Here is a 140,398-nt window from a genome sequence, read left to right as displayed (position 1 = left end):
GAAAATGCTTCCAACTTCGTTCATGAAAGTTCCATTTCTTCGGTGCTCAGGGTCGTCAATATCGATTGGCACCGGACAGTTGCAATTTTCTTTAACTGTAAAAGGAGCGGTTTATTTGCAATTCCTTGGTTTTCTCTCGATAATTTCAGATAGAGAGAGAGAGAGAGAGAGAGAGAGAGAGAGAGAGAGAGAGGGATTTGCAGCCTTTGAAATTCTAACAAACCTATGCATTTTTCTACTGTGTTGACGGGCAGAAATAGACTCTTTCGTAGCTCTGTTGAATATTTCCATCGTAGCTTTCGCTGCAGTCAGTGGCTAGTTCTAGGGAGTTGCATTACCAAGGCATTGCTCATTGAAGAACCAAACGGACGGGAGGAAGGCTAGACTGTGAAATAAATTTTATAGTAATTTATACTAAAAGATTCTTGTGAGATTTTGATTTATATTGCACATATAAAAAAGAGAAACACATTTCACACTCGGAGCGAGAATCTTTTAAAGGATAGATACTGTAGAATTTGTTTCCGGTGAGACATAGACGTTGTGCGATGGATGTGGCAGAAGCGTTCAGAAACGTCGGAGCCGGGTTGACTGCAAACGAAAGGAAGAAACAAAACACGCACAGTCACGCGTTGACGTTGAACAGAGCGGAGAGAGAGGGGGGATAGAAAAAGGCAGGCTGATACATGGGTGCAGGGCAAAAGTTGGGTCCGGTATATCATATATCTGGTAAACCAGGTCTACCCGTGTTTTTTTGAATTTTTAAAATTTTTGTTCAATATATCTAATATATTTAATAAATCATGTTTGGTAAATTTTATTTATAGGTTACCACCGGTGAGGTAGGCCGCGTTTCGTGCATGCCGGGGCACTACGATTTTGGAGCCAGTGGAACCAACTGCTGCACGGTCTCCTGGACCCGGTGGTGGGGCCACCCTGTCAGTGTGCTAGGTGAAGGGTTCTGGCCTGCAGTAATTTCCAATTGCATCCCGGTCTGGTTTGTGAAAAATTCACAAGTATTTTCTGGTCACTTCACTCAATCTAGGTGGTTCATGTCTACAAGGAAATGCAACTCCATACGCTCATACGGACTATCTATCTCGTTTCTCTATCACTTTCACCTAGTATATCAATCTTTTACTTCTCTTACCTATTTTATTATTAATTTTTTATTTACCTTTTCAATATAAATCTCAGCATAAATAAGTTTCTAATAAGTTAGAAATTTCTCTTTCAAGTTTGCGAGGTTAGTGCTTGTGTAAGGACGTGTGCTGTCTCAAAGTTGAGATAGTAGTACGAGCCAAAGGTCCTGAACGCATGGCTAGTATGTAAATCTTTTTACTTTTTTTAATTCACTAGTCATACCACTTTATTTATAGATTTAAAGACTTATTTAACCTTTAATCAATCATGTCTCTAAACTGTTCTTCATTTACAATACATTCATACATACTATCAGGTAGTTTCGTCCAAATTTTTCTCTGTCTATTGGATGGCCGTGACGTCGTCATGACTTATTTTTGCCTCGACACAATCTTTCCGATGCTACCACATATACTCCATCCTCCTACGGTTTTTACGGCCAAATTGAGAAATCGTCTTGCACGCTTCTTAAAGTGTGACTTACAGTCGCTTGCTTACACCTTGAACAAGTCTTCTGATATCGACGCATGTCTTTCGTCTTGCGGTCTTGACCGTCGGCCAGTCTCTCCCGCTCTCGATCTCTCGAACTATCTCTTTCACTTGCATCAGTATCACTTTTATTTGACTTTATCAACACACTATCTTTATCATCTATCTCATACTTTGTTTGACCTTTACATATACAGCTAGAATTATCCTTAACTCTATTTGATCTCCTTGATCGTCCTTCATCGAGCATCTCGTTTGACCCCAATCATCATATCATCGACCGCCAAGTTACACCCATTATCTACACAACACGAGACAACCAAGCATATACCTCCAACTCCATTTTAAGTTAAGAAAAATCAAAATCTCTATTGAAAGAGACATCAATCAGAAAACGTGAACGTCGGATGTTCCAACGTACACTCCTCTCGCACACCGGACCATCCGGTGTGTAATTTATTAAACCGGCTATCTTGCAACCCTCCCTGCAATAAATGCTTCGACGTGCTGTTCATTTTGTCGCTGGACCATCCGGCGTATACATCTTCACTGGACCACTATTTGTATCCTCTCTACAATAGAAGATTCGGTGTATTCTCTGACGTTTACATATTTTATCGTCGGACCATCCAGCGCATGTAAGTCTAACAGAGCCGATTTGCAAAGTCTCTACAAGAAATGCTCTAACGTTCACTGTGTCCATCATCAGATCATCCGTCATGTAATTTGATTTTTGCTTCTGAGTAGAAATACTCTAGCATGTACCCTCTCTGAACGTCGGAGCATCTGACTGTTCAAAATCTCACATACTGGATCATTCGGCATGTATATATTTTTTAAACTCAGAGATAAACACGTCAAACTTTATATTTCTTTGCACATTGGTTAGTGACGATCATAATCGTAATACATATACATACTTTTGCAATTCCATAAATCAACACACTAAATCAATATCCTTATCAATCATTTATCACATGTAAACTTATTTTGCAACCCCACAAATCAACATACTAAATTAATATCTTTATCGATCATTTATCATCATATAAACTAAGACATATTTTAACCGGTTTCTCACCATTTTGTAGTCCAGTGCTGTCCTCCAAACAACTGAGCACTAGCTAGCACCTACGACGTCAATGGAATACTTGAACAGAGCAGAAAAAAGAGATTAATCTACTGACTCACACAGTGGCGTTTATGCACAGCTAACGCGGTTGTTAGCACCTTAAGCACCATGTTCCATCAGCAAAGAAAGGAACATAAGCGTCTTTTCTTTGGAAATTGCAAGGACGGTGGGGTGACAGTGAAACGGAGTGTCAAAAGGGCAAGCCAACCAGCCGGCCACACGCATAAATGCAAGATGCATGCATGCACAGGCACTGGGACAGGCACAGCACTGCGCCACTGCCGCCTCCTCTCCATGCATGAGGATTGAGGACACGAGTGACGCATGAACGCCATCAGGATTCAGGGCTTCTTGATTCAGCTTCAGCTGACTTTTGCTAACAAGAAGTAGAAAAACTGCATCAAACAATCTATCTAAAAAATAGCTTTGGAGAGGTAAAAACCGATAAAAACTGTTATTATTATTAGAAGATAGAAACTAAAATGAAAAAGCTTTTGCAGTTTCTGAAAAATGATACTCTGAGAGGTATTTATAATACTATAAACTTCACATATATCAAAAACTAATTTAAAAATAACTTTTGTAAAAACAGTTTTTTAACATCAACTTTAAAAGCCGCTTTAAAAAAACCTCGAACCAACCAAACGGACCCTCGGAAACGCTGCCCGGTCAGACACCTTCCGTTGCTTTCGTTGTGGCCTGCTAATTGTACTGCCACTCTACCGCCGAAAGAGGTTAGAGTGAGCCACAGGCTCGCAATGCCGAGTGCTACCAAACAAGATTAGATAGCGATCACCAGCACTAACTTTTGTGCCATGGAGCTCAACTAAAGGCTGATCAGCAAACTCATGCATCTAGTGCTGGATACATTCAGTCTAAAAAAATGCTCATATAACCATTCATCTCCCACTAATCCATGTATAGTGTTGCTTATTTAAAGCTCATGAAGACGAGATCTCCGTGCTGCTGTACATTCAGACAAGGTACGGATCGCGTACGTACGTGCAAGACGAATTTAGTGCCCGACCAGCAGTAACTACGGATGTTTCTGCATTCGGATCGGCACGGCAGAAAAAGTTGACGTGCCCATTGCCCCAAATCCCCAATGCCTGAAGATACGGCAGCGCACGCACATCGATCTCTGTTGCGGCGTCAGTAGATCGGATCTGGATTCCGATGCCGACGACTCGTCGCAGTTCGTCGGAGACGGGGGAGGCTTGCCGTGCGTGGCCGCTCGGCTGGGCAAGGGCAGCGTGATGGACTGATGGATCGATCCTGTCTAGTCATGGAGATACGCGAAAAGAGAGGCAAAGCAGCAGAGCAAGCGGGATTACTGCAGCAGCTGAAGGATTATATTCGCCAAGTTTTTAATAATATTATTTTATTAAAAAATATAAATATAATAACTAAATTTACAAAATTAAAAAATTAGTACATATGGGTATTCCGTATGACCTATCCGCACGACGTTGGTCGCATGCCGACATATAGCATTCCACATACTGATAACCTAAGTGTCAGTTAGCTTGGGTCCTGTCGGCATACATGTGAAGCCAAACAGGGATGAAGGTACATGAAGAGTAGGGGTGAGGATGCACCCACACAAAAATCGAAAATCGACGCTAACCCTTAAAATTTTACATCTATCACACCCCTCACGGTTCAAACTCTTGCACCCACAGCAAGACGTACAGACTGATGTCGAGCGTAAAGCTGTGCGTGGGTAAGATCCTACACTCCCTCCATTTCACTCTAGCTTTGCCACTAGAGCCCAAAAAGCACGTTGGTAGCCGACAGGATCCCAGTTGGACACCAATTTGTTTGTCGGGCCATTCCGCAACCAACAGGCATATTGGTATTCGAAGTAATGACAGGCCTATCAGTAAACGGAGTGCTGATAGGTTGCAATTCAAACTTGTCCGCACGTCGCCTATCGCACCTCTCTGTTATATGATCACATGTGGGAGACGAATCGACAACCATAAAATATATAAAGGTCTATTAGTACACGGAGTACTGAGTGCCCCTTCGCACCACGAGCAGCCTACTTGGCACCTCTTTAGCCAGGATCACTATATGTCGGTATTTTGCGTGCCGATAAATCTTTAGTCGGCACTTGGCATAACCACATGTATTATTCTTGCAATTATAAATTTAGCTGTTATTTTGGTAATTTTCCAACAAAATAAAAATTCCTATATTCGCCACTCCACCGCTCTGCTTGCTACGACTGCTTGCCTCCGGTGAAAGGAGCGAGTGAGCAGTCTGTCAAAGAGGCAACGGCGGCAGCTTGGGAGTGGTGGCCGGCCCTGGTCCGGTACCGTTCCTTGGCTTGTTTTCGTGCCCCGGCTGATGGGAACGGGGCGTAGCGGTGCTGAAACCTCCTGAAACACGCTCTGCTCGGCACAACGTGCACTGATGGGTAATGGCACTGCATCATGCATGGGGCATGAGTCGGTGAGAGTCAGCTGCGATAATAACACACGTTCATCGCCATTTCGGTTCTGTGTTCATGGCTGTCGGCAGAGGTTGGTGGCCTGAATGATGGTGATGCGTATTTTTGGCGAGCAAGGACTGCGGTGTGGATCATTTTCAGTGGATTCCCATACGGGTGAAGATGACACTTTTGCTGCCGTTCATTTAAGCCTTTCATTTCGCTCCAAATAGTGCTACTCTTAGTAGCAGTCCATCAACTTACTGAGGCTGAGAGTCCAGAACTTGTGCCACAGAGAGTGAGAGCCAACAAAATTCCCGTGTGGCCAACCAACTTTAGTCTCGCACGCACTACATGGAGATGGACTGATGGATTATGTGCAATGGGGAAAAGCAAACTTAGTTGAGTCCAGCCAACACAACGCATGAGATCGTTGAGAATGAATGGCTGGCTTTGGACCAATGGAATTTCTTGATCTTGCTCACTGCACCACAACCCCAAAATTAGATCCAGATGTGTTCTCCAGCTCCAGGTGGCATCACAGTACAAGTTCAGAATTTCAGATGCTAAGACCGAGACGATAGTGCCCGTCAGATCGATGGATTCCGTAGCTTGGCTTGTCATCCAGTCTTGCTCAAAAACAATATAATTCGGCTAGGCAGGTAGGCAGGTAGGGTGGTGGTGCCGCATGAATTGTGTAGTGCATCTCAGCGTGCATGCATCGGAACGGATTCGCTTTGGTTGGTGACCACGTACGCCGCTGCCTACCTGCCTCGGCCATTGCGGCGTTCGTATGGGTCCGTCTCCCCTGCTTACTCGCAACAACACCGAGGAATCCCGGCACCCATGACACGACCAACTTAACACTGGCACACATCAGATTCCTCTTTACCATCACCATCGCGTGACAACACTGCTACACTCCTATGCCCAAGCCCAAGCAGCCTCTTGCATGGGATCGATGGCTTGATTAGAGAGGGGGGGGGGGGGGGGGGGCGTCCTCCGCCATGGCTGGGGAAGAGAGAGAGAGAGGCGAAGCGTCGGCGCTCAGCACGACCACGACGTGTACCAGCGGCACACCGAAGCCAATGGTCCCTCTCCCCTGCTTAATCGCGGCTGTGGGATATGGATCGAACGGCTGTCCTGGCTGGGTGGTGGACGGTAAATGAAATACCGAGTTATCGACCCCCTGGTCAGTAAATCAAATGACGACCACCCTGGTCGCGGACTCGCGGGACGGCGGCGAACCGGCGAGTTGTTCCAACAGCTTCGCCAAGCTGGAGCTGAGCAACATCGAACACTGCCGCACTCCAGGTCCAGGTAGTGGTAAAAGATGGAGTAAGCAGCAGAGAAGAAGGGAAAGAAAGAACCTAGTCTCTTCTCCTAGGTTGCAATCCAGACAACCTGTACACCCATCTCTGAACTAATAGAATACCAGTATTGGTTAATATGATTGATGTGTTGTATTAAGTCTCGAGAGCGGAATATATAGAGTATAAAGTTTGGAGGATAAGAAACCTCTTTCCGAAGGCGCTTGGTGCGGAAGCTTATGGTGACTAGGGTTTATGATCTAAGATTAGAACCTAAACTCGTGCTACCATAATAGAATATGAGATTGATTAATATATTATATAGAATGTAAAGCTTGAAGAGTAAGAAGTCTCTCTAAAAATGAAACAAGTATTCTGGAATTATAATTAATTCTAAACTATCATACGTAGAGAGATCCTAAATACACTAAACGTCTGAAGTCTGAAACTCTGAATGGAGCCCAACACAGCGACAGCGACGAGTGACCCAATGCCCCAAGCTAGCATCACCATTCGTCCCCTTCCCTCCTCCCCGGTCCTGAGGTAAACTCTTTTTTCAGAGGATGCCCGCGTCTCGACGACCATCGACTAACCTTGCCGTGACCATATTTGATTCCCGTTTTGCGCCGCTCCCTTCGTTCCTCCCTCCTCAGTAAAAGCATTTGCAAGCCAGCTCCTTCCCCCGGCATGGCGTGCAGGAGCTGGCTATACATGCGCCAGCAGCCTTGCTCCTTCCTCCGGCCTGCTCCAATATTTATATGCCATCACAAGGCAATGGTGGGCTCATGTCCCGTGCGACAAGCCAGCAGACTGACTGGATCAGTCATCCTCATATTTTATGTGCTCCTCTGCTTCAAATTATCAAGTTCTGAACTCCCCGGTCGTGAAGGATGCACTCGATCGATCCACTAGCAAGTGACTGTCCAGTTGACTATATATATATCTCTGCCAGGTCATGCATGTGGCGATTTTTCACCTCACGCTTTTGCATGAAAAACCTGCAAGTCTAGAACATGATCACCTACAACAATGCAGAGACAATATAATGTGACGTATTATGGACCTGATATTTAAAAAACAAATACTGTATTAATTAGTATTAGTTCGATCTATCTATTCTCTCTAGCAGGGTCCTGATCACGGCCGGCCGATCCAACTGCCACCAATTGATAGTGGCATAATGCGGTCTCATGATCAATCAGAAATGGACTGGACGTCACAAAATTTATGTATGCAACTGAAGCAACCGAAACCCTGAGCAGCAAATAAGATTTCTTTTTTAACTTTCGGAGCAGGTTACACGCATGTCCATGCCTTTAAGAATCGTTGCTACTTCTTTTCCTAAAGCTGACAGAGAGAATCCACTAATTTAGTTCATTTGCGTGAAAGATTGCTCCAGTCTTCCAGATCAAACCTGCCAACCACAGGGGTGAAAGCAAACAGGCTGCGAAAAATAGGATCTTAGTGGCTTCAAAAGGAGGGAGGTGAAGAATAAGAGACTTTTGCAAAGAACTGAATATGTTGCAAAAAAACAGGCTGAGCAAAGTGCTTGATTTTCGCAGTTTGTGATTTAAAGTGGAGTTTGCCAATTTATGGCTTTCAATGAAGGTTGGGCAATGATAAATAATTAAGTCCTTTTTTTTAAGAGAGAGAGAAAATATTCAGGTTTAGTTTGGTGTTTCGTGATCATAGTTTGACTGAAACATATAGCAAATTGTACTCCGTAATGAGCCAGCCTTGTCAAAAGAGGAAAAGCATCAAGTAAAGCAAGTTTGTTGAAGATGGCCATGAATGAATTCTATGATGACAGATGTTAGGCGGGCCTTAATATCTGTGTTCATATGACATCTGAGGATGTGCACCTCACTCACAGAGAAGGAAGATCATGACCAAGAGGCCCACAAACAAATGAGGGGCTAAAGCATCAAAGGGGCAACCATGGGTGTTGGAGAATCAAAGTGAGACATGACAGCACAGCCATGCATGCAAGAGCGAACTAAAGCCACCAGGAGTGCTCAACAAAGTTGGATCAACGACCTAGCTTTATTTATTCAGAATAATTCTGTCCAAAGTGTGTTATTTACCTCTACCATTCAAGGCATCTTTGTGGTGAAAAAGAATGAGTGAGCACATACCAGCTCCAAAAATCAACGAAGGTAGCTAGCTAGCATATCTATGAGGCTAAGGCGGCGGCAATGGTTTTCTCTCTTTTTCATGAATGGGGTACTCAAAAAAGAAGATGAGATTTAAGATCCGAATCCCTATCGACGATGCTTGCATTATTACTCATTTATGCAAGGGGGTGCTAGTGGCAGCACCATTACTTCACCAACAGTCCGAGTTGGTCTGATTCCTCCAACAAATTCAGCGGTTCTGAATATAGCCATGTTTCACCACTCAGAAACGATGGTTCAGTGTCTAACTTGACAATTGTAATCTTGAGATTCATCTGGTAGGGTTTAGTTGTGCTCAAGAGGGAGGCCTTCTTCCATTTGCTTGTGACATGAGGTTGACTGACCTGTAACAGTATCTTTGTTGTTTATAACAGCACGAAGAGGCATCAGGTCAGGTTGGATGGCCAATATAGTTCACCAGGCATGAAAGTTATTTGTGTTGGTCTAATCACGTTTTCAGCTACCGCAACAATTCTGTTTACATCAACTTTTGTAAAAAAATTAAAGCTAACATTAAGTAGACAGATAGGTATGTATTGCTGAATTTGAGTAGCATCAGCTTTCTTAGGCAGCAATGTAAAAATATCAAAATTTAGACTATACAGAGGCAAAGTTCCTTCCTGGAATTCATGAAACAAATCCAAAAGGTTCACCTTTATGACTTTCTAAAAAACTTGATAAAATTTAGCTAAAAAACCATTAGAACATGTGCTTTGTTATGTTCCATTTAAAATACAGCCTCTTTCACTTCCAGCTAAGATGAAAAAGGCATGGAAAACAAGCACAAGCCCAGGACACGTTTCAACTTTCATGTCCCTTGCTAATCATATGGTTCTGCTTTTGTGTGTCAATTATGTGCAACTGCACAGTGGTGTATCGAAGAAGCACAGAGACTGTAGTCTTCTTGTGGAGAAAATTGGTGTTCTTTGAAGTACAAGATCAGTACGGCTACTGTGACTATGTGAGTGCATGCATACAGCATTACTCTCTCCAATGAACGGCGTAGTGCATGTATATCTTCAAAGATAGGTGTTCTTTGAAGTAAAGATGCTTCGCGTCTGTTTGGAGAGTCCTCGGTTTAGAAAATAAGTAGGAACTTTGTTAAACGGTAGTTTGCAGTTTTTTAGTTTCTAAGTAATTTTGTATGAGTGATTTGTTAAAGAAATAGATGTTGACAGCTAAAAAATCAATTTTTTCTGATTCACTTTTATAAAAAATCACTTACTTGGTAGTGTTTATCCTAGAGAAACATTACATAATCACTTTTAATCATAAAATCACTTTTTCCAGATAATCATTTCCACTAAAGAATTTAGATAAAGAGGACTTCTACCAAATAATCCCTTCGTGTTCTTTTCGTTTCTTCTCTTTATATCGACCTGCTCTGCTAATGCATTGCTATTAGTAGCCTTGGGGAGGAAGGAGCCAGAGACGGTTCCAGAAGCTTGAAGAATACGAAGAACAGTGGAGAAGACCGAGACACTAGAGGAAGAAGAAGCTACGAGGAGAAGGATCCGGTTCTGTGTTTGCTTGTTCCATGCCCTTCTGATGGAGAGGAAGAATCCTTTTGTACTGTCGGTGGCCCAGCCAGCCCACTCCAGCCGGGCGCCAGCCCAGTTCCTGACATTCCCTTCTCTTTAAATTGCGGCTCGCTCCCAAACCGTTGTCGTCAGGCCGTCAGGATCCCATGGAACATTCTGGTCGGCGAGGGACGTGACCAGCACCTTCTGCAGCACGTCCAACACCTTGTACGTTGTCCAGTACAGCAGGTCAAACACCATTGAAATTTCCTTTGTGCTTTTTTCTAGGATTTCGTATTTACATAAATAAAAGATTCTGCTCACACTGGAGGATAGGAAAAATCTGGAGGCATCTCTATCCAACATCCTTCAGTGGATCTCTGCGTTCAATCGAAGTCAAATCCTGGCCTTTGATATTGTGGAGTTGTAATTCGGATCTATAGTCTTGCTTAGGCTGTCAGTTCTCAGGTGGTTGCTCATGGGTGAGGTACGACGTTTTTGTGCGACTGTCTGGTGGCAGGCTACCTCCAGCCCTTTTGTTTTTCTACTTGTCTCGGTGCTGGTTTTGTTGTCTTTGTTGTAAGACTTCTCTTTGGTTTTCAATAGAAGCCGAGCAAAGTTCTCATTTTTTTTTAAAAAAGTATAGCAGGTCAAACTTGGCCAGATCCTTGCGCAGGTCGCCCTCCTTCACCATCCGTGTCCCTACGCCGACCCGGGCGGCTACAACCGCCTCCATGCACATCCGCTTGCTCTTCATCGCGAAGTAGACGATCTCTGTGCCGAGGATGACCGTGTACGAGTTGGGACTCTCACGGAGCATGGCCTTGGCGAGGTTGATTGGCAAGCAGGCCGGCGATGCTCCCCAAGCCTCCGCGGTCTCGACTTTTGGAGCTCGGTGTGTTCCGCACCGATACCAGAGTTGGGCTCGGTAGAGTGGGGGTCTGAGTTGCCATAGGCGCCGTTGCAGCTATAGGCCGATCCAATGGGTAGTTTAGGTGAGACGGGGACTATCTATGTATCTGGTTTATTTTTTGCAAGTATATGTAAGAGCTAGGGAGTATAAGGCCGTGAGTACAGAGTATAACCATATTCAACAGAGATGTTTGAGGTTTAATATTGTAATGTCACGAGTTTAATTGATCTTGTAATCTTGTATGTTGAGTGTTGATTGTAATTTTCAAATTTGTAATACCGTAAGCTACAATTTATCCGGTACAAACAGTTAATGATCATTATAGAAGAGAATATATCTTGTGTCATTGATAAAATTTAGTAAGAGCTTAACAACCAGTAAATTACTAATTGATTTATTCTTACCTAGAAAATTAAGTACTAGTTTTTATCCTTGTTTAGAGAAAGAAAAAGAGAGAGGAATGCAACACTAGTTAGCGGCCAGAGCAGATACATTGCACGATAAAGTATTAGTTGTTGTTATTAGGATTAATCGATCTTATTAGTTGTTATATCGATATAATCGTTATCTTTATTGTTCAGATTACTCACATGATATTTAATTATTATAGTTTTAGAAATTATATAGTGTGATTTGTGCCAAACTTTGAATCATTATATGGCTAAATCATATTTATTGAGCTAAATATTTTCTCCAAAATAAGTGATGATGATATAATTGAAACTTTAATGATTATAAAAAAGCACAAAGTAAAGAATCCTAAGTACTATTGTAATCTCCTATTTATATAAGACCTTATTTCATATTTGAATAATTTATATTGTTTTTTTTTTGCATAACTTGAACTTATGTGTTGCATTTATGATATTACAATATATTTGTATTGTGATTTTAGGAATTATTTACTTATATATTGATTTTGTAGTTTTATGAAAAGTTGGAGTGGCTACCCAACCCAAAAATCGTAGCTCCACCACTGGTTGCAGCAGCACTCAGGATGGCCGAAAGCCTCGCAGGCGCTGTGGTACGCGCGGACGTCGGCGACGCGGAGTTCGTCGGGCAGCGCTCGTTGAGGTCGACGAGGCTGACGTCGTAGAAGTCCTTTCCGTCGGAGCCGTCGAGGGTGAACTCGGCAAGCGTGGCGGGTGGGGAGACTCCGGCACCGTTGCACTCCATCTGGCCCGACTCGTAGTCCACCGTGGCACCGTGGCATAGGAGTAGGTGTCGCCGACGCCCGCGATAAAGCAGCCCACCTGTCGAGTTGCTCATCCGATCTCTTGAACAGCCTCCTCATCTCGGTGATGATGAGAGTGCAATCGTCATCTATCATAGTAGCTAAGGAGGGTGGCTCTAATACCAATTGTTAGCAGCCGCGAAGAGGAAGGAGCTAGAGAAGATTCTAGAAGTTAGAAAGAAGATGAAGAAGAGTGGAGAAGGCCGAGACACCAGAGGAAGACGAAGCTACGAGGAGAAGGATCCGGTTCTGTGTTTGCTTGTTCCATGCCCTTCTGATGGAGAGGAAGAATCGTTTTTGTACCCGTCGGTGGCCCAGGCAGCACATTCCCGCCGGGCGCCAGCCCAGTTCCTGACAATTGCTGCCGGACTAGTTTATGTGGTTGGTCAGTGCAAAAAAAATGTTAGACGTGAAGTTTTTATTCGATTCCGATCGAAGCTCGCCTGTTCTGACTCCATGATATGCTCCAATACAGCTCAACAAAATGCACTGCACCAATGTCGTCATGTCACTTCCATCTATTATCTTAATATTTGATTATGCATAATTATGAGATACAAGCATGTCGTGTTAATTTATGCTTCAATCGGAACACGAAATTTCGTTTAGAATTATGAATAAAACTAGAAGTTATAACATGAATATTATAAAAGATATTTAATAATGCAATGAAATCGGTGATGTACCCTAATAAATTGTGTATATTATTAATATATTAAATATGATTATTAAATAAAATATACAAGTACAGGTGTACATGCATATATTATATTAAACAGTGGCTAAGGCAGCGGTAAAAAAATAGCATAGCATAAAGATGGTATAATATCGACTGTTTGTAATGCATGAGTTTGCATATTGAAATGTATATGCGGATCGTTATCACAATCTAGCTATTTGTTTTGACTTGCAGATTATAATCACAATTCAATTTTTTACCATCTGAAACAGGGCCTTAACCGTCTTGCATCTTCTTTAACAAGAGTAGCACAGCATCTCTACATGGATGGCTCACTAAGTGGCAGTCACCAAATATTGCGAGTTTTTTCAGACACTACTAGATAATTGCTCGTGTGTTGTAACGAGATGTGAAATTTTTTACGAGATAATATAATTTAATGTGTTTAGTTAATGCAAAATAACAGTTTGACTGACCAATGACTTGCGGATATATGTGAGATAATATAACCTTTGACTAATTATTTTTTACCTATATTATGGTGCACAATGATCTAATACAAACCCGAAATCATTATGTAAAATTTTCAAACATTTCATTTCTTGCAGGTAGAAATAATCTAAGGGACTTTGCATAGCTCCCCTAAATTCCCTCAATGATCGTAATCCTATTTCCATGGTCTATATGTACAATATTTGGAAGGAAAAATAAAAAGAAAACATTAATCTTCATGGTGCACTATCGATCTCAGTACTTACAATTTTCTTGTATATTAAACAACCGGAGGGAGCTGTTTTGCAGGTGACAGCGACAGGCATGAAGATGAGTTGCTACATGCAGAAGGATATGAAATGCGACAAACTCAGGGGATATCACAAGATCTATTCATTGGAAGTTTAACCACTTCGTATGAGATTCCTGCGTTCCTACATTCCTAGACATAGCATTCTGCTATTCCAAACATTATCGTAGGAATTCACTTGAAGTAGCTTAAATCAGGAATCAGCTTGGACGTCCATGCATCCAAATCAGCGACCCCATGAAGAAACTGGAGCAAATATTAATTTCACAGAATACTCTTCCCTAAGAATAACACTTCAAAAATCATATGAAATAGAAATACACCAACCAATCTAATTAGTAACTATGTACAAACTTTCACCATCATCAGAAAAATAAAGATGCATTTAGCAACACCTTGCATGGCATTGCAATGCGATCATATATACAGCGGGGCAGACTGGAGGGGCAACTCGATCGAAACATTCCTTAGAAACAACAAGAGATTTTGATTCATTTTCCATTTCCTGATGCAGTGTTGTGTACCACCTGAATCATCTGACCAACTTGAACACAAGGTCTCCAACCATGAACTGTATTGAGTAAGAAAGCATCTATCAGCTTGGCCACAACAAGCCTACTTCAAGGAGGCAGTTCGAGCTCTTCAACCATCAGTAGACACCAAAAGACTGGTGTCCTTCTCCAAGTCAAATGAGAACTCAATGTTCAATCCAAAGATGAAGCTTTGATGCTTGTAATTACCATTGGGAGCAGGAGCTCTTAGTAACAACTTGACCGGGTTGGTGACACTCATATTTCCTTCCAGCACAAATTGACCCCTTCAAAGTACTAGGCTGAAAGACTCCTTCCCATCATCGACAGTTCCATTCGGTAAGAAAGAGACAAAAATCAGCGTGGCATCAAGATCCAGATCTAAATTTTGCGGGAATGCTATCGGTTCTTGCACTGAATTAGAGCTTTTCTCGTTGATACCATCTTTCTAGAGAAAAGGGTTCTTCAAGAGCTCAATTGCCGGCAATCTGTCAGCTATTGAAGCTAGGCAGCTCTTTATGAAGTTTCTCACTTCTGCATCTTTGACCTTGGAGATAGCAACGGGTTTTATACCCTGCAATTGTACAATTATAGCACCATCCATAACAAAAAGGAATTGTTTGATATTTTCTAGCAAAATCTTGAAGTAGGTAAGTACTTTCTAGATGAAAGTCCACTTACTTCAGAAACTTTGTTGTATATCTGAACAAAGCCTTGACATTCATTGTAAGGGCATTCACCAGTCACCATTTCAACCATACACATCCCAAAAGAGTATACATCCACCAACTTATTGTAATTTTCACAAAAGAGCTCTGGTGCCATGAATTCTAATGTGCATGTGTTTCAGGGTAAATGTTATCTCTAATTCTACAACTTATAAGAAAAGAAAAGCTTTTGAACAAAGCAAAACTGTAGTCATCCCCAATCCTTCAAAAATATGCGGCAATGTGGCTTGTAGAGGACTGTACCTTGTATACCCTGTGTTTTCCTCTGCTGCATGACCATTGCCAAACCAAAATCTCCAATGTTCACCTTTCCATGGTTCCCATTGATGAAGATATTATCACACTTCAAGTCCATGTGTATGATTGGTGGCTTCTGGCCGTGCAGATATGCTAGCCCTGTCGATATCTGTTTCATGATATGCTACACCTGTCAATATCTGTTTCGCCCATCGCCTCATTACTTTCAGGTCAAGTTTCTTGTGCTTTGTACGGTATCTGATCATATCGAACCATCAATAAAAGGTACATATCATAAGGGGATGGGGAAGCTAGACAGTTCTGTTCAACTTCTCCCCTTTTTTCTTCTGAAATGAAAGGCCAAAAAAACCAACTATGTGTGAGACGCCATATTCCATTGAGTAGCAGCACGAAGATTCAACTCATGCTGCAAAATTTCGTTTGACCGTTCAATTTTTAGAATTTGCAGCCTAAATTCTTACTGCCATCTACTGCCATCTACTACTAAATTAATTCTCTATTTTTTTTAAAAAAAGATATGCGAAATTACTTCTAAACAATTGACGAGAGAGGAGATAGGAGGGTACACTGTCTTGAAGCCCCCTGATCCAAGAATCTCCTTGTACTGCAATGCACGCATGAAAAATAGCCGCAACCATCAGAAAAGAAAATATTGTTTTTTTCTCTGAGAAAAGATTGCAATGCAGCAGGCATCAGCTAATCAAGATCGAGCAAGAACGAGAGGTCTCCTTGAGGGACGGCGGACAGCGCAACGTACCCGTAAGTAGCGCTCGGTGGGGTCGACCTCCTCAACGTCGAGGTCCTCGTCCTCGCCGGGAGGCTCTAGCTGCTCGCCTGGTGCCTCCGGATTTGGAGCCATCGTGCTGCCGCGCCTGCTCCGCCACGTCGCGTCGCGTGTGATAAGAATCAAATCCACCGATCAGAAAGCCCTGGTTTCAGAATCGAGCAGCGAGAGTATGAGGGCACACATGACGAAAGAAAGGAAACTAATTGATTAACTATTGCGGCTGATCCAAGAGTTGAAGCAGCTACGAGTAGATAATTGATTTGGGATCGACGGAAAAAACTTAGCTCGTTTTGCTGTAATTATCCTGGACCGGAGGAAGAGATAGTTTGTAATTTCGTTGTCTATGCGTAATGAAATTCGAGGTTAACCGTTCTGAAAAAAATTACCTTCCCCATCCATCCCATCTTGGCTGATAGGACTCCCCGATCGGAGCATTGGGAAAGGAGCAGGAGAAGCACGAGACCCACTTGCTACCGGTGGTGAGTCAATGGTTGGCGTAGGTCATGTCCCCGACCATGAGGATCAGGGAGGGGTCATTCTTGGTGAGGTGTTCGACGGTGGCGTTGTAGTTGCCGGTGAAGCCCAGGTCCCCGAGCACCGTGATGCGACACGAGTAGTACCCGGCCCCTGCCGCAGGTAGCATGGTGAAGGACCTCTCGTTGCTGAGGCCGCTGGGGAGGGCGCTGTCACCACAACAGTAGTAGTAGCTCATGGCTGGTCGCAGGCCGTGGAGGCAGACGTGGTGGATGGCGCCGGAGGTGTAGTTGAGTAGGCTCGAGTACGGGTACAGCTGACCATACTGTTATATTTTTGTTAGAAATTTCACTGTTGGGCTGTATATTTGGGAGCTGGTTGGGCCGGCCTGTTACTCATCGACTATTTTGGCCTGGGCCCTATCGTCGTGTTGCAAAAGGGGCAGATCAGCTCTAGGGTGTTCAGCTGGGGTTTCTCGGATGGATAAGGATGAGGCTGGCTGGGGAGACTGCGGCGGCGGCGGTGAAACGGCCATGCCGATTCCCTCGGGTATGCGGTTCGGGGCGGATTCGTCGGCCAGGCGGTGCTGCGTGAGCCTCCCCTTCTTATGTGCCTCCTCCTCTCCTCTGGGACTCTGATTTGGTGTGTGATTTCCTCACTCCTCACTGGTTCCTTTCCAGCCTGCTCTGGGGCGATTGAGCCCTGATCTGTCGGGTGCCCGATCTGATTTCGTGGGAGCCGGGAAGAGAAATTTGTTGGTGACCGGAGCTGCACGGCTGCAGTTCATCTGCGCGTGCAGTGGCAGTGTGGAGAGGCTTTGTATCTCCGATCTCCTTCTCTCCGTCAGCAACGGCGGGTGCTAGGTTTTCTGGGACAACGGCTTTTGAGTCGTGCCTAGCCTCACTTCTTTTCGACTTTGATCGAAATTTCGCTGTGGGTAATCTTTCTCCTAATCCCTCTGTCTGTTCTTGCTCTGTGATGATTGATGTGGTCTGAGATTGTGCTATTAGTCAAGAACAATAGCAATAGGGTTGTGGTGCTCTGGATGTATGAGCTGCTGTGATGCACTGAAATGATGGGCTGCTGATGGTAGTCTGAGGTTTGTTATTAGCTATACAGAGATGGCAATGATCTTGCAGGCTGCTGATGGTAGTCCGAATTTTGTTATTCACCGTACAGAGATGGTAAATTCTGGTCTTTACTGGATAAATATGGTGATTGCAATCTTTTGTAGAGTTCACTACCTGTACACTTGTGTTAAGTCTGAAACTACACAATTCAGTCTATGGGAGGCCCTCTGTACTGTTGCAGCTCATTGTCCAGTGATTTACTTTGATATAATGTCCAAACTCTATTTGCTAGTTGAGGTCTTAACAATAGCCCAATCAATGATGAAGTTTGTAGAACAATTTGGGAGCAAGACATTTGAGTCTTGGAGCCAATTGTTATGTAAAAATCTGAGAGCAAACTTTTATCTTCCTTTATTCTGCTGTCAGTCTATTGGGATAATTGCTCATATGCTCTGCTCAGCAATTCAGCTATTTAAGGTACACATGTTGATTAATGTAGTTGCTGTCCATTTCAGTTGTGCAATTACTTTATTGTGTGTATAGATAGCTCATATTACTGCTATAATAATTGCCTCTATGGAATAATATTCATGCTCTATTTATCGCCTATATTACAACACATACACATTCGCGGACCCCGTGGCGATGTGTGAGTAGGAGGTGACGGAGGAGGCGGCTACGGGGACACTGCAGTCGTCGTACCAGACCTCGCTGCGGATGGCGGCGGGGTCAAGCAGGGCGAGGTCAAACCCCACCTGCATGCGGCTCGTGACCCAGGAGAGCGTGCGGGGGTTGCGAGGCATGGGTCGGAGAGCGGGACGTCGTCGCTGCCCTACCTAAGGCCGGGAGATCCGGAAGAAGCCCGCCAGCCTCCTGCATGCGCCGCTCCTCCGCCTCCACCTCCGCTCATCCAGCCATCACTCCTCCTCCTCCACTCGTCTAGCCGTTGGATCTAGCCGCCCAAGCTTGGGGGATGCCGGATCTGGCCACCCTTGATACGCGTCGTGGGACAGAAGAAGAGAGGGGGCAGAGGAGAGGGCCGATGGATGGGGTGGACGGTGATTTCGGGAGCAGGGTGAGGATGATGGGGTGCGGCCGGAGAAGCCAGGCGCGGGGAATCGAGGAGAGAGGGGTGGGGTGGTCGTGCGGGTGTGCATACGAAGGCACGGGCATTCAATCGGACGAACGCAAGCGATCAAAAGACAGACAAACGTTAGGGCAGAGGTGACGGATGGATCATGTCTTATTGTTTTGTTAATTCGGGGAGATAGCTTCTGCCGCATGTCCAGGGGCAGAGCTAGGCATCGGCCAACCTGGGCTCCAGTCCTCCCTTACCGTGCAACATTTTCTGAAGAGTGAAGAGGCCAGGACACGCCGACGAGCTCCGCGATGACGTCCTCTGCCAGATCCTTGCTACCGGTGGTGTCCTCCCCGTCAAGCTCGAGCTCCCCGAACTCTTCTTCTTCCCAGTTGAGCTCCACTGCAACAACAGGCAGCAGCTCCTGCAACGCCCCACTACTCCAGCTAGTCCGAGGAGCCTCGCCACGACTCTCTACGTTGACTTCGAGCCTCAATCCACTCTTTTCCGCGGATCGACTCGAGCCCGCCTTCTTCCCTAAGTTCAATAGCCACGTAGTGCTACATTGCGCTCCCAAATTCATCGAACCTGGTGAACCATCCCTCGATTCATTGCATCCATGAGTTTCTAGCTTGATCGCGCACCTCTTTAACGCCTCCTCCTTTCAAATTCGTCGTTGGACAGGGCCTTCTTGTCCATTTCCCTGCTACCATGGTACATCAAAATTTGGCCCCTTGGTCTTGAACTGGCTCCGCACTGCGCATGTCCAGTATCAGAAAATCGGAGCGCCTTCTCTTCTTCCTCTGCGGAAATGCCCTGTTGCTTCTCGGCTCCAGAACCTGCATGCATGTGTTTTTTTTTAAACCACTCAAACCAGTGATTTTTTTTTCACTGTTACCGCCATCGCAGCATGAATTTCTTCTTTGAAACCATCATCGTACAGCAAAAGACCAGAGGCACGCAATGCATGGTTGAAGAAGGAAAGACGACGGGTTAGTCCGTAGTGGTAGCTCACACAAATTAAAGGATCAGACAGGAAAGGGCGTCCTCTTACGAGTTAGCACCGATGGAGGAACAGAGTCGAGCTGCCCATGTCGCGTCATCTCTCAAGTTTTTTCATCTGATACGATAGATGCCGCTGTTCACGCTGGCGTCGTCGCTCGCCGAGTCGCCGCGGTGCCAAAGTCGTCGAGGGACTACGCCATCTGCCAGAGCGCGTTCCGATTCCGAGACGACGACGAGCTCCGTCTCCTCCCGGCTCCCGGCGTGCCGCCACGCCTTCCACTCCCGTTGCGTGGACCCGTGGTTGCGCGGCAACCCGTCCTGCCCGCTCTGCCGGGCCTCCATCGCGCTGCCCCACCCACCGCTCCCCGAGCTCCTCCGCGCCGAGCTCGGCAGCGTCAGAAGCCGCCGGTCCAACCCCGACGGCGCGGCCCGCGCGTACCCGCTCCCCAGCGGCCTCCCCAACTCGGAGTTGGAGTACCTCGTCGAGAACGAGCTCCGGGTCGTGCTAAAGCCCAGCGCCCCAGGCCGAGGGCCGCCGCAGGGTCTAGCGAGCCGCCGAGCCAGCAGCAGCACCAGCTCGCCGCGGTCGAAAGCGGGCAGCCACGTCGTCCGTGGGCGTGACCCCGACGGCGTCGTTCAGGTCGGCGGAACAGAGGTGGACGGGATATGGATCGAACGGCTGTCAGCTACCAGGTGGTGGACGGTAAATCAAATGACGACCACCCCTGGTCACGGACTCGCGGGGCTCTTGCTGCTTCGAGACGCTCCGACGCCTCCCTGGCGGCGGCTGACGCGCCAACCCCCTCCCGGAGCCGCCGACCGAGCCTAATGCGTGCATCTCAGCGTACTTTGGGAGCTGAGATTATGGAGCTGTTTTAAGAGAGAGAGAGAGAGAGCTCACTTCGTCGACAGAAAGAGATTAGGCAGCAATAAGCTATCCTGCCGATTTTATGTGATGATGAGGCGCTGCACGAAGTACAAACTATCCTGCCATACCAGATTCTTTCTTCCCCATCTGCTACCTTGGTCTGCCTCTTTCTACAAAAGCCATCCCTAAAGCTTTATTTGAGGTCACTGGTTGAGAAAATTGCGGCCAAGCTGCCTCTGTGGCAAAGATCGCTCATGGTGAAGAGTGGACGGCTAATCCTAGTTAAGTCCATCCTTTCTATGATTTCGCTTTATACAATGATGGCTGACAAACTGTCGTTATGGGATCTTGAAGAGATTGACGCCATCAGAAGGAAGTTTCTCTGGATCGGCGGTGATGCTTCAGTCCGTGGTAAGTGTACCGTGGCATGGCGAACTATCTGCCGCCCGACGGCATATGGCAGACTTGGCATTACTGATCTAAAATTAACTGGTTTCGCCCTCCGTCTGTGCTAGCTTTGGTTGCAATAGACAGATGATGATCAAGTATGGTCCGCCCTGCAAATCAAGGTGGATCTAGAGATTCAAGCCATCTTTGATGCCTCCGTTCAGATCAACATTGGCAACGGGGAGCGCACCTTGTTCTGGACTGATAAATGGTTAGATGGGCGACAATTGCAGAGCACACACTAGCTCTGTGGTCTCAATTGAGCCACAGATCAGAAAGACACGGATGATGGTGCAAACAATGCTGACCCGACAATGGATCAGGGATATCAATGGGGCCCTGTCTGTCCAGGCACTGGTAGAGTATATTCATCACTGGGATCGCCTATCTACTGTTGAGCTGCAGTGCGATTTGGAGGATGCCTTCATTTGGTGCTGGACATCGGATTGATAGTACATGGTCAAATATGCGTACCTCATGCTATATTAGTGCTATGTGTTTTTTGGCGAATTTGTCTGGAGGAGTGGGGCACAACTTAAGGTTAAATTCTTCATCTGGTTGGTTTTTTGTCGCTGATTGTGGATTGCGGACCATCGGTTGAGACATAGCTTTGATGCACAGGCTATTTGCGCCTTGTGCGACCAAGAGCAAGAATCTAGCGACCACATCTTTGTCTCCTGCCCCTACACGAAGCAAGTGTGGTGGGTGATATACTCTGCTCTCGACATGAGCATGTCTGATGCAGGATTGGTGGCTTCGATCTAGTGTTCATCTCCCGCGGCTGAAGAAGAAAGGCGTCGACATTTTGATCATGTTGATTGTATGGCACGTATGGAAAGAGCGAAACGCAAGGGTCTTCAATCGGCAAACATTGCAGGTCCATCAGTTGCTCTCGAAGATCAGGCAGGAGGCAGATATTTGGGCCTTGGCCGGTGCTTCGGCCCTCGGTTGTCTACATCTGGAGTAGTATAGTTCCTATTTTGTGGGTTGTTTCGTCTAGTATAAATTCATTTATGTGAGGTGTGTGCGTGAGTGCGGTGACACTAGGTGTTGTAATATTTCAAACTCTTTACTTCTTCTCTAATACAAAGATATGCAGTACTCTTGCAGATTCGAGAAACAAAATACCCATCCATAAAACATGTCATTGCTCATTGTTGTCAGTTCCCAACCGCATTGCCTTCCGATCCCCTTGGCTGGCTCTACTGGACAGCACCCCGCGCAGGGATGCCACAAACTTAGTTGGACCGCTTCCTCCATTGCAAGTTTGGCCAAGGTTGTAAATTAGCTGAACTGAAAGAGATCTCACTTGCAGACTCTCCATCAACAGATTGCCGGCCTTACTGCACTCTAGTCTTGTGTACTGCCAAGCTGCAGTTATGCCCAGCAAGAATTCTGCAACTGCATGGTGTTCTGGTCTGTCAAAGAAACAAAGCACGCAGAAACAAAGGCAGATAGGTATCGGGATCCCTGACTTCACCTACTCCCATGTGAGCCGTTGTTGAGCGCGAGTTACTGCTACAGTAGTTAGGGATCCGGATCCAGACAGATAGTAGTCTTGTTCTTATGGAGAAAATCGGTATGGTGTTCTTTTAAGTACTCAGATCATCAGTAGTGCTACTGTGACTATGTGAGTGTTCACCGACAAGTAATGAAGGAAAGACACTTCGTTTTCTTCTTCTCTTTCTGTCGAGCTGCTCTGAAAATACATGGCTACCGGACTGGCTTATGGCTGGTCAGTGCAAAAAATGTATATTTCAAGTAAAGTTTTATTCGATCCCGATTAAGGTTGCCTTTTCTCACCCCATGATATGCTCCAAAAACATCTAAACAAAATGTAATGCTCCACCCATTAGCGTCGTGTCACTTCCATCGTATGTATATAAGGCTATTTAATCTGGTGGAGTGATTTAACTATACGTCTTCCATCCTCTTTAACAAGAATAGCACAGCATCTCTACATGGATGGATGGCGAAGTTGTTGGCACCAAATCTCGTGAGCTAGGTTTTTCATCAGGCACTAGCTTCTGCTGCTGCTGCATGGGCAGTGTCAGAAAATCAGTGCGCCTTCTCTTCTTCCTTGCACAACTGCACTGCTTCTCGGCTCCAGAACCTGTATCTCATGCCAGTGTATCATATGTTCCACCCAAACCAGTGAAATGTTTTGCACTTTCACCGCCATAGCAGCATGTATTTCTGTTGGGCTGAAACCATCGTCGCTGCAGCAAAGAAGGGAAGACGACGAGTTAGACCGTACTGGTAGTAGTTCACACAAATAAAAGGATCGGACAGGAAAGGACGTCCTCTGACGACTTAAACAGTTTACACCGATCCAGGAACAGAGTCGAACTGTCCTGGTCACATCAAGTTTTTTCAGCGGGTCTTTTACGTTGTCGATCCCCAGATGGTCGAAGAAAGTTCGACTGGGCCGATCCTCTTCATCAGTTTTTGTGATTATTTTCATATGCATACCATCGATTCAACTAGAACAGTGTACGTGTGCCCTGTGTTTTCTATATCCTAATGTTATGGTGGCAATCCACGGCGCATGCATGTAGCACCATGATTTTAATAAGACACAGGATCTGATTCCTCTAGATGTTCAGGTTTGGCAGAGTCGTCATTGTGTAGTGTGTGATGGTTCTGTTCTAGGGGGGCTCAAGACAAAAGCACCGTCTGTCTGTCTTCATCCGGTAAAGGAGCGATAGCGAAAGACAATTGGAGCAGGGAATACTGCTGCTTTATGTATTATTACTAACAGCATAAGTTAGGCGCAGAATCGAAAAAGCGTCAAAGGAGAAGCGAATTCAATCAAAGACGTGTAATTCGCATGATGCGCTTGGTTCCAAAGCCGATCGATCGAGAATCAAATCGGACGTGATCCAAACCTGTTGCGCTATCTATCGTTTCACTTGTTTTTTTAATCTATAATTCTATAAAATGAACGAGCTGTGATAGATTTAAATAATCTCTATCGTATATTTTATACGATCAAATAGTGTATAATCATAGTTAGTTCTCGTCTCTTCTCCCCTCAATTATTTAGAAATTTTTAAACAATTTAAAAACCTACAATTAATAAATACTATTCATATTAAAAAAATATTAATGTACTATTATTTTCTTCTATTATAAGGTGCATCATTAGCTTTTGTTTTCCAATTATTATTATTTTGAATTTTTTTTTCTACCATAGTATTATAGATTTTACTTGCGTGGTTGCTAGTGAGCAAAGTGAGATCACTCCAAAAAGAAAATAAAAGCAAAGAAAAATGCTTTTCGGTGCGAGGCAGAGGAGATATATGCTTAGCATGCAAGAAGAAGGGAAACCACCACACCATATGCATGCAGCAGCATCCACGATCATGAATCCATGATATGATGCCAAGCGATCGATTTTTTCCTACATATATTCTTTTCCTGTGCGCTGGACAGGATCACTGGAGTAGGACTGGCTGTTGATGCATTATGCATGCATGCCGACCCAATGTCAGTTACACTAGGTGCCGATCGATATAGTAGCTAGTGTGGGGTTGGGGCACTCCAAAAGGTACTACTTCGGTTCCTAAATATAAATCTATTAAGATATTAACACAGTTTTTAATAAACAATTTTGGTTAAAATAATTATGTTAGATAAAAAGAGTTATATATGTCAAAGATGCACATAGAATACATGTAACATGTAAAAACGGTAGATATTAAACAACAGATCTTGTTGCTCGTTCAGATAAAAGCTGGTTAAGTGGGCCGGATCTAGACCGAGATCTCAGCACTATCTAACCCGGCTAAGCCAGCACGACACGTGCACTGTCCGGCTCCGACATGGCACAGTTAGGCACGGCCGACCCATTTATAGCTGTTCGTGTGGTTAGACACAGTAAGACCTCGCTCAGCACTACCAGCCTATTTAGAGTCGTTAACCTATGATATCCTACGGAGGCACGGGTTAAATGGGTCGTGTCCAGCCTGTTTACCTAAAAATTTCAAAATAACTAGTCGGTTTTTACCGTTTAGGCTAAAAAAATTGAATTATTTTGCAAAAATCATTATTTTTACCTATAAATAGAGCATCATCCTACTCTCCTATTCCACACCAGCAACAACATTTGCTCTCTTATTTTCTGCTCTCATTCTTCTCTCAAAGTTCTTGAGAAAATACGATAATTTAGCAAAATTGGTTTGAATTGTTGCTAAAAATTAAAAAAACCAATATTGTCATCCTACTTTTTAAAGAAATCTCAGTGATTTTTTGCATTAATGTTCTTTCTCGTTTCTTCCCTTCTTTGTAATGTTATTATTTCTTTTTTCTAACTTCAAATATTAAAAAAAAAATGTAGTGTCATTCAACATTCATCGTAGACGGTGATCATCATGATACATTCATTGATCATGATTTTTTTCTTCGAGAACTCTCATGGTACTACAGCCCCTTTAATAGCAATGTTACAGATGCAGAAGGACTCGACGGTAAACCTTCAACTGCTACACATGCACTTTTATCATCAGGTTCTACACAGTGCACACGTCTTAACAAGCATCTGCTAAAAAAGATTAAAAGTCACTACATCCAAAGTTATTTAATGTTTTGAAAGAATCTATACCGAGGAAGATGAGGTAAGTATTAGGTATGCTAGGTGTTATATTTATAAAAATAAATTATTTGTAAAGTCCTCATGTGGAACAGAATATGCTCACCACAACTTGTAAGCGAATGAGTGGAGATGATTATTTTATTGTAGTTGCTTATTTTATTAATAATGATTGGGAACTAGAAATAGAATAATATATTTTCGATTGATTGATAACTCACGTACCGATAAAAAATATTATAAAAAAAATATCTTAAGTAGTTGAAAACTTTTGACTCATAAGTAAATATTTTCTATCACTTTAGATAATACTAGTGCAAACTCTAGATAAATGAAAATCCTTACTCCATTATTTAGTAGATATATTGAATCTTTCTTGTTACATTGATGTTGTGCTTGTCATATTATTAATTTTATAGTAAAATCTGATTTAAAGATATTGGCGTCATACCTAAAGTATTTCCGTACTGTAATAACTTTTATGAACTCCTTTAACTAATAAATTGCAGCATATAAATAATATTATGTTGTAATTAATGTACGTCCATATAAATTGCTGTGAATATTCTAGTAAAATAGAACTCTACTTTCTTGATGCTCAAAAATGCTAACTAACCTTATGATTTAGTTGATCAATGATTCATGATTGCATGCTATAAAGGAAATCCGTCGGTACAAATTTGCTCATCTACTAACAGACGCTATATATTGGAGTACTTGTTACTCCCATAGTCGTAGCAACAGTCATACTGTATGTACGCTAGTGCAATCAGACCGGGCTAGGGCCCCACATTGTCATACACATACAGTCTAGTCAAGTAGTCATCTCTCTCTCCAACCAAATGCGGGTCACGGAAAAGAAAAGCAAGTGCTGTGTAGGACTTGGAATCGGATCCTATTCCTATTCCTATTCCTCCTGTGCAGCCAGCAAACCAATCGATCGCAGGTGGGCCCCCGGCAGCCGCTAGGAGGAAGGCCCACGCGCGGCTACGCGGACAAAAAGCCCGCCATGAGTCACTCCCTCGCACACCAAATCGTAATTTGGAAGGAATCGCAATTCGCAATCGCTCTCTGTCCCTGAAAAAGAGAGGGTATTTCCTTGCGTGCACTGCTGCTATTCTGATTCTGCACACTTTTGCACTGTGACACCGCTTAGATGGAAATAAATTTTACGAGATTCGGTTTCATAGAGAGATTTCTTATGTATATTATGTGTTTCCCTTTCATCTCAGTTTCGTTGAATAAAAAGGACAGTATAGATTAAAATATTATAAAAATCTTTCGGTAAAAAGTCTCATATAATATCTTTCCCGGCTTCGATTGCCTCCACCTACAATTGTATTTTCACAGCACCTGTGTGTTACTTGTGTATTGATCGAACGCTTGCTGCATTTCAGTGACACGTGCATTTGAAAATTTCAGTCGGTTTTAAAAGACTTAAGATGGTGCACGAGTAATGAGCATTGCCATACAGTGGCGAATGCGAAGGAGGCATGTAAGAGGCTTATGCACCTCTTTCGGTTCTTCTCTCTCTTTTTTTCTTTCTCTTTCTTATACATAAAAAAAGACTCTATTAACTGTGAAGCAGTAGAAGGGTGAACCCCTCCAAACCATGGATCCGCCCCTGTCCTGACGCATGCACACCCGTTGAATCTTCCCTAGCTAGACACGTATATGGAGTACGCTTTGCACGGTTCCGAAAATGGAACCATGCATGCTGTCATGGATCGATGGATTGGTAAGTTTCACCTACATTTTTTTAGCGGAGTAATTTTAAGCTTATTTTTGGCAAAATATCTCGACTTTTCATTTGGGCAAACTTGATTATATAAAGACAAACGAGAAAAATGGCACTACTTGTCCAATGTCCTTCAGCAAAATACAATATGCCGCCCGTGTTTCAAAGGAGGGGTATGTGTGCCAGCAGTATTTGCTAAGTATTTTTTTAAATATAAATAATGTTTGATGAAATTACCTATAGCAATTTCCAGCAAAATCAAATCATTTTTTTAGTTGCCCGTATCAATTAATTGGCATTTGTGTAGTGTAACATGATTGAAACTTTACTTTTCCCAAAAAATAGAGAATGCCCACCCATCACTCTTTTATAATCTACAAGGAACAATCTAGAGATATTTTTTAACCAAAAGAAAAACGAGGGGCAGAAGAATTCAACGGAGCTAAATCTTCGGGCCCCAGACATCGCAATTGTGAAAATCTAACACTACCTATACTAAAATACTTGCAGCAATCTGATATTTGCTATTTGTTCAATAAAAAAGATTAATTTATTTAAACGGGAATCAACGTCAACACTGGTCCACTCCCATCCCATCCCATCCTCCTAAGACAGCGAAGCGATCCCCCTGGACAAATTTCCCGGCACAAGTATAAATGGCAAGCCGCCACCGCCACCGGCAGCGCCGGCACCGGACAAAACCACACTCGTAAGCCACGGACAAGCAGCAACAGCACGACGCCGTCACACTTCGGCTCGTCATCACACCAGTAGGGGTGGGGGGAGAGGGTACAAGAAGTTGATGGCTTCTACTGCGGCCGTCCCGCCGCAGGCGCTGCTGGAGCGGAGGGTGCCGGTGGTGCCGCGGATGGCGGAAGACGGGGGCGGAGGCGGAGGCGGCGGCGTGGACAGGGGGGATGCGCGAGGGAGTGCGGGCCGGAGCGGGAGCGTGGCGGGCATCTCGCCGAGCATCCTCATCATCGCGGTCATCGTGGTGGTGATGCTGCTGGCGTCGCTGTCCATCCACTACTTCATCCGCCACCTCTGCCGCCACGTGGCGCCGGCGGGGTCATCCGCTTCGTCCGGGCAGGCGCCGCCGCTCCCGCTCGTGGTGCGCCCCGCGGCGGGGGTGTCGGCGGCGGCCGTGGCGCCCGCCGACCAGGGAGGAGGGAAGGCGGCAGCGGAAAAGGAGGCGGAGGCCGAGCGGCTTATCTCGCGGCTGCCGCTGTTCACGCTGGCGTCGTCGCTCGCCGCGGTGCCCAAGTCTTCGAGGGACTGCGCAGTCTGCCAGAGCGCGTTCCGCGACGACGACGAGCTCCGCCTCCTCCCGGCGTGCCGCCACGCCTTCCACTCCCGCTGCGTGGACCCGTGGCTGCGCGGCAACCCGTCCTGCCCGCTCTGCCGGGCCTCCATCGCGCTGCCCCACCCGCCGCTCCCCGAGCTCCTCCGCGTGGAGCTCGGCAGCGTCAGTAGCCGCCGGTCCAACCCCGACGGCGCGGCCCGCGCGTACCCGCTCCCCAGCGACCTCCCCAACTCGCAGTCGGAGTACCTCGTGGAGGACGAGCTCCAGGTCGTGCTGAAGCCCAGTCCGAGGGCCGCCGCCGGGTCCAGCGAGCCGCCGAGCCAGCAGCAGCACCAGCTCGCCTCGGTGGAACGCGGCCAGCCGTCGTCGTCCGTGGGCGTGACCCCGACGGCGTCGTTCAGGTCGGCGGAGCAGAGGTGGAGCAGCAGGTGGAGCAACCGGTGGAGCAGCCGGTGGAGCAGCGAGCGCTGGAGCAGCCGGTACGACGCCGGGACCGTGACGGCTTCCGCGACGGCGGAGTGGTGGTGGGACATGGACGGCGGCGCGGTCCCGGCGCCACAGCGGCGGCGGGAGGCGGAGGAGAGCAGCGCGTCGTTCTACCGGTTCCTGCGGTGGGTTACGGGGGCATATTAGTAAATACGCGCGGTCCAGTCCAACCCTCCAGCATGGTGAAGGTGAAAGCTGGTATCCCCCGGCGGCGGCGGCGGCGACGGCCGGCGTCGAGCGTGTCTTCCCGAAATGCCCTCCTAATCATCCTGCTGAAACGAAACAAAATGAATTGGGTAGCTCTTCTTTTCGGCATGCGAGTGTGGATTTTTTATTTTTTTAAGGGGCCGAGTGGGTGGATTTCGAGGAGACGAGATGCCGAGCAGGAGCTGTGCGGATTTCAAAACTTCTTCCGAATTGGAGAATGTCGGCGGGAAGACTGAGGAATGAAACAACATTCTGAATCGATCAAATGAAATGAAATGAACAATTTCCAGCTCGGAGAAGAAATTCCCCTCCCCCCATGCTACTGCATTTTCATTAGATTTCTGGAAGTATACTTACTTGCTACTTACTCCTTGTGTTATGAGCATCGGATATATATTGTGCATTGCAAGGTGCCAAAGTGGATTCCTGAATTGAGAAACTTTTTTTTTTTTTTGGCTCCATCTTTCTCATGAGTGATCTCGAGAGAGAGTGAGATTGGGAAAGAGAGAGGTACAAAAAATGGTACTGCAGTACAGTACAGTACAGTATAGTTGAGATGCAGGATGGATAAGGGATTTTTCTACTGCGAACAGAATGCAATGTAATACAATGCAATGCACATGGGAGGTTAGGATATGGACGGAGATTGGTGGTCCACCGGATTACGCACAAGCCAACAAAAACTACTTGTCTGGAAAAGGACTCCATTGTCTGTCCCTCCCTCTCCATTGTGAGTACTACTTGCTTGGCTGCTGCTAATAGTACTACTCTACTACTCCTACGATGATTACACATGCTCATTAGCTAGCTAGTCCTCTGCACTTTGCTATCCCAGCTTCTAGCGCTAGTACTCCACTAGTAATCTAATCAAAAGGCGATGCTTGGCTGTTGGCTCTAATTAAAAGGGCGTTGTTTCGACTGCCCTGCCTGCCCTGCTCATAAGTTGGGACCTGGGAGAGAGAGGATTGTGTCGCCTTTTTGTTGCGGAAGGCTTTGTCCTTGCTCTCAACTGATGACCTGCGTGTACTGGTACAACAGTGTTTCTGGTGCATGCATGATGCATTGGCCTCCCTGTTTCTTTATTTACCTCCCTCTAGCTTTTCTTGCAGTACCAGTAGGAAGGAGATATGTTAATATTGTGAGCTGCCGCAGTGCAGTTTTTTTTTATACACCATCTTTAACTTTATTCTCTTTATTTTGTTTTTTTTATTTCTCTTTCTGTTTATATACTCTTTATTTTTTTTCTCATCTTCAGTAGTTTTTTTTGAAGAAATTTGTGAAGTAAAATGAGAAAAAAATATTTTTATAAAGTGAATTATAAAAGAAAGATATTAAAACGTATAAGGGAACGAAAATTCCTTTATAAAGAGAACATGATTTATAAAGGAAAGTCGTTGAAGATAGTTAAGTAGTTGATGCATGGCTGGAGAGAGATAGATAAAGCGCAAGTAACTTACTGCATCATATCTCTCTCCTGCTCTATAGGATTTTTGGTTAGGTGTACAGCTTATAGATAGATGATATGGAGATGCCTAAGATTGCTTTGACTTCTTGTTTTCTCAAGGGAAGGGGCCAAGGCAGGGAAAAAAGCAAAAGGCCTGCTTCTGGACTCTGCAATTTCCTTTACCTTTTCTTTTCCCTTTAGTTTCGGATACTCATACAGTCTCTCTTTTGAACCATTTTTTTTGACACATCACACATGCTGCTGTTGAGTCCAAATGCATGTTTGCCATGGATCGATGGGCTGTGATGTGATCACCAACACTGGGTGGAACTCTGCTGCAGTGCACACTACAGGTACTTTTTACTGTTGCTGAAGTGTACTAGCTAGTACCACATGAGGAGTTAGCCAGAACTGCGGTGGTAAGAAAGTTGGAGAGATTTAATTTGCTTTTGGAGAATTTACCGCGCATGCGAGATGCCTTGATGCCGGGCAACAAGCATCAGAACCTAGCAGGTACAGTACTAGACACAGAAGACTGATCCTTTTTTCTCTTATCGGACAACGAAAAATTCAAAGTGGGAAATCCCCGCACTTGGGACTGGGACACTTGTCGCCAAACCCAGTGACTGATAAGAGATATCAACCGATGAAGACCACTTGTAATTGTGCCCAATCTTACAGTACCCTAGCACTTAGATTTTATCCTTCTTTGCTCAAATGTAGGCACCTTTATTCTGCTTAATGAAGAAATGATGTCCCTTTTTTAAAAAAAGGGTCTTTTTGACTTAGTCTTCTTTGAAGGCTTTTTGCAGTGCCGGAGTTCAAGCCCCGGCCAGCCGCCTCCTCCCAAAGAGACGTTTTGAAGAAATTATGTCCCTTGTATTCTAATTTCTTGCACACCAAAAGTAAAATAAACAGAGCACTCGTGTTTATGTAATATGGAATTTTCTTGAAAAATGTATGTAATATGTAATTTTCTAAAAAAAAATCGTAATATATATGATGTATGCATGGTTCAGTTTAGGACCTCGTGAACTCTCCAAAGAAAAAAAAAAGTTAATGAGCTTGAGGCATTATTTGTATGTTGGGAGGTACTGAGGTGTGAACGCATGCACTCTGTTGAAAGCTTTGCGCGAACCAGATGAGCATCAAGGCAAAAATAAGAAAGAAAATCCTAATCAAGTCGGGTAGCTTTCCCGGTAGCTTTCACGACCTATCCGGCCGTCTATTTCACTCATCTGATATCGATTCATTAGTTAATTTTCTCATTATCGCGTGATTTTTCAGTGCCGGTCGATCGATCGGCTGCTTTCTTTCCTCGATCGCCCACGTCTTCCTCGTCGCAACGCTGCGGTGCGTCACGCATGCCGCCCCGCCGCACACTACTCATGTTGGCGCGCGCGCCACTCACGCGTCATCGCGTACGCATCATGCATGCATGCACCTACTCAAAATCCCCGGGGAAAAGAAAACAAACAAGGAGAAGATCATAAGCTAGGCCCCCTGTCTCTCTCTATGTATACATGAGGCCGTTGTTAATTAGGCCTCGTTGGCGAGCTGATCAAAATCATATCCCTACCGGTCGATCAATATAAATCATCTTGTTAGGGCATGGCGATGGCTCATCCGATCGTAACTTCAAACCTAATTCACTTGTTTAATTCGAGGAATAGAATGAGTTAGTCCATCACTACATTATGTCCCACAATCACATAGTATGTCCCACAATCACATAGTTAGTTTAATTATGAGCGAGGATATCATCCTACCAAAGTTTTCATAGCATGATATGATGAGTTCATTGGCAGGGCATAATGAAGGCCAAGGGGGCCTTGGCAGCTTCTAATAACTTTGAAACCCCGCATTGATGTTAGTTAATAAACCATCTAATTATATAAAGATTAGTACACAATTCTTTGAATAGCCTCTTCTTAAACTCGGTGCAAGCTCTGCCACTGAATGAGTTGATCCATCAAAACCGAACACCTTATAAACTAAGCTTAACGATCTTTGAGCTTGTGACGTGCCATCTCCATTGATGGTTAGGTAAATATCTATCTTCAGATTGGTGATCTTCGTTGTAACTTCCATTGGTTGCGTGTCTAGGTAGACGAAGACTACGAGTCCACAAGTCGTCTATATATCCAATGGCGCTGCGCTGCATGTACACATGGAACGAGCTAGTATGCAAGGGAGAAATCGCAGGTAGTAGTGGTATGTTTGCTACGTACGCAATCTATCCCGGTGATGGATATGCATGTAACCTAACGCTATTAGTTTAGTAATCTCTGGTTTGATTATGAGAAGTACGTACGAAACTGATGACTACTCAGTGTCAAGTCACAGGACGGCCTATATTACTGCATCGATAATCTAGTAGCGATCTAGCCTAGCCAGAGCATGCAGTGATCTACAAACAGTATAAGGGGCCGGTCGTTCTCTCTCTGCAGTGATCTCCAAACAGTATAAGGGCCAAGTGCCGCTGTCCGACTCAGCCGGCAACCGACGCGTTCGCACCCCCAGCCATGCGTGCAGCAGTATGGACCAGGAAATACTTGCTGCCTAACCGAAAAAATGTCCAAGTATGCACCAAAAATTGGTACTTTTGTAATTTAATAGTTTTACCGGAAAGAGTACTCCCACAACCGAAAAAAATAGACTCCAATATATCTAGCCTTTGAATAGCTGTTGCTTTATTTTTCTCTCCCTCTAATCCCCGTAAACTGTTTATTGGGACCGGGATCTCAGACAAATTGAGCCTTCGGATACGAAAATATCGAATGACTCTCAGAGCGATACGTGTTGGAGGTGGAACAGTTTTTTGATACCTCTTCCGGGTACACTGTGACTCTATTTATAGTCCATACCCGGCAACCACATGTGCGGTTTACAAATCCTACCCCCTCACCTGCTATATTCCCGGAATATCCGGGGGTATTATGGTACAAATGAGTATAATTATATAATTACAGCAGTACCCCGGACGACCGAAATCGGGCCCACTGTGTCGAGGCGATTCCTGTCTCCGAAGGGCATCGAAGCCTCCTCCGCTCGGATGTCCGTCGGATAGCCTTCGTCCGAGAAGGTCGGCTTGCATCTTCGCCCGCTGCGAACGCTGCGGACTGCGGGTCCGGGCTTCGCTCATCAGCCGAAGGTCTCCTTCGACTTCGCCGGTATGAGAGATCGAAGGTGCGGGTGTGCCTACACCCTTCGACCAACTTAGCTCTACGATCTTCGCCGCTTGCAGATGAAGTCCCTGGAACAAAACCACAACAGCTAGCACACAATATTTCCAGTAGACTTCGCGGTTCCCTCCGAAGTGGGGGGGGGGGGGGAGATCATCCCCAGCACTGTTGTAGATCTCCATATACGGATTTATAGCCAATATTGCTCATACCTCTCTAGTCTCCACCGTCAACTCAATGGACGTACTCCACGGTGGTGTGTGCATGCGGCGGCACAACAACAACCTAGAGATTATTTGTTGAGATTATTTTTGTGATTAGCTAAAGATTATTTCTCTGATTATATGATTAGTTTTCTTATTTAGAGAGAAAATAAAGATACAATTCTTTTCTTTGATTAGATAGAGATTGTGTTTCCTGATTATGTGATTAGTTTTTTTGTTTAGAGCAGAAATTTCAATCATTTCTTTCCTTGATTAGGCAGAGATTATTGTTTCCCGAGCTGGACAGCCGAGCTGGACTCACGGTGAAACAGCAGCAATGTTGCAGCATGATCACCCTTTGTATATTGTATTGTACGTGTAGCAGATTTGCGTGCCTTGAATGCTAGCATACAACTACAACAGAAGCACTCATCCGTATTACCACATTAGTATCGGTTATAATAGAATTAGCACTGATGAAGTATCAATATCGTATACTGTATTATACATGTAGCAGATCTGCGCGTCTTGACCGACACTAATAAGTCTATAGGCTATAAAAGTTGTCTTTTTCTTCTCCAAGCTTCCTCAGCGCCGGCCACCCTTTTCTGTCCCTCTCTAAAGATATATTTTTTGTACTATGTCGCTTGTGTGGAAGGTTGAAAGGCCATTTAACATAGCGCAATCAAGATGCGAGGTAAATCAAAAAATTATATGCGTATTTTGAAAGCAACTTTGATGTAACAATTAATTCACAATTCGTTGTAATTTGTATCAAGATATTGTAAAAATATTAGTGCCGGTTCTAGAAAAAACATGACACTGATAATCCAACTATCATTACCAACTAAAGTTTAACACTGACACTAAGAGCCCAAATATCAGTGCCGGCTGAGTTATACAACCGACACTAATTCTAGTATCAGTGCCAGTTGTATACCACAGTAGACGCTGATACTCTATCCATATATAAGCAGGACTTAGCCACACCCTCTCCATTCCTCCCTTGCACGCATGCTAATTCCCACTGTCTCCCTGGAGCCAATGTTGCCTCCCCATCGCTGTCTCTATCCCCATCACCGTCCCCAAAAGCCTGTCTTCTCGAACCCCTAGCCCCCTCCTCTTCCCCGGAACCGACATCACCTCCCCTTCGCCGTCCCTAAAGCGTCGCCAGCCCTCTTGTCCCTACCACCTCGGAGCCCCATCCTCATCCCCATCGCTTGCACCATCGTGCAGCTCTGTCACCGCCACGCCGTGATCCACCGTGACCTCAAGCTTGAGAACTTCCTCTTCGCAAACAAGAAGGAAAACTCACCACTCAAGGCCATCAACTTCGGCCTCCCCATCTTCTTCAAGTCCAGTGAGTCACCCCAACCGAGATCATTTCCAGATTTGGGAGAACTTTCGTACTGAAATGTAGTTACTTAGCTTCAATTCGATAAAAAAATGTGGTTTACTTTATTGTGTATGCAGATGATAATTTGGTGGTTGAAGGAATAAATGATTTTTACATAGCATTAGTTCAATTGTGCCCATGTTTTGTTGAAGAATGAAAGCGAGCATTTCGATTTACAAATGCGTGTGCCCCAAGGCTGGCCTCCACATAAGTAAAATTTGCTGGTTTACATATGTCTTACTTTTTGTAGATGTCTCGTAGATCTAGCATGTATTGTGGATGCATCTGAAATAGCGGTACAAGGAAGATATTAATTAGTTTTTAGATGTCGGCAAATAAAAAATCTATCAATATTGTTGTCTCTGTCATCCAATCACCGGAGATCCACGTGGCTCAAAAAAACACGGTGACATTGGTGTTGCAAGAGATTGGTTCAAGTTGGGTATATTTTACCTGACTACAGCTATTTCAAATTAAAAGTGCTTGAGCAGAATGTGGTGAATGTGTCTTCAATGACTATCAGTTTGTCATAGTTACATGCACTTGACACGGTTGGTATCATGAATTTTAGTATATAGTATTGTTTCATATATTATTAAATTTTGTCTTCATATTCATGCTCTTTGCCTCTAGGATTTTTACTGGAACAAGATGATGCATTTGAATATTAGCTTGAGTTCACTATTACGTTATGTCATGGAGCAGCTGGTTTTCACAATAATTAGCCCAAAAGTCAAGATAGCTCATGAAGATAGGTATCAAGATTGTGTGTAGTTCGATGAAGAAGGTTTCGCTGTTTATGGAACTATGATGGATCTATCATTTTTTGCTCAAGATAGTTTGCTCGTTTATGCACTACGTTATTTGAAAGAGATATATGGAGTTGATATCATAGATATCAACTATAAAGACTATATAATTCGTCGTGCACTGTAAAATTAGAAATAAGTGTATTTGCAATGTATTTAACATATGATGTGAACTATGAAAATATTTATATATGGACTGTGATAAACTCATGATTATATATGGATACTAATGGATTCATAATTATATGTAGATATTGGTGAACTTATGATCATTTATATAGTCCTATACTTAGGACCCAGTAAGTTTTTGGCCTCCCAGCCCCAGCTGCAGTGCTGCACAGAGTAGAGTGGTACATTTGAGCTGATGCATCAATGATGCGCAGCAAAGGACCTGCCGGCCGGGTGTGCAAGAGCAGCTATATATGTCAGCGTGTCTACGTGCATGATCCATGCATCTCTGACTCTTCCCGCAGACACCGTGAATTTGCATGCATCAATGCGCACGCAACGCCTCTTAATTAGCCCCTGCGGTGCACCACGTCTTAATTACCTGCAATTACAAGTGCCTTCTGTACAAACTATATTACCAGTATACACTTGGCATTAAAATTTCATCCAAATTTTGGAGAGAAACGAAATATGTAATTTTGAAAGAAAAAAATCATTGATATGTGGGATTCAAAGAGTGGAGAACAAAAAATAACCGAAATTTTAATAATATTTTACAAATTTTGATCTTTTCATAGGTAAACGAAAAAAATTATAAAATAAAATTGAAATCCCTATATAAACCGATCAATGCAGGCAAAGAGGAAGAGAAGTGGACGGAGCGAGGCTCTGTGAGTGTGCAGAACGGTGGACTGTACGTAGATGGCGACGGCTGGGCCAGTACGGTGGTCCAGCGTAGAATATGACATGTGGGCCATCATATCGTCAGTGTGGAGCAGCTACCTTACTACATGTGGGCCCAACCCTGCACTATAGCCTGCGAGCTCATGTGCTTCCTACCTTGTTACATGTTCTAGCTAGGGCTCCACAGAACGAAATAGAATGAACTTGACAAAATGATTCAAATATAATGAACTTTGCCTCTGGTACCAGCACACCGATACCAACTACTAGATCGTAATCGACCCCATTCGAAGGTGGCGTACGTGCTGCACCCCCAGCGCTATTGCTACCTTGATCACTTCCAAAAAGGCCATGATTCCTCTTTCTCCTTCTCCTATCAAGATTCCTTTAGTATCACGTGACACATCCTCAGTCATAGGTGAACCGACAAATAGGATGAGATAGTGTAGCCGTCCTATTTTTTTAACGGTGAGACCTCCATACCGACCACTCTGTATCGTATTTTTTATCCTCGATCATACTAATTTATAGACTGAGCGGCTAACTCTGTCCTATCTATATTTTTATATTAAGTCCGCTACTGTCCCTAACCTCCATCGGCGGCCCAATGTAGCAGAAAAGGAATTGATCCGCACATATCCCTCTATCGGTGGTGTCCAGCAGCTGACCGTGGCTTGCTGTCAGCTTTGCTTCATTTCAGAGAAGGACTGCAGCTCCAATATGTATCTACCCAGTAATCCCATGATTTCACCAGCACTGCGGCGTGCTTCCTTCACATTTACTCTCTCCCTTTTTCAGTCCATAGCACCCACAGCAGCATCAGTGCATTGGTTAAAGATTCACCGCTACATTGCCATAAACAGTGCAACATCTGCCGAGGAGAATTCGCGGTCAATATGGTATCAAGTTCAGAGATCTCGAGTTCGAGTTACGATGTGCATGATTAAATAAAAAAATTGTAGCTGGCTCTTATTCTCACGTTTGAGACATATGAGTCTTTATATGATAGGTGCGAAATTAGTTAGTGCATACAACTCAATAACACCTACTGACGCTACCGATGGGAGCGAAACACCGGTTAGTCGTATCCTTTTTTTTTCCAATCTACCAGTTTCGCTGTTAAAGTAAGGGTACAATGCCGACAACAGACAAAAAAAAACATCATCCGCTGTGCTAGGTCTAGATCATGACAACACAAATTAATCATACATATAATAGAATTGAAAAGGAATAAAACTATTTGGGCTGCAATGTCTTGTCTGCAATGGTACTACACATGCAAGTATATCTGTTAGGTGCATCTTGGCCTGAGAGACCCTGTCCTCTCTGCAGTGTGCATATAAATTAGCTCTGTATCCAACATACAACTGTATTTCAAATCACCTCAATTTTAATCATAAGAGTTAGAATATATAACAAATTAACATAGACTCCAATCTAGCGGCCCTATCATGCAAATGGATATCTAATTGGTAGTTCTAGATCACTATTTATTTCATTTTTTTCTTAACTTAATTAGATAAAAGTAAATCTCAAGTTCATTTTTTAGTTTTAAGTCGATCCAATAACCCTAAAAATACAGAACTTGCATCCCTAAGTGGTGCAATTGCATAGGTTAAATATAAGGATTAAATTGGATATGAAGATATTTAAGAAACAAATAGCTAGCCATGCAATTTGTGCGGGCCAAAATGTCCAGATTCACATCCTTAGAAGCCCAAATGTGAGAGGCCCACTCCATAGACATCAGGCCCATCTCAGCAACGCACTGGCGTAATGGGCCAAACTAAAAGTACAGCCCAATCCAACCCGGCCCGGACCGGCCCAGCTATAGACAATGGGCCCAAATGGAACCGTCGAGAAGGAAGCCGAGCATATAGATAAGGGACGGGGCGCACCGCCCCCGAACGAAGCAACCCCTCTTCCTCTAGAAGCTTCCGCGCTCCCTCCCAAGCCTCCGCTCCAATGGCGCCCTCCCTCCTCGCCGCCGCCTCGCCCTTCCTCCTCCACGGCGGCGCCGCCGCCCCGACCCGCCGCGCCGCTCTGCGCGTGGCCGCGCTCAAGTACGACCCTGCCAAGGTGAGTGGTGACGGCGCTGCCGTGATGACGCGGTCTGGTTCTGAGTCTTCAAGGGTTTTTGGGTAGGGTTCTAAGGTCTGACGCTGTGGTGGTTTGTTCGTCAGGTGGCGCCGCAATCCGACCGTGTGCTCGTCCGTCTCCAGCAGATCCCTGAGGTCTCCGCGCTACGACATCGTGAACTTTTGCGTTGCCAATCTTTTGTTTATCTAGACTAGAGTGGCACCTTGCAAATTGATGGTGCTTTGCTCCCACTTTCAAGCTTCTAGTTGGATGAATTCTTATATGTGATTATTCTAGAGTAGCTTGTAGTGAACACCGCATACTATGAACTGATGAAGGAACGGAGGAACTTCGTGATTAGGGACTTTTATGCGTTGAAAATTCGAGTTTAGTAATTAGGTATTTCCCTTTTGCTGTTACCAATTACACAGTTCACAAAGTTGTTTTTGTTCAAAGTTCAATATTGAATGAAATACATGTAGTTAAATGCTAAGGTGGAAAACCAAAATTCATCTCTGGTGAACTGAAGAGTACAATTTATACCCTAAGCACAGTAGTTACTTTTGGCTTTCAAAGCAGTACCGGTCACTTGAGATTTGAATCTTCTCTGGGAAATACCTCATGGAAGTTTATCCAAGAAGTTGTAAAATTGATGCACTGAAGCTGACACACATGTTTTTATCACGAAGTAGAATTGCTGTGTCCTATTTAGTTCAGTGCCTAGATATGTTCTACAGCAGTGCAATCATCTGGTTTAGCTTTTGAGACTCCAACAGAGTTCTGCGATTCCTGTTCTTAAGTTTGACATGTTGTGAGGTGTTTGACATGTGTGGAGTTTGACATGTTCTGAGGTGGCTAGGATGGGACTTTTATTTTTCAATCAGTAGTAGATGCAGCTGTTGCATATTTGCTTTAGCTGAATTACTGCATAATGCAAGAGTCATAATCTGATGATACTAGCGAAGTTACCAGGGGAAAGTAAATAGTTTCATCTAGCTGATTGTTCCTTGAAAATTGTTTGCCTGCAGAAATCTGTTGGAGGTGTGTTGCTTCCGAAATCTGCTGTTAAATTCGAGAGATATTTGATGGGGGAGGTAAGATCTAGGGCTCTATAGTCTGTTCATGTAACTGTGAACTTTGTCAGCCTATAGTCCCTTAATTTTGCATTGTCCTTGCTAGATTTTATCGGTCGGTGCTGATGTTAGTGAAGTCGAAGCTGGAAAGAAGGTGAGCAGCACTTTTTTCACAGAACTTTTCCCTATGGTGTTCTTGTCGTCTATCATCTTTCTATTGTACTGCTTCTTTCGGATGAAGAAAATCGAACTTTGGATCTTTCAAGCTGCAAATACATGGATGTATGATAATTTTGTTCAGGAGATAAATGAATGATAAGTTCGAAGGTGCTTACTTTGACGGTTTGACCTGTAGCTGCAAACTCAATTTATAGTGCACTAGTGGCTCACTTCATGTGTAGAAATGCAATCTGCTGTTTAGATGCTGGCCTTCTAGCGAGATACTTCATTTGCTTTTTATAGAGGTCAAAAGTGAAAAGGGATCATTGCTGTGGCTCTCACAAAATGATACATTTGCGGCAACCTGCAAGCTGCAATCCGAGTGCAATCTGCTTGGATGAGACACCTGATCTGTTGTTTCATCTATGTAGTTTTACCCAAGTAAAATGTCTAGTGAGCAGGACTCTCTAACTTGGTTGTTCTTGTGATTGTTGCAGGTTCTCTTCTCAGACATAAATGCTTACGAGGTAAATAGATTGTCTTCCTAACTGAAAATATTATGTAGGCTTGTCCTTAGTCCGGCCCATTCTGATTCCAGTATATGTGACTTCTTACTGTATTGCGTACCTGCAGGTGGACCTGGGTACTGATGAGAAACACTGCTTCTGCCGGGAGTCTGATCTGCTGGCCGTTGTTGAGTAACTTCGACTCTGAAATTTCAGTATCGTGTGCCTATGCTCCGATGTCTTGTCCAATGGCACGAGCTTGAGCTAGTCACAACTTTGTTGTCCATTTGATGCCCATGAATTCAACAATCTGATGAGTGTTAGTCACCGATGAATTTTGATCGCCACAAACTGGGATTATGTACATCTTACATTTTGTTTGTGTTGGGGATCGAATGAATCATATAAAAACTTGACCGTCCTGCATCGCTCATCTGGAGCTTGGCAGTTCGGCCATTCGTGAACCAACAGTTTGTGTTAGTCACCGATGAATTTTGATCGCCACAAACTGGGATTATGTCCATCTTACATTTTATTTGTGTTGGGAATCGAATCATATAAAAAACTTGACCATCCTGCATCGCTCATCTGGAGCTTGGCGGTTCGGCCATTCGTGAACCAACAGTTTGTGTATTTGTGCCAGCGAATTTGACCTCCTGGTCTCTCTGATGGAGTACTATCATGCGAGTTGGATTGGTGGAACATTATACTAAGAGCGTATATTATACAACGTTTCTTACTGTCTTGTAGACATGTACAGAATAAGTGAAGAAAAAACACTGCGCTTGGATACCTGAATGCTATGAGAAAAAAGTGAAGGATAAGCAATGACTCGCACATCAGTGATTAGTGTATGCCACCGAGAGGAAAATGGATGGTGGGTGATTCCTTCCATGGTGACTAATAGCTCGATCATACACATGGTTCATCCTTCCATCGTGAATGTTATTACAACAAAAAAGCGGTAGAAAACAAACGATATGTATCGAACATGTGATCAAAATTAGCTACTTTTGATGAAACCAAATGGGAAGAAAAAGAGCAGCATCAGACGCTGGAACCATGTCGGAAATTAAACAAAAACGACGATGAAGATGGAATGGTGAACCAATCGATGAGCTGAACTTGCTGCAGACCTTGGATCAGTTGAACTTGCTGCAGACCTTGCGGATCTCACCCTGCGCACCGGTGAGCACGTTGACCTCGCTGAGCTTGACGAGCACCTGCGCGAACAGCGAACGGAAGAGGCCTTCGTTGTTGGCGAGCTGGTCGACGATCCAGCGCGTGGAGCCGTCGCGGTAGAGGTTCTGGTCGACGAGGAGCACGCCGCGGCCGCGCTTCAGGTTCTTGTAGTAATTGTTGTCCACACGCAGCGCGCTCCACTGGTCGTCCAGGAACACGGCGTTGCCGTCCGACGACGACACGTTGGGGCACACCCATTTCTTGTACACGGATGCGAGGGTCGGGTCCATGCCGGGGTCTGTCGCGCCGGCCTTGCCGCCGTACCTGTACAGCCGGCTGCTCTTGATCGCGCTGCAGTGCGTGGCGCCCACCGTGTGCGCGCCCAGGAGCAGCACCGTGTCGAACGCGCTCAGGCCCAGCTTGGCGTAGTACGCGACCGCCTGCGCCGCCGTGTAGTCCGCCGCAGGGAGCTTCACGTCGGAGGCCCGAGACTGCCGGCGGTCCCTCCGCCCCGTGCGCACCGCGTACGCCGGCCCGCCGGCCAGCGCGACCGCGTCCCTGGTGGCGAGGATCTGGATGTCGGAGCAGGACACGACGCCGGGGCACCTCCGCTCCAGCTCCGCCTTGACGGCCGCAATGAGGTCGTAGCCCTTCACGCTCAGGTTCGGCGGCGCCGTCTTCTCCGTGCCGGGGCCGTCGATCAGCAGACCGCCGTCGCAGCCCTGCAATTAACCTTGCCACGTCAACCCATCCGTGTATGCATGGCACGTCCGAACGGTGCAACGCACACCTGCAGAGACTAGTTAGCTAGTACGTACATTGACGGCGCACTCGTGGAACTGCATGCGCAGGAGGTAGGCGACGATGGGGCTCTCGCGCGCGAAGCGGGCCTTCACGATGCCCTGCACCACCGCCTCCACGTCGCTGCCGTTGCACTTGCCCTTGTAGAACCCATACTGCAGCTGCGCGTGGCCGCCGCCGGCGAGAGCCAACACCGCGAGCGCCACCACCAGCGCCGCCGCACCCGTGCGCACTGCTGACGCCATCGATCCTGGACTTGCTATACTACTCTATTTAGCTCTTGAAGTCTCAGATCTGCAGGGCGGTGCGAAGCATGGCACCATGCCTAGCCTATTTATAGGTGATCACTGGGGGAGATGACATAGAAGGAATTATGCGAGCTTAGTTGTTTAGCCTTTGCATGGTCATGGCGATCACGTATATACTCGCCTAGTCTCGATAAGAAGGACTATGCTGTGCTAGCTGTGGATGAAAGAATTAAGAAACATTATGTTCGTCTTGGCATTCTGTTGAATTGACCTGGCAAGAATTCGATCAGGGTTTTAATTTGGGCGCCTCAGTGTCAGTTGACCAAGTATATATGTGCTAGATATCGATCTGTCCTGCATTAGTGGGTTTGCACTCACCCAAACACGAACATGATACGAGATATGTATCGTTGTTTAGTAATGACTCTTCGGAGCTGTATTTCGAAATATTTTCTTCATGTTTTAATTATCTTGATCCAACATTTTTCTTCAGAGCCGAGTGCATATAGGAGGGATGGAAAAAGATGCCACTAACATTTAGCAGAGTTCATCAACCCAACGAAATTCGGATAGATTCAACTTCAATCTTGCCAAGTCTTCTCCTCGGCTCTTAACACTTCTTCTGTTGTCGTCACAATTGACGACATAGGTCAACTTACCAGGAAAAACTTTCCACCTAGAAAAGCTAAAGTGACAATTGTTCTTTGTATTTTGGACCTTGATTATGCACTCAGGGTTGATTCTCCCATCGCTTCCGCTATTGGCAAGGAGAATTATGATGAATTAAAGAAAAATTATGATGTATTTTTTGAGAAGTGAGAGCGGTCCAACCGCATGTCACTTATGATAATAAGAAACTAAATCTCATATGTTATAAGGGGAGCAATCCCTAGCTCAGAGAGAACTAAGACGTACTTGACATCCGTGGAGGAACAATTTAAAGGTACCTCCAAGGTTTATGTCAGTACACTTATTCAGAAACTCCTCAATACTAAATATAATGGGTTCGGCAGCATAAGAGAATATATTATGATGATGAGTGATATGGCTACCAAACTTAAGCGTATGGACATGTAAATTTCTGATGGTTTTCTTGTCCACTTCATTATGGCCTCTCTCCCTCGTGAGTTTTCTCCCTACAAGATCAACTACAATACTCAGAAGGAGAAATGGACTATAAACGACTTGATCATGATGTGTGTCCAAGAGGGAGAGACTGATGGCTAAAAATAAAGATTCTGTTAATCAAGTAAGCAGCCCTAGGAACAAGCGGATTATAAATCTAAGAAGAAGTTATTTTTCGTCGCTAAGCATGAGAAAGCAGCGCAGATGGCACCCTAGGCATCTGCTCCTTCTGCCCTTGACATTGAAGAAAATGAGGATGATGATTGCCACTTCTGCAACAAGAAAAGACATTACCAGAAAGTTTGTCCCAATTTCTTGAAGTGGCTTGCAAAAAGAGTAATAATATAATAGCGTTTATTAATAAATCTCCTTATGATAGTTTCTTCCTTATTTTATTGGCTTAGATGCTATTGTGCATGTTGCCAACTCATTACATGCATTTCATACTATGAGTACCATAAAAGAGGGGCGAGGGCAAAGTCTTAGAGTTGCCAACAGAAGAAAGATGAAGTTAAAGCCGTTATATCACTTCCATTAGTATTAGATAGCGACTTCATTCTTCAACTTAAACATGTTTTCATATTCCTTCCATCATGAGAAATCTTTCTTTAGTTTTTCCATTGGACGGTTATGGTTATTAATGTAATTTCAGACACAATATTTATATCATTAACTTCAAATTAAGAAATTATTAGTCTTGCTTCCTCTGAATGAGTTCTTGATATCTTTGAATGTTTGTGATGTGAATAACATGACTTATTCGAAACTGTGGTATTGTCTTTTTAGCCATGTTTCGAGGGGAAGAATAGAACGTCTCATTAAGGAAGAAATTCTTCACCCTTTAGACTCCTCTGACTTCGACCATTGCATAGATAAAGGGCAGCTGCTGAAGTTTCTGAAATTCCTAATGAAGCAACTAACGATGAGCCTCAGCATTCCCAGAAGATCCCAACTCATATAAAGAACGTTCGCTTGAGTGACTTAATACCATGAAGGATCAATTAAAGTTTATGAGCGATAATGATGAATGAGACTTAGTAGAAACTGCCGACAAAGCCAAAATAGTAGGTTCTAAATTGGTCTACAAAATAAAGCGTGACTCTAAGAGAAAATATCGAAAGGCTCGAATCAACGTTCAAAGAGAATTGATTGATAATAATAAAGTTTGTTTTGGTTCAAATAATAAGGAAATTGACAACTGCATTTAAGTAAAGTTTATAAGGGAGAAAATTCACCATCTTAATCATAAGAACAATTTCAGTGAAATTTATTACGTCCTTTATAATGATATTCACCGAGATAGTTCCAAAGACATATAAAGACAATACTAAAAAATTGACATGATGCATACATGCTCTGCCTCGCTTGCTCCTATTGTTAAGGGCAATAAGTTTGGGACACTTTAATATGCGATGTCCAAGAAACCATTATGAAGCTAACCAGACGAAGTTGGTTTCTTATGCTTCAGCTATTCGAAGCATTATGTACGCGTCCTTATTTAATTTTCGTAACCGGGATACTTGGTAGTTATCAGTCAAATCCAGGACTGGACCATTGGAAAGTCGTTGAGAAAATCATTTACTATTCACAAGACACTAAGTACTACATGCTCATGTGTTAATTGTTTGTGAAGTATGTGTATACTAAGAAAACCACGACATGTTTTATCATTAGCCTTGTCAGAAGAGTTATCTTGTGGAAAAGCTCCAAACAGATACTTACGGTATCGTAACCGAAGCAAACTGAGTTTGTAGGATGTTATGAGGCTACCGGGTAGGCTGTATGGCTAAAGAACTTTATACCCAGATTAAGAGTGGAAAACAACATTTTAAAACCACTTACACAATTTTTCTAAGTCATGTGGTATTGCCAAACATTTCGTCATTAAATATTATGTTGTGAAAGATATAATTCAAAATCAAACCATTAGTGTTAAGCATATTAATATTGAATTAATGCTTGCGGTGATGCTCACTAAAGGCTTATCACCCAATTTTTTTTTTTATTATGTTGCCGGTATTGGGTTATTGAAAAGACTATGATTCTGGATAAGAGGACCATAAAGCAAACCAACTTCCATTAAGTATAACGAATTTCTATTTCGAGATAAAGTGATATACTATAAGTATTTAGGTTTTAATGATATTTCATTAGCCAGCGTAATACTATATCTTGGTATGCTATTTCATTGAGAGTGAGTTTATGATGTTAACCTTATAATCAAAGGGGGGAATGTTGGAATTGATCTCGGATCCAAATGTGCACCCTAACAGAACCGAGAAAATAGGGGAGCCCTACTTCCCCACGCACCCTGATCGTGGGTGCAACTAACCTCAGCTTGGTTATGGTCTCATGCCGTGCAACACTATATAATATGAAAGGGAGTCTGACTTTGTAGATGGGTTTTTGAGTAACGTGAGATCCATCCACCTCTCTAAACCCTAACCGATCCTTAAGGGCGTCATCAACAGGGTGAAGACCGCCACCTTTGCAGCACCCACGCTGGCCACATCTTCACCAAGCCCTGCATCACGCCAGCAATCAACTACATCAAGCCGGTGACTTCTCTCAGGCCGGCGTCCACTGCATCGCCTACGTGTACATCACGTTGTTGATTTGCTCCGAGCCAACATCAAGGACCAATGGCATCACCGAACTTAGGTTTGATCTCATGCTTCTGCACTAATGTTTTATTGGTGTTCAATTACTGGAGCTAGTGTTCTTGATGATTGGATTAAAGATTAAGACCTAAATGGTGGATAAAGCGATTCTTTGAAAAAAAGTGATTATGTGGCTGAAAGTGATTCTCTGTGGTAAATTCTATAGAGGAAGTGATTCTATGGTAAAAATGAATCGGGGAAAGCTAGTTTTTTCAGATCCCAATATATAATTCATTTAAGCAATCACTCCTATAGAATAACTCCGAGAGTTAAAAACTGCAAAACCATCATTTGGCAGAGCTCCCGCTGATTTTATTCTGAGATCTAGTTTGCAAGCTCTACCAAACAGACCCTTATTTATGACTGAGGGAGTAAATTCCTAAGCACAAGAAAATGGAAAGAACGAGCAGTTTTTATAACATTTTTATATAACGGTTGCTCTTTAACGTGTTTGCTTGCATTAGCAGGGAAGTTAAGCGCATACACCTTCAAGCAAGAAAGCAGAACGCGTATTAGCTATACTTTATTTTTTAAGATAAAGAAAGTACAATTTCTGATGTCTATAACAACATGACTTTAAGGATGTATATTAACTATACTATGAACTTTGTTTTGTTGATACAGTTGACTTTATTACTCGATTGGCCTGTCAACCAACTGAGCGAAAATATATAGATAGTGTTTCTTCGCGATCCGAAAGGTCACACCACAACCGTGTACTAGAGCTAGGTAGAGGATTAAAAATAAAGGAAAGGTCCACTAATTGTTGTAGGGTTCAGCCCAACAATGGTTTTGAGTGAGTCAAGCTGGATAACTAAGCACAAGTGGTTATCATAGTTATGCATCTACACAAGTGTTGGACACTATTTGAAAAGAAATAGGGTTCCCTAAAATAGTAGTTTTTCTACGGGGTTTTGGGTTGACCTGCCCTAAATTCTTTTGATATTACTTTCTTCTTGCAGGGGATCTCAATTTGAGTGTAATCTTGTTTCGCGCCCTTCAGCGGAAAAAAAAGTACCCCACGGTTGAACGGGCTTAGAGCTCTTTACATGGGCCGGGATCAGGCCTATGGTCGGCCATCCACATGGATGGATTCATGTGCCCACCCAAAACAGGTCTAACAGGAGATGGGCCGTTACTTGTCGAGTCATGTAAAAGCAAAAAAGAGAGAGTGGCAATTACTCCCACTGAGAGGTAAGGTTAGCATAATCACTGATACTGGGCCAGCGTAGCAAAAAAAAATTGCCGAGCGGCAAATCTGAAGGCTTGACAACCCGTGCATGTACGTATGCAGTACAACATATCTTACTGTCTTGTACACATGCATGTACAAAAGCAAAGGAAACATGGAATTTTTAGACTTTGACCTTATTCAAAAACTTTTTCTACGTATGATCAACTAGGACGGGAGGCGCGCTATTTCATGATTGAAAAATGTGAGGAACCAATGAGTTGTCAGCTGGTTGTGCACTTATGTGTTCTTGCTAAAGATGTTTAAATAGATCATGTCTATTAGACTGATCCGAAACACGATATTGTAAGTACAGCTAAGTATGGTATGATCTTAGTCTAGGCGGGTTGGACTGGCATGACATGAGACCCTGAGTCGTGCCTGAGCCAAGCGCACGGCACAACAGGTTGGCATGGCATAGCTCAGATGTTTTGGGCTGGCACAGGCACGGTCCAGCCCGGGCCGGCACGAGCACGGCACGTGGCGATCTAGGCGGCACGGTCGGCCCGGCCCGACACGGCACACTTGGGTTGGCGGTAGCCGTTGCGCGTGGGCCCGACACGCGGGTTTAACGAGCCTAGAACGGCCTATTTAACATGTTAACCTGGTATTTTTGAATTTTGTAGCCATTTTGTGACCGTTTGAGTTTCAAAATATTTCGAAAAAAATTACAACAATCACTATTTTTACCTATAAATAGATGATCAACCCGCCCTTCCATTGCACACCAAGAACACCATTTGCTCTCTTGTTTCCTACTCTCATTCTTGTCTCAAAGTTCTTAAAAATTAGTGATAATTTGATAAAATTAGTTTGAATTGTTGCCAAAAAACCGAGCAATTTTAAAACCGTCATCTTGTTATCTTGACGTTGAAGAAATCTTAGTGATTTTTTTTTCATAGTTGTTCATTGTTGCTTTATTATTAGTTTTATTATTTGATTATTTCTAACTCTAAATATTTGCATTTTTTAAGCCTCATTCGACGTTGATCATGGATGCCGGTGATCATGATCATAATACATCTATCGATCATGATTTTGTTTCTCCATGGACTCACAGTGTATTACGATCCCTTTGATACCAGTGCTGCAAGTGATGATAGACCCGACGATAAACCTATGGTTGGTTCACATGCAAGTGATGCAGTAACATCTTCATCGTCAGGCTCTACAAGTGCACACGTATCAGCAAGCACCGGCTCTAAAAGATCAAGAGTCGGTACTTCCGAAGTTTGGTAAGAGTTTGAAAGATTCTACAGAGAGGAAGATGGGGTAAGTGTCACGTATGCTAGGTGTTATATTTGCAAATATGAATTCTCTGCAAAACCCTTAGGTGGAATAGGACATTTGAAGAGGCACGCCACAACTTGCAAGCGAAAGAGTAAAACAATCATGAAGCAGATGGTTATGTAGTACAACCCCGACGACTTTGTTCGTTATTAAGAGTATGATTGCCAATGCTCGAAAAGAGTATGCCGCTTCATTACAAGAGTAGATCTATCAATCAATATCGGTGAGTCTCCTGCATTTGAAGATTACATTAAGCAAGCTCATAATCCTAAGTTTACGTATATTTCTAGACAGACAATTAGTAGAGATATGGTAAAATACTAGAATACGTGTCGTAGCAAGCTTAAAATAATATTACAAACATGTATATTTTCAGTTGCTTTGACCTCAGATATATGGGCAGGTCAGGCTAGAGAGAATTATCTTAATGTTGTTGCTCATTTTGTTAATAATAATTAGAAATTAGAGAAGAGAATAATATGTTTTAGGTTGATTGACAACGCGTATATAGGTGAAAATATTGCTGAAAAATATCTCAAGTAGTTGAAGACTTTGGTCTCACAAATAAAATATTTTTTATCACTTTAGATAATACCGGTGCAAACTCTAGAGTCATGGATATTTTTACTCCGTTGTTTAGTACATATGCTGATCTTTCTTATTACATCAGCGATATACTTGTCATATTATCAATGTCGGTGTATCAGGAACCGGGGGTCCCTGAGTCCCGAGACTAGGCCGGCCGTCCGCCACGTGTCACCATCCCGCGAGGTCCCTCCTGCAGGATGAGGAAAATCTAAGTTCCGAGAGAAGGTGCTCGGGGCCACAGCCTCTGGTCCCCGAGCACCCTAGTTCCCCGATGACCCGCAAAGTCCAAGTACCGGGAAGAAAGTGCTCGGGGAGGTGCCCGCTACCCCCGAGTACCATAGTCCCCCGATGGGCCGAACAGCCAAGTGCTCGGGAGAGAGTGCTCGGGGCTGCACGTGGCAGTCCCTGAGCACTCAGTTCCCCAAAGGATCTACACAAGTGCTCGGGAGAGAGTGCTCGGGGCTGCACGTGGCAGCCCCTGAGCACTCGGTTCCCCGAAGGATCTACACAAGTGCTCGGGAGAGAGTGCTCGGGGCTGCACGTGGCAGCCCCCGAGCACTTGGTTCCCCGAAGGTTCTACAAAAGTGCTCGGGAGAGAGTGCTCGGGGCTGCACGTGGCAGCCCCCGAGCACTCGTTTCTCCGAAGGTTCGCGCAAGATCACCCGACGCCCCGACGACCCAGAAGGACCCGTCGGCGAGGTGTCAACCAGTCAAAGGTCCGAGGCCGCATTTAATGGGCATGCGCGGCCTGACATCCTGACATTCCCAACTGCCCACGCCGCAGTGTCAGTCCCTGCCATGCTTTGGCAGGGGGGCGTGGGTCCATTAATTGCACGGGTCCCGTCCCGTATCATCCGGGGTATCTCGGGATAACGTTGCTAGGATCAAAGCGTTCCGCCTGTCACCCTGCCCTGGCAGAAGAACAAGACAGGATGGGCACGCCGGGTGCCTCTGTGGCCGCCCGGTGGGCCCTCTCAACGGCGCCAAGACGTCCACAGTGACGGGTGGTCGGATGCGCGCCGCGTTTTTCCACTGCCCCTGTCACTTCGCCCAGGGGGAATGATGACGCCTTTCTCAGTCGTGGCGTCTTGGAACTTGGGCTCCCCTCTTTCCCATTTGGGGTAAGTCGTGGTCGGTGAGTGTATAAAAGGAAGGGATGGATAAAACAGGAAGAGAGACCGCCTGAGTAGATCGATCCTTGAGAAAGACGAAAGCAAACAAGATCAGCAAGATCAGAGAGACACACGAGAAAGCATCTGAAGAACACCGCAAGCAAGCTCGAGTAGAGCTAGAGCAAGGGAGCCTCAAGCTCTCTGTTAGACGATACACCCTTGTAACCAGATATATCCTTGAAGGATTCCCTTCAAGGAAGGATATTGCATCCACACAGGAGTAGGGTATTACGCCCCCGTGCGGCCCGAACCTGTCTAAACTCCGGTGCATTTACTTCTCTTTGCACTAGGTCGATCATCCCCCACCACCGGTCGTTGCATTTATTTCCACTTCCATTTATTTCCCCGACGAACTCGTTCAGGATCATCCCCCCGGCCGAATCTCTAAAAAGGGGTCTCTCGGGATCCCTGCGACAGGAGTTCATCCTCCGACAGCTGGCGCGCCAGGTCGGGGGGAATATCCCTGAATTTGTTCGTTTGCTTTCTTCCACAGGAAAAGATGGCCGGTGGGCACCGTCTCCAGCATTTCGGCTCCACTTCCAGGGACGGAGTGCTGCCCGACGCACAGGAGGCCCCAGTCGCTACTGCGTTCCAGCAGCAGCCACTATCCACACGCGCGGTTTTTCCCTCCCAAGGGGACCAAGGCGCTGGGCCCAGCAGGGCCGCCGCCGCCGCCGCTGATGCACCCTCTGACCCCCAGCAGGAGGTCGAGACCTCAGCAGCCAGGTCCGCCTCTGGACAGCGCCGGGTGCCACTTCGGCGCAGACTCGCCTTTAGCGAGACCAGCCCGGGGAGCGCGCTGCTTGCAGCGCATGCTTTCCTCAAGCACCCGCCCGTCCAGGCCACGCCGAACACTCCGGAAGGCCGGTGGATCCAAGATGTCGTCGCCTTGGTCGGCACTGCTCGCCGCCAGGTGCTGGCCGGGAGTCCTCGCACCACCACCCGGCGTGGTGCCGCCAGAACTGGCTCCTCAACGGGCAACGTCCGCACGGGCCGGGGGGCCTCCAGGCGGAGTGCCGCCCCCCTGGCCGTGTCCGAAGCCTGGGACCTCCGCTTGCGTCTTAACGAGCGGAGGGGCCACGAGCGGAGGCGCCACCGGGGAGACTCCGTTCTTCCTCGTCCGAGCGCTCGAGCAGTCCGGAGCTCAGGCCCCGGAGCGGGATGTCGGTGCTCGGTCTGGTCTATCATACCCGGGCGCCACCGAACCATAGGACCTCTGGGTTATGCCTCTGTCCGCTCTCGTCCGCCGGTTTGGGTATTCAAGAGGTCTCGGGTCGAAAACGAGAGCAGTCTATAACAAGTACCGCACTGACAGAGCGCACCAGGCAAAGAAATTCCCTATTCTCTCTTAAGTCACAGGCCGACAATCAAGAGCAGCTCGACCGCGAGGGCTTCGATGCCCCGGTCGCTGGTCGGCCCCAAGGGTCCTCGGGTGGTCCTACCACTTAGGCATGAGTGGTCGAGATCACCCGACCCCGGGATCCTCATGTGCCCCTGGACGCTCGGGCACTCCGGCTGAAGGAACCAAGTTCCCGGGCACCCCGAGCTCGGAAGCACACACCCCTCCTGGATCGGTTGGCCGGAAGGCCGACAGCTGTCCGGTGAGTGGTTAAATTCAGACAAATTTGCATTCAATAATTTTATGTTCCCGAGTCATCCTCGGGGGCCCTCGCATTTTAATCTGCTCGGCGAGATGATCTCCTCGCGCACAAAACCCTACCGTGTGTCTACTTTTTCCTGGAACGACAGAGCGGTTTGTAAAAAGGTGTACCGCACGTACGGTAATGTCCGACCGAAGCCCTTCGTGGTCGTCGTGGTGTTCGGTCTGCTTTTAAGGACCCCAAGCACTACCGAGTCCTTGGGTGCCCTGGGTAATCCTATCGATCGAGCTGCTCGAGTAGTCTGGAGCCCAGGCCTCAGGGGCGGGCTGTCAGTGCTCGGACCGGTCCATCTTAAGCCCGGGCACCACCGCACCACGGGGACTCTTGGTCACATTTCTGCCCGCACGCGTCTCCCGTCTACTGACTGAGTGGTCGCGAGGTGAAAAAGTGTTCACCGGTCACGGCGTGTTCCGTGCTGGATCGATCCATCTCCCGAGCAAGGAAGTTCGTGTCTTTGTCTTTCAACTTAGACGATGCGGACTCGCGAGGGCTCGAGGGCTGAACGCGCCAGGAACAACTATCGGGACAACTTCGTGCTCGGGGATGGAAAGGTCGGGAACGGTCCGACTGAGTACTCCCCGGGACTTCAAGGCAAAACATCGGAAGGAACACTAAGTACTCAACAGCACTGGAGTTGCGAGCCCAAAGAAAAGCTGCCATTATATTCACAAGGCAAATACAAGCATTTCTGAGGGATCACTCCCATATTTATATCCGTCCAAGACAACAACAAAAGAAAGAGAAACGACTACAAAAAGCCTAGTCGGCGGCTGAGGCGGTGTCCGAGTCATCTGGGTCATCCCCGGGGGCTGGCGGCGGCGGCACTTCCCGCCTAAAGCCGGCCGCCACTTCGGCAGCGGTACTCTGAACCGCTTCCCGGGCAGCCTCTCCCTCGGCTTCAACCACTCCTTCCCGCACTGGCTCTAGCGGGAAGTTCGGGTCTCTGCTCCGGTAGCAGGCCAGGACGTGCTCGGCCACCGCGTGGGCCAAGCCACGTCCCTCCCGAGCGGCGAGTTCCTGGACGGCCCAGGGCAGGGCCTCGAGGCGCTCGCAGACCTGCTGAAGCCCTAGGACTTGTCGTGCGGGGCTGTCACTCTTCTGGTCCTCGACGAGTCGCCCGAGACCGCCCTTCTCCACGGCCCGCCGCATCCGCCGGAGTATGTCCTCCAACATTTGCTGCAGGTTGACCCGCGAGACGAACGCGGTCTCGAGCTTCTCCTTCGCAGCCCGCAGCTGCGCCTCAAGTCCCTGGCCCTCGGCCGGGACAGAAGAACCGCCGTCGGTTGCGGAGCTGGCAGCTTGCTTCGTCTGCGCCACCAGCTCGGACAAGGCGCGCTCACGGGCGGTTAACTCCGCCTCGTGCTTCGTGTTCTCCTCCTCTCTGGTGGCGGCGGCCGCTGCCGCCGCGGCAGCCTCCCCCTCTCGACGGCTCAGCTCCCCCTCCCGGAAGGTCAGCGCGTCCTCCTAGTGGGCCAGCGTGTCCTCCTGGGCGCCCAGATCCGCCGCCGTGATCTCATTGTCCACCTCCCGAAGGGAGATGTCCTCCTCCAAACGGCAGATATCTTCTCTGATCTTCCGGTGGTCATCTTCCCAGCGTTGGACGTCGGCGCGCGTCTGTTCGGCCTCGGCCTCCCGACGGGTCAGCTCGGCCCGCAGCTCCTCCGCCGCCTTCTCGCGGGCTGCGACCGCTGCCTCCCGCTCCTGCGCCTGCCCCATCCTGGCAAGGGCCTCAGCAGCCTGTTGCCTCGACGCCTCAACCAGGCGGGCAGCGTCATCTCGCTCCCACGCGGCTTCCGCCCGCGCGGCCTTCAAAATCTCTTGTTCCCGCGCGACCTCCGCGCGAGTATCTTCCAGGAGTTTCTGTTCCCGCGCGGCCGCCGCGCGGGCCTCCTCCTGGGCGCTCGCGAGCTGCGCCCTCTCCAAAATCAGCCGGGCGCGCTCAGCTTCAAGCTGCCCCTCCTTCGCTTCCACTGCCGCGCCCAGCCGCCCGACCGCCACCTGGACGCCTTCGATCGCCGCCAGGAGGGGGTCGGCGGGCTGGCCGAGCGCCGTTGGAGCGTCGGCCTCCCCGCAGATCGCCTCCGGAGGGTCCGAGGTCTCCATGGGATGCCACACCACCATCCACCTCGGGCTCTGCCTGCCCGGGGTAGGTTCCACCGGTGCCGAAGACTCGGGCGGCGGCCGGCGGCCGCCGCGTCCGCCGGCCCTGGCAAGGCCGCTGTCTCCACCATCATCCGCCCCGGGCTCTGCATGCCCGGGGTAGGTTCCGCCGGCGCCGAGGGCTCGGGCGACTGCTCTGTCCTCCTCTCGGCCGCCGCTTCCGCCGTCCTCCCCGTGGCCGCCACGACCGTTGGCGCCCCCGCCGTCGCTGCGTCCGCCTGCGCCGACGCGGCCGGCGGGCTTGGCTCTGGCCTCGGCGCCCACACGCCTTCAATCGCGGTGGCGCCCGCGGTCGGCCTGCGGGAGATAGACGAAGATTAAAATCGAAGCTCAGTTCGGGCAAGGAGCGCCCAAGAAAGAGCGAAGAAGGAAACTTACCCGGTCGTCGTCCCCCGATACTGCCATTTGGCCGCCGGGAGCCTGAAGTCCGGGTCCGGCGGCGCCGGCCCGGAATCCTCCCGTCGCCTCTTCCGCTGGGGGCTCGACGGGGCCGCCGCGCGGCTCTCAGGCGCCGGGCCAGGCCCCATCCGCACGAGTCGCGGTTCCAGGACCGGGAACGCCGCCGCTGCCGACGGCGACGGCGGGGAGTCCGGCACTAAGATATAGACTCGGGGGCGCTTCACCACCACTGCAGTGTCGGCGGTGCCCTCCTCTCTGGTGCGGAGGCTGCTGCCCGCAGCGGCCCCGTCGCCAGCCTGCGCCGAGCTGTTCGTAGCCTCCTCGCTGATCAGCTCATCCAACCCAGGGAGCTCAGAGGCCTCGGGGCTCCGGCTCCTCGGCCGGTCCACGAGCCCCTGGGCATCAAACTCCGGCAGCTGTGCCATGATCGCCGCACGATCGGGATTGGCGCAGAGCGCCATCTCCGGCCACGGGAGTTCCGCCCGGCTCATGTCTTCCACTCCGGTGATCACTCGGGCCATGCCCCTCAGCTCCGCCGGGCCCAGGTCCCAGCTCGCGCCGATTTGGGTCCGAGTGATGTCCTCAGACCCGGTGTAGAACCAGCACGGCCGGACCCGCTCCCGCAGGGGTGCCAGGCGACGGCGCAAGAAGTCCACCACCACCATGACCGAGGTCAGCCCGGAGTCGCGCAGGAGTTTGATGCGCTCGAACACCGGCTCCAACCTCGCGTCCTCCGGCGGCGGCACCTCCCATGTCGACCTCCGAGGTTCCGCCGCCGCTTCTGGTAGATCAAGACGCTCGTGGGGGTCGACGTCGACGAAGAACCAGTCCCGTCGTCATTCCTCCCACTTGCTGCGCAGTACCTGGGGGATGTAGTGCTCCCACAGGCCATCTCGTAGCCGAAGGCTGCAGCACCCCGCGACATCCGTCGTGGAGTGCCCTCTCTTCTTCCCCGCCGGCCGCAAGACGAAGAAGTGTCGTAGAAGCGTCGCCGAAGGCGCCACCTCCACGAATATCTCGCAGAGATGCGCGAAGACCGCCAACACTACGACGGAGTTGGGGCTCAAGTGCACCAACTGGATGCCGTAGGTCTCAAGAACTTGGAGGAAGAAGGTAGAGAACGGCGGCACCAACCCCGCCGCCACGAAAGAAGTGAAGAGAACAATCCGCCCGGGAACGGTTATCGCCGGCGTCAAGCTCGCCGGCGTCACCACCATGGCTCCCTCCTGCCCCTCGGGCACCAACAACTTCCTAATCTTGGTCGCCGCCTCTTCGTTCCTCAGATGAGACTTCGGCAGAATGCTGTCCGGAGCCATGTCGCGACGGCCTCCTCCGACTCTCGGCATCCCGGCAGGAGCGGAGGTGCTTTGGTGGTGAAGAGAAGGAAGGAGAAGCCCTCCGGTCGCCTGAAAGTTTTCTAAGGGCTTCGAAGCACGGAGGAGGCAAGAGCAGGAGTGCAAAAAGGCGTAAAGAGGGGGACGGATCGATCCCCTCCCCCTTTTATATCTCAAAGTTCAAATGTTGCCGCCCAACGGTTCGCTCGGCGAAACACCCCCTCGATCGGCGCAACCGCCAGGCGAATCTCCCGCCGATCGTGCGGCGTCAGCGGCTGCCAGGCGTATTTTCCTCGATCTGCGCGGCGGCCGCGCGTGCCGCCCGTACGGTCGTCATACCCTTCAGGAGTTGTGTGGACACGCGTCTACCCGTCTCCCCGCTGGGTCGTACCCGAGGCCCGGGTCTAAAAAGGCCACCTCTCGAAAGCCTGCCATGTGGCGTCCACGCCAGCCTCGGCCTCGACCGCGACGAAGGGCCCATCCGCAGTCTACGTGCCATCACCTACCAATGGGCCCGGGGGCTACTGTCGATGTATCAGGAACCGGGGGTCCCTGAGTCCCGAGACCAGGCCGGTCGTCCGCCACGTGTCACCATCCCGCGAGGTCCCTCCTGCAGGATGAGGAAAATCTAAGTTCCGGGAGAAGGTGCTCGGGGCCACAGCCTCTGGTCCCCGAGCACCCCAGTTCCCCGATGACCCGCAGAGTCCAAGTACCGGGAAGAAAGTGCTCGGGGAGGTGCCCACTCGCCCCCGAGTACCATAGTCCCCCGATGGGCCGAACAGCCAAGTGCTCGGGAGAGAGTGCTCGGGGCTGCACGTGGCAGCCCCCGAGCACTCGGTTCCCCGAAGGTTCGCGCAAGATCACCCGACGCCCCGACGACCCAGAAGGACCCGTCGACGAGGTGTCAACCAGTCAAAGGTCTGAGGCCGCATTTAATGGGCATGCGCGGCCTGACATCCTGACATCCTGACATTCCCAACTGCCCACGCCGCAGTGTCAGTCCCTGCCATGCTTTGGCAGGGGGGCGTGGGTCCATTAATTGCACGGGTCCCGTCCCGTATCATCCGGGGTATCTCGGGATAACGTTGCTAGGATCAAAGCGTTCTTCCTACCACCCTACCCTGGCAGAAGAACAAGACAGGATGGGCGCGCCGGGTGCCTCTGTGGCTGCCCGGTGGGCCCTCTCAACGGCGCCAAGACGTCCACAGTGACGGGTGGTCGGATACGCACCGCGTTTTTCCACCGCCCCTGTCACTTCGCCCAGGGGGAATGATGACGTCTTTCTCAGTCGTGGCGTCTTGGAACTTGGGCTCCCCTCTTTCCCATTTGGGGTAAGTCGTGGTCGGCGAGTGTATAAAAGGAAGGGATGGATAACACAGGAAGAGAGACGGCCTGAGTAGATCGATCCTTGAGAAAGACGAAAGCAAACAAGATCAGCAAGATCAGAGAGACACACGAGAAAGCATCTGAAGAACACCGCAAGCAAGCTCGAGTAGAGCTAGAGCAAGGGAGCCTCAAGCTCTCTGTTAGACGATACACCCTTGTAACTAGATATATCCTTGAAGGATTCCCTTCGAGGAAGGATATTGCATCCACACAGGAGTAGGGTATTACGCCCCCGTACGGCCCGAACCTGTCTAAACTCCGGTGCATTTATTTCTCTTTGCACTAGGTCGATCATCCCCCACCACCGGCCGTTGCATTTATTTCCACTTCCATTTATTTCCCCGACGAACTCGTTCAGGATCATCCCCCGGCCGAATCTCTAAAAAGGGGTCTCTCGGGATCCCTGCGACAGGAGTTCATCCTTCGACAATCAATCTTATAGTAAAATTTAATTTGAAGAGGTTGTTGTAATACCTAGATAATTTTTGTACTGCAATATCTTTTATAAACTTCTCTAACTAATGAATTGCACCATATATGCAATATGGTGTTGTAATGTATGTGCGTCCACATAAATTTGCTATGGCATACCAGTAAGATAAAACTCTACTTTCTTAATGCTAAAAAATATTATAGCATATAAGAGCACATTTGATATGTTTATTAATACACATTATTATCAGCATGTGTCAAACTAAGCAAGCGTATTGTTATGTTGCCGGAAGTAAAATTTTCGTGAGTAAAGTTTGATCCATGCTGATGATAATATGTATGAATAAACATATCAAATGTTTTTTTTATAAGATTTAAAATCAATTTTTCCGAGGTAATGCACCATGCATCCGTGAGCGGCGGCTAATTCAAGGCCTGAACGAGCGGCGCGGAATAAGAACCTGCTGGCCTCAAATTCGATTTGAAGAGGTTGTTATAATACCTAGACAATTTTTGTACTGCAATATCTTTTATAAACTTCTCTAACTAATGAATTGCACCATATATGCAATATGGTGTTGTAATGTATGTGCGTCCACGTAAATTTTCTATGGCATACCAGTAAGATAAAACTCTATTTTCTTAATGCTAAAAAATATTGTAGCATATAAGAGCATATTTGATGTGTTTATTAATACACATTATTATCAGCATGTGTCAAACTAAGCAAGCGTATTGTTATGTTACCGGAAGTAAAATTTCCGTGAGTAAAATTTGATCCATGCTGATGATAATATGTATGAATAAACATATCAAATGTTTTTTTTATAAAATTTAAAATCAATTTTTCCGAGGTAATGCACCATGCATCCGTGGGCGGCGGCTGGTTCAAGGCCTGAACGAGCGGCGCGGAATAAGAACCTGCTGGCCTCATCGATCTTCGGTTCCGTGAGACGTACTTGAAGATTCGAGCGCAGTGCTCCTCGAAGCGTCAGCATCCCGGGGAGCGAGCAAAATTTAGTAAATTGTACAAAAATATTATTGTATCATTTATAATATAAAATTATAAGTATTATGTTAAGTAATACAAAACTACATGTATTTATACCAATTTTGAAAAAAAAAACTGATTTTAATTGAATTTATTAAAAAATGATCTTATGTTGTTGTACGTGTTATATAATCTATGTGTAACATATTTTAATTGGATTTACTAGAAACATGTGTAAAAATTAAAGTATTTTTTCTAAAAATGTTACTTTTATAACTCCTAACATTTCCTATGGACTAAAAACCTTAAAAATCTGAGAAAATTCACTAATATTTTTATTTTCAGCCCTAACTTATATGGTGAAATGGTAAGTTAATTTATAAGTATATAAATTAAGCATATAAATATATCATTACAAAGGAAATTATTTTTTCACCATATAACATAAGGCTAGAAATAATTTGAGAAATTAGCCCATTATATAATAAAAATATTAGTGAATTTTTCTAGATTTTAGGACTTTTTTAGTCCCTAGCAATTGTTAAGATTTATAAAAGTAGTCTTTTTTAGATTTTTATTTTAAATTCTAAACATATTTTTTTATCCAATTAAAATAGGTTGCAAGTGTATTATGAAACACGTACAAGAAGTTACAGAATTTTTGGAGAAATATAAGATCACTTTTTTGGTGAATCTAATTAAAATCAGGTTTGGAGTGAAATATATGCATAATAATTGTAATCTTATGTTACTAATTATAATAATTATAGTTTTACGTTACAAATGATACAATACTTATAGTTTTATGCAATTCACTTAGCAAAATTTATACCATATGCTCTCTCTCTCTGTCATAGGCTGCCTGACCCTCTCTACGAGATGCTCATTTGACCTAGTATTATTTTGGCTCTAATTTCCTTGCTATCTTGGTTAAGCTTCGATCGGGTCATCTGAATAACTCACAAATGCATTTCTCCTTGCTAGGCTTCAAACCCTTCTAAGAGAAGCCTGATCAATTTTGGAGGCAGCACTAGAAATTTCTCCTAGCCCTATCCTGAGAGGAAGCACAAATAATTTCTCCTCCTAAACTGTTGGTATATATACCCTTCTGGTGGAAAAAGAAAGTGTGCTGGTTACATCATGGAACGTTTATTTTTATACTAGCCACGTATAAAAGAATCAGAAGACACACGAAAAAAAAATGATCCTTGTACTACTCCAGTAAATTAAATCTTTACTAAAATTTTAACTATGGTAAAACCGTATGCAATCACGCACTGACAATGCTCTCAATCGTTGGTAGGTTGTCATGTCTGCTATCTCTTCTCTTCTCTCGACTAGCTCTTCTTTCTTTGTTTGTTTCTCGTAGCAGCAGCTTCCCACATGTAGCTAGTAGCTAATAGTAACTAATTTTGTATATAGCTGGATCGATCAGTTGGTCCTCCGGCAGTTTGTCCTGATCTCGCCGGCGGTTCCGGTGAGGACCTCGAGGGCGGCGAGCTTATTGAGCTCGTAGCTGAACATGGAGGGGAAGAAGTCTGTGGTGGCGAGGAATTTGACCATCCACGCTGTGGAGCTGTGGTCACCGAGCGCCTGGTCCACGGTGAGCACGCCGTGGCGTTTCATGATCTGCGCGTAGTAGCTCTTGTCGACGACGAGGATGCTGGAGGGGTCGTCGAGGTAGACGATGTTGTCGAAGGTCTGGCCCTTGGGGCACGCGAACGTGGTCAGGATCCACACGTACAGCGGGTCCATGGCCGGGTCCGGCTTGCCCGTGCTGTTGAAGTTGTACAGCCGGTCGTGGATCACCGAGCAGTGCGTCACCCCAACCGTGTGAGCGCCTGCGTCGCATAAAAGGGGACAGGTATGTAAGCAAAAGTGGCTAAACTAACGTTATTCTTCCGAATGTATTTTAAGCAGTACATGCGTTTGGGAACAAATTTTGAAAGTTAGAACGACATGCAATAATTCGAGTGTGTGCAGAGGAATATGTGAATTTAGGGCACTGAAACTTTCTTTCTGGTATTGTGCATTGTAATTTGTGTGCTGGTCGTGATTCTTACTCTTCCCACTGACCAATATATATGTTTATCCTATTAATTAGGTTTCAAGTCTAAGATCTCGATCAGCAGAATTGATTTACTATAAACAAACCTAAGCAGTCGATGAGGAGCTGGCTGATCATGAGATTGTAGAGTACATCGAAGCAATACAAAAAGGAGAAAAACGAAACAAATATAATTTCGTACCAAGTTTGACGATATAGTACCCTTAATAACGTTAGACCTGCAACTAGCCTAATTAACGCGTATATCTAGATACACTAAACTGCTATTTTATGCATCAACACCGGTGTGCCGTGAGCGTGACATTCCATGTGTTGATGCACATTGAATACGCTTAGTTTCCTGTGTTCTAGGTCAAAAGAGGCTAGGTTAGAATTCTAGTAAACCACAATCTCAGAGCAGCAGAAGACGACACATGGAGTCATGGCAACGCTTTCAACAGTTTAGAGATTGTGGCCAGTAAAAATAGTAACGGTTTTGGTATTTCTTTAAGTCGCCTGGTTTAAGAAATGGTTGCGTAGCGTAGGCGGCGGCGTACCGATGAGGATGGCCATGTCGAAGCTGTTGAAGCCCTTCTTGGAGAACATGTCGATGGCCGTTGGGATGTCGACGTTGGGGCCCGGCAGCGCGCCCGCCATCCACGCCTGCGACACCATGCCGTCCCTTCTTCCCAGCTGCACTTGGTAGTTCGGCCCTCCGGACTAGACTTGTTTAACACACAGAATACACCACATCATCACATTCAAATTAGTAGTAAAACAAGAACAATAATACAGGTAATAATGTGATAGAAATCTATAGCCCAATGGTTACATTTACATTTACAGTCACTGTCTTTTGTCTACTGTTGATCAACCTTCTACAAAGAGTGACAGTGAGAACAGACAAGGAGGGAAAACATGCAAATGCCAAACAAAAGGGGGTCAAATAAATTATATAAGTCATGATATATATCAATGGGTCACTAATTACCATGGCAACAGCGTCCCTGGTTGCGGCGACGATGATGTCGGCGCAGGAGACGACGCCAGGGCACTTGTTCTCGAGTGCCGTCTTGATGTCGTCGATGTGGTCGTATCCGAAGATGCCGCTGTTCTGCACCGCCGTCTTCTCCGTGTTAGACCCGTCCAGCAGGATCGACGCGTCGCACCCCTTCATTGATAAACCACACACTTCAATGAGTAATCATACTAGCAATTAGCAGTGCTGGAATGAAGCAGCTAGCTAGGTAGTCGTGTGTGCGTACGGTGACGAAGCAGTCATGGAAAAGCAGGTGGAGGAGGCCGGCGACCATCCTCTTGTCCCAGGCGAGGCGGGCCTTGACGGCGTCATGGATGATGGTCTCCACGCTCGCGTTGCCGCACCTGCCAGCGTAGTAGTTGTTCGCCAGCTGCCCGCGGCAGCTCGCGGCCGACGAAAGAACGACGACGAAGAAGGTGGCGAGCAGCGCGGCGGAGCGGGCCTGCATCTCGCTCCGGTCAACCGGTCGGCCGATCTGATAGCTGCCTACCTCTATCTACGCGGCGGGGCTACTGGAGTCTGGACTGTACCAGAAGGAACTTGTGCATCGTTGGCCTGCACAGCACAGTGCATTTGCTGCCTATAACAGCAGCAAGAAAAACCACTCTCTCTCTCTCTCTCTCTCTGGGGAAATGATCTCAAGAAGCCGTACGCAGAAATGCAGAATGGTGGTGGACTAAATAGGAAGAGCTAGCCGACGAGGACTAGTCGATCGACTAGCAGGGAGAAGAAGCAAAGCATAGCGATCGCGGCCGTGGATACAGAGTAGTCAGTGAGATTGCGTGGAGAGTCGTGCGGCGTCGTTCGGATCCTGCGCGTCTGGCAGAGTACGCGCGTAGGGCTCTGTGCGCTTGCACTTGAGGGACCGTGCCGCCACACGTGCCTGCAAGCCAGTGCCCAGGCAGCTCAGCTTCCTACCAGGGGCGGAGCCAGAAAGGCCTGCCACCGCGTGCTGAGCTGTGGACAGGTGCTGGGCTAATTAGATTTGTTCTAAATTCTAGTGTTTTGGTCCAAATACTAATGAATTTACTTGAGCTGAATTGGGTTGGACCCGTGCTGCAGCACCCCCAGCACGGGCCCTGGCTCCGCCCCTGCTTCCTACCTACCAGCTGTACATCATGATACTGTTACTCTTACTCTATACTGCCCTATACTCTGAAGAACAAGGCCTTCGATCGTCTATAAGAGAATTTTCTGTAACGATTGTTACTGACATATGCCTGCTCTGATTTGGACTCCCCTTGCACGTGGAAATGGTTGTTGAGGAAGATGAAATATGGCAATGTACATTTTCTGTTGTACTAATTGGGTGCACACAAGACATAATGCAGAACGAAAATGGTTGTTGGGGAAAATGAACTACCTGGCTGGTAAGTACTAGCCTATTCAATCCCAAATATAAATCCATTAGAAATATCGACATGGTCTCCAATATAACGTTTGGACTAATAAATCTAAAAAACATATTACTTAAAATAGAAAGAGGAATATGTTATGATAGTACTTTTCATGATAAATTTAGTATCATCAACCTTATATTGTCAATCATTAAGATTTTTTGTTATTTATGGTCAAAACTAAAAAATTTGACTTAGGAAAAATCTAAATGAACATATTTGTGATCGGATCGATGTAGTAGTAACTACATATCCAACATGTTGAGTTCATTTGTGGAGTGCAATCAGACAGCCAGGCTGATTAGATATAGTATGTACTGCAATAGTACTTGTAGTAAAGACCAATTAATGGCGGCGTGGAATAATCTTCAACTAGCTAGCTTATCTTCTTTGGTTGATGCATGCTCTTGCATTGACCAGATTCTCTCCATTTTACTGGTGCTCTTTCCAGATGCACTTTGCACTCACCTCATTGAACGCCAACTCAATACGAATATATGATGCGTTCAAACCGCCTAATCATTCGACCCATGTACGCATTAGATCCGCAAATATAATGGATGGATGATAATAATCTTGCTGCATGCATATGCATTATTATTCCCAGCAAATCATGCATATAGCCAGATAAGCGAAATATATGCAAACCACATGCAGCAGGTCAAGGAAATGAGCTAGCTAGGGCTTTGCAGTGCAAGCTCGATCGTACTGCCAATACATATGTTCATTAACTAGCGAGACACTTAAAGAAAACCTCGAGTCAAATGGCTACGTATACATCGATCGAAGAAAGGTACGTCTTGATCGCTCGTAGTAAACACGAAACATGTGATGTGATCAAGTGGCTCCGTTGGTTGCCCATTCATTATGCCGCATGCAGCTCCCAAAGAGGGGTCTGCGAGATTGATTTGTGGGTGACTTATGAGTCTGCGGTTCAAGGTTATTAGGCCACGTTTGCGACCTAGATTACCGCGAGTTTTCTCCAAGGATAGAGTCATCGCGCTGGCTGTAGCTCTCTAAAAGCGTGTACATAATTTTCTGACTGACTTGTCAACCTTTCCGGAAGAATCCTGATTCTTCAAATTGCAAGTTTTTTTTAAGCTAACATTGGATACATGTTGTAGTATCTAACACCATGTCCTACACATGCATACCCACACATACACTAAGTCACACGCTAGACCTACAACCTATATAAACATATCTATTGAAGAGATTTATGAAACTTTAGACTCTGCAAGCGACAGTCATGTCGCGCTCCTATTGTGGTCCACAGACGCTCGAGACAGTTCGGACAAATTCTATTTACATGGGGAAAATAACCTTAGGCTATGCAAGCCCTGATGCGAGGCCAGGAGTCGAACTTCCGAACGGTCGTTCGCCTAAGAATGAAATGACCAACACGCTACTAGCGCGTTCGCCTTTAAACAGAAAGTTTCAGGGAAAGCATTCAGGCATCCAGTGTGGGATTTCCATTTTATGACGAACCGATGCAACACCTGCCAGCTGATGTGGACATTCTAGCAGTAAATCTAAAACTCTGGCCTATCTGCCATCCAAAAACGAAGACCAAAAAAACTCTAGAAGTCTACTAACCCTAGAACGGATCTCAAAGATGGCATCGGCAGATGGACTGGAATACTGGATAGTGCATGATGAGGCTCATGCATGTATAGGGCTGAAAACGGAGCGGATATTTTTTGCTCCGTAATCGGAAAAACGGATACAGATAATTTCAGATCGAATACGGATATTTTTTATCCGGATATGGATAAGGAAATGGAAATGATATTTAGGCCATATAAAGATACAAAAATGGATATCCAATCAGACCCAAATAGATAATATCCGTTTTTAGTTTTTCACCTAGCCTGTTGAAGAGCAAGCCCATAACCATCACCAACATAGCAACAACCCACCACGGCTCTAACTACTTAGAATTTTTCTTATGTGTGAAGTTACAACACATTGTTATTTTTGTTATTTTTATACGTATAATTTATTTCCCTTATGTGTGAACTTATATTGTATTGTTATTTTTCTAATTTTAATATGTATAATTTATTTCTCTCATGTGTGAAGTTATACTACATTGTTATTTTTGTTGTTTTTATACACGCAATTTAAGGGGTATTTATCATTTAATAGATATCCAGATCTGTATTTTTATTCGATTCGTATTCACGATGTATTTGTTTTTTATATTATATGTATTCATTTTCATATCCGCGGTTTCCATATTCGTTTCTGTTCCCAGTTAAAAATATGCATAAGGATACAAAACGACCATTATCCATCCGTATCCGATATGTTTTCACCCCTATGCATGTATGCACAGGTATATGTGCGAAAGCTGCGCTGGTAGGGTCTCCAAACTTGGATACATCGCATGCATGCCACAAGAATACAAGAAGTGTAGATCAAGCATGCATGTCTTCGTTTTTATGATTCTATCTATCTATCTAAACTATAAAAACACAAGTTTAACAGATCCAAAAGATCTCAATTATTCAACCCCCTAGATCAAACGGTCCACCTTGTTCCAAACTCCCAATGTTGTATTTCACCAAACACCAAGCACGATTTATATGGAAACTCATTCGATCCTCTCGAATCCCGCTCCCATAAATTACAGCTCCTTACTTCCATCTTCCGGCCATATCTTTTTCTCCCCCACCAGAAGCCACGTACACCTCCACCACTACTGACGCCCATATCCCTTGCTCCTCCAACACCGTCTTCCTTCTGTTGTCTCTCTTTCCCGCCATTCACGTCACCTTGCCTCCCTGCACCGCCCCTCCCTGTCCATGTTGCACCTCCTCCACGCACCACACTCCCTCACCATCGCCCTCTGGAGGCAGTCCAGCCCACCTCGCACTACCACAAATCTTGCCTATTATGATGATAATCATGGTGATGAATAATGTAATAGTTACATATAGTGATAATTTGTGGTGTCTAAGTATGTGTTGTCACAATGTTGCAAGTACCTCACTTACCTATGACGATATTAAAATAAATGTCAAACAAAGTGTGAACAATTTCGCCATAAAATATCTTAGTACCAGTGCTGCACTCGATGCACAGCATTTATGATGCTAAATTTTTACTTGTGATGTTTTAATTTGCGGGTCGTCATTAAACTGATAGAGAATCAGGACCGATAATTTTTTTATATCATAATTTAGAGTATTTTCTATGACGAAATAGATGTTTTCATACATGTTAGATGCAGGGTAATTCCCAACTACCTATCTGTGACGCAAACTTGTTTCATCATAGAATCTACTGCTATATTATCATAGATGTTACTTTCCCCATCCTTCATTCCCGATTGGCCCAGCTAGGTATATCTTGATCTGGTTTGACCTGCTGCGATGTGTTCTGAGGAAAGTTTTCTCCAGTTGAAGCAACCAAACATTCACGCATACAGTTGGTGGCCATACAAACCGGAGCTAGCTAGCTGCACACACATATTCTCATGTGCTGGAACCTATAATATTTCATTGTCACCATAAAAAAATCTAAACTACCACATATCCAAAATACATATTATCCAACAAACTCTAACATTATTGTAACCGAACAAAAATAAGTATGTAAAACTACATCTACAATGAAAAATTTAGTTACGACTACACTAAATCTAAAACCTGCATCTAATACCTAACATATGTCTAAATACTACATTTAATTGCTAAGATATATGTTTAAACAGTATCTAATTATTAAACTATATCGAACCATAATTCAAAAACTAGATCTACATTCTAACATAAATCTAGTGACTATCCTACCAAGTTTGTAAAAAAATTCTAGATCTTGTATCATATCTATGTCAACATCTAACACTACTGGCTATCCTACTAGGTTTATAAAATAATCTAAGAAAAAAAAATGTACCTCTTCTCTCCGGCAGGGCTTCGCTGTAATTTTCCCCTCTCCCCTCCCCTCTCCTCTCTTCTCATCTCTTCTCCTCTCCTCTTCTCTTCTCTTGTCTCGATTGTGGGAGGAAATGAGTGCTGACGTCGGCAGAGCCGGCGTGACCGGGCTAAATAGCCAGAAGATCTCGCCCACAACAGACGATACCTTTTGGGTGGGACCGCGCGACGCCGCATCCATGAAGGTCTCGCCCGTTTAGCGGGCGAGAACTTCATCTCGCCCAGTGAACGGGCGAGATCTACCTCTCTCCAATGAATTAAATCATATAAAAACCGCAGACACCTAGGCCCACAACATCTCGCCCGTTCAACAGGCGAGACCTTGTTCTCGCTCGTTGAACCGGTGACGGTAGGTTAGATATGGATTTTTTAAACAGACGTGTATTCTTGAAATTATATATATATATATATATAATTCTACATCATGATACTGTTACTCTATACTGCCCTATTCTCTGAAGAACAAGGCCTTCGATCGTCTAGTAAGAGAATTTTGGCAAAGGACTGATTCCGGCCCATTATCTGAAACAGGCCTAAGCCCGTTAAAATGTGGGCTCTTATTTCTTCTTTGACTAATGAACCAAAGACTACGCTAATCTCACAACAATCAATTTAGTACCAACATTTTTGTTAATTATATTTTTATATCAAATTCCCGTTGAAGAATTTTTTTAGGGAATCCTGTTTTTCAATTAGTGTCCAACAGCTATGTAGATGCATAAAAAAAGACGCCACTTGTGCTGAACTATTGTTTTAGATGGAATAAGTACAACTTCGAACCTAGATAGTCGGGTTCCAACACAATGACCCTAACCAACTATATATCTAGCTTGAAGTTGAATCTATCCGAATTTCGTTGGGTTGATGAACTCTGCTAAATGTTAGTGGCATCTTTTTCCATCCCTCCTATATGCACTCGGCTCTGAAGAAAAATGAAGAAAAATGTTGGATCAAGATAATTAAAACATGAAGAAAATATTTCGAAATACAGCTCCGAAGAGTCATTACTAAACAACGATACATATCTCGTATCATGTTCGTGGTTGGGTGAGTGCAAACCCACTAATGCAGGACAGATCGATATCTAGCACATATATACTTGGTCAACTGACACTGAGGCGTCCAAATTAAAACCCTGATCGAATTCCTGTCAGGTCAATTCAACAGAATGCCAAGACGAACATAATGTTTCTTAATTCTTTCATCCACAGCTAGCACAGCATAGTCCTTCTTATCGAGACTAGGCGAGTATATACGTGATCGCCATGACCATGCAAAGGCTAAACAACTAAGCTCGCATAATTCCTTCTATGTCATCTCCCCCAGTGATCACCTATAAATAGGCTAGGCATGGTACCATGCTTCGCACCGCCGTGCAGATCTGAGACTTCAAGAGCTAAATAGAGTAGTATAGCAAGTCCAGGATCGATGGCGTCAGCAGTGCGCACGGGTGCGGCGGCGCTGGTGGTGGCGCTCGCGGTGTTGGCTCTCGCCGGCGGCGGCCACGCGCAGCTGCACTATGGGTTCTACAAGGGCAAGTGCAACGGCAGCGACGTGGAGGCGGTGGTGCAGGGTATCGTGAAGGCCCGCTTCGCGCGCGAGAGCCCCATCGTCGCCTACCTCCTGCGCATGCAGTTCCACGAGTGCGCCGTCAATGTACGTACTAGCTAACTAGTCTCTGCACGTGTGCGTTGCACCGTTCGGACGTGCCATGCATACACGGATAGATTGACGTGGCAAGGTTCATTGCAGGGCTGCGACGGCGGTCTGCTGATCGACGGCCCCGGCACGGAAAAGACGGCGCCGCCGAACCTGAGCGTGAAGGGCTACGACCTCATCGCGGCCGTCAAGGCGGAGCTGGAGCGGAGGTGCCCCGGCGTCGTGTCCTGCTCCGACATCCAGATCCTGGCCACCAGGGACGCCGTGGCGCTGGCCGGCGGGCAGGCATACTCTGTGCGCACGGGGCGGAGGGACCGCCGCCAGTCCCGGGCCTCCGACGTCAAGCTCCCGGCGCCGGAGTACACGGCGGCTCAGGCGGTCGCGTTCTACGGCACGATGGGTCTGAGCGCGTTCGACACGGTTCTCCTGCTGGGCGCGCACACGGTGGGCGCCACGCACTGCAGCGCGATCAAGAGCAGCCGACTATACGGGTACGGCGGGAAGGTCGGCGCGACGGACCCCGGTATGGACCCGTACTACGCGTTCGTGTACAAGAACTGGGTGTGCCCCAACACGGCGTCGTCGGACGGCAACCTCGTGTTCCTGGACGATCAGTGGAGCGCGCTGCGGGTGGACAACAACTACTACAAGAACCTGCAGCGCCGCCGCGGCGTGCTCTCCGTCGACCAGAACCTGTACAACGATGGCTCCACGCGCTGGATCGTGGACCTGCTCGCCAACAATGCCGGCCTCTTCCAGTCGCTGTTCCCGCAGGCGCTCATCAAGCTCAGCGAGGTCAACGTGCTCACCGGCACGCAGGGGGAGATCCGCAAGGTCTGCAGCAAGTTCAACTGATCAAGCCATGCATCCATACTCCATTCATAGAGTCTTCTTCTTCTTCTGTTGATTTGTATGTCATGCTTGATTCATTCTTTGTGTCGGATTTTGTAACAACATGCACCATGGATGTATGCACTATGTGTATGATCGAGCTCAATAATCAAGGGGAAAAAAAGAGATTAAGGTCGTGAATGCATCATGGAAGGGATTACCGTTCATTTTGGCAGTGACATACACCAATCACAGGTGCGAGAGGAAATACAAGTCCGCAATGTCCATTCCGGTTGTCAATCTCTCTCATTTTATATTCATTTATTCGTTAATTCTTTCACATATCTTATAATTTTTTACATATATTTTAAATACGAATCTTAACGCAAATGAATTGTCGTGATATAAGTATTGTGTCCGCGTGACCTGTGAATTTGAAATTTCTCTTCCGACGTGCGAGCCATAATCCGTTTGTGATTTTTTTGAGAGGTTCCGTTTGTGTTTAAAGTCGCCGTGAGACGTCATGGGCCGTATTAAAACTGGGCTCAATTAACTCGTGCAGCCCAGCAAACGCAAATGGGCTTACTATCTGGGCCTAAGCCCAATTAAGATGCGTGCCCAGCAAAATTTAGACTGGAGTCTGGCCCCTCCTCGGCAGCTCACCTCTTGGCTGCCGCCGCCGCCGCAGCATCCCTCCCCGCGCACCAGCGCGGCTGTCTCGGACTCCGGCTCTGCCCTTCCCCGCGCTGCCGCGAAGCTCCCAACGTTGGGACTCGGGGGGTCTGGTCTCCACTGACCTCGCCGGGGACAGCGCAGCGTCGGCCGCCCAAAGTCGCCGGCGCAGACTGCTCCTTCCGAGCGTACACACAGGTATCGAATCGATAGACTTCAAGAAGGCGAGGGGAGGGAATTGGGAGGAAGCCGGAGGAGCGAGAAATTGGATGGAATCGGTGGTGCGGAAGGTGCAGCAGCGGGTGAGGAAGGCGCGCGAGGAGATGGACCGGTGGGACGACCTCAACTCCCGCCTCCTCTCCCACTTCTCCAGCGCCGCCGCCGTCATCTCTCGCCTTCCGGTACGTTCTTGATCATCGTCTCGCACCATCACAACTTGTGGAAGCCGCATGGGTGGCACAATGTTTTGACAAACATAATGTAATTTGAGAAAAAAAAATCGTAATTGTTCTGCAGCACTTTTTTTAATTACAATAGCAAAATTTAGGGCTTTATAGATCTGGTATTGATCCCTTTTACTATTGGTAGTCTGCAAATTTTGCAATTGCGAGCAAGACGCGATTCACTCATGTTATTGAGAATTCAGTGGAAAATGTATAACTTTCAGTGATGTGTGGTTTTGTCGTGATGTTAGCTTCCCAACTATCTGGAGGAACTAAATTTTGATTTCTTGTGCCATATGATAAAAGGTGCTTGGAGAGGATAAGAATTATGGTGTCTTGCGAAGCGTCCCCAGCATTAGGGAGGATCTCTTGGGGGACCAGATGGTGAGCCTGGAGCTCATCTTCGTTTCAATGAGGGAGACACTGTAAGATTATTTGCTGATGTTGCAATCACCTTTAGTTTTGATGTCAACTGGCCACTATGAGCAAAGGGAAAATTTTGATTCAAGTTGATCTGTCGTTAATGTTGCAATTGTTCAGGGAGGAGTTCAATGGCATTGTGAAAGCTTTGAATAAGGCTCTGCGCAATACTACTCAGATGGTGAAAGGCGGGTCATCGCTCACCACGAAACAGATGCAGTTACAAGTGGGGATTTTGCCAACTGTTGCGGAGTGCTTGGATGGGCTTCGAACATTTTGCGAAATGCACCAGGATGAGTAAGAACTGAATAAGGTCCCTTTTGCAATTGCGCTCGAGCTTGTATTTGCTCTTATTATAACTATCATGTTTTCAGTGCATCTTGAGTTGTATTTTCTTAAGCTCATTTCTCTGAACCCAATACCTTGTGATTCAATCCAAGCATCAGTAACTAATTTATGACTCAGAAATCCAGTTTGTGCTGATCCGTATATTCAACATCATAAAGTTGATAATAGAGCTACTTTCAAGCTTGTTTGGCCAATGCACCGATGCTGCATAGCATATTCTTTTTCCTTGTAGTCATACGTTCAGGTGTCCTAGATAATCATCTCTAGCAGTGCGCATAATCTTAGTTTTCCCACAGCAGATTCTACTCTTTCTATTGCCCTTCTGAACTTATCCTATTGCCATTTGCCAGGTTTGCACTAAAATCATCAATCATATCCTTTTTGACATGGAAGAGCAGGCAAGTTTGCCATTTAACTTACTCCGTTCAACTCCTAGATTTGTTCTCGCCATGAAATTATTTCTCTCTTAAGTTTCACACACACAGAGAGATATACGGCAAGTCTATTCTGCGCCTTGACGCAGAACAAACTTGCGTTACGCCACTACGGCCGATCGAGCCAGTTGAGCCTTCCGTGAGGTAACAAACTAAAAGAGCCAATCCGTTGATGCCATGTACACATCAAACTCCACCCACCAGAGTATGCCACGAAGATTCTTTTTATTGATTCGAATCGTTAAAATGCAATATCTCTAGAACCACAAATCCGATTTTCGATCCGTTTGAAGCATATTGTTGGAAAAAAATATGCTTAACAAAATAAGATCTACGAAGTTTTAGAATCTTTATACAGCTGCAACATAATACTGTTTTTTTAGTAACTCAAAAATAGTATAGTTACGACCATATATATATTTGTAGTAGCTGACTTATGTTGTGGATCACAACTATACTGCTTTTGAGATCGTAACTGAGGGTGGGTGAAGAGGTGAACAAGTTACGGTCACATGAGAAAAATCACATAATTACGACTATAAAAGATACCAAATTACGACCATATATATTTGTAGCAACTGACATATCTTGTGAATCGTAACTATACTACTCTTAGGATCATAACTGTAGGTGGCGTAACAGTGAACTATAATACACCTAGGCACATAATAGATATATAGTGTTTGTATACCTTTTTCTTAATCCATTTCATACATTTTCGTTGATTTTTTTATTAACTTGAGCAATCATGGTTCCCTTTCATCTGCAGTTCCAGTGACATTGCTGCACTACGTCAACTCTTAGTAGACCAGCCAAACATACCAAAGGATGAAGGTAAGGAATGAACTAGCAGAATAAAAATAGGGATCTCTGGTAATACTTTCAGTTATGTTATTCTAAGTGTCCAATTACACAAATGATAGTCACTGTCTACTTTCCTCATTTTGCAGTTCAATCCATATTCGACACTATATTTGCAGATGAAATTTGTTAATTCAGTTCATATCCAAACTGCTGAAAACTTGCGCTCTATGTTCTGATCTAGCTGCCTGCCTAGATGATGCACGAATCAGTCTGAAATTTCAAGTTCAATGAACTCGATTGTTGAAGCACTACGACAGAACTATGTCTTTGTTTCCATCGACAACAGTGTTTGAAGACCTGCAGCTTCCATTGATGTAGTTCTTGGTATGGTGTTCAATGCAGCTTGGCATACTCCAAATGAGCTGTTCTGTCTCTTGGTATGGTGTCGCATCTCAGGATCTCAGCGGATACAGTAACAGTCTGGTATACCTGCTGCAGCTACAATGACATGGGAAAAAGTTGCCTGCGTGAACAGAGGATATGTCTTTGCTTCGCAATTCATCTTCTTTCCCATTCCCTCTTTACTATGAATGATCTGTATGCTTTCTATTGGGAGTGCTCGTAGTTTCTATTGTAATGCATCTCTGTAAGTTATTTGAAATGGCAAAACTCAAATTCTCCTGTCATGAAGCTATTCAATAAAACTCAAGCATGTCTGAGAAAATGAGAATATAACTCAAGCAGACAGAGTCATTCGTTTTGAACCTGGTATGTCCTGACACTGCTACCTCAACTTTATGCCCGTTGAATCACTTGCTGCCATTTTAAAAATGGTGAATGCGATGATTTGCGTCACACGTCAGAACTTCAGCCAGCAGAGGCATCGACAGGTAATCTCTTCTTCTATGTCCCCTCACCCACCGCCGCTTCAGCCGCCAATCTGTTTGGGTTCGTTTGAGCTCTTCTAAAATTCGGGGCGTGTTTTATTGGTAGATTGGTTCTGATTGATTAATCGGAGGGGGACGGGAATAGTCAGATTACAAGAGCAAACTAGTTGCAGTTTCTTCGTCAGAATACAAGCGCAAGTGCATTCCTTCCTTTCCTCAACACAGCACCAGGCTGCCCCATAGGGAAAAGGCGATGTGTAGGATTGAGAATGATGAATAGAGAAGGGTGAATAAGCGTCTTATAAATTTATTTGATGATATTCTTCTATTCTAATCACCCAACGTACCTTAAAATAAAACAGAAGCAAAAATCGAAGAGAATCAAGTTGTTATAGAAATCTCCTATGAAACATATAGCTCTCATGGATGTATATGAATACTAGGTTTATTGACACTCATCCTCCGAGTCATCGCTACATAAAGATAGCAACATGATGAAAAAACATTAGCTCTAAAGAAAAAGTCACCGGAAGAAGATGTTTTCTAAGTTGATGATCTAGAGGTAAAGGAATTCAAGACCCACTTATATACATTTGTATATGAATTTTATGCTTTTAGTAAGAAGAAGAACATCTTTTCAAGGTGAGAAAATTTTAGCACAACAATTGAAACAAAAACACAATCAAAAAGAGAAAAACTCGCAACAAAGTAAGGAAGCCAATAGAAGGAGACGAACATAAGTAACAGAGGTAACAATCTCTTCATTTCTTAAGGATGATAACCTGTTTTCGACAGATTATAAGATATTTTCTTTAAAAAAACTCTTACCTATTATAAAGACTAAGCTCTTCTTTCCTCTCCTCTAAAACCTAGCACTCAAGGTTCAAATGGCTGGTTCAGATCTCCCATGTAGCTCTACCCCTCTATTTATAGGCCTAAGGAGGTTGTTTAGCTTATAAGCTTCCTTGTTTCCAAACTACATCTCTCTTCCAATAGTATCCTACCTACCACCCGGATATTTTGGTCTATTTTTTGTTCCGTTTATCGAACGATCGTGACACCTTCACGACTTAGCTTTACCTCGACGTTAGCTTTGTGATGATGTCACGTGCACTCTATCCTTCTACGGTTTTGAGGTCAAACCACGAAACCGTCTTGTACGCTTCTCAAAGCGTGACTCGCTGCCACTTGCTTTCACCTCAAACAAGCATCTCGATGTCGACATGTGTACTTCGTATTACGATCTTGACCGTCGACAAGTCTCTCCCGTTCTCGATCCCTCGAGCCGCCTTGTCACTTGAACCGATATCCCATTTGCTTGACTTCGTCAATACGTCGTCTCCATCCTTCCTTTCATACTTTGCTTGGCCTCCATATGTATAGCTAGGATCACTCTTGACTCCGCCCGGCCCCCTCGATCGTTCGACTCTAGCACGAAGTACTCCGCTTGACCCCGATCATCCCATCTTCGGCTGTCAAGTTGCATCCATCACCTGCACAACATGAGATAAGCACACACATATCTCTAACTCTATTATAGATTAGTCCATGATCTAAATCCTCGGTCAATGCACAGCTAAAAAAATCGTGAACGCAAGATGTTCCGACGTTGTGACCTCCTCAGCGCTGAATCATCCGGCGTGTTCAATCCAACAAACCAGCTATCTTACAAACTCTCTACAAGAAATGCTCTGACATACACTTCATCCCATCGCTGAACTATCCGACGAGTTTACTATCACCATACCATCATTCTGCAACTTTAGTTAGCTAAGATCATAATTGCAACACATATATATGATCATGCAATCAAAAATTAACAAACCAAAATAATCACATTATCAATCACTCATTACATATAAATCAAAACATGTTTTAACTTGTTTTCTCACGATGCAATTAAGTGATGATTGGAACGAAATATTAACAGAATTCATAAAAATTGGGCTGGTTTCAAACGCCTGGCCTGCTCTGCCGTTCAGAAAAGGCGGGTGCAGATTGCAGGATACGGCGAACACTGAATCAGCTTGTTAGTTTCGGTGTCTAGCAACAGTTTGATGGATCATAAATGCAATCGTATATTGGTCTAGCCAAAATCCAAGCAAAGAAATATGCAACGATTCAAATCAAATTCCCCTAATAAACGGATTCAAATCAAACGAACTGGAGCACCATTGATCGCCTGGAGCTAGCACGACATAGAGCTTCCCCTGGGAGCGCTACCACACGACTTCAACCGGGAAGTGGCGAAGATATACAGAGATATATTATCGTAGGCTGAGTACGCCTTGAGTCCCTCCCGTAGCATCGCTTTGAATTGTCACATTTCTGAACGATCCATTTTTTTTTCCAAAGAGTAGACCCATACTCACACAATTGTATAGGAGCTGCACGAACACCTCCGGAAGCGTCGGGGCTCGAACCCGGATCACTCCCCCGAGAGCGGCCTCAGGAACCAGTTGGTTCTGAAAGATCCATTGGAATGGAATGTCTATGAGATCAACATTGGCAGTATGCACAAAAAGAAAACCCAAAGATCAAGCGTGTGGGTGTCTGATGAATGCCATGTGCATCTCATACACAAACTTTATGTCATAAAGCAGGTTCAATCAACTCACAAATGCCAATCTGTTAGTTCCAAGGTTTTTCACAACAAAACTTAATTGTACTAGGGATCAGTTCTAGAAGAGGAATATCTCTGCCTAGCACCTTACCAGAAAAATTCAGGATGGCAAACCCAATAAGAGAACCCATTTCCCACTGAAATCAATCTAGTTATTGGGAGAGAGATCAGTCCATGTTCCATTTGTGTGCTGTTCTATACCTCTACAATTCACCTCTTCCCCTCTATCACAAGAAAATGTATCAATAAATTTTCAGAACACATGAAACTAGGAAACAAGGGTTTCTGACTTCCCTAAAAAAAAGGTTTCTGACATCTTTCTAGTAATTCATATTTGCGGTAGGCAGCATACACTTTAGCACAAGCAACTAATGCTGCTTTAGCTTCAAAGTAACAGTTCAAAATTTTGGTAGGACAACTCCTTCAAGATTTAACAGTTTTATATCAAAATCAGTGACAAGCATAGTAGATAAAAAGTTGATCAATGAAACATGCCAGGAAATACCATCCAATCCATGGCAACATATAATATAGAGAGGATGTAGCCACTCTACCATCATTTTTTATATACCTAATAGGTAGCAACAATTTTCTGAGGATAATATCAACACAAGAATAGGAAACGCGCAGGAATAAAAAAAAAACACAGGATTAGAATGCATGACTCTAAAAACATAGGAATAGGAAAGAGGCATATTTGGAACGCAGGGCTTGAAAACACAGGAATAGAAAAAATACAGGATTGGAATGCCATAGCATATTGAATCCTATATAATGGAAAAACTATAGGAATGACCGTTTAGATAGAGCACTGGAAAAACACAGGAGTCAGATGAGAGAGAGAGACAAAAAAAAAATTCCATGAAATTGGACCTCATGTTAAAATTCCTCCAAAATTCCTATAGAAGAAGCCACTGCATAGAATTTTCATAGGAATTTGAGAAGCCGGACCCTTATAGGAAAAAATCCTAAAGAATGAAATTCTCTAAAATTCTTATAAAAATCCTACAATTCAAAGGAGGCCAAAGTATGTTGACTGGCATGCTCAAAGTTATTTTTGCAACAAAGGTGAGCTGTCCCCTATTTTTCTGGGAGCAATGATCTCAGAAACAGAACGCAAGAGTGACTCGGCAGGGAACATAATAAAAGTACCAAAAAATTCTGAATCATTACACCAATACTGAAAAATGGTAACACAAAGAAAATAAGGATATATTTAGCACAGTTTTCAGAGAAGCTTTCCAGCTAAAATCAGGAGAGCTCTGCTAAACATCACCTTTCAGCTTTTAGCTCCCTGAGTGTAATCTGTGAGAGTGATTCTCTGAAATAAACTAGAAGCTAAAAATTCAGCTTCCCCTGATTCACTTCCCGTACAGAATCACTTTTTCTATATATTTTATTTTAAAAATCAATTTCAATCACAAAATCACTTACTCTAAAAATTTCCTTATTAAAAAAAATTGAATGAGAGAGAGCTATATCACATGCCCTAAACAACCTGCGCGAAAGACCAAATTGGGGATTGGGCCGGCGTGCGTCTAGCAGTTCTTATCGTTTTCGGGATGGGCCGTTGTGCACGAGCTCCCTGGCCGCCGTCGTGACCTCCCCATCCCCAGCCAATGCCCGCTCCCGGCGGGCCGCCGCCACCGGCCTCCTCGCCGCCGTACTCCGGCCTCTTTGCGGCGCTGCATCACTGCATCTCCGGTGGCAACGCCTCTGCAGCCGTCTCCCTCCTGCCAACCCTCGCACGCGCCGGCCTGCGCGCGCCGTTCCCGCTCCTCTCCTCCCTCGCGCGCCTCCTCCTGCTCCGCCCCGCCGCGCCGGCCTTCCCCTCCCTGGCCGGCCGCCTCCTCCTCTACGTCCGCCTCGCTGGCCTCAAGCGCCTCGTCCCCTGCTCCACTCAGCTCGCAAACCGCCTCCTGTCCCTGCACTTCCTCCTCGGCCGCCCGGGCGATGCCCGCGGGCTGTTCGCCAAAATGCCCCGCCCCAGCGTCCACTCCTACAACGCCATGCTCGCCGGGTATGCGCGCCTCGCTCTCGCCGGCCCCGCGGCCGAGGTCTTCGCAGCCATGCCACACAGGGACCTTGTCTCCTACAACGCTGCTCTGCTTGCGCTTGCTCGTGGTGGCGAAATGCAAGGAGCCATGGCGCTGTACTCCGAGCTCCGGAACATGTCGCCTTCCCTTGGGTACAGCCATCACACCTTCTTGGCGCTCCTTATTGCCTGTGCGGAGCTCATGGACGGGGAGCTTGCCACGCAACTCCATGCCCATTTGGCTGTTCTCGGGTTCTTGTCTGATGTCAACATTGCCAGCTCTCTTATTGAGGTGTACAGAAAACGCGGTTGCGTTGATGCTGCAGCGAAGCTGTTCGATGAGATGCCTGTTAAAGATTTGCAGATGTGGACGACTATAGTTTGTGCCTATGCAGAAGATGGCCAATTGGCTGCTGCTCGTCGGATCTTTGATCAGATGCCAGATAGGAATATATTTTCATGGAATGCTCTCATCGAGGGATTTGTTAGCCATGGGCAGCCAGTGGAAGCTTTGGATATGTTTCAACACTTGATGATGGAAGATTTGCGGCCAGATCAATTCACCTTCGCTAGTTGTCTGAGTGCTTGTTCAGCTATGTGTTCACTGAATCATGGGCTGCAGATCCATGGATGGTTGCTAAGAACTGCTTTTGATCGAAGTGTAATGATCATGAGCTCACTCATTGACATGTATTCAAAATGCGACTATTTGGCTGGTGCCAAGCAGGTGTTCAGCCTGACAGGTCAGGAAAGGAGGGGTGCTGTGTTGTGGAATGGAATGTTGTCTGCTCTGTGTCATCATGGGCATGCACAGGAGGCGATAGAATTGTTTGTTCAGATGCTTCAGGAGAGGCTGAAACCTGATGCTAACACATTCTTGCTGGTTTTCACAGCTTGCTGCCATTGCAGCCTAGTTGAAGAAGGCGTGAAATTCTTTGGTTTGATGACTGAGAGATATAAGATTGTTCCAGGAGAAGACCACTACATTCGTATAGTGGATTTGGTTAGCCACGCATCATCAAATGATACAGTGGTTGAATGGATAAAAAAATCACCTTTTGGTTTTAGCAAACGAGTTTGGGAAGTTCTGGTTAGGAATTGTACCGTACATGCGAATACAGAGTTGTTGAATAAAGTAGAGGAGCACCTGGCTGAATTGGACTGTCCAGAATAAACGGACGGTTGGTCTTAGTCTGTTTCATGAAGTTGTTTCCCTTCTTAAAGGATGGTCATGCTGACAAGGACAAGGACTTTGGCATGGTGAAGCTACTTGCTCTTTATACAGGAACCATTCATTTTGATAAAGCAGGGTTAAGACGATGACAACTGCATCCCTGCACGAGTGCATGTCTGCAGCTGCATCAAAAAGAAATGGCAATGGAGGGGCAAGTGGACATCGGATTACTGATGGGTGTAGCACAAAGGCAAATATCATTGAAGGTACTGTTCAAGGAATATTGTCCAGTGAATAATTTGCTGTGGTTTGGTATGCCAATTGACAACGATGAAGTGACTTCGCAATTATTCTCAGGCAAACAGCCTGCTGTCACATCACATGCCAATGGACACAGGAAATAGGAATTTTACATTACGTTTCAACTAATCTTCTTCACAATGATGTGAGCACTTGATTTTTTATTTGGTGCAATAATTTCATACTCATGTTACAACTGTATGTCTGTCCAATACTCCAATTTCAGAGATACTGTACAGATTCTCACATTACAACAAGACTTATAATTCTTTTGTTGTGATACATGAAACAAACAGTAGTGTAATTGCATTTTTAGCTTTCTGGATCATTTGCCTAAATCTTCTATCCTGTCTGTACAAATGATACGACAAATCATCAGCTAAAGAAAAAAAAATAGATGTGACAAAGATGATACATTATAACTCTTCTATCTTTCAGAGAGCAGCTCCTCCCACCACTGGAAATCCTGCTTTATAGAGAATGTAAATCTTCACTTGCACTGAATGAAGCACACCTTTTGAATTTATAAAAGAGGGAAGAATGAGTGAATTTTTGAAGCATTTGTGAACCTGCTAGCAGAGTCGGGTGGAAGGTGAGCGGAACAAGTCAAGACTCGCGTGTGGGCTGCGGGGCGAACCGGGGATGGCTTGTCTGTGACTTTTTTTTGGATCTGCTCGTCCCGAATCCGAGGAGCATATAATCATCCCATCCTCTATTGACCTCGAAACAAACACCATAAAAACATAAAAACAAGGATAGTTCCCTCCTATCCCATCTTATCCTCTGAATCAAACACATCCTTAGCCATTCTGTTTCTTCATGAATCAATGACGTTGTATAGTTTTATTTCTTTAGAAAAAATGCAAACCCCAAAAATCACTTGAATTTTGACATTCCTCTAAGAGGTTGTTTTGTTGCAAAAAACGCCTAAAAATTTGGCTTTGTTGCAAAAACCTCCCAAAAATTAAAAAAATCAAAAAATTAAAAAAATCTAAAAAAACTAGAGACAATTCTAAGATCTCTTGTGATTTTTTTTTCAAAAATAATATCCTTTGCATCATATTTTATGAAGAGTAAATTTAGAAAAAAGAAAAACGTACCGCTTATTTATTAACTTATATTATTTTAACTTTGTCATGTCTACCATTATTTTTTCTACATAAATCATTGTTTAAGTAAACTAATAAAAGTGATTTCACTATTTTTGGGTGTTATGAATTAGTTATGAATTAATCTATCTGCAACACATTTATTCAATCCTGCACGTTACAATAACTATTTCAAAATTTCATGTATTTTTAGAAGATAGAGAATCATGTAAGAAGACTAAAAAAATGGTTTCATAATTTTTGGATTAGTAAATAATGAACTATGTATTTCACTCGAATTAATAAATGAGGTGCACGTTTTTTTTTCAAACTTCATCTTCATGAAATATGATGCAAAGTACATTATTTTGGAAAAAAAAATCATAGAAGTTCTTAGAATTGTCTCTAGTTTTTTTTAAGGCTTTTTTTTAGATTTTTTAATTTTTTTTAATTTTTGAGGGTATTTTTGCAACAAAGTCGAACTTTTGGGGGTTTTTTTACAACAAAACAATTTATTTGGGGGAAAGTCAAAATCCAAGTGACTTTTGGGGGTTTTGCATTTTTCCCTTCTTCTTTTGTACATTTTTTTCTGTAAGTTGTATGGTTTTGTTAATCATATGCTATTTGTGTTTTTAATATATTTACCACACTAGGGGAAGCCCCTACTATATTCCCCTCAAAATAATGTGTTGCAGTTTGGCGTTCAGTTGACATTAGATAACTGAATTTGCATGGTTAATGACCAGATATTCGTTGTGGCATGCTAATGGGCACAGGAGAAGAAAGTTCAAATTGAGAGCAAAGAATTATTTTCCGATACTCTTATTAGAGAGCCACATGTGCATTTCGGAGTTCATTCAGTTTATGCTGTTTCTTTTCAAAAGAGTACTATATAGCACCCGAAACAAGCAATCATCACCCCGTCAAATTTTGCTCTTTTTTCTCCAAAAATCAAATAGGTCAATGCTATATCTACATGGGACAACATGAGAATACAAAATGGAGCTAATCCAACACGAAATACATATATATATACATTTCATAAATTAATGATACCATTTGGTTCACAGATACCGGATGTACACTCATTTTGTACATATGCTCCAATCTCCACAACAAAAGGTGTTCTAGGCCGCCACATGCATTCTACTAGCTAAGTCTACTTTGTTTTTCCTAACCGACTATATAGATCGTTCTGGGTCTATTCTGCAAAAATTAGTGCAGCTACATTCACATTTGACCTTGTTTCTCTTCCGTAGCCTGTACTCTGTTTAAGTTTGATGTTTCTTTTATTACAGCAACACACGATCATATGTATTCTCGAAAAGTTCATGCATATTTGAGCCATCTGCTAGTATGCTCAATCTGGAAGTTGCAAAAAGTCATCCATAATGCTTTACCCAAACTGGCACCGAGTATACTAGAGTTCCCAGCACAAACGAGAGCAAGAAGGTGGATGCAGCATAAGTAAAGGCCCTGGCGATCTGCCCGCTTCTTCTCATGGTGTACACTTCAGCAACGAAAGTAGACACTGTGCTCAAGCAACCAAGGAAACCGAGCTGTATGCCACTAAGAATAGTTGCCGATCGCTCTGTGTGTACCTACAAGAAAAATCAAACGAATCAGATGTACAGGATGATGCATGGAACAATCAAAATACAACTGAAGATGGTGAAACTGTATGAGAAATTGTTTGGCCATACCGCTTTGGATGTTACAGCCAGTGCTGCCATGATGCCTGCAGCAAGAACATTGGCTGCAAGGGTCCCAATGGGAAGCCATTTGAGGGATCTCTGCTTTCCAATTCCCTGGCCATTTAGCCTTGCCAAGTACCATCGTAACCAAACACCCGGAGGCGCAACCGAGCAGCCCAACCAGAGTACAGCGCCATCAGCAAGACTACGCACCTTCACTACAGCCAAAACAATGCTCAGAACCCATATGGAAGACATCAAAATCATCATCACAGACTGAAGCACGAACTGTTTAGTCCTGGTATCCACCCTCCAGTGCTCCCAGTCACATTTCTTCCCTATTGAACTCTTCTCCCTGACGTATTTTAGGATCAAACTCCGTAGGCGCTCGCCCGTCTCAACACCAACCGTGATGGACTCATTGACAATGAACATTCCTGAGTTGGTTCAGTGTTGTTAGCCATCAGGAAAATAATTTTTGTTCTGTTTTTTATTCAATAATATTGCATTTTACCGAAGAAGAATAAAGGATGATGAGATACCTAGCACTACGCCCGCTACAGCATATACCCAGTGGCCTTTGGAAGATAAGGCAACCATTTTCTGGTTCCACCCACTGAAGGTGGTAAGGCTTCCCATGTATCCAGTCGAGATTCCAACAATAAGATGATCAGATATGTGCCGTATATCAGCCTTGAAGATGATCCCAAACCAGCCCATCAGGAAAGATCCAAGCTGGTCCATGCAATTTTGCAATCAACATCAGTTAGTACAGATCAAATCCCTAGTGGTTTCTCTAAAAAAAAGATTCCTTGATTCCTTGTATTGGTGTTACTTTGAACACTTACAGAATAGCACATACCATGTTAGATGGAAGATCAGGGTATAGTGGGCTTTGGTCTGAAGTGAGTGCCAGGCAGTCTGGGCCAAACAGCTTTTGGAGACCATACCTTGTGAATACCTGATTCAGTTATCAAAAGCATAATTACTCCAAGGGAATGATACAAGCTAGGCACTCATACTCTAATAGTACACTTGCCAGATCATTCAATCTAAACAACCACACATCAAAACTTGGTGCTGGCAGACACCTAAGTTGGAACTACGTGCACGCGCTAAAAAAATATCAAAGTAAAGTTTCGCTGAACATGGATAGTTATAGCATGGGATAGCAAATATTGCTACATTCCATTAGGCCAGCAAAGGTTAATTAATAGTTACCAGTACCACAAAGAACTGCATGTAATATCTTGGAGAGTTACCCCGAAAAATCCAAAGATGCCTAAGTGGATCAGGTAAGCAGCATAGTCGAGCCTCAAAGAAAGTTTGTACGGTTCAACCTACAGGAAAACAGATGCATTTTCATGTCAGCACTTATAGCATAAAATACAACCTTTCAACAGTACATCAGAGAAATTCATTGGTTTGAGAATTACAAGAAACCACTAAACTCAACTATTACATTTACCTTGACAGATGAACTCACTGGGACGTGAGCAATAGTATCTTTTGGCTCCATTGAAGATACAGGTGCTGCCACAATTTTGCCACTGTTTTGCATCATTGAATAATCTGGAAGAGGGCCAACCTTATGCTGCTCCGAGGTGTTTTCTGATTCCTCATCAACATCGCCTTCAGGTGCTAAAACTCGGTCACCACTCTCGATGAGCTGAGCCAGAACCGAGCTATCTACGTCACCTAGCGATTGATCCGCCGACCGAAGGGAATGCCTCATTGAGTTCAGTATGGAGTCCCCCATTTCTCGGGAGAGGCTGATGGATCCCCTTGAATCTTGCCTGCTGCTTCTCCTACTTAACAGTGAACTGGACCTAGCAGGTAAAGAAGGATGAACTGCGGAATCCATGGATGCGCTTCTCGCATAACCCAAGCGATTCCCCTCAGAAGCGTTGCCTCTAGCCGATGAACTCTCCATTCTGTTGCAGGTTTGTTTTCTCGGCTACAAAGACTGGTAACAACCCTGCAGCAAAGTCATATTTATCACATCAGTCAGTATGACTCTATGGCCTAAAAATTTCCTTCGTTTCTTTCTTTCGAAAACTACATGCCTCACAAATTCAGGAAGAATAGAAACCAAAGAATGAGTACGACAAAAAGATAAGATTTGACGCGCGTTTTGTAAGCTGTATCTGGACGAATCACATCACAGCTCAGCTCAATACAAGGCCGGGGAGGCTAGAGAGTCGTGTTCAACATCAACGAATGACATATTCTATTCTCCTATCAGCATCACTACTCTCCTCCACATATCAAAACGGAATAGTTTTAAAGCGAAACAGAATTAGACCTCTCCAATCATCAAAAATGGATTTTTATTAAGAAATAAAGAAACATGGGAACCGTCCAAAGTTTCTGAAAGTTACTGGAAACTTTGCCGGGCATGCACATGGCACGCGAGCAAAACTTGTACCAGTCAGGAAAATAAACACAAGGAAACTAAGAACAGAACCAGCTAATTACTTGAATCAAAAGTATAGACAAGAACGCCTATTCAGCCCTAACGCCCTCCCAAAAAGAAATAAAAAAAGAAGAAGAAGAGATGAAAAGAGTGGAACAGTAAGAGTGGCGTTGAAATGAGGGAAACAGATGGCGCCTGCTAATTAGACAGCTACTCCATAAACAAGAGAAAAGTGTCAAGGCCGTGAAAGGTGCGGCATTTGACAATCTCGACAATTTGCTAATTAACTACTCTTATTAGGTTAGTCTAATCTCCGGTGCCTTTTAGCCGCAAAGGCTCCGTGGTCAAGAAAGGTGGGAGGGAGATCGGCAGGAAGGAACTCACGGCACCGACTCGTGAATCTTTTACCGGCTTAATTGGATGCATGCATGAAGGACGCGTCTCTTTCTCTCTCTCTCTCTCTTCATCCGTCCATTCAGAGAGAGAGAGAGAGAGAGATCTAAGGAGCAGCAGGAAGGATGGGGAAGAGGAGGAGGAACATGGGAGATGAGAGGCGGGATTAGATTACCTTGGTCGCTGCAGATTTGAAGAGGAGGGAGGAGGCGAGGGTGTACGTCGTGGCCGGTGAGGCGAGGAGTTGGTTTGATGGTTTCTTTCTCCCCTCGGCCCTCCTCGAGTCCTCGTCTTCAGACTTGTGGCCTCGTCCACGCCAAGGCCAGCATTTTATACAACCACTTCTTTTTATTTTTCCTCTCTTTCTCTCTCTCTATAAGAAAGAAGTCTACACCTGTCATGATTCGCCAACCAGTATGGACGTAGAAGATAACAACTTTGAATTTGGTTTGGGTCACATGATCGATGGCCTTTGGTCAAAGAGGAACCCCAAACGAACCGTGGAAGGGTTCATCAGCAGATCTGGCCACCGCAACAAATTACTCCGTAGATCCGAGGGCCGGCACTGTGGCCCTCGTTAAATTAAAATATTATAAAATTAATTAATATATAAATTGTAAATATAATATTTAGTACATTAAAAATTTGATTAGAGCCTTTACGGCTTATGTTGAGTCGTTGTGTTTGTCGCTGAATCTAATCGTCGTCATTCTAAACATGTAGGAATGCACGAAATAAAATGATCTCACCGATTTTTCTATAAAGAGGATTGTTAATATAGGCTACTATTAACATGTTGTAAAGAAAAAAAAACCAACAAAATTGTTTCTTTTAGACCGGCTAAAGACCAAAGCCCAATATTCATACACGATCATGTTACTATGGTCAAAGTTACCCAAAACTTGTTCCTTGTTAAAATTTTGATTCGTTTGGTCTTCATGTGCTACTTCATTTCATTTGGTTGGAACCCAAATTTGGCTTTCGCGAAAAAAAAAAAGTGACTTCGGTCTTGCCAGCCTAGGGGGTCCCGCAAACGAGGACGTTGTTACTTACCACCTGGGTGAACCACGATCTGTCTGTTGCCATACCAAAGGAAAACGAGTCATTCACTATGTAAAAAAAAAAAGTGACGGGCAATAGTCAACATTAGTAATAGATTTCGTAACTATCACTCGGAATAGGTACTGATGAGTCATATTTGGTAATAGATTTTTATCTATCACCAATAAAATCATAGTTGACAGGTTACAACTTAACTCATCATCAACGAATGTCATAGTTTATGAGTCGTAACTGTGACGGATTTTCACATTGACTTATCACTTATGATTGAGATTGTTTTTTTTACGTTTTTTAGACACGAAAAGAGGTAAAAAAAAATATTCATCCAAGCCACTTAACATAAAAACCCATCGCATATGTCTCACAAGTTACGCTATTTTCGAACTGTTTTCAGTCATTTCCTGAGAATCAAACCCGTGACCTCGAACCCTCTTACCACCTTAGCTATCACATCATTATGATAAAAATCAGATATTTTATCTTTTTAACTTTCGTTGCCGAAATTATAGATGATAGGTCATAATTGTGACCTGTCGCTTAGTTATAGTTGATAGGTCACAGTTACGACCCATTACTGATGATTTTTTGGTCAAATTGTTGAGTAATAAATTATTTGATACTGAATTCAATGAATTATTGATTTACATATAAAATTTATCTTCATCAATAGTTGTACAAATATAAATATCTCATGCCAACGATCGCAATTTGATAGGTGAATCGGAGTGTCCTCGGTAAAACGGGCATACCTTTTATTTACGGATTCTGATTTCAACATTTTTTGGATTCTACAGACATATACAGAAAATGTTATATCAGTTGCTCACTGACTACGTCAGTTTCGGCAATTTTTTCGAGACCAAATTCGGACTGAAAGATTAAGTTCTTACCCTTTGAAGTTTCTGTACCATTTTTGAAACACGTGTTTATATAATAGTCGTCATCACTTACATCAAAGCATAGCAGAAATATATAATGATTACTATTCTGCCGAGGTGAAAAAAGAAAAATATTCATGGCATAAGTTATTGTCATACGTCATAATATTGATCTATCATTAATGAAATTATTGATGATAAAAAAATATTATCATTAATAACAAGTCACATTTTAACTCATGATCTAAAATTATCAATCACTTATAAATTTATGATTGACTGGTCATAGCTATGCTCATGTTTCTGACTGCAGCGTCAACTTCTTTTTCGTGAGTCGCTGCCACACGTGAATGAAACTTGTTACCGAGGACGAAAACCGATGGCCCATTCATTGCATTTGTCTCTTCCCGCCTGGACGCCAAGTCAACCAGCAGAGTTTGTTTTTATATTTAGAGAACCAACAAATTAAAAAATAGATATCTATTTAAAAAATTACAAAAAATAGTTGGCGCTCTTTCAACGGACGAGATGTTTAAAAAAGTAAATATATCACTCTTCTAACAGGCAGCAAGTTAAAAACTCAAAAAGAATATTGAGTTATATTGCTCTCAAAATTTAAAACACTATCAAAATAGATATGCAATTTTTTAAGAAAAATAGCGATGTAGAAGATGCTATAATTCAGCTCTCTAAATTTTTTCATACAAAAATATAATATTTATAATGAGAAAAAAGATAAATTTTATTGTATACAGTAATCTGTAATCCGCTGGAAGTGTGATATGTGCCTATTTTTGTAGTTTTTTCAAACAAACACTTAATTTTGTAATTCTTTGATTTTCGAAATATAAAAATAAAAAATTATCAACCAACAAACCGAATAGAAATGAGCCTGAAATGCATTAATGGGCCAGATGGACTTAACAGACAGAATAAACAGGCCTCGTCCTACCTCGCTTCACGTGGGCCTCCGAGAATTATAAATTATGATGATAAATTTCTTTCCTTCCCACAAAGGGGATGTAGCTCAGATGGTAGAGCGCTCGCTTAGCATGCGAGAGGTACGGGGATCGATACCCCGCATCTCCATTTTTAAGAGTTGCTTTTCTCCCTCTCTTTTGCTGGGGCTATTTTTCTTTTAACAAGTACGTCTATCGTAGCTCAACCTAACGTGGATGCACCATCTGTGTTAAGCAATGCTCGAACATAGGTGGATAGACGCTATGCTTGTTTGCCTTTTGCTGGGTTATTATTGGACACAATCTCTAGAGGACGGTGAATATAGCTCTAATCAAATTTTAAAATAACTATTAATTTTTAAAATAAAGAATAATCTTAACCTAGATGAAAGAAATACAACTACTCGAGTAAGCAGGCTAGACTATGGAGAACAAACATGTAAGCATATAATTTAAGAGTAAATTATGGAATTGAAACTTGTATGAAAGTAGATGTTAGAAGTAAATTGCAGAATAGAATGGAAGTAGGGAAAAAAGGCACCGATTTTTTCTCGAGGTATCGAAGAGTTAACACTCGTCACTAATCCTTGTTGGAGCATCCACACAATGCAAGTATTTACTAGTGATTGTCACTTCTCCATCTCTGGATTAGCGGGCATAAAAACAAGTACAAACTCTTTCCAAGGCTCTCACAAGAATTTCAAAAGCTCATCCAGCACATCTCCAATCATCATGACCGGTTAGGTGTTGCCAACCACCAAGAGTAACAAGCTAACTGATTCACTTGATCCCTATTAAGCCTAAACAACAGCTAGATATACACTTGTTACTCTTGAAGCACTAAAAAAGTCCTTAACCTTCAATTAGAGATTTGAAAATTAACTCAAGTGCTCTCCTTTGTTTCTTGATGACACTCACATTGTATGAACTCCTCTAGATTGCAAGAGAAACGAAAGAAGCCGAGTGATGGAGTATATATAGGCTAGAAGTTCAAATCTAACCGTTGCTCAACTACTCACACTTTCTGCAAACTATCTTGTTATATTACTTCTCTTCTTTATGTAAACCCAACTACATGCTTTGAGAAAAACAAAGTGGCCACCAACTCAAGTAAGACTCATGTTCACCACTATCTTAAGAAGGTTAGACAAACGTCTATCATGATATGCATCTATATGACAAGGGCATCACATAACGTTAGAAGCATCTAAAATGTTTAGCTCACTTCGCAACCAACTAAATGTGGCTTCATCTAGAAATTTAGTGAAGATATCTACCAATTGATCTTCCAACCTTACACCACTAAGAGATATGTTATTTTTAGCCATATGGTCTCTAAGAAAGTGATGACGGATATTAATGTGCTTTGTGCGAGAGTGTTGAACTAAATTATTAGCAAGTTTTACGACACTCTCATTGTCACATAGGAGTGAAACCTTTCCTAGATTTACACCAAAGTCTAATAATATTTGCTTCATATAAAATATTTGAGCACAACATGCCCTGATAGCTATATATTCAGCTTTCATGGTTGATAAGACTATAGAATTTTGCTTCTTAGAAGACCAAGAAACAAGGGACTGTCCTAGCAAGTAGCACCCACTTGAAGTACTCTTAGGATCCACACAACATCCGGTAAAGTCCGAATCTGAGTAACCCAAGAGTAGAAAACTAGCAACTTTAGAATATCATAAGCCTATGCTAGGTGTATGCTTAAGATATATTAAGATTATTTTTACGACGCTAGGATGAGATTCTTTAGGATTAGCTTGAAAATGAGTGCACATGCATACACTAAACATTATATCGGGACTAGATGCGGTGAGGTAAAGGAGAGACCCAATAATAGAATGGTAAAGCTTTTGTCAATCGATTTACCCAATTTATCCAAGTCAAGATGTTCATTGGTAGACATTAGAGTCTTGATCGGCTTGCAATCTCATTCCTAAGTTTTTTCTCTCTTGTATGGTTAGTCTTAAGAGATGATAGATTATCACATGAAGATGAGCATGATATTTCAAAAGATCATCACAAGAAGTAGATGTATTGACCTTAACTACTTCGACAGTAGACAATTCATTTAAGCTAGGATCAATAGCATCATAAGTAAGTTCAAGTTCTTGATATTTGCATTTTAAATCCATATGCTCAAGGTTTAGCTTCTTGTTACTAGCCTCAAGTGATTTGTTAGAAATAACTATTTCATCATGTTTCTTATGTAAATCATTGTACTTAGTAAGAAATTCATCATGATTAGAGCTAAGTTTGGCATTAACATTCTCAAGAGACTTAATCTTAGTCTTTTGCTTCTTGATAATAGTAGCATAGTTATTCATTAGTTTAAATAGATCACTAGGAGATAGACCATCATCATCGTTACTATTATCATCATCACTAGTCACCTTGTTACCTTTTGCCATAAGGCACATAGGTGGTGGTGAAAGTGGTGGTTCTTAATTGGTGATGGCGAGGCCCGCGAAATCATTATCTTCATCATCACTTGAATCATTGCTTGAACTTTTATCAAAGACCTATTCACCAACAATATATGCCTTGTGGTCTCCACCTTCTTGTTGAAAAATTTATTCTTTGAGGACTTGTATTGACTCTTCTTCTTATGCTTGTCCTCATCCTCACTTGCTTCAATCTTCTTGTACTTGTTCTTGTTCTTCTTGTTAGGATGAGAGCAATTATATGATATGTGGCCAAGTTTACCATAATTGTAGCACCTCTTCTTCTCACCACTACCAAACTTATCAAATTTCTTTGAAAGAAATTTGTTCTTCTTTGGATCATAGTTGCATCACTTCTTGTTGAACTTGGAGATCATCCTTTTAGTTCTTCTCATGAGAAGAAAAAGCTCAGTGTCGGAGTCATCATCATCATCTTTCTCACTTTCACTTGATGATGAAAGCTTGATCTTCTTCTTCTTGTCACTTTTTACCTTGAGAGCAAGGTTCTTCTTCGTTGAGAATTCTTCTTGATCACAAAATAAGAATATTTCAGGAGCTCTTATCTTTCCAACGGCATCAGTGATGGTCATGTATGAACTTATATAGGCTAGAGATCCAAATCTAGCCGTTTTCCCAACCATCCACACTTTCTATGAACACTGGATGATCTGTTGCACACACCATTGTACATATCGAACAATCCAGTAAGTAACCTTTTCCAAAAGCTGGTCTACCAGCTGTTTGTAGTCGTTGGCTGAAAAGCTCCGGTGTTCTTTATACCACATCACCGGACAATCTGGTAAGTTTATTTCACATGCACTGAGACACAAAGTCTGAAATGCGCTACTGTGTTGCACATCTCAACATCAGTCCATCCGATGACTTGAATTCCAATTCCTCCGAAAATCCCAACTTTCTGTTAAATGCTTCAGTGGTTATCTTATCTGAACACTAGACAATCTGGTGTACTTAACTTTAATTTTCCTCAGAAAATGTCCCTTCTATTAAATACTCCGGTGCACATATTTTCTATCACCGGATAATCCAGTAAGTTCATTCAGCTTCTGCTTAGAATAGAAAAAAGGTTCGGTGAGTATAAGTCCTTCAGCACCAGACAATCTGGTGAGAACAAAAACTCTGAGACTCATCCAATTCAATCGACTTTGAGCACTAACTTCTTGACTTCTCACCCATAGGCTTATTTGAGATACCTAGTGCTAGATTTTTGTAGGTGTGCATCCAACTAAGTCTAGACTCAACTAGATCAAGCTATAACACTTAGCCTCTCTTTATAGTAAGGTCAAAAGATTAGAAAGTAACATATATCTACTCTAAGTGTCCGTCATCACCTTGTGACACTTAGAACTAGAAAATCTTTGATTTTGACGTAAATGTCTTTTTATCATCCAATAGAAACTCATGGGGGATCAAGAAAGCCTATAAAATTATTGTGAACTAAGTTTTTTATTCCCTTCAAAACATACGTGTTAGTCATAATAATATGGTTGTCATTAATCACCCTTTGTCACCACCTAAGTTTCCATTCCTTTCGTTGGTCGTTAGGGTATGATCGAGATGCTACTTCGTTCACTCAATTGATGCTACGCCTTGCCAAATAAGAGCTGAGATTTTAGAGGAAACTGGAAGAAGACGTTACCACTTATTAATGGACGAACAAATCTAGCTGCTTGCTCTTAAGAAAGAATTTTTTTTCTTGTACTAGTTACATGCCCGTGCATTGCAATGGGAGCTAAAAATTTCTATGGACTAATTGAATGTATGTGATGTCGCCTAGAGGGGGGTGAATAGGCATTTCTTGAAAATTAAAACTTTGCAGCGGATTATAGAATCTGGATACTTTGGGGTCCAGAGGTTTTGGGCTCACTCGGATAGTCCAGTTGGAACAGGAAAAACAAAATTATGAAGAACCTAAGGAAGTCTAGTTGAATCTAGGGTCACCATAGGTTTCTAAGGATGTATGTAAGCTTTTCAACAGTTCATCTGCAGCTAGAAACACACAATCACGTAGATCGAGGCAAATTGCCCAAAATCAACTAGAATAATAAAGTAAGCAAGAAGATACGAATTTATTTCCCGAAGTTCGGATCCAATGATCCTACTTCTCCGTTGAGGTGCTCGCAAAGAGCCGGGTCTCTTTCAATCCTTATCCTCACCGAGCAATCATGAAGATCGAGTTCAGGGCTTACTCAACTTTTCTCTTCCCTTACGGAGGCGAGGATGACCTTCACTGAAAGTGCCTAGAGGGGGGGTGTCGGAGGATGAACTCCTGTCGCAGGGATCCCGAGAGACCCCTTTTTAGTGATTCGGCCAGGGGGATGATCCTGAATGAGTTCGTCGGAGAAATAAATGGAAGTGGAAAATAAATGCAACGGCCGATGGTGGGGGATGGTCGACCTAGTGCAAAGAGAAATAAATGCACCGGAGTTTAGACAGGTTCGGGCCGCACGGGGGCGTAATACCCTACTCCTGTGTGGATGCAATATCCTTCCTCGAAGGGAATCCCTCAGGGATATATTTGGTTACAAGAATATATTGTCTAACTGAGAGCTTGAGGCTCCCTTGCTCTAGCTCTGCTCAAGCTTGCTTGCGGTGTTCTTCGGATGATATCTTCGATCGTCTCGATCTGTCTTCGGATGTTTTCTCGTGTGTTCGGGTTATCTTGGTCTGTGTTCTCGATTTTTCTCTTTGGTCTCCCCTGGTCCTGTGTTGTCCATCCCTTCCTTTTATACACTCGCCGGTCACGACATACCCCAAATGGGAAAGAGGGGGCACAAGTTCCAAGACGTCACGACTGAGAAAGGCGTCATCATTCCCTCTGGGCGAAGTGACAGGGGCGGTGGAAAAACGCGGCGCGCATCCGACCATCCGTCACTGTGGATGTCCTGGCGCCGTTGAGAGGGCCCAACGGGCGGCCACAAAGGCGCCCGGCGCGCCCACCCTGTCTTGTTCTTCTGCCAGGGCAGGGTGGCCGGCGGAACGCTTTGATCCTGGCAACGTTATCCCGAGATACCCCGGATGATACGGGACGGGACCCGTGCAATTAATGGACCCACGCCCCCCTGCCAAAGCATGGCAGGGACTGACACTGCGGCGGGAGCAGTCGGGGATGTCAGGATGTCAGGCGGCGCATGACCATTAAATGCGGCCTCGGACCTCTGACTGGTTGACACCTCGTCGGCGGGCCCTTCTGGGTTGTCGGGGCATCGGGTGCTCTCGCGCAAACCTTCGGGGAACCGAGTGCTCGGGGACTGCCACGTGCAACCCCGAGTACTCTCTCCTGAACCTTCGGGGAACCGAGCGCTCGGGGGCTGCCACGTGCAGCCCCGAGCACTCTCTCCCGAGCACTTGGCTCTTCGGCCCATCGGGGGACTAGGGTACTCGGGGGCGAGCGGGCACCTCCCCGAGCACTTTCTTCCCGGTACTTGGACTCGGCGGGTCATCGGGGAACTAGGGTGCTCGGGGACCAGAGGCTGTGGCCCCGAGCACCTTCTCCCGGAACTTAGATTTTCCTCATCCTGCAGGAGGGACCTCGCGGGATGGTGACACGTGGCAGACGGCTGGCCTGGTCTCGGGACTCAGGGACCCCCGGTTCCTGATACACCGACAGTAGCCCCCGGGCCCATTGGTAGGCGATGGCACGGAGACTGCCTTTTTAGATGGACGCCACATGGCAGGCTTTCGAGAGGTGGCCTTTTTAGATCCGGGCCTCGGGTACGGCCCAGCGGGGAGACGAGTAGACGCGTGTCCACACAACTCCCGAAGGGCATGACAACCGTACGGGCGGCACACGCGGCCACCGCGCAGATCGAGGAAAATACGCCTGGCAGCCGCTGACGCCGCACGATCGGCGGGTGATTCGCCTGGCAGTTGCGCCGATCGAGGGGGCCGTCTCGCCGAGCAAACCGTTGGTCGGCAACGTTTGAACTTTGAGATATAAAAGGGGGAGGGGATCGATCCGTCCCTCTCTTTACGCCTTCCTGCAATCTTGCTCTTGCCTCCTCCGTGCTCCGAAGCCCTTAGAAACCTTCCAGGCGACCGGAGCGCTTCTCCTCCTTTCTCTCCACCACCAGAACACCTCCGCTCCTGCCGAGATGCTGAGAGTCAGAGGAGGCCGTCGCGACAAGACTCCGGACGGCATTCTGCCGGAGTCTCGTCTGAGGAATGAAGAAGCGGCGGCCAAAATTAGGAAGCTGCTGGTGCCCGAGGGGCAGGAGGGAGCCGTGGTGGTGACGCCGGCGAACTTTCCGCTGGCGACAACCGTTCCCGGGCGGATTGTTCTATTCACTTCTTTCGTGGCAGCGGGGTTGGTGTCGCCGTTCTCTACCTTCTTCCTCCAAGTTCTTGAGACCTACGGCATCCAGCTGGTGCACTTGAGCCCCAACTCTGTCGTGGTGCTGGCGGTCTTCGCGCACCTCTGCGAGATGTTCGTGGGGGTGGTGCCTTCGGCGAGGCTTCTCCGACACTTCTTCGTCTTGCGGCCGGCTGGGAAGAAGAGAGGGTACTCCACGGCGGATGTTGCGGGGTGCTGCAACCTTCGGCTACGAGACGGCTTGGGGGAGCACTACATCCCCCAGGTACTGCGCAGCAAGTGGGAGGAATGGCGACGGGACTAGTTCTTCGTCGACGTCGACCCCCACGATCGTCTTGCTCTACCAGAAGCGGCGGCGGAACCTCGGAGGTCGACGTGGGAGGTGCCGCTGCCGGAGGACGCGAGGTTGGAGCCGGTGTTCGAGCGCATCAGGCTCCTGCGCGACTCCGGGCTGACCTCGGTCATGGTGGTGGCGGACTTCTCGCGCCGTCGCCTGGCGCCCCTGCGGGAGCGGGCCCGGCCGTGCTGGTTCTACACCGGGCCTGAGGACATCACTCGGACCCAAATCGGCGCAAGCTGGGACCTGGGCCCGGCGGAGCTGAGAGGCATGACCCGAGTGATAACCGGAGTGGAAGACATGAGCCGGGCGGAACTCCCGTGGCCGGAGATGGCGCTCTGCGCCAATCCCGATCGTGTGGCGATCATGGCACGGCTGCCGGAGTTCGATGCCCAGGGGCTCGTGGACCGGCCGAGGAGCCGGAGCCCCGAGGCCTCCGAGCTCCCCGGGTTGGACGAGCTGATCAGCGAGGAGGCCACGAACAGCCCGGTGCGGGCTGGTGGCGGGGCCGCTGCGGGCAGCAGCCGCCGCACCAGAGAAGAGGGCACCGCCGACATTGCAGTGGTGGTGGCGCCGGGGGATCGGGGGAAGCGCCCCCGAGTCTATATCCCAGTGCCAGACTCCCCGCGTCTCCGGTCCTGACAGGGCTTCCAAAAACATTAAGTCCGGAGACTAGCCGGACCCTCCGGCCTCTCCAGGTACCGGAGTATCCGGTGCACACCGGAGACTCCGGTCTTTTTATCAAAAAGATTAAAAGCTAACCGAGAGTCTCTGCCGGAGTCTCCCTCGGAGACTCCGGTTAACACTAAATCACTTACCGGAGTATCCGGTGAACACCGGAGACTCCGGTCCTTTTCAATTAAAATAAACACCTAACCGAGACTCTCTGGCAGAGTCTCCCTCGGAGACTCCGATCTGTTAACCCATAAATTACCGGAGTATCCGGTCAACACCGGAGACTCCGGTTTTTTTCCAATAAAAATAAACCGTAACCGAGACTCTCTGCCGGAGTCTACCTCGGAGACTCCGGGCTAAATACTGAGTAACGGAGTATCCGGTGAACACCGGAGTATCCGGACTCAGTGAATTTTTGCCGAATAAACTCGGTGTCTGTGGGTGATTGTGTCTCTCAACTAGTTGGTTCTAAGGGATATCTTGAGCATTGAGACACTAACCAAACAATCAAATGCAACCCTCTTAATAGAGCGGCTATCCTAGACTCAATTTCAAAAATAAAAGAATTTAAATCTTATTGAGTACTCTTCGTTGATTCTCCATTTGTTTCGACGGGCGTCAAACGTCACTTATCTTTTCAACTAATGCTTAAACATGTTCATAACTTAGATAAGCATGTTAGTTCCTTAATCGTTTTGTCATCAATAAACCAAAACCCACTTAGAGGGCCTAGATGCACTTTCAAACTTCCTGAGACACTACACAAGCTTGTGTGCTCTCCGGGTGATGTCTAACCGTCTAGGAGCTCGGAGCTCCAAGAGTAAGGAACGTGAATCGATGGCTTGATGATGAACTCAAGTGCTCAAATGATGGAATTATGCTCAGTAGCACTCGACCTCACTTTCCCAACTCAACTCTCAAATCCTTGCAAGATTTAATGCGCTAGAGAAGTGGAAGGGCTCTAAAGAGGCTTTGAATGTTTTTTTTTTGAGTTGGTTCAGCAGCAAATAAAGGAGTGGTGAGGGGGTATTTAAACCTAGCCCCTAAAAACTGGTCGTTACAGTACCTTTTATACCGACCTGGAGTCTCCGAGTTCAACCCAAAAATTCTTGGTTGGCACTTGAACGCGAAATCGAAAGCCTTGATTAGAACCCCACTCAGAGATTCCAGATAGAACACCAGATCCCGGAGTATCCGGTCCAACCTGGAACTCCAGGTAAAACATCTTAACTTTAACCGAGCACCCTCTGCCGGAGCTAAGTCTGGAGACTCCAGAAAACTGGAGTATCTGGTCCAACCTATAGACTCCGAGTTAGACTAAAAACACCAAATCGAGCATCCCTGCCCAGAGCTGAGCACGGAGACTCCAGCAACCTAGAGTATCTGGGTCAGTCCGGAACATCAGGGTACAGACTCAAAACATAAAACTTTTCGGTGTTTGTGGGGTGATTTGTGTCTCTCATCTTTGGTCTAAAAGGTTACTTTTAGCACTGAGACACATTTAAGTTAATTTATATGTATCTCTCTTGATAGTACGACACACCTAAACTCAAATTCAAAAATAAATTCAATTTAAATCTGTTGAGTAACTACATGATGCTTTGCTTTTCTTTTTTAGGGACGCCAATGCCTTTTAACACTTCAATGGAACTAAAACTTATTCATAATCTCAATAAACTCTTTTATCCCTTAATCGTTTATCATCAATTATCCAAAACCCACGTAGGATGGCTAGATGCACTTTCACTAATATATTTGACTGAGTTGACACAACGAGCTACAATAACTATCTTGTACCATACAATGTTTATGTTCTATAGATCAACTTGTCCACTAATTCATCGAAGGAAAATATTATACTAAAAACATCAAAATAAAATGAGAGGATAAAACAGCTTGCCCACTTTGTTTGCAGTGATGAAGTACTAAATAAAATGTTTATTTGCTATGACACCAACACAGAATATTTTTGACCACCGATTCATAAGTTGGAGGTGTTGGTTGGCCATGCATGCTCTATTGTTATAATAATATGAAAAAAAGGAGCCCAAAATTTTGCAATACACGACAAGTTGCAACGGAGATATCCCAACCTCTACAACACCTATTGACTCAATGAGCTCGATCAAAAAGAAACAAAGATCAGACCTCAATATTTTCATCTTCTAACTCGCGATAATGACAGCAGAAACACACAAGTGCATACATACTGGTAACGTGCAGTACGAAACAGTATGAAATTGCTTACAGTAGAAGAGTTATTATCACACATGGCCAAAAAGTTTCAGTAGGAAAGTAATAAAATTGTAAATCAATGAGCAAAATATGCGACTAAAACGCAGATGATCACAGGGGATCCAACTAAAACACCAAACGCATTTCGTTGAACATCACGCCTACAGTTCACTGAGCCCCTCCACCGCATAACCGCAAACATTTTGTCGAACACACAGACACCCCCTCACCATAGTAACACGAGTGCACACCAACGCACAACCGCTAACTATAATACGACTGGAAAGGGCGAGGGGTAGAAGGCGTGAGCGCACAAACCATGGTGATGGTGAGGGCGTTGAGATAGCCGGGCCATTGAGCACGGCGGCGCGTGCGCTGGCCTTGCCTTCCACGAGCACCTGCCAACACGCATAAACCCACAACAACACAACGTCAGCAACGGAACCACTCGCCTCCCTCCGATCTTGCATGTCGGGGGAGGCCACGAGATGAGGCAAGGTGGCCCAGTGCTTGGTTACCTCATAGCTGGTGGTGGCGACGGCGTGCGATGACTGGAGGGAGGAGAGCGGGCGCAGTCCCCCAGCGTGCCGCGGCCTAGGTTCTCGCTAGAGAGGATGCAGGGGAGTAGTGTAGTGTGTCGAGGTTCTCTCGTAGGTCCTCATAGATGACGGGGTCCGAGTCATCGGAGTAGAAGTCCGCTGGTGTCGTGCACTTTAGGGTTTTGTCGCACAGGGAGGTAGGGAATTGAGGGAAGGGGGTGCAGTGATGGCGGCGGCGGCTAGGGGAACCACATAGGTGGGATTTGGGGACGCGGTTTGGAAAGGGAACCACATGGGTGAGAAGGTTGGAGGAGGCGGCAGGTTTGGTTGCACGGAGCGAGGGGAGAGGTGGGGGGAATCGGAGATGCGTTGGTGGCGGCGGGGGAATTGAGCGGGGACGGAGGGACAAAACACATTGGGTCCACCTGTCGGCGCAAGCTGAGAAGGGGAATGAGATCGGTCGAGCGGGACATACATCGAATGAAAGAAAATCGACGAACGACCTAAGAGTGGAAGAAAAACTTTGACGTGGGAGGAAGAAATGTTACTAACTTTTTAAGTAGCAGAGATACCGACCAGGGTCCATATTTCATTTACCGTCCACCAGCTAGGTAGCTGACATCCGTTCGATCCATATCCCGTAGCCTTGATTAAGTAGGGGTGATGACCTATTTCGATATTGCACCAGCATTATCGTAAATTTTCAAAAAAAAAAAAAATCATCACCATTTCGATGTTGTTTTAAATTTTGAGAGTTATGGGTGCAATGTTTATTTTTTTTAAACCTATCGTCCTCTATTTTTATAATTTTTTTAAATAGATGTTTAGATTTACATGTGGACAGTGATGCATGCCATGTGCCACGCCAAAGCCCATTGGGCCACCTCCATCAAAGCCCAAAAGCGCACGACCTCGTCATCGAGACCTTGGCGAACGAAATACAACTTTCATATGGAACAGGATCGTCTGACTTCACCTTGCTACGAGCCGTCGGATCGAAAATAGGTGGCCACATCAGCGGCATATGCTACAGTAAAAGGGACATGGTATAAAAAAAATACAATACTATTCATCTACTTACAAATCACTGTTACTCTAGCTTCGCGAGTCCGAAACAAGAGGATTTCGATCCCTTACCCCACCCAGCCGCCAAACAAGGCCAAAACCCACCACGCCGACGGCCACCGCGAGGGTTTTAGCCTCTCGCTTCCGCTTCCGATGCCGCCGCCTCGCCGCACGCTGCTCACCTCCCTCCTCCGCCTCCGCGCGTACTCCTCCGTTGCCTCTCACTACCCGCCCCCAACGACCCCTCCACCGCGCCGCCACCAGTTCGTGGCCGATCCCAGCGCCGCAGCTTCTACATCCACTAGCCGAGGCGGCATCGGCATCGGCGGCGGAGGCGGAGGCGGCGGGAACCCCTTGGACCCGACGCAGCTCCTCCGAGACGACCCGGTGGCCATCACGGCGTCGCTGTGGGTCTCCTCCTTCCGCGCCGGGCCCGCCGCCGGCCCCGCGCCGCCGTTGGCGCCCTTCCTCTCGCGCCTCGAGCTGTGGGTGCTCGCCTACCAGAAGGCGTACGCTGACGAGACCGGCTCCTACCTGCCGCGCTCCTCCATCCCGGCCTCCACGCTCGCCTCCCTCCTCGCGCTCCGCAACGCCGTCCTCGACTCCCGCTTCCGCTTCGGCAACCGCCTCACCCCCTTCCTCCAGTCCCCGCGCGCGTCCAACGCGCCGGACCCCGCCACCCTCTCCAAGCGCAAGCTCCGCGCCCTCCTCACCACCCCCGGCCCGCCTCCCTTCCAGGACCGCGTCGTGCAGGAGCTGCTGCTGCTCCTGCTCGAGCCCGTCTACGAGGCGAGATTCTCGCAGAAGTCCTTTGCCTTCCGCCCTGGCCGGTCCCCGCACGCCGCGATCCGCACCATCCGCCGCAGCTTCGCGCCATACCTCTGGTACATCAAGGGCGACCTCTCCCCGCTCCTCCACTCGCCTGATCCTGCGCTCGTGGTCGGTGCGCTCATCCGTGATGTGCGTGACAAGAAGGTTGTGGATTTGATTCGTTCGGCGCTGCTCACCCCAGTGGTGACCGCGAGGCCCGGCGATGATGCTGCGGCAAAGAAGAAGACGAAAAGGAAGTACCAGAAGAAGAAGGTGCTGCAAGAAGGGGAGCCAAAGCCTGACCCTTACTGGCTGCAGACGTTCTTTGGATTTGCACCGGAGGAGGCACAAACCCAGCCTGATTGGGGGTATTGCGGGGTGCTGAGTCCGTTGCTTGCCAATGTGTGCCTGGATGAGCTTGATAAGTGGATGGAAGAGAAGATTAAGGAGTTTTACAAGCCATCCAAGTCGGATGTTGTGGGAGGGGAGGATGGTGTTGAGCAGGGGAACACATCGTGGCCGGAGTTTGTTCCTACAAGTGGGCCTGACAAGACGAGGAAGGTGGACTACATTCGGTACGGCGGGCACTTCTTGATTGGTGTGAGGGGGCCAAGAGCCGATGCAGCAGTGCTCCGTAAGCAGCTAGTTGAATTTTGTGATCAGCGGTTCAGGATCAAACTTGATAACGAGAGCCTCCCTATTGAGCACATCACTAAAGGGATCATGTTCCTTGATCATGTGCTGTGTCGTCGAGTTGTGTACCCAACGCTGCGTTACACAGCCACCGGAGGCAAGATCATAAGTGAGAAGGGAGTTGGTACACTGCTCTCGGTGACAGCTAGTCTGAAGCAGTGCATCAAGCAGTTCCGGAAGCTCGAGTTTTTAAAAGGAGATCGTGAACCAGACCCACAACCATGCTTCCGTATGTTCCATGCCACACAAGCTCACACAAATTCTCAGATGAATAAGCTTTTACTGACGATGGCAGAGTGGTATCGCTACACTGATAACCGCAAGAAGGTGGTCAACTTCTGCTCTTACATTATAAGGGGGTCCTTGGCAAAGCTATATGCTGCCAAGTACAAACTGCGGTCCAGGGCAAAGGTCTATAAGATTGCATCAAGGAACCTTAGTCGGCCATTGAAGGATAAGAAAGGGCAGTCTCCAGAATACCACAATTTGCTGAGAATGGGCCTTGTAGACTCAATTGATGGTCTTCAGTATACAAGGATGTCGATGGTTCCTGATCCTGATTACACACCGTTACCAAGTGGATGGCGCCCAGACCATGAGAAGATTTTGCTGGAGTATATAAAGCTCACAGATCAACAGACGCTCGAAGAGCAGCAAAGCTGCATTAGGGAGGAGGGTCTTATAACACCACAGGACTACATTTCAATGCTTGTGTGGGGCTACAAGAAAAATGCAGTTTTACTACCTTCTTCAAAAGATACTGTTGTTCAAGTGTCCACCGAAGACCTGGGTTCAGATACAGATACAGATGAATTGGACGAAAAAGATCTAGGAAACGAGGGTCGTCAAGGTTTCCCAAAGGTTGCTGAAATGTCATGAGTACCGATTATTTCTGTAAACCTACCAAGGGGCCCTTGACAGGACGTTGGTGCCAATGAAGTTGCACAAAATCAACTCGCTAGCATTTTGCTGGCTGTTTAGTAATGGCCCAGGCATATGGCTGCTTACTGCTCAAGGAGATGACAACAGCGCAGCTCCATCTGTCAACAATGTTTCTTCATGCCAGGGCCATGCTGGATACTGGCCATGGTGCCAAAACATGAGCTTCAACCCAGCATGGAATTTCAGGGAACCAGTGAAGATCCCATTTCGAGTCAAACTGTGCATCTGCATGCAGAGCCAGCTGCTCAAATATCAGGCCTGATACTTAGTAATATTACCAAGCCTATTTATACATTTTGACAGTTACATCGAAACACTTTGTGTACACATTCTGTCCAGGCGTCCTGCTTGTGCAAACTGTCATCTGTACAATCTTTTATCAGAAGCAGAGCTCCCAAATTTTCTACAAAGAGGATGATAAGCCTAATATTCATTACATTGCAAGCCTTAAGACCCTAAATTTCTCAGATCTAATTCGATTGTGTTTGGTTGTTTACTGGTGCTTATGTTTTTGTTAGTTGCTTGTGATTAATGGAAGTGCTCTAATCAACAGTTAGCTTTCTGTAATTGAGCTATAATTTCTTTACTCGAGTGTATTGTTTGCTGAATGGTTCAGCAAATAACACTATTCTAAGATTATGCCTGTTAACAGCCATGTTTGAATTTGCTGGACATGTTTTTTTTAGAACAAAATTTGCTGAACTGGACATGTTTTTATTTGCTTTCCATTGGACACTTGAAGTGCAGGGCGCAAGATCCTCAATTCCTCAGGAAAGAAAAACAGAGTGATTAGCTTCCATTTTTACATTAGGAAATACTGCTGATTTGGTGATAGGGTGTTTCATTTACCATATGAAAACCAAAAGATAAGCTTCTGACACATATTTGGACCCTGTTGTAAGCACTGTGTTATCAAGCAGAGTATATTCTATTTTCCTAATTCTTTTCTTCATTATCACTTGTCATGCGCACAATGGCTCATTGCCGTTATGTATCACTACAAGAAATGTTTTCCATTGGAGTGGAGATGGAAGTGATGGTTGTAGTTGTAGCACAATAGCTGCAAACACTATGTTCCATTGCTCTTTGGAGTCATCTTTCTTGTATACATTACTGTTATAATCCTTTTGCTTATACCCATTATTACATCCTTCTCAGTTTTGGGGGCAACTTTTGTGTTATTGAGAGTATCTGTTGCAATCAGCACTGAGCTGGGCCTTGTTTTGAGTGTGCTCTAAATATCACTAGGAAAGAGCATGAGAACTCTAGTAGAAGTGTGAGTCAACGCACAGGATGTTGTACAGCTAATATTAAATCTGCCTGTGCAATGTATAAGGTATGTCTTCTTGCCATGTATACTCGTCATACATCCATGAGCCCTCTACTCGACCTTGCCCTTTGTTGAGAATGGCATGATCTACAAATTGGATATGCAGAATTGTAGTAAACAACATGTATCGGCACTTTAGCAGTGTTGAGTGATGATTTATGTTATCTGATATGTGCAGTTCTCACTTGTCGAGTCTTCCTTCTATTGTTGTTAACATGCACAGTGCAAAGGATATTTTTCTGAATAAACAATGACCTCCATGAACAACATAATATCCTCTTCCCATGGTGACGACAACAACAACAACAAAGCCTTTTAGTCCCACAAGTTAGGGTAGACTAGAGATGAAATCCACAAGATCTAACAAAAAAGATGATGAGAAAAATAAAAAGGTACTAGTAATAGTAAACATCATCTTCCCATGGTGAATTATAATAAAATAGTTTGGGGTTATACATCTTCGGGGTTTGATTATGTATCTTAATTGTGTACATAATTAGCTGGGGGTATGTTCTGTTAATGTATATCTGGTGGTAAACATGTCTTTAGTAGTGTAGTTTGGTGTCTTGAGCTCCATGTTTCTGGATAGTGTCCAAAAATTCTCGTGGAAACAAAAAATTGGATGCATGTACAACAACACCAGCCTGTTCTAAGCAAGTTGGAGGAGCCTAGAGATGAAACTCACAAGATCCAACTAAAAAAATAATGAGAAAACAATAATAATAATAAAGATACTAGTAATAGTAAAAAAAAAGTAATAACGGTACAAGAAGACTGATGCATAAGTTATGTTTCTGGCACGTGGATTGCCAACATCCATGGATAGTACTTTGGGGATATTAAAAAAAATTAGATGCCTGTATTTCATGGAAAATGGGCTTGTTTAACAATTCCCTTTTTGTCTTGTTCTACATTATAAGCTACAGGTGACTGGTACCGGCATACTAACTTGTGCTTCCTGTTACTTGTCCACATTATTTCTGGTTTCTTTTTCTACCATACTATCCTAGTTTCGTATCAAAATCTGCCTAACATTGATTACAACCTCGACTTTGAGATCTAAATGGAAGTATGGATCTTGACGTGAAACTTGGGTCCCATGGAGCGCACTGAGGTATGCCAATCATTTATCTTCACTAGTCTTCTGTTATGCCAATCGATATGGTAGACATGAAGTCTCTCAACAGTTGGTATGATATTGTTTCCCACTATAGGCCGACGAGAGGCACTTGTGATTACTTTTATTCAGTTCCTAGAAAAATCTCTTATAGGTTAGAGTCTGAACCAGGTTTTCTGATATATAGTGATATAACACAACAGTGCTGTGCTGTTCATGTTTAACAAATTCTGAACAACAGAAGCTGAAATCCATGGGCTAATGCTCACGAGTTGAGGCTTAGAGCATCTGCCCCTGGTATATATTATGTTTCAGTCCAAGTGCATTTCAGGCATGTGCATTTGAAATGCTGCTCATAAAAAAATGGAAAAGCTTATCCCCTAGTATTTTACAATTTCAAGAAGTTTTTTTATTTTAGATAAATAGAGGTAGGCCCCTACAGATTGATCCTCTATAGATCTGTGGAATCAAATTTGCAACCTAACAAAGGGATAAGTGCCAACACCAAGGATTGAAAGTTCTGTATCAGTTTGACTATCTATACTACGATTCTCAATATAGCTCTCAACACTTGGGCCATCTGATTGCTTGATCCATCTAGTGCTGTCACTCTCAGCGTCTCAGACTGCCACTGATAGACTGCTCCCCTGCAAATTTGGCATCTGACCAACACTAACTAGGATATCTGGCTTTTTGCCTGGCACTTTCGCGTGAGGAGGAAGGGTGGTTACTTATGTGGAAAGATGACAATCTACCACTAATATTCCCTTCGACAAGACGCTCCCACTCATTGGTAGTTTCTGTTTATATATATGATTTGGTTTGTGTGAAATGATTTCATATTTCGCGGTTGGTAGAAGATGGGAGCAAGTAGAGATGTTGGATGGAGGAGCTGCCCACCTTTATTTTTCCAGCATGCCATCGAGCACCAACAACTACCGATTGTTCACAGCAGGATTCATTCTGCTGGATCGAAGTTTCTTTCAACGCCTAAAAGCTGGGCGTTTGGCTGTTGCCCCAGTGCACACTGCAAAAGTTGACTTGTACGGTACAACACTGATTTGAGAGCAAGTTGCCGGACATTTCCCATTCTTTCCTTTTTACGGTTTTTTCATGGCATGTACGTTAACATGAATGCTTTGATACCTTCTGAGAACATTTCATAATATGGAATGCCCTTTGCTAAATTGCTGGAGAAGAAAATACGAGAAAGGAGAGGGGGATGCAGTGAATGGCAGACAGAATGTGAACTGCAGCATGAAGTCTGCGAATTCTTCATCCTAGTTTATACAAATGTAGTTAGTGCTACTTAGTGATAGATCCATAGCTAAAAATTAGAGAACTCTTTCTCATCTTCTTTCTTCTTCTTTTTCATCTTTCTCCACCATGCTCAAAAATTAAAGAGAGGCTTGAGAGACACCCAAGTGTGCTGGATCCGGATCCTCTACCGTTGCGAAGGGAAGTACGGTGAACAGTGCTGAATACAGTAACTTGTTAGGTGCGCTACATTATCTATGACTTTACTGTAGCACGAGTACTGTTTATGAAATCGATTTTACTGTACATGGGTTCTATATCACACTGTTGCTCTAAATCCTAGCCATCCGTTTTCAATCCAACGGTTACCGTCCGCTAAAATCACAGTTACTATTCTCCTCTAACTTTACTTTTTAAAGTCAGAGGATCCTCTTCCAAGTGCACCCGGGGTAGGGGCTCCCTGTTGGATCCGCCACTGGTGCTACTAAGCAGTGCAGTTCTGTGACAACACCTCTATGTTATTTACGGTCTTTTTTACTGGACCTATTACGGCTACGATCGCCATCAACGACCGCGTGCTCGACGGGCTGTTACGCATGTCGCTGTCCTCAGAAACTTTCCAGAAAGTCTAGTGCTACTAAAAACTTTAAATGAATTTTACACGGGTTGTTTGCGTGTGTACAGGTTGCTTTCGCCGACGTCCAAGAAGAGCTTTTGCCATGGGCGATCCGGCAATCGGTGGAAGAAGAAAAGCCATGGGAATCCCTCAATAAACATGGAGCTGGTAATTGAATATACCGGGTGTTGCTAGCATGATGTGCATGCAACAAGTTCGAGTCAAGTCGTCTCAGGTGAGAAAACGCTGAGTCGCACACACTGTGGTACAGAAAAGGTGGTGCCGCGAGAGAGCAGACAGCTAAAACATGGCGTACGCCACTGCGTCGAGTTGTTGTATTATGAGCCAGAGTAAGATTTTATTTGGCAGAGCAACTTCAGAATTTTTTAAGATTTAGAGTTTGTTAGATAAAATAAAAAATTAAACATATGTTTTTAGTTCAAAATAAGAACAAAATGATTAAACTAAAGACTTTCAATTTATTCATAGCTCCTACTTTGATAATTTATAGAGCTAAAAATAACCTGTTTAGAAATTTTAAAGCTAGAGTTCTACTATCAGACCCTAAACCCGTGCGTGCTCCTCATCTGTACCTACGTCGGGCACTAACAATTTTGCTAAGCAAACCCGTCCTAGCCCATGTGTAAAAAATGGGGGTAGTATTGTCATAATATAGTGCCTGCAAATTATCTAAATAGGCGTTCGAGTGCACAGTTCACCGATCCCGAAACATTTCACACGTTGCTACAGCTATCAAGATACGAGTATTACTATGCAATAGCAGTACTGCAAATCCAGTTCTGATGTTCTTCCATTTCCAGTACTTGGCAAGACATTCAGGACATCTCTAACAATAAATGATGGTTATCTTTTATTTTTCTCATCATATTTTTAAAAATTTCTAATTCTTCATACCTTATAATGTTTAGAACTATCTATTATTTTCTCTCATTCAAAAGTTAGCTCTATAAAATTTCACTCTATATCAACTTTATCTTCACCCCACTTCTCTCCTTACTATATGCTACAGTAATAAAAGTTAACTGTTATCTATAACCATTAGAGCTGCTAGCTAGGAGATTTACTTCTATTTCCTTTTCTTATGTCCACCGGATGGCCAATAGTGCGCCTCACTTCTGTGCTAAACAGGCCTCTTCGGTCAACAAAATTTGTACTTGGTTGAGTTGCGTACCGAATTTACTGGCAGATGTAATCAGCAAGGATTGTAATTCTGTCAATGGTTAATATAGCGTTCATGTTTGCGCTCAAAAAAAGAAGGTAAGGGTGCATTTCTGCAAAAAAAATCCAGTTCTGATGCAGCAGCAGTCTGAACAAATAAAGAGGAAGAAGCAACCACAGCAGAGTCGCAACTAACAAACGCCGCGCAGTGCACAAGACAAATGCCAAGCTCTGTTCACTCGCAACTCAACTGAACCCAGCAGTGGACAAAACAAATCCTCCGAATTGCCATTGAAATTTCCCAAGTTGACGTCTTCCTTCCAAACAAATTGAAAATTCACATAGAAAATAGCTATTCCAATGTCTTGTGTTAATACTAGTATGCTAATGCCGGACTTAATCAACTACGAGCCAAAACAAATCCTCCGAATTGCCATTGAAATTTCCCATTTTTCGTTTCAGTCTCCAAGGCAGCTAGTACTAACAAACATCATCATATCATCGTCGAGATTAACAAAAGGTCAAATTTTGTAACCAAAGAAAAGAAAAGAAAGATCAGAGAAGCGAAAAAAAAAGGAAAGGAAATTTGGCCTGGCCGGCGAGGGCGCGCAAGGCTGCGTCATCGGAACCTACCCATATCGGCGAGCTTCCGGGACGTGTTGCGCCCGAACGACGCGGCGCCGCCGGCAGACGCGTGACGCCGGTGGCTGTCTCCCAGGGAGGAGGGGTCTGGCGGCTGGCACCGGCGCCGGCCGCCAGCTGAGCTAGGCCGGACGAGCGGGCTCAGGCACACCGCGAGCCCCGAGATCCCGTCACCGCTGGCGCCCGCGCCGCCGCCATGCCGGCGCCGGTGCTGCCTGGCCGGCGAGGGCGACGGGAACCACCAGCTGCTGCTGCCGCTTCCCGGTGACTCGGGCTCCTCGTCCGGTGGCGCTGGCGCCGCCGGCAAGGTCGCAACCGATGAGGGCAAGTCGGGTCTTCGCTTGCGGTGGACGATCGCCGAGAGCCACGAGGTGGACCGTCGGGGAGGGTCCTTCCTAGCCCCCTCTTCCCGGCTGTGGCGCCCGCCGCCGCCTCCGAAGATCGCCGCTAAGAAGGAGCGCCTCCGCGCGACCTTCCTGTGGCTCTCCTCAGCGGGCTCGTCGGCGCGGACGGCGGAGGCGGCCGCGACGGGGCCGACCTGCGGCGTGCGGAAGAAGAGGAGGTTGGGCTGGTGCGCGAAGGACGACGACGAGGTCGCGTACGCGCAGGCGTCGGAGCGCCGGTGCGCGGCGTAGGGCGAGACGGAACGCGGGAACCCCCTGGCTGCCGCGCCGTGCGCGCGCGGGGGCGAGCTGCCGTCGCTGCTGGCCCCGGAGGCGGCCGCGTCGCGCTCGGCGGCGAGCGCGAGGAGGCGGCCGCGGAGGCAGGGCGCGCAGACGCCCACGGCGTTGGCGTAGGGGTGGAGCTTGCACCTCATCTCCTCGCGCTCATCCCTCCGGCCAGTCGTCGCAGACGCTGCCGCCGCGCAAGCCAAGAACAAGAGGGGGCAGGCAGCGCGGTTGGTTTGGCTTGTTGGTTGGTTGTTGGGCTTGGATTTTTCTTGGCTCGGTGCTGCAGCAGCAGCGCCTCGGCTGTGTGCTGCGGCCTGCGGTGTGGAATGTGGTTTGGGTTGGGCGATGGCTGGGATTTATTTTGGGAGGGAGGGCGGGACGGAAACGGTATGGTGGGGCCCGTGGTGCAGGCTAGTCTAGAGTCTAGTTCAACTCTTAAGTCCCCAGTTCCAAAAAATAAAAAATCAAACTTTCCTCGCCGAAAAGGTCTCTCACCTCAATTCTATCTACCCAGTCGTCTAAGCAGCACATGAGCTGAGGTCGATTTCTCACCAGGGATCTAACATGTCTAACCATATGGATTTGAAACCGGGTCTATGTACTTGTTTCTCACGGGTTACAGACTGAAAAAAATAGGTAATCGTTTGGTAAATCCATATTCAAACACTGAGCGTAATCCGATTTCTCGGTGTAAACGTGAGAATTAGCCGTATGCCAATCCGTATATCGTTAGCGGGAAAGCTTTTACGCGGATTTATTGCTCGTACAATGACATGTGCATGGGATTTATTGCTTCCGTTCTTGACAAAGGACAGATTCCATGCGTCGAGGTACAAATGCTTGGTGAGAAGAGTCGAGTCCATTTCTGTGCATTTTCCATGGCATATATACTCCTAACACACCACAGCACAGTTTCGTGGTCTCGGCATGGTCAATTGCAACAGTGCTCCGGAGACGTGGACTAACGGACGCGACACACCGAAGCTTCCAACGCGTATCCATTTGGGTACGTATCATTGGCCCATACAGGAGCACTTGTTCGTTCTGACGATTTGACCACAGACAACAGGAGCTGACGGCAACAACTCAAAAGTTTATTCCCAGGAGCGGCAGATGAACACCCCCCCCCCCCCGGGGCACTGCACACACGACATGCGAGCAACGACGTCCGGCTAGAAGCAAAATGAATGGCATCGGATCGGATGTTCTTAGGAGGTGCCCGTGCCCGGCATGTGGCGAGCAGCAACACCACGAGACTACATGTGCCATAACGGTAGTTTAAGGTGTGGTCTCTCTCGGGAGCGGTCCGTGCAAGTGCAGCGACGACGGGGGCAGCCAAAGCTGGAAGAGGAAGGCCTGCACAGCACAGGAATTTACTACTACCATTCCTCCCACTAACTACTACTAGATGGCTAACCGTCACATGATGACAGTAGATTAAATTAGTATGCCTTAAGTAATGGGCAACAACTAGCTGCCTTTTCTTGTTTACGCTTCGAAAGTCCAAGGTATGGTCTCGGAGATTGTTCGGACATTACAATCACGATCGTGAGTTCGTGACGCATAGCATAAGCAGCTGGTCCTAGTTACCAGTCTCAATCAATACTGAATTGGCAGCGATGTCTGTTTGGTACCTGTACAAATGTGGACAGCCCGACCAGCCAATGATCCATGCTGACGTAGTTTTAATAACGGACTAGAATTATGTGGAATGATAAATAGGACGGCTCAAACCTCAAGGCAAAATTATTTCTTCTATATGACCATGGACAAGAAACCCAACCAGAAATTTAGGTTTATGCCAGGCATTGTTCAAACTTCAAAGTGACATTTTTTCTTAGTATGCATGCGTACTTCCAGTTTGCTGTAGATACGCGAACTTGTCAAGATACGTCATGGATGTGGTGTTTTGTTCCAGTACTAGACCTGTTCTATGCAAGAATCTCGTCAGAGATCAAAAAGGGGGAAATAATAGTTCTAGAAAGCGTGAATCTATTGCCAATAGACGAGGAATCCGCAGATGAACCAAAAGTCAGATCAACATAGTGCAATGCAGAGTCAAGTTTAATGAAGGTATGCAACTGACCGAAGAATCACGACTGATTTGTATACAGTCCAACCAATGCAAAGCAGGGACAAAAGAACCATCCAGAAATTGACCAAAACTGACTAAACCGATCCCTCTATTGGATGGTTCTGCATCATCAATCTTAACAGTAGAAAATGTCAGAATAAGAAACAATTGGACGGCACACGGGTCTTGCAGGTCAGAGTACGCCAAGATTGTTCAGACGCAATACCAGTATTATTTATCGGACGGCTCTTATATAATTCCCATATGATACGGTAGACCACACTAAATAACTGCCCTGGTTCAGTTACATGGTAGTGCTCGCAGCCAACAATGCAAACCTGTTTGTTCTCTATGATTGACCTAGCAGGCCAATACCATGAACCACATAGTTAACCGCAAGTTGAATAAACGATAGTATTTTCATTAGAAAACCCACACCAAAATGCAGTTATCTGAAAGTCCAAGCCCTACTGTCTATACCGACTACTGGATGGACAGGAAGCAGGAGCTTAAGAATCAACATGTGCCTCCTACAGAATTCAAGTATTACAAACTAACCTCAACCTTAGTGCTTTAAAGTCTGCACATGAGTTATGAATAATTTAGATTTATATCCTAATCGCAGTTAAGAAATAGATATAGCACAAGTGCACAACGATTGATATTAACAGGCTAATATACAAGGCAAACGGGTGATCAGTCTACTAAGATTTGACAACAAAAGTGCAGAATAGCTGACTGTAAATTCTGCATTTGTCAAATTACAACATGTCTAATTAAGAAGGCAGATATATAACAAGCATGTAGAACGTTACCTTCATCGTGTCCATGACACGGCATCAATCTCATCCCGTGCAGACTTGTACAGCTCAAGCCTCTTGAAGCATTGCAGCCTGCGCTCCATAAGTGCAGGATCCTCATCAAGGAGTACTGCAAGTTGCTTAGCCTACAAAAATATATTTTATCACTGGAAGGACTCGTAAGAGGAGAAATGAACAAAGCTAGCAAAACACTTAATTTACTCACATCTTTCCTGCCCACTTGAGTGTAGAAATAGTTAAGCAGGGACCGCTTAGCTTCGCGGACTTGACAGTGAACAACAGCCTTGGGGATAGTATTCTTCAGCGTTTCAGATACCATGCCAATGTATGAGGACACGTTGGAAGCAATCCTCCTAAAGTGTGCATCAGTGTAACGATCAACAGCAGGAGTATTAGGGTTTCCAGTTCCGGGGTTTCCAGTCCCGGTCTTATCAACTTCCTGTGGGAGCTTGCGGAAGAACTCCACTGTCAAATACGCTGACTCCATATCAACCAACCGTACAGTAGTTTTACGGCTATCTTCACGGAATCTCTCGAGGGCCTCAAAGCATGCAGCAGCAAGCTCCGCTTGAAGAGTTGGAAATCTTTTCAACTCCTAAAGATGCAGTAAATTTTGTAACTATATAACTGGGGAAAAAGGTGTGATTGATGCTTTGGAATCTAAGTAGCGCAGACCAACCTGAGTCTCCCCGACGGATTTTCTCACCAACTCTTTCAAAACATAATGCACCTGCAGTGATGGTAAGACACTCCTCATTTAATGAAGAAAGTACTAACACAATCAGAACAGGAAGAAGATATCTTACAGCATCTACAGAAGCTTCAGCTGGTCCTCTAAAATAGTTGAGAGCAGATTCAATCAGTCGACGGTACCCTTGCTCAGGAGCAATTAAATGAGGCTGATAACCGTCTGCTTCTGATACAACTCGCTTAACATTTTGCACAGAGAGGTAACGGTCAAATGGAAGCTTCCGCAGAGCAGAAGGGAGTTTGTTATCAAAAACCCCATAAATTTGATCACCACCAGGTCGTCTGCAAAAATTACATTTGCATTTTGGGTATGGTGTAGATTTTTTTTAAATGAAATAACTGATATGACATTTACCCTCCATCAAGATGTTCTTTAAATATTTTGTCAAACGCGCGGCAAAGCTCCAAGATGAGGTACAATTGAGCCTGCAAAAGCACATACATGACGCTCCTTTGTCTGTTTGAATCCAATGCAATTTAGCTCAAAAGTTCAGCAAGATTACCCCAGCATCAGAGGCAATAGGTCTACCAAGGTGATCCATCTCAGATTCAAGATCGTCGATAGTTTTGTTTATCAAAGATGTTATACTTGGAATGCGTGCTCTGATCACAGCCTCTAGTTGCTGAAAGATGGAAACAACACAGCATGATCGACCATTTTTAGATCACCAACACTAGAAACGAAAACAGTAGAAGAATTTACTGAACCTGTGAAAGAAGTTTGGCAAGATATTCTGAACCCATCCTGCTGGCTAGATGAGAATATTCAGGACTAGAAGCAAAGAACTCTTGTTCTTTTCGCCTAGCAATAATCATGTCAACATTCCTGTTGATATCTGCTTGTGAACGGTTCACAATTCCAACCCATGGGTGCTGCAGTCTGTAAGCTCTTCCTTCAAGAACCTTAACAAGAAGAAAGAAGACAGGGTAGTTACAGTTCCAAAGATGATAAATACTCCAAGTTTGGCCAAAATGCACACTGAACAAGAGAGCAATGAAACATACATCAAGTGCATTTGTTCCCTTGTCCATCAAATCAAGTTTAGTCAACACACCAAACGTCCTATCACCTGAACAAGTTAAGATGATCCCTCAGGCGAGAAACAAACATGGTGAATCAAAACTGAAAAGGATGGGATTGTGTCAGCATGGGGAACATATCAAATGAGAACTAGTGAGCTACCCTCAAAATAGGGGATGCAACCAGTAATCTAAGCCATTGGATTGAATCTACATGGCTCATGTCAACCACCAAAAGTCATGACAATCTGACACTTTCGAAAACACTTGAATTATTCCACTTTACTCTTTATACCCTACCAAACTCCCACTTTCCCATTCTACCTTGCTATATATCATACACCATCCAAGTGAATCTAGTAGCTGAGAATTGAGCTCCCAATCTTACTTAGGGGCGTTTGTGACCTTCTATTTGTTAGGGTAAACATTCACTGGGAGGATAGCCGGGCGACGTTCGGCTGTTAAGGGAGGGATTAGACCATAGATTGGAGAGGCATAATATTGAGAGACTAGATTAATTCTTCTTTGCTTGATTACAAAGGGTGGCAGCCATGTGCCTTATATAGGCCTGCAAAGACCTCATTTAAATCCAACTTTAACTTATCTCTAATCTTACCTCTAACTCTTATCTGATTTAAACTAGCCAATCTCTAAACTTATCTCTAACTGAATCTGATTCAAACTAACAAACCGAATAGATAAATTCTAATCTCAAGTCCTGCTGCTGCCACGGTTACTGCTCACACGAGTGAACAGTGATCCCTACTCGTGAACAGTACTCCTGCACGTGTGGGAGTAACCCCGCACATAACACTATTGCTTATCACCCTGTCAGCGAGTAACATACTTAATTCATTATAAACAGGCATCAGGGGAGCTGAGTAACACAACCTCTGAATGTTCTGGACTGAGACATGAAGAAGGCAAGAAAATATACTTTGAATGAGATTAGTTAGCAGGTTGTCACACATTTCTAGTTTACAAATAGCAGGGAACCAGATGATCTTCATTTAGAAACTGGTAGAGAAAAGAAAGTCCAAAACCAGTTGATGTGTATGCTATCATTGTTCATGTCAGGCACAGATGATGTGGGCATGCTTTGAGAAAATGAACTGAGAAAAGATTATACTAGGCATATGCGGAAAGTACACAACTATTCAACCTCAAAATTGAAGCATGGTATCATCAGCCAATGGAAATAATATATCGTAGCAAAGTAACTGTAAAAATTAGATTCATACCAGTTGGATCAACATCCCGAGCAAGCTTGATAGCGTCCGATGTTGCTATATCTTGATTGGCGGGAGATATGGCAAGTATAATACAATTTGGCTACAAGAGAAAATAGCGAAATGTCACGACATAGGTAGTCATCAGTATTTATTTCTTACTTTAAGGCGTAAAAGTGCCATAATAAGTTCAAAACCATAGCACTGGTATCGACGATGAAAGTATTACGTCATTTATTATAATACACACCATACAAATATGTTGAAGTCATGGTTTCCTTCTGTTCAAGTGACCTACCTTATCAACATATGAGCGCACCATATTTTCAATATCCTGGACAATGCTTTCAGGTTGCCCCTCTGAAAAAGACAACATGATCAGTGAAGCGTTCCTAATAAAATTTCCTAAATTCAACAATGCACATAAAAGGATGGAAGGCATTTACATAACATACCTACAGCAACTTTTGTTAGACCCGGCAGATCAATCAATGTTAAGTTTACCACTGCAATAGTCAAGTGAATAGAATAAATGATTTTTTTAAAGAAGATTCAGGAGCTACATGGATGCTACAATAAACCTACTGCTCCATAAACAAGTAATCAAAGATAAGTACTGGTTTTGTCAAACAGAAAAGGTATAGAGCTATTTACATAACACGGAACTGACATTTAGATTTAACAACTAAAAGCAGCACAATATTCTCCTCCAATAATAAAAGAAGGAAAGAAAGAAGCAGTAGGTTAGGCCCAGGGTCTAAATACCATGTGGAGAGTATATGCTGAGATGAATCGGAACAGGAGATATTTGCTTTGTCTTCCCCGTTAACCTGTCAGTTTCATCTTGTATTTCCTTCCGCACAAGAGCTGCAGAAAACAATTATTGGCAGAATCTGTATTAAGTATATGTTCACCTTCAGTCATTTCCAGGTACTGGAGTCTGAAAATACTAAATCCATTCCGAGTTCACTAATGACAGTTGATTTTGTATTTACTGTTTATGCTACTTTTGGATATATGGTACAAAGTCTGATCGCAAGCACATAATATTTGAACTAGCATCACAGTATGGGGTATAAAAAATTTGATTGATGACATTTGTACCGGTCAAATAAAATCATTTCAATCTTCCTATGCCACTATAATGGCGCCAAGGGCAGCTGCAACACCTAATCATTGAGACTCTCAAGACAATAAACTAATTATTTAAGCAAGCTAGATAATTGCACTATGTAATCAAAGTAACCATGGAACCACCTTGGGGTGCAGAACACCATGGAACTTTATCTAACAAGTGTTAATCCTCATGAAGTAGAAAATTACAGCAGAATTTTATGAGTAAGCAATGGAATTGAACAAATCACTGTGTGGACCAAATACAATAACTGAATGGTAGTATGGTACTTCTGGCAGAACGAAATTTATAACCTTTTCACTGTGCCTAGAAAAGGCATGGCTAGGGACAGTAAAAATAGGCAATCAAGTATTCTATTACAGCAACCTACTTGTGGATAATCCAATTTTCAAAGCACAGGCCAACATAACCGCCAACAACCACGTATCACTGAAGATGAGAAAGGGCGTTCACCGAAATCAGTGAAGCGGCGCTTGGGCATATGCAGGAACTCGGCGTACTCCTGCACCCCATCATCCGTCTTGTGCAGCTGCAGCACCAGTGGCCTCCGCGTCACGATCCCTTCCGATCGAAACGCAAACCCAAAGCCATCAAAATTCCAGCACAAGAGCTTAAAAAATTCAGCGACGAACATGAAATCCACGGCCTACCTGAGCCTCTAGGCAGGAAGTCTCGCCCCACGATGCTCTCCAGCACCGATGATTTCCCCGAACTCTGTACATGACATCGCAGTTAAGCGTCCTCGTAACTAAGATACGGAACGAAACCCTAGGTGAGCAGGCGCCCAGAGGCGACGGGAAGAGGCGGGGCGGACCTGGCCACCGACGACGGCGACGGACGGGAGCGCTTCCCACAGGGTGGGGAGGGAGGCGGCGTCGTCTCCGGCGCCGTGGTCGCCGAGGGCGGTGCAGGCGCGCTGGATGCGGTTCACGAGCACGATCACGTTCTCCATGGTCGCCATATCGGGGTGAGAGGAGGAGGAGGAAGCGTTGTGCTGCGACGGAGCGGGATGGAAGGTTCTAGAAGGAAGCGGAAGGTTCTAGGGGGAGTGCGTTCTGCTGTCTCTGAGGTGTGAACGAAGCAAGTCAAGCGAGCAGATAGAGAGGAGGCGTCACTGTTGTGGTGTAACTGCCTCCGGATTCCGTTTTTCCTCTTCCGGTTTTGCCCCCCGTCGTATTCATGTCATCGGGCGGGAACTGTTTGGTTTACCGAAACTAGAGTTGTTATTTTGTGATCTGAATTCAAAAAAGCGTCACCTAAGCTCCATATATACCGTCAATTCGTATGGGAATTTCGGAGAAGTACATTGGTTTGCATAATTCATAGAGTTCTTGTATAATTTGTGCATTCTATACATGTCTTAATATTTTGTAAAATTGATTATCTACATAGTAAGTAACGTGAGGCAGTTAAGAAATCTCCTGATTGCTACAGTAACAAAAAGGCAACTTGTAGGCGAATTTGTTTTCCACCGTTGAGCTAGCCAGCCCACGATCCTCTGACGTCCTTCTAGCGCCGTAGAAGGGAGCCTAGCCCTCGTACGATATATCTCGTGTGGATTAGGTAGTAACTGCTAGTAGTTAGGGTCTCCCCATGATGTTATGTTTGAATGGGGATTTGTGTTCAAGGTGGGTCTTCTTCAGCGATGGTGCCACTTGTGACGTGGTTCCCAGCGACGATATTAGAAAGATTGTTGTCTTTTTGCTTGTGTGTGATCAGAATAAAAATATGGTTTTTCTCTATATTAGGTGCTACTCTTCACAGATCACCAGTGTTCCTATCAGTGGTGCTGTCCTTATTTGTGAAGGGGTTGTTCTCAAGCATCCTTTTGTGGATTGTGGTTTCAGATCGTTGGCTCCATCACTTGCAATAGTGAAGTTTGTCTCTGGGCTTCCTGTTTCAGCAATTCTGAGGATGGCTGTGTCAAATCTGAGTTTCCTCTATTGTTTTTGATGTACCTTCATAGCGACATAGTGCCCCATTTGTGGCTTCAAGGTGTTGGTTCTTGCGGCAATCCAAGATCGGGAGGTCCCTCGTTGGATTTGGTGGGAGGTTGGGCCTGTTGCTTTGACATTTCTAATTTGTTTTGCTTTCGTGCGATGATGCGGTGAGTGACACAAGACATCAGAGCTGGAGAAGATCAACAAGAGGATTAGAATGTGGTTCTTTGTAGTTTTTTTTTCAGAGCCCGTCATGTAAAAGGGTTGTAATGTGCTGAAATTTAATATAATCCTAGCCCAATGGCAAAAAAAAAAGTAACATGAGGTAGTTTAATTTTAGAAAAAAAAAGGGAAAATCTAGTTTCCGACTTTGGTTTCCCAAATGTTCATAGCACTTTGGTCTATTGGTCATTTTAATTGAAATTATATGACTCTAGTTAGCAAAAGAGTATAGTATTCTGTGTTTTAAATTTTCATCAATAAAATAAGGTGCTTGAGATTTGTGCAGTTACACTCCAGTGATTTGGTGACGAGACTCGGTTGTCTTCTGAAAGTTTGCATATATCTCAACTCTTCATCAAAGCATAATTGACGAAGGTAACCTGCTCTCCTGTGAAGAAGGGGACGCGAGGGTATTTTCGGAATCAAAGTTGAGGCGGCGGATAAGGGTGGCGCGTTGTTGGGTGGGACAGAACGGTCGGTTCAGATGCCTTCCAAATTCCTGCCCCCGGATGGATTTCAAACCTTGTTTGTTTAGTTGACGGTGGGCCTTTTCTAGGGCTATGTGCACGCGCATCTTTCTCCCCACTGTGGCTGACAAATGGGCACGTGGTGGACCAGCTGTTGAGAAACACGTCGGGTGTGGAGTATTGGGACAAAGCCTGGCCCAGGAGCTGTTCATGGGGCCCAAATAATATTGGGCCAAACGAAGGCCTTTGTATGTTTGAGCTCTTTTTTCCTATAAATTGCTAGCTAGTGTCCGTACGTTATAATGGAAATATAAATATTGGATATGATAATATAAAATTTAAATTTAAATTAGAGAAATGCGGATACGTCACGAGAGCACCACCAAACAAATACATCAGGAGTGATGTCGTAGTTTGATTTCAGATGTGATTCGAAAAAGGAGGAGAATTATCTGTTAATTTTCTCCTATTTTATTTATTTATTTTTATTAGTAAAATAAGTCTTATAACTGTAGCCGGTAACGAGACGGGAAGACTGAAGGACGAAAGTAGATGGTAAAAATGAGTAAATTATTTAAATTTAATGGATTTTTATTAGATGAGGGAGAGTTTATACGAGAACTATTTTGTGTTTTATATAGTAGAGATTAAGCACGTTCTTCTTTTTTTTCCCCAAATAAGGCCTTGTTATGGTCTCGAGTAAATTCTTCTCAAGCAAAAAATCATTTCTCTCAATTTCTACTACAGTATATGTTATTTATTTATAGTTGCAGCTTATGACCTTACAACCAACCACTCGCATACATTCGTACATACAAAAAACATGCGTGCGTGATGACACAAGAAAACCAATGTACTCCACATGTACTCAGTTGTTGGCGCGCTTGAGCATCTGATCGGACAGCATGCCCTCGATGGCCGCCTTCCAGATCTTGCAGTGCGTCTGGTGCTCGAACAGCAGCTGCACCGTCGCCCCCTCCGTCGTGCTCACCGCCACCGGGAACGCCGGCCGCCCCTCCACCACCGCCTCGCCGCCGCCGCCGCCGCCGTCTCCGACCGCCGAGACCTCATCTGACCCATCAATAATAATAAAACGTCAGAAACATCGATCAATCAGGCCAGAGATGGGCAGCATAGTGTGCCGCCAAACAGCTTATATAGAGCCAAATCATAACCACGCAGCCCGTACAAATTACAAACACGACAAGTAGATCGGAATGCGTGATTGATTGGGTCATTAGAGACAAGCGTGTCAGCCGGGGCAACCGGCAAAGTGGCCCCGCGGCACGAACGGTGTCGCCGTCTCCGGTGAGCTGAGCCGAGGGGACAAACTGGGCGCACCACACGCGGCGTGCACGCGCGCGGCGACACAGCAGCGGAATAGTGTTGTGACTTGCGCGTGTACGAGCTGTTACTTACAGTCCTCGTAGGTGGCGAACGCGCCGTGCAGGCGCTTCTTCCCCAGCCTCAGCGCCACCGCGCCACCGCCGCGCTGCGGGAAGACGGCCACCGTCCTCACCCGCACCCTCCCTGCATACCACCCAAACATATATGAAACCGATCATCAGTTAAGTTGCACCCTGCCCAGCGCCGGATCTTAGCGCTAGTTTTGCAGTTATTCTGCACTCGCAAGCTCGCAAAGATGCTCTAATAGTATAGTGCCATCGATGTCTCACCACAAGGCAGGCAGACCCTGAGAGTTGTGCCCTTCTGGATGCCAACGCTGATGCTCGTGGCCATGGCGTTGCCGCCGCGGCCGATGCCCTTGAGGTCAGCTGCCCTCAGTTTCAGTGCCGCAGCTCCCCTTAGGCCTGAAAGGAACAATAACATGCAATCAACACCGGTGAATTCTCAGGTTTTCAAGTTGTTCTCGTCAATATAGTCATGGTTTGCATCGATCGACGATGATTACTACATGTCGCAGCGGTGGCGGTGAGGGTGAGCAGCTCGGCGGAGGAGCGGCACTCAAGGCCTGTCCTAGCGGCGGAGGTGACGCGGCCCCGGTTGGCGCCGGCGGTCTCCGCGGCCTCAGCGCACACGGTGGCCACCAGGGCGGCGGCGGACACGAGCGCCGTGCCTATCCCCTTGTCGCCAGCGTTGGCGGCGGCCGACCTCAGCTCGCATACCGACACGATGCCCGCCACCGCCGCGGCGAGCTGCGCGACTGACACGGCCGCGTGCGCCTGCGCCGAGTGCAGCCGGAGCTCGTCCCTACGCCTCCTTCGCCGGCTTCCGGTCACCGGCACGCTGTCCAGCAAGAACCCTCGCAGCACCGCCTTCATGTTCCCAACGTTGAGCTGCAATTTTCGGGGGGGAGCAAATGGAAACAAACAAAGCAGTCAGTGTGCCAATTCCGACAAGATACTTATTGTACTGTACTGTTATCTTACTGCAGTTACAACGTGCTCTACTGTTTGTCCTCATCGAATGCGAAAAATTTCACGTGTTCCAAACGGAGCCTAGTGCTGTCACGATAGTTGTCCTTACCCAGGTAGGTTGGGTTAGCTTGTGCCTGCGCTGTCCGGAGCTAGGCTTCCCACTGGCTAGAACTCTCTGTCAAGCGAAGAAGGAAGTGATGGTTCATGACAAGAGAACACCTGTAGTTGCTGAGACGTGAGCCCAATGGCTGACTTACGCATGTCTGATTGAACAATTGGCTTCTTCCTCCACCGACACGGACCGCGTCGACATGCTGCTGCTCTTGGTCTTCGTCTCCGTCCCCGTCTCCTCTCGGCCCTTCTGGGTCATGGTTTTCCAGTGATGGTCCCAGGCTCTTTATTAGCAGAAAAGTGACAGTTACAAGAAAGTAGTCGGAACATTTTGTTCACGCTGAAAAGGTGAACAACAAGTACATCTATCTATCTATCAAAAAGTGCATCTATCGATCTATTATATTCTAATTTGAAAAGGAAAAAAAGAGATATTACGTTCGCTTTTAAGATCACAAAATTATCATATTAATCGAGAAAAAAAGATCTAGATCATTAATTATTATGAACGTATGACGGTCTAGATTAAACAATAAGCATATATCAAATATGATTAATAAATAACTAAATTCGGAAACCAAAAAGTCCATATTAAATATGATTAATAAATATCTAAATTTGGAATTAAAAGTTATGAAAAATTAGCAATTCGATTTTCATACAGGTTGGGAAGCAAAATATCTAAATAAAGAGTCCAAATAAAATAAAACTGATAATAATTAAAATTAGGGTTAGAATTGATAAAATATATGTATACGATTCGAGTACAAGTTTAGAACATAAATATTTTTCTTTTCTACTAACATAATTTTTATTTTTCTTCTAATTTTATGTGTTTTTTTAACTAAATGACACTAACATTATAAAAAACTAAAGAGACTAATTTTTAATCAAAGATATCATAATAAAATATTGTTGCGATGCTAGCCACGCTATTAGCATAGGTCACCTTGCTAGTTATTACATTATTATTTGAGAAGAAAAAAGAGCCACCATGTTCGCTATGAAGATCATAAAATTGCCATGTTAATAAAAAAAAGAAAAAGATATATACCACTTATTATTATGAACATCTAACCGTCTAGATTAAATCAAATAACCGATATCAAATACAATTAATAAATACCTAAATTCGAAATTAAAAATTATGGAAAATAGCAGTTCGATTTTTATACGGTTTGGGAAGTAACGTATCTAAATAAAGAGTCCAAATAAAATAAAACTAATACTAATTAAAATTGGGGTCAGAACAGATAAAATATTTGTATATAATTTAGGTATAAGTTTGGAGCATGAATAATTTTATTTTTCATTAATATAATTTTTATTTCTTCTTCTAATTTTATGTGTTTTGTAACTAAATTATACTAATCTTATAAAAAACTAAAGAGACTAAATTTTAATTAAATATTATTATGATAAAAATATTATAGTGAAACTATTTATGTTATTAGCTTAGGTGATCTTGCTAGTTTGTGTGGAAGATGTGTACACCTAATGCTAAAGTTGAAGTGAAGTGGTACTAGACTTTGAGCTCGTGGAAGCATTCGTTGTATGTGAATCTTAAAATAATTAATGGAGCAGCTTGAGAGATAGATGTCGACACTCGGTGAAAGCTAAAAAGAAAATGAAGCTGTGGTCCATGCACATAAACATAAGCAAAAACATACACTGGGAGATAGAATTTGGAAGAGATCGGAGGAGGAGGGACTCCATGTCCGAGAGAGGAACTCCATTGCCTGCTCAGGGATGACCGGCATCTCTTCGGGGTGGCAGCATTTAGAACGCCGTGATTTCTCTTCACAGCGGATCGCCGGCTTCTTCGTATCGATTGGTGCGCTCTCTGCCTGTTTGAACATTCAACAATAGCAATATGTTCACACCCAAGAGTGAACAGACCCAAACCAAAGCTAAAATGGAAAGAGACAGAGTAAGAGCATGTTGAAAAAATGTGTAGGCGCTAGGGACTGACCAAAACAACAGTTTGGCCTTTCTCTGAACTTGTCACAAGATTCAGTTATGCCAAAAATATAGACAGTGCTGAAATCTAAACTACTCAGATTATAGGAGCCTTTGCCGACTTGTATAGCCAGTTTATATTATACAACTAAAAAGTTGTGATGAAAATATGTTCTGAAGAAAAGGATTTGCATGATCACCATTTGACAAGACAGGGAGTGGCATCTCTGAAAGGAAGCCATCCCAAACTCCACTCCTCTCCTGAAATGCTCCATCAGCGCTGCTCGAACCAGGCTCACGACTGCACTGAGCGATACAACAGAATCAGATTAGTGAGAAAGTAGTGATGAGAAAAGATCACCCTGACACCGTTTATTTATAGTTGAAATGCATGAGATGCCAAGTTATTGTCGTCCACTAAATGTGATATTTAAGTCGTACCAACAGTATAACTCCTCCACTGTTTCGCGATTCGCCTTTGTTACTCTGGACAATCCACTAGAAAACAACCAGTAGAGAACAATGGCAATTATTGAATTAAAAATGAAAAAGCATTGCCTTACTGACTGTACACACAATATGATTTGAGAACTTTGTTTCATGTGAGAAGAGTTTGTATTGCCTTACTGACTGTACACACAACATGATTTCAGAACTTTGTTTCATGTGAGAAGAGTTTGTATCCCCATGTTAAAATGGAGCGGAGGAAGCTAAAAGGAACTGTTTCCAGCAGCTTGACATGTGTGACTGATCACTGAAACTTTGCAAGTGTACGAACAGTTACAGCGTTTGCAAGTCTCTAACAGTTACAAAAAACATACCGTGCAAACAATTTAATGATGACAGGTAGACTAATTTTGCAAGGAAAGAAACAAAGATCAAAGAAGGGAATAAGGACAGGAAGAAGTACAGTAGGATCCTGAAGACAAGCACTCCAGAGAAGAGAGAGCTTACCTTAGTAGGAAGCCCTGGATGCACTGATATTGTGACACCTGCATGGCTTCAGGTCTTTATATTGCCAGAACATACCCAAAAAAGCAGAAGCATGCGGCGTTCACAATGCACCGGGAGTCAGAAGGATTTAGTATTATAATTAGCATCCCCACGAAATCTTTCTTCGATGTATTATACTCCAAGTGGTTATCCCTTTGATGTCCCTTTTAGGCTAGTATTTCCCCTTTGAGTACTCGTGCTGCTCGAGTCGAGTAGTAAACTGTGACAGTGAACAGAAGCACATTGCTTCTTTTGGAATGGATCTTGCCAAAACTAGCCAGCTAGAACTAAGATAATGCGGTTGGGATAGAGGAGATTATCCTGTTAATGGCAAGGGCATTGTTTATGATTACCACTTATAGCAAATGAGTACAGAAAATATGTAATGCTGTCCGCGTGCCTGAGAAAAAGATAGTAAATGAGATGCGGGTTACAATACATGGAAATGTGTCCACAAGTTCTCACAGTAACTCGATCGAGTCAATTTACAAGATCGGAAGAATGATTGTAATGCCGAACGAAGAAAGGATTAGTAGTGATTGTGCATGAGTGTGTAACCAAAAGGTGAAAAAGGGGACCATAACGGTAGCTTTAGCAGAAAGCAATTGACTAGTAGAAATCTCCATTGTAGGGCAGGGATAACCCATGATTGGCCCAGGAGAAAAATGCACTATCAAATTGGCAGGACATCTCCAATGTTGATCTTGTTAGTTTCAAAGCTTCCTACTTGTGGTATGTAACTGCGTACGGTATCATCAGTTGCGACGGGGTACGATCAGTTGTAACCTGGAAGATGTTCATGCGTGGGAGCTGCCACCGACCATGGACATGTCCCCAAAAGGACCTCACGCACCTTCAACCAGGCGCGTCAATGGCCCTTTTTTTTTTTGAAATAGTAAGATATGCTAATTTTATTAAAGCAGAAATAAAAAAGTTTCAAAAAAAATAAAAGATAAATGATAACTAAAGAGCTCTAACATACCCGATAAAATTATAAAAGCCAACACGACTCGTAACCCAGAAACAACATCTATTTAACAACTACATGCATACTCCAAGCAAACCCCATCAAGACGTAGAAAGCATCCAGTGTGTCGTGTTCAACACATCATCATTGCCTTGTGATATTTTTCAATTTGGTCTGTTATCTCTCAGCGACATGGAACACATCCGCTGTGGTGTTTTAAAACATTTTTCGATTTCTCTCCTTCCAAATATTTCACCAAAAAATTATGATCACACTATTAAAATCACATCTTAGTTTCTTGCCAACTTTGTTTGATGCCGCCTTCTACCAACCGAGTGTACGGAATTGCGAGAGCGGCGGTATGCCGACGATGGCTAGCCTTTGTAAGATATGCATCCACACTTTTTCTTTTTCGGAAATGCCGTCCTTGCACAGATGTACACGTCAATGGCGCATTCGTCCCTCAGGCCATGCCTTGAAGCCAGCTGCTCGCCATCACATCTACTGCTGCTCCTGCTCCTAGCCTCCTACAGGGCGCCGGCGAATGCCCGACGAGTTCCCGCCTCTGCGGCCTCCCACCACCATGCCGCGGGCGGGCGATCCAAACACCAGGCCACCGGAAATTAAGCTCCACCATCATCGACTCCACCAATGAACTCGGAATTGGAGCTGGCAACAGATGAGAGCTCAATGGTGCGGTCATCCTCCTCCTGGGCGGCGGCACACGATCCACGGTCTCCACCGACAAGAGCGTTGATGCCCTGTGCTATGGGTTCGGCGTCCCTCAAATCGGATCTTGCGGCAACAGAGCATTGTCCTGAAGATTTCATTGTTTCTTTCAACCATAAACATCATCAGGAGCTGGCAACATCCAAGTGCGTCCATGGCGTCTCCAAGCACTTCGAGCAGCGCTACCACGTCCGGCTGTGTCTGGAAGGCATCCTGGTGCATGCTTGGACGCCACAAGTCGTCAACAAGGCGGTGGGCAAGGATTCCATCTCCTGGCTGTGGACCACTGACGGCCAATACACTGCTAAATCAGCTTATTTAGCGCAAATCCGCGGGTCTTAAACTATGCTCAACGGATTCACTTTGTGACCAGAATCCATTCGCAGAGGATTTTTCGTTAACTTCAGCGCTGTAACAGTTTGTTTTCACGAAAGGATTTCTAAGGTCATTTCTTTCATGATAGAATTCTCTCTTTTTCACTCTAAGAATTTCTTAAAAAAAGTTATTGAAAATAAGAAAAAATAAAGAAAATAAGAACGAGAAAGGAAACTAAAAAAGAACGAAATAAAGAAAAAATAGTTAGAAATAGTATTACCCAACCATACAATATGAGGCTCATTTGGCGGGCAAAGGCGAAAACACAAGTGCAAGTTTTTCTCTTGGACTCTGATTCAAGGGAAGATTCTTTCGACAAACAACCTCGCCATCAGGGGCTGTCCACACCATGAAACCTGCGTACTGTGCAACAATGAACAAGAAACTGAGCTACACTCGTGTCTCCATTGCCCCTTCGCTATTGAGGTTTGGGAAATTATCATGGCATGGTACGGTTTTAATGTCCTGCAGCACATCCAACCGAGTTCCTATGCAAGCATTTTCTACTGGTGGCCAGCTCCCGGCATCTTCATCTACACCACACCACGTGGAATATTTGAAAGTGATGTAATAGACGTGTTTTCGTTAACTTCAGCGTTTCAACAGCTTCAGAAATGATTTCAGAACAGTATTTGTTGTTTTAATGTCCTGCAGCACATCCAACCGAATTCCTATGCAAGCATTTTTTACTGGTGGCCAGCTGCTTCCCGCAATGAGATTTGGAAGGGACGTAATAGACGTGTTTTCCAACCGATATCTTCCAATGCGAGAATTGTGGCCTACCTCGCTACAGAAGATATTGAATTTAGGAGAACAGCTTTCTTGATCGTCTAGTCATAAGCGTGGTCCTTGTTTCTCCTTCATGTTCGCTCCGGATATGGTGTCGCTGTATGGGTAGGCTCCCCTGTGTTGGTAGCGGCTAACCCGGCTTGTAAAAACTCTGCTTCTTCTCCTTAATTCATCGGCAGAACTCCTGCCTAATTTTCCAAAACAAATGTTCATGGGAGCTCATTGGATCAGAGACTCATGATCCAGCGATTTGGGAGAAAGCACATGCTCCTGCGCCCTAATCGACGCATCTCATGGAGGTCAGCAGATCAACTGCTCCTAATCGTCCAGTTCTTTTTGAGTAGAGGTAAGGAAAGAAGGAAAAATGAAATGAAAATTGAGTAACTGTAAAGGAGGCGGCGTAAGAAAGGAGGGATCATACTGACCTTCCTTCTCCCTTTCAAGCTGATCAGATGAGTCCTCCTTGTTTTCTGCTGTGAGCTGAGACGAACTGACGAAGCAAGAAGAAGCCGCGCAGCACCACCAGGCAGCGCGATTGCACTCGCAAAACCAATACTAATTGCCAATCATTTTCGTAATCGCTGAATTCAAGGCACGAAATCGTTCGGGCGAGAGTCAGGAAGTGGGGCCCATCCGCAGTGGCCCACGGGGACATATCTGACCGTTGTGCTGTCATCTACAGCGTATTACCTGGATCAAGACCGTAGTGAAAAACTACTCAGCGAAATCATTCGGACTTTCAGAGTCAGCTTGCGTTTTCAGGAGAGCGAGTGTTTTGCAAAGGTGTTCTCGTCACGCTCATACAACGTACGAACAAGTACCGGGAACAATATTGTAACATCGGAGAAGTTAAAACGTCGATTTTATGTTTTTGTTTTTGTTCTTCTATTGTTTTTGGTTTTTAAGTTGTGGGAGAGTACAAGGAGAAAAGACGTTCTCAACTTAAGAATATATAAAAGAAGTCAGGTTGACCAAGCGATAAAGAGGGAGGAAAAAAGGTTAACTTTTTGATCTGTTGTTCGTATGAATGGTCGGAGACCACGAATGCGTAGCTCTCACAAAAACTATTTTATTTGACTACTCATTTGTTGGTTTTAGAACTCGAATAAAGGAGATACATGTAATCAAAATTTGAATGTTTGAGATGATTAAAAAAGGGGGAAAAACTATGTAACATAGCAGGGGGGCCGAACTCCTCCCCTCCGTAGCTCCACCCCTTCCCCATGTTCGACCCCCTCCCCTCAGCACGCCTCCCTCACATCACACAGCACTGCTACAGTCAAACGAATGTGAAGATGTTGGTTTGTATGTTTGACGGGTTATGGGACGTAAGACTATGTTCCTTGTTGTTTGTGCGTTATGTTGTGTTTGGGTGCTGATACATGAGTACTTGAGCAGGTTGTATTGCACCGAGGCATGTACGTCTTATCTTCATCGTCGGTAAAGGCAAATAAATGTAGTTGTTAAGTTGTTGCATCTTTTGCGTGTTATTTTTACTACCTTCACTTTTAATATGTAGCACACATAGTTATATTTAATAATTTGGAGCATTAAACCTCCTGCCCTAATTCTTAGAATGTTTTATTACGTTGATGGTAATGTGGACTTGATGTTGGTATTTTGCTTTATGCTTAAATATGGATGAATAGGTAAATGCAAATACTTGATGATAGTTTTAGAAACCTAGTGTGTGGATTATTGTATATTGAACATATGAGGTATACTTGTGTAGGTTATCTATGTTTTGAACTAACTCAATTATAATCATGAAGTTCTTACTGTCACATACATGTTTCAAATGAAATAGGTTAACCATGGGTTAATATAAGTGGATTAATTGTTTTATTAGTGCTATGCATCGGACGCGATATTCATAGCGGTTACATACGAAAGAAGTCTATCATTAAATTCATATTTAGTATGTCAGGATTTGATCATAAAGACTTTATTTATGTTTTGATGGATGCTTGAGAAGAATGCATTATTTATATCTCTGTTTCTAAGGTACATGTTGAAGATCATGTTATATGTATTGTACCTTTTGGTATTTGAAGTATTATTGGTGGTATATTTTAATATGAATGCAGTATGTCATATGTATTTATATTTGCATATGCATTGGAAGTTATATCGCGATCTAAAGATCATGATCGTACCTATATGACCCCAATATCAGGATCTTATGTACCTCCTGTATTAGTTTCTAGATCAAATAGCTGATACGTATAATACAACAGTTGTAGTATTATAGTCAAATTTCATATATAATTACTAAGGTTCAGAGTACAAAATGTTACAATTCATACTGTCGGTGAATCAGGAACCGGGGGTCCCCGAATCCCGAGGCCAGGCCAGCAATCCGTCACATGGCACCATCCCGCGGAGTCTCCTCCGCGAGGTAAAAAAGATTAAGTCCCGGGAGAGGGCGCTCGGGGCCACAGTCAGCGGTCCCCGAGTACCCGAGTTCCTCGATGATCTACGAAGTCTAAGTGCCGGGAAGAAAGTGCTCGGGAAGGTATACGGTGGCCCCCGAGCACCCGAGTCCCCCGACGTTCAGGAAAGCTAAGTACCGGGAGAAATTTGCCCGGGGCCGCGAGCAGTGGCCCCCTGGGCACCCAAGTATCCTGATGACCCACAGAAGGAAGCTCCGGGAGAGAGTGCTCGGGGCTACGTGCAGCGGCCCCCGAGCGTTTGGCCCCCCGAGGATCCGTACAAGCGCGCCCGGGAGAGAGTGCTCGGGGAGGTGAACAGTACCCCCGAGCACTCGGTTCCCCGAGGATCCAGAAAGGGCATTCTCGGGAGAGAGTGCTCGGGGAGGTGAGCAGTGACCCCCGAGCACTCGGTTCCCCGACGACTCAGAGAGCCCCCCGACAGTGGCCCCAGAGGGGCCCACTGATGAGGTGTCAGCCAGTCAAAGGCCTAAGGCCGCATTTAAAGAGCGTGCGTGGCCTGTCATCCCCAACTGCTCCCGCCACGCTCGGTGTCAGTTCCTGCCACAGTCTGGCAGAAGGCCGTGGGGTCATTGAATGCACGAGTCCCTGAAAGGACAATGATGTCGCCTAGAGGGGGGGGGGTGAATAGGCGTTTTTACAAAAATTCAACCCTTTCTACCGTTGGCCTAAACTTGCAGCGGAATATAAACTAACGAGTTTTTCACAAGAGAAAAACCTAAATATGCTAGGCTCAACTAGTGCACAATCACCCTAAAGAAGTGTGGAAATTACAATCCTAAGGTGACAAAAATTACTCAATTCTAGCAAGAGATATGCAATAAAACATAAATTGAAAAAGGCTGAAAATACTGTTCATATGCCTGGAATTACTGTTCACCCCGGAGTCTCCGGTGTAGTCCGGATACTCCGGTGTGTACAGGTCCGGAAACTCCGGTAAAGTCCGGATTCTCCGGTTTCTGTACAGAACAGAGCCCGAAACTGAATAAAATTAATGAGTGGAGAGTTCTAGCTCAAACCAAGTGATGTCGTATGTTCCCGGAGATGATTCCAAGTAGATTCACGAAGAACCTACACTCAAATACACACAAACAAGTAGATCGAGCAATATGCACAAAGATTTGAGCAAGAACATAAAAGTAAGGAAACAATAGAGGAGACACAAAGATTTATTTCCCGAAGTTCGGATTCACCACCGTGAATCCTACGTCTCCGTTGAGGAAGCTCCAACGAGCCGGGTCTCTTTCAACCGCTTTCCTCGATCCACTAGCTTTATCTCTTCCCTTTCGGAGGCGAGATCGACCTTCACAAACTTTCCCGCGGCTCACCACACGCGCGGGAGCTCACCGGGCAACACCTAGCCGGCTAGGAGGCTTCACCTCCAAGAGTAACAAACGCTTCGAGAACTTCTTGTCAAGAACTCAAGTGCTCAAGATTGGATTTTAGCTCACTTGCACTCAATCTTCCAATCTCTCAACCCAACTCACTTTTCTTCTCAAATCACACACTAGAATGGAGTGGGATGGAGTTCTTTTGGCTCTAAAAAGTGTTTCTTTCGTGCCCTTTGCAGCAGCCCCAAAGGATAGGGTGAGTGGGGTATAAATAGCCCACTCCAAACAACTAGCCGTTACTGTTTTTGACAGAACTGGCCGGAGTATCCGGTGAACACCGGAGTATCCGGCCCTAAATCCAAATACGGCGTCAGAACGGTCACAGAATGTGTCAGAACTAGCCGTTACGCTCTTTTCTGGACTTTTACCGGAGTATCCGGCCTACACCGGAGTCTCCGGTCGACACTTAACCCAGAAAACACCCCCGGAGACTTCCCGGAGTCTCCGGCCACTCCAGGTACCGGAGTATCCGGACTTCACCGGAGTATCCGGACTACACCGGAGTCTCCGGCCTTTCCAGGTACCGGAGAATCCGGTCTTCACCGGAGTCTCCGAGTACAGCACAGCTGACCTCCGAAAAACGGCGATAACTTTTGATCCCGGAGTCCGATTTCGACGATTTTGGACTCTATGGAAAGCTTATTCAGAGGGCTACTCATCCCAACTGAATTCATGACCTAAAACACAAAGGATCAAATTAGGAACACTCCAAAACCCATTTTGGACACTTCCCCACTTTCCGCTCCGGACTCTTAACAACAAACTCTCACTTTGGGTTTGGTTGGGAACTCTTGAGCACTGAGACGCGACAATTTGCTCACGTTGCATCCCTCTTAATAGTGCGGCATACCTATACTCAAATTCAAAGATAAAACTCGTTTGAACCACTTTGAGCATTTGAAAACTTTCAAGTACCGCTTCTTTTTCTTTCAAACCTTGAGGGTTACCAACTTCCATATATTCTTCACTCCATCTCTTCTTGATTCTTCATATGATTGATGTGAATCATCCATAGCTTCCCATAGCCTCGTACGGTCCATCGGCGCAAAGCCTTCACTCGCTCTTCACCACCGCCTTGGTCCTTCGGCGCCAAGCCATTTGCTTGCCCTTCACCACGGATAGTCCATCGCAGCCGAGTCTTGCTTGCCCTTCACCGTCTTGCCATAGAAAACCACTTTGTATTCGACATCTTCAATGAATTCACTTTTTCATATATGGAGTCCACTCTTGTTCTTCACTCTTGGCATATATGATTTCAATTCAACTTATTCCTTTTTATGGATCCTAACCCCAACTCACTCTCAAGCACAAAGTACATGGGTTAGTCCATAAAACCTAAATGACAACATTTATACCTTAAGTTACTTGATCACCACAAGTAACTTATTAGCCTTCATGCATATTGTCAATCTTCATATAGAACCTAACCCCACTCATTCTTAAACACATAGCACACGGGTTAGTCCATAAAACTCTATTGACAAGTCATACCTTTAGTTACTTGATCTCCACAAGTAACTTAGCCTTCAAGCTTATTGCTAATCTTATTGAGCTTATTCTTCTTCTCATGAGCATCACTAAAAGCTCATTTACTTTTGATGCAATTCTTTGAACTCATGGCATTTCTCAAAGAATCCATGCTTCATCATTTATGCATCTCCTATGGAATAACCTAATAGCAATTCTCAATATGTTTGTTAGTCCATAGGCATTGTCATCACTCAAGCTTCTTCTTCTTTTTATGAGCATCACCAAGAGCTCATTTATCTAGATGCATATTTCTCCTCCATGCATCACATCCGAGCATCACCTAGAGCTCGTTCATCTCGATGTACTTTCAATCTTCCCATTCACCTAGAGTTCATGCATGTCTCTTCACCTAGGCTTCACCTATTGAACAACCTACTAACAATCTCAACAACATTGTTAGTCCATATGTATTGTCATTAATTACCAAAACCACACATAGGGGCTAGATGCACTTTCAATCTCCCCCATTTTGGTAATTGATGACAATCTCACTAGATGATTATATTTGATAAAAATTAAAGTTCTAAGTATACATATAGTTCGAAGATGAATGTATACAAAGAACAAGTTTTGGAAATACCAAATATCACAAAGATATTTGAGATTGCCAAAACTAGTTTTACTAGCATCAAACACCACAAAGGTTTTGATGTTAGTAAAAAACTAACATATGTATATAGTAAACTCCCCCATAATCTATGCATGCGTGAATGAATTTTGAATATCATTGCATATATTATCTATCTCAAATTTTGGATGGAGTTTTCTTTATACATATGAAGCAAGCATGACAAAGTATGTATGAAGATGAATATGCTCATGCAAAGCAAACCTTTCAAAGGCAATCATTCAAATTCTTCCCTAATTGACATCTTCCCCATATAAACAAATTATCCTCCATAAGCAAAGTCTTCTTACAAAATATAACATCTAGTCCAAATTCTCCCCCAATTGACATCAATGCCAAAATGGAATCATCGAAACAAATTCTCCCCCAATTTACATCAAATTGGTAAGAATTAAGTAGGACTTGCTAAAAGAGAAATTTTTCCCAAAAATCATTCGAAGCACATTAGCTCTATCCCACAAAAGGAATCATCGAAAGCTAGTGCAAGACCATGTATAGTGTAAACTCCTCATGATATGTGTATTTTCATAATTTGAGTTAAACCAAATACACTTATTCAAATACGAGCTACGTGAGGAGAACAAGCTATACAATAGGTCAAAGGGGTTCAAAGAGATGCGAAAAGAGATTTCAAAAGGAAATACCAATTAAAACTTCAAAAGATATCAATTAGATACCTACAAGAGATACCAATTGAAAAAGATGCCAATTAAAATTCCAAAGAATATCAATTGAATACATATAAGAGATATCAATTGAAAATTCAAAGCATACCAATTGAAACAATTGAAAGAGATACCAATTCCAATTGAAACTAATTCAATTGAAGGCAAATCAAGCATGAGTCCGAAATAAATATCTAAAGCACAAGTGCAATGGATCATGCTCTAAGTTGAACATAGCAAAATTGTTGACAATATAACGAATTTCTCGTTTATCACAAAGTATCAACATCTCATAAACATATATGTCCAAAAGAGCAATTTAAAGCGGACTACAAACCTCAAGCAAAAGATTTTGCAATTTTCATCAATATTGCATATAGAAGCAACTCAAGCATTTGATATGAAATCTTTTGCATATTTGGGATTGAATGAATCATAAACATGATTATGGAGTTTCCACAAAAATATGCTACTTCAAATTGCTCATATTTGCAATAAAGAGATTTTAAGCACTTGCAAGAAAAAACACATTTTGCAAGATATTTTCATGATATGATGCAATCTACAGAAGATTGAATCTTGAAAATTAAATGCATAAATCAAGAACAAATTACTTGGAATGATATTGAATTGCTCACTTTGATATGGTCCTTCTCTTGATTCCAATTGAAATTGAAGGAGATGGTCTTCTTTGTAGATACCGATTGAAAGATAAAGACCTTCTTCATGAAAAATCCAATTGAAAGGACAAAATTATCTTCATGAATTGCAATTGAAATGAGCTTCTACTTGAAAGGATCTTCATTATGATTAATTCAAGCATCCAATGCATCTTCATTGTACCTAAAACTCATTCAAGTACAATTTGGTCCCCAAACTCATTGGGTCCGAAGAGGTTAGCAAAAACACCATATAGAGCAAACTCTCCCATAAACTTGTGCATATTGATATGACATGGAAATGATAACAATTGAAGTTCATACTAATAGATAGATACCAATTGAACATATATACCGAATGAAGGTATATACCAATTGAAATCAAATGAAAGCTCTATGCACCTTTTAGACAATAAATACACTTGAGAGAGGCTTACTCTAGATGTAGGATCAAAGAAAGCAAACATGTTATAGATTTTAACATTTAAGTCAAACAAGCATGCTCGTCACTTTCAAGATCCAATGAAGATATAATTTGGACAAAAATAGTATATGAGACTTGAAAATACCAAATAAAAGACAAATATCGAAAGGTTGTCCAAATTACATCTAAGATAAAAAGATCAACAAATGATCGCTCTCAAAGTTCAACAAGTGAACTAAGTAAGAGTTGAGCATATAAAGAATAGAATTGCATTCATGCTCAAAAACTTATCTCAAGCAAGTATATAGAAAATGATAAAAGCATTGAGATAGCAAGCTTCTATGAACTCCAAGAGGAAAGTTTCCTTGAAGAAACCAATATTCTTAACATAGGAGTTAAATGAAATCTTTCACATAGAAGGAAGTCACTTGGAAACAAGAATTGAAACAAAGATGATCAACAAGGATTACCACTTGTATTATTACCAATTGTAGAAGACAATGGTATATGGAGATATCACAAGTCGGTAATTGCAACAAGGCATGGATCAACTTTTTTTTTTAAAGAAGCATGAAGGAAGGATTTTAGAAATTAAACACATGCTTCAAACACATTCCTCACAAAGTCAACTATTACAAAAAAAAAACACAAATAAAAACAATAGTTGATACAGTTCTGTTAAACTGTACCGGAGTATCCGGTGAACACCGGAGACTCCGGTCCTTTTTATCAAAAGAATAAATATTAACCGAGGCTCTCTGGCGGAGTCTCTCTCGGAGACTCCGGAAAAAATATTTTCTCCTACCGGAGTATCCGGTGAACACCGGAGACTCCGGTCTTTTTCAACAAAAATAAATGCTTAACCGAGACTCTCTGCCGGAGTCTACCTCGGAGACTCCGGACTAAAAACACCAACTACCGGAGTGTCCGGTGAACACCGGAGACTCCGGACAATGAAAACAATTATTGAAATGATCCGAATGAGAAATGATTCAAATTAAAAATCTTGAGATTGAAAAGGTCACTAGATAAATACCACGAATCTCAAGTTTCAATTTAAACCAAAAGCGGATCAATTAATGGATTCTTGCAAAAATGAGCTTTATATGAGCTTGACATACCATATAGATGCTAGATAAACAATAATATCAATTCTAAATGGTATTGCTCAAATGTTCATAAATTATGGGTATTTAAGATGCATAAAGCATAATACTCCCCCATAATGTGATAATCCATTAATATCTTCAAAAGAGAGCCAAATAGAATTCAATAAGACGAATAAGATCAAATAAGGCTCCAAAACCACAATCAACACATGAATGTGCAATACATCCTATACATACTAGTTATATGACTTATACATACTAATTGGCAGGAAAAGCTAGATGCACTAGAAACAAATTCATAGCACACTTAGCAAGCAATCAAGACATTAATGAATATGAAACGAGTAAGCATGGCAAGATTGCACTAAAGTCTACACATGCTAGCATAAGTATAAACTCTAAACAAGCATAGATACATAACCTACACATGCAAAGAGCTAGAAACTTCTAGAAAAAGTGTAGAACAATAAATCTAGCACAATGAACAAGAATATGAATCTAAGGCATTGTGATAGAGAGTTACCTCCATAGAGTGACATTGGGCAATGATAAACATAATTCCATAAAACTTGACTCTTTAGTCAATTAGATAAATCTTCAAATAATTAGCCAAGTCTCCAATGCCCTCTATTTTACCAAGAGACTAAATACAAATTTTACTTGAAGAAATATTAGTCTCAAAGCACAAAACATAGGATGAGCTCCCCGTATATATGTGCATCCAAGTATTTGAATTGCTTGCAATATGCACTTAGTTCATTCAAGAATCTAGAGGAGTTTACCCTATATTTTGAGTTAAGGTACAAGAGGAATTTACAATGGAAATACTTGTGCTAATAATAAACTTACAACCATGAGATCATATAAATTAAGTTCATCTTCTATAGCCATCACAAAGTATCCATCACCTACATTATTAACAAAATCTTGCTCTACTAGAGAGCCGTTAAAAGCATCATATTACACAAAGTATAAATTTTGCTCAAATTTTACCTAGCCACTTTCAAGTGTTCCCAATAATGAAAAATTATGAACATTTACACCTATGCTAAGATAAGTGGCTAGATGGCTCAAGTTAGATACTTGTTACCGAGATGTCATTGAAGATTGAAATAAACCAACAAAACACACTCTTGGCACTTCTTTCCAAACATCATGAGAAAACCCAATTTGAAAGAATCTTGAGATGAGATATTCAATATAGTTCTTCTCAAGTAAGCCAAGTCTTCAATACATCTCTAAGTACCTATTTAGCAAATTAAGCACTTTGTGGTACCCAAACCATGTTGGGTCCTTTAAGGTTAGTCATGAAAGATTTAGGCACCCAAATGGCTTTTGCATTAGCATGAGATGAACTAATCACCTTAGCAACATAAGTACCATTTTTAGCCTTCCTAAGCGATAAATCATTATCAATTGAAGAGTTAGGCTTAGGAATGTTACCAATAGGATAATTTTTACCAATATGTCCTTTGTCCCGACAAGTGTAGCAAATGCGATGCTTATCCTTGCAAGATGCCTTCTCATCTTGCTTCTTGCTTGCTTCCTTGCCGGTGAGCCTCTTCCTTGATGACATAAGACCTTCATTCTTCATGTAGAGGCATGATGCAATTTCATGTCCCTTCTCATTGCATCCATAACACTTCCTCTTGCTTCTTCTTGTTTTCTTCTTTGGAAGTGTGGTCTTATCATCAACCTTGTTGGAACACATAAAGGCATAGTGTCCCATACTTGAGCACTTGAAGCACTTGATATGAGCTATCTTCTTATTGAATTTTGCTTCAAGTCCATTATCTTTGTGCTTCTCACTTTTCCCTTTGCTATTAATATTACAAGCAACACTAGGAAAAATATTAGCTTTAGAGCAACAAAGATTAGTAGGCAATTCATCATTGGATATAGAATTGTCATTAAATGAATTGCTAGAACTAGCACATGTTAAATCGATATTATGCAAAGAATGTGTGCTAATGTCCACATGAGGTTTATAGGATTTTACCGTTGTGATAATTACCTCATGAGCTATTTCTAGCATGGCGTGTGAGTCCACAAGATTTTTATGAGAGCACACAAGCTCATCATGACTTTCTTGCAAATCCACATGCTTGCTAGTAAGCTTTTCAACTTGAGCCTTTAGCTCAATATTTTCTTTCTCCAAAGATGCTACATACGAATTAGAGTTAGTAGCACAAGTATTATCAATAGGAGAAATAGTGGATTTGTCTTTAGACAAAACATTGCAATTAGGACATGATTTTTCTAAATCCACTCGAGGCATAACATCTAATTTACCAATCAAAGAAATATGTTTAACTTTAAGATCCCCATAAAGATTAGACAAAGAATTATGGGATTCTTGAAGTTTTTCATATTTCACATTTAAGGCTTTAAGTTCCTTAATTTTCTCAATGAGGAATTCCTCTTGCCTCTCAAGGCTTTCTTCTAAGCCTTCCATGGTGGTCATGAGCTTGATCATTTTAGACATATTCTTTTTACTCAAAAGATCAAACCCGAGCTCATCACTATCACTAGCACTAGAACTAACATTAGCATTATTTATCTCACTTACCGATTTCCTTTTACCTTTTGCCATAAGGCATAATGGAGATTCGGTGTAAAGAGATGAGCATCTTGGAGAGGTGGATGCTTCTCCACCTAGACTTTGTCTCTCATAGACTTCTATTTCCTTCAAAAGGTTAGTCTCACAAGTACTAGTGGAAATAGATGTATCGCTATGAGGACCAAGAATTATATCATCATGATAAATAGGAATTTTAGCAATAGATGATATACAAGGTTTAACAACATTACTAGATATGAAAATTTCATTGCAAGTGTTGTTAAAGTCCAAATGAGAGATTGGGCACTCACTTATCACACTCACCATTTCATTACCTTGCTCATTATTAAATGTTGGTGAAGTGGATGACGGAGTGACATCCTCTTGGACAAAAGAGAAAGTCATTTGGTGCTCTTCATGGTGTGATGATGAAGTAGAGCATTCCACAAATGACGTCTTTGGAAGAAGTTGTTCTTCATCACATTTGGGCTTGTCATATCTTTCTTTGAGAGTAGTCCAAATGAGATGAGCGTCCTCAAGCGGCAAGATCGATTCAATAACATCTATGCTCAAATCATCAAATAAGACATTAGTAGCTTGAGCATTAAGATGTATGCATTTCTCTTCCTCTTGGGGTGATATGAGTTTATCATTAGGAGGAGAAATGCTCACATCTACAACTCGCTCTATTTGAGGACCCATAGCCCTAAAAATATTAAGCATGCGAGTACTCCAATCACAATAATTTGAACCATCTAAAAGGAGTGGCTCTAAGTGCACTAATCCACTAGTCGACATCTTTACTCTCTAGGCGGTAAAGCC

At 44.6% G+C, this 140,398-nt stretch overlaps 13 protein-coding genes, 1 long non-coding RNA gene, 1 other non-coding gene and 2 pseudogenes across 20 annotated transcripts; 8 read left to right on the top strand and 9 right to left on the bottom strand.

The window, feature by feature from the left end:
• Nucleotides 1–14,321: 14,321 nt before the first annotated feature.
• LOC133907980 (probable serine/threonine-protein kinase WNK6) lies at nt 14,322–15,662 on the bottom strand (annotated as a pseudogene).
• A 250-nt stretch (nt 15,663–15,912) lies between these two features.
• Nucleotides 15,913–16,316, bottom strand: LOC133907913 (uncharacterized). The gene is made up of 2 exons (XR_009908054.1): nt 16,104–16,316; nt 15,913–15,950 (listed from the first exon to the last, which is right to left on the bottom strand). It is a non-coding gene; the product is annotated as an uncharacterized LOC133907913 (long non-coding RNA).
• Nucleotides 16,317–16,617: 301 nt separating this feature from the next.
• LOC133907979 (purple acid phosphatase 23-like) lies at nt 16,618–18,480 on the bottom strand. Its single transcript, XM_062350124.1, has 2 exons — nt 18,304–18,480; nt 16,618–16,932 (listed from the first exon to the last, which is right to left on the bottom strand). The coding sequence occupies exons 1-2, from the start codon at nt 18,478–18,480 to the stop codon at nt 16,618–16,620; spliced, it is 492 nt and encodes a 163-aa protein (XP_062206108.1).
• Nucleotides 18,481–19,466: 986 nt separating this feature from the next.
• Nucleotides 19,467–20,650, top strand: LOC133907701 (E3 ubiquitin-protein ligase ATL31-like; annotated as a pseudogene).
• A 7,317-nt stretch (nt 20,651–27,967) lies between these two features.
• On the top strand, nt 27,968–29,754 carry LOC133907882 (E3 ubiquitin-protein ligase ATL31-like). Its single transcript, XM_062349983.1, has one exon. It carries the CDS (start codon nt 28,207–28,209, stop codon nt 29,338–29,340), a length of 1,134 nt encoding a protein of 377 aa, XP_062205967.1. The 5' UTR covers nt 27,968–28,206; the 3' UTR covers nt 29,341–29,754.
• Nucleotides 29,755–39,189: 9,435 nt separating this feature from the next.
• On the top strand, nt 39,190–41,570 carry LOC133907831 (10 kDa chaperonin 1, chloroplastic-like). Its single transcript, XM_062349925.1, has 6 exons — nt 39,190–39,368; nt 39,473–39,523; nt 40,397–40,462; nt 40,548–40,595; nt 41,098–41,127; nt 41,234–41,570. Exons 1-6 carry the CDS (start codon nt 39,255–39,257, stop codon nt 41,300–41,302), a joined length of 378 nt encoding a protein of 125 aa, XP_062205909.1. The 5' UTR covers nt 39,190–39,254; the 3' UTR covers nt 41,303–41,570.
• A 417-nt stretch (nt 41,571–41,987) lies between these two features.
• Nucleotides 41,988–43,434, bottom strand: LOC133907829 (peroxidase 57-like). Its single transcript, XM_062349924.1, has 2 exons — nt 43,107–43,434; nt 41,988–43,010 (listed from the first exon to the last, which is right to left on the bottom strand). Exons 1-2 carry the CDS (start codon nt 43,332–43,334, stop codon nt 42,249–42,251), a joined length of 990 nt encoding a protein of 329 aa, XP_062205908.1. The 5' UTR covers nt 43,335–43,434; the 3' UTR covers nt 41,988–42,248.
• A 17,507-nt stretch (nt 43,435–60,941) lies between these two features.
• Nucleotides 60,942–63,472, bottom strand: LOC133907705 (peroxidase 57-like). The gene is made up of 4 exons (XM_062349775.1): nt 63,079–63,472; nt 62,805–62,984; nt 62,371–62,533; nt 60,942–61,607 (listed from the first exon to the last, which is right to left on the bottom strand). The coding sequence occupies exons 1-4, from the start codon at nt 63,298–63,300 to the stop codon at nt 61,198–61,200; spliced, it is 975 nt and encodes a 324-aa protein (XP_062205759.1). The 5' UTR covers nt 63,301–63,472; the 3' UTR covers nt 60,942–61,197.
• A 6,106-nt stretch (nt 63,473–69,578) lies between these two features.
• LOC133907860 (peroxidase 57-like) lies at nt 69,579–70,802 on the top strand. The gene is made up of 2 exons (XM_062349955.1): nt 69,579–69,846; nt 69,943–70,802. The coding sequence occupies exons 1-2, from the start codon at nt 69,619–69,621 to the stop codon at nt 70,702–70,704; spliced, it is 990 nt and encodes a 329-aa protein (XP_062205939.1). The 5' UTR covers nt 69,579–69,618; the 3' UTR covers nt 70,705–70,802.
• Nucleotides 70,803–71,318: 516 nt separating this feature from the next.
• LOC133907932 (uncharacterized protein At5g43822) lies at nt 71,319–74,565 on the top strand. 4 transcript variants are annotated; one of them, XM_062350058.1, is made up of 6 exons: nt 71,320–71,753; nt 72,102–72,220; nt 72,336–72,512; nt 72,914–72,961; nt 73,767–73,831; nt 74,204–74,565. In XM_062350058.1, the coding sequence occupies exons 1-6, from the start codon at nt 71,622–71,624 to the stop codon at nt 74,275–74,277; spliced, it is 615 nt and encodes a 204-aa protein (XP_062206042.1). In that variant the 5' UTR covers nt 71,320–71,621; the 3' UTR covers nt 74,278–74,565. The 4 variants fall into 4 exon arrangements, with proteins under 4 accessions (XP_062206044.1, XP_062206042.1, XP_062206045.1 ...); XM_062350059.1 differs by having other exon boundaries at nt 71,322–71,753; nt 73,948–74,565; XM_062350060.1 differs by lacking the exon at nt 72,914–72,961 and having other exon boundaries at nt 71,319–71,753.
• A 4,365-nt stretch (nt 74,566–78,930) lies between these two features.
• LOC133907978 (pentatricopeptide repeat-containing protein At2g21090-like) lies at nt 78,931–80,949 on the top strand. Its single transcript, XM_062350123.1, has 4 exons — nt 78,931–80,349; nt 80,571–80,606; nt 80,703–80,786; nt 80,878–80,949. The coding sequence occupies exons 1-4, from the start codon at nt 78,931–78,933 to the stop codon at nt 80,947–80,949; spliced, it is 1,611 nt and encodes a 536-aa protein (XP_062206107.1).
• A 1,980-nt stretch (nt 80,950–82,929) lies between these two features.
• Nucleotides 82,930–86,741, bottom strand: LOC133907368 (fluoride export protein 1). Its single transcript, XM_062349393.1, has 7 exons — nt 86,587–86,741; nt 85,071–85,580; nt 84,865–84,942; nt 84,465–84,563; nt 84,145–84,337; nt 83,612–84,039; nt 82,930–83,509 (listed from the first exon to the last, which is right to left on the bottom strand). Exons 2-7 carry the CDS (start codon nt 85,533–85,535, stop codon nt 83,291–83,293), a joined length of 1,482 nt encoding a protein of 493 aa, XP_062205377.1. The 5' UTR covers nt 85,536–85,580; nt 86,587–86,741; the 3' UTR covers nt 82,930–83,290.
• Nucleotides 86,742–89,367: 2,626 nt separating this feature from the next.
• Nucleotides 89,368–89,440, top strand: TRNAA-AGC (transfer RNA alanine (anticodon AGC)). The gene has a single exon. It is a non-coding gene; the product is annotated as a tRNA-Ala (tRNA).
• An 11,565-nt stretch (nt 89,441–101,005) lies between these two features.
• LOC133907801 (nuclear intron maturase 2, mitochondrial-like) lies at nt 101,006–103,799 on the top strand. The gene has a single exon (XM_062349892.1). The coding sequence runs from the start codon at nt 101,098–101,100 to the stop codon at nt 103,324–103,326; it is 2,229 nt and encodes a 742-aa protein (XP_062205876.1). The 5' UTR covers nt 101,006–101,097; the 3' UTR covers nt 103,327–103,799.
• Nucleotides 103,800–109,185: 5,386 nt separating this feature from the next.
• On the bottom strand, nt 109,186–110,352 carry LOC133907095 (uncharacterized). Its single transcript, XM_062349119.1, has one exon. It carries the CDS (start codon nt 110,345–110,347, stop codon nt 109,508–109,510), a length of 840 nt encoding a protein of 279 aa, XP_062205103.1. The 5' UTR covers nt 110,348–110,352; the 3' UTR covers nt 109,186–109,507.
• A 12-nt stretch (nt 110,353–110,364) lies between these two features.
• Nucleotides 110,365–118,338, bottom strand: LOC133907094 (phragmoplastin DRP1E-like). Of its 2 annotated transcripts, XM_062349118.1 has the most exons (16): nt 118,045–118,338; nt 117,881–117,944; nt 117,684–117,791; nt 116,861–116,962; nt 116,551–116,601; nt 116,394–116,455; nt 116,108–116,198; nt 114,852–114,916; nt 114,555–114,749; nt 114,350–114,469; nt 114,202–114,272; nt 113,903–114,128; nt 113,776–113,826; nt 113,302–113,691; nt 113,091–113,221; nt 110,365–112,127 (listed from the first exon to the last, which is right to left on the bottom strand). In XM_062349118.1, the coding sequence occupies exons 1-15, from the start codon at nt 118,189–118,191 to the stop codon at nt 113,093–113,095; spliced, it is 1,872 nt and encodes a 623-aa protein (XP_062205102.1). In that variant the 5' UTR covers nt 118,192–118,338; the 3' UTR covers nt 110,365–112,127; nt 113,091–113,092. The 2 variants fall into 2 exon arrangements, with proteins under 2 accessions (XP_062205102.1, XP_062205101.1); XM_062349117.1 differs by lacking the exon at nt 110,365–112,127 and having other exon boundaries at nt 112,867–113,221.
• A 2,206-nt stretch (nt 118,339–120,544) lies between these two features.
• Nucleotides 120,545–124,680, bottom strand: LOC133906933 (VAN3-binding protein-like). 2 transcript variants are annotated; one of them, XM_062348898.1, is made up of 8 exons: nt 124,508–124,652; nt 124,019–124,191; nt 122,495–122,632; nt 122,347–122,412; nt 121,775–122,156; nt 121,536–121,670; nt 121,279–121,389; nt 120,545–120,930 (listed from the first exon to the last, which is right to left on the bottom strand). In XM_062348898.1, the coding sequence occupies exons 1-8, from the start codon at nt 124,530–124,532 to the stop codon at nt 120,728–120,730; spliced, it is 1,233 nt and encodes a 410-aa protein (XP_062204882.1). In that variant the 5' UTR covers nt 124,533–124,652; the 3' UTR covers nt 120,545–120,727. The 2 variants fall into 2 exon arrangements, with proteins under 2 accessions (XP_062204882.1, XP_062204881.1); XM_062348897.1 differs by having other exon boundaries at nt 120,556–120,930; nt 124,019–124,195; nt 124,508–124,680.
• Nucleotides 124,681–140,398: the final 15,718 nt, after the last annotated feature.

The sequence above is a fragment of the Phragmites australis genome, chromosome 24, assembly GCF_958298935.1.
Source record: "Phragmites australis chromosome 24, lpPhrAust1.1, whole genome shotgun sequence".
Taxonomy (NCBI): domain Eukaryota; kingdom Viridiplantae; phylum Streptophyta; class Magnoliopsida; order Poales; family Poaceae; genus Phragmites; species Phragmites australis.
This window is presented reverse-complemented; position numbering and strand designations above follow the sequence as displayed.

Bases quoted from the DNA above. Each gene is read 5' to 3' on its own strand.
- LOC133907368 (XM_062349393.1), bottom strand. From the start codon at position 85,535: ATGGAGAGTTCATCGGCTAGAGGCAACGCTTCTGAGGGGAATCGCTTG. The intron at 84,338-84,464 runs GTATGTGCTATT...TGCATGGACCAG, and splicing joins CTGATCTTCCATCTAACATG to CTTGGATCTTTCCTGATGGG. The intron at 84,040-84,144 runs GTATCTCATCAT...GAACCAACTCAG, and splicing joins TGTAGCGGGCGTAGTGCTAG to GAATGTTCATTGTCAATGAG.
- LOC133907978 (XM_062350123.1), top strand. From the start codon at position 78,931: ATGCCCGCTCCCGGCGGGCCGCCGCCACCGGCCTCCTCGCCGCCGTAC. The intron at 80,350-80,570 runs GTTAGCCACGCA...CCCTTCTTAAAG, and splicing joins ACATTCGTATAGTGGATTTG to GATGGTCATGCTGACAAGGA. The intron at 80,787-80,877 runs GTACTGTTCAAG...AATTATTCTCAG, and splicing joins AAAGGCAAATATCATTGAAG to GCAAACAGCCTGCTGTCACA.
- LOC133907801 (XM_062349892.1), top strand. From the start codon at position 101,098: ATGCCGCCGCCTCGCCGCACGCTGCTCACCTCCCTCCTCCGCCTCCGC.
- LOC133906933 (XM_062348897.1), bottom strand. From the start codon at position 124,582: ATGGAGCATTTCAGGAGAGGAGTGGAGTTTGGGATGGCTTCCTTTCAG. The intron at 121,671-121,774 runs GTAGTAATCATC...TGTTCCTTTCAG, and splicing joins CACCGCCACCGCTGCGACAT to GCCTAAGGGGAGCTGCGGCA. The intron at 121,390-121,535 runs GTGAGACATCGA...GGTGGTATGCAG, and splicing joins CAGGGTCTGCCTGCCTTGTG to GGAGGGTGCGGGTGAGGACG.
- LOC133907932 (XM_062350058.1), top strand. From the start codon at position 71,622: ATGGAATCGGTGGTGCGGAAGGTGCAGCAGCGGGTGAGGAAGGCGCGC. The intron at 72,513-72,913 runs GTAAGAACTGAA...GCCATTTGCCAG, and splicing joins TGCGAAATGCACCAGGATGA to GTTTGCACTAAAATCATCAA. The intron at 73,832-74,203 runs GTAAGGAATGAA...TGTTCAATGCAG, and splicing joins AAACATACCAAAGGATGAAG to CTTGGCATACTCCAAATGAG.
- LOC133907095 (XM_062349119.1), bottom strand. From the start codon at position 110,347: ATGAGGTGCAAGCTCCACCCCTACGCCAACGCCGTGGGCGTCTGCGCG.
- LOC133907979 (XM_062350124.1), bottom strand. From the start codon at position 18,480: ATGCCTCGCAACCCCCGCACGCTCTCCTGGGTCACGAGCCGCATGCAG. The intron at 16,933-18,303 runs GTGTATGTGTTG...AAAATATAACAG, and splicing joins TCGCCACGGGGTCCGCGAAT to TATGGTCAGCTGTACCCGTA.
- LOC133907882 (XM_062349983.1), top strand. From the start codon at position 28,207: ATGGCTTCTACTGCGGCCGTCCCGCCGCAGGCGCTGCTGGAGCGGAGG.
- LOC133907860 (XM_062349955.1), top strand. From the start codon at position 69,619: ATGGCGTCAGCAGTGCGCACGGGTGCGGCGGCGCTGGTGGTGGCGCTC. The intron at 69,847-69,942 runs GTACGTACTAGC...GGTTCATTGCAG, and splicing joins TCCACGAGTGCGCCGTCAAT to GGCTGCGACGGCGGTCTGCT.
- LOC133907094 (XM_062349118.1), bottom strand. From the start codon at position 118,191: ATGGCGACCATGGAGAACGTGATCGTGCTCGTGAACCGCATCCAGCGC. The intron at 117,945-118,044 runs GTCCGCCCCGCC...TGTCATGTACAG, and splicing joins TCGCCGTCGTCGGTGGCCAG to AGTTCGGGGAAATCATCGGT. The intron at 116,456-116,550 runs GTATGTTATGTA...TGTCTTTTTCAG, and splicing joins TCTAACAAAAGTTGCTGTAG to AGGGGCAACCTGAAAGCATT.
- LOC133907705 (XM_062349775.1), bottom strand. From the start codon at position 63,300: ATGCAGGCCCGCTCCGCCGCGCTGCTCGCCACCTTCTTCGTCGTCGTT. The intron at 62,534-62,804 runs GTAATTAGTGAC...AAACAAGTCTAG, and splicing joins CCAGGGACGCTGTTGCCATG to TCCGGAGGGCCGAACTACCA. The intron at 61,608-62,370 runs GTACGCCGCCGC...TATGCGACGCAG, and splicing joins CGACATGGCCATCCTCATCG to GCGCTCACACGGTTGGGGTG.
- LOC133907831 (XM_062349925.1), top strand. From the start codon at position 39,255: ATGGCGCCCTCCCTCCTCGCCGCCGCCTCGCCCTTCCTCCTCCACGGC. The intron at 39,524-40,396 runs GTCTCCGCGCTA...GTTTGCCTGCAG, and splicing joins GTCTCCAGCAGATCCCTGAG to AAATCTGTTGGAGGTGTGTT. The intron at 40,596-41,097 runs GTGAGCAGCACT...TGATTGTTGCAG, and splicing joins AAGTCGAAGCTGGAAAGAAG to GTTCTCTTCTCAGACATAAA.
- LOC133907829 (XM_062349924.1), bottom strand. From the start codon at position 43,334: ATGGCGTCAGCAGTGCGCACGGGTGCGGCGGCGCTGGTGGTGGCGCTC. The intron at 43,011-43,106 runs GTACGTACTAGC...GGTTAATTGCAG, and splicing joins TCCACGAGTGCGCCGTCAAT to GGCTGCGACGGCGGTCTGCT.